The 138,747-nt window shown below is 62.1% G+C and overlaps 1 protein-coding gene across 1 annotated transcript; it reads left to right on the top strand.

Annotated features, from left to right (window-relative positions):
- Window positions 1-75,742: 75,742 nt before the first annotated feature.
- Window positions 75,743-138,131, top strand: SLC6A6 (solute carrier family 6 member 6). The gene is made up of 15 exons (XM_056129584.1): window positions 75,743-75,802; window positions 88,611-88,648; window positions 111,422-111,664; window positions 112,534-112,668; window positions 113,231-113,453; window positions 119,627-119,759; window positions 124,012-124,146; window positions 125,069-125,172; window positions 125,296-125,420; window positions 127,771-127,883; window positions 130,726-130,863; window positions 132,791-132,893; window positions 133,226-133,326; window positions 135,103-135,273; window positions 137,022-138,131. Exons 3-15 carry the CDS (start codon window positions 111,436-111,438, stop codon window positions 137,169-137,171), a joined length of 1,860 nt encoding a protein of 619 aa, XP_055985559.1. The 5' UTR covers window positions 75,743-75,802; window positions 88,611-88,648; window positions 111,422-111,435; the 3' UTR covers window positions 137,172-138,131.
- Window positions 138,132-138,747: the final 616 nt, after the last annotated feature.

Genomic DNA, 138,747 nt, shown 5'->3' with positions numbered 1-138,747 from the left:
TTAAGTCGGGGGGGGGGGGGTGTGTCCTGGAACATTCAGAACCGTGACGGACGGACTTGGCATCCTAAATGCAGCAGGTGCTGGCGTGCGTTGGTAGGAGACAGTTCTGAATACAGGATGCCACTGAGATCTCTGAAGTACTGATCCTAGTACCTCATACTAGTACCAAGTACTCACACCTTCTCACACTAACCCGTCTCATACTGTGCTGGTATCTGATACTCATAACTACTCACAATGGAGACTAGTACTAGGGACTAGAACCGTACTAGCGTATAATGCTTTTGCCTACTCACAGTAGTATCTAGCTCAGTACTAGTATTGGACACTTATGGCTACTCACACTGTTATCAAGTATTGGAGTAGTACCAGTACCAGCTACGTTGGAGAAAAGACCGAATCACGTTTCAGCTCCATAGAACCAACAGGGTAGAACTGTGCTGTGATGGAAGGGTCTTGGAAGAGACGGCAAGGGCGGGGCAACCCACTGTCAATGAACCCGTTCAGCCTCTCCTCACCACCCCCCACAACCCCCCAGGACCATGTGACGTTCGGGGCGTTTGTTAGCTTTCCAGAACATCAAATGTTGGACGATTCCTTTTCCCATTTTCTCCTTGTAGAATCACTCCCTGTACCTAATATTTCCTTCTGTCTTCTGAGGGGGTCCCAAACGCCACAATCTTTGGGTGCCACTTCAAAACCACGTGTCAAGAACTACAGGGACAGGTGGCGCCTTACATAAATCCGGATGGGGGCCCCTTCCAGCAGTGCTCAGGGGTCACTCCTAGCAGGCTCAGGGAACCGTATGGGGTGCCGATTATGGAACCCTGCTTGGCACAGCAAGTGCCCTACCCCTGTATGATCTCTCCAGGCCCCGGATTTATCTTTTTAACCCCTTTTATACAAAATGCATCTGCATTGGTGCCGGGTTGCAACAGGGTGGCGGGGTCGGAGTGGGGTGGGGTGGGGGATAGCGCTGTGCTGGAGACAAAAGCGGGGGGAAGGCAAGGGCAAAGGGGGGCTGCACCCCGGGGTGGTGGTGCGGCCGCGGACTGAGGGGAGGGGGCGCTGCGGCCGCGGGGTGAGGATGGATGGGGCGCCGGGAGGGGACGAGGCTTCTGCCAGGCCGCGCCTAAAACGCGCCTCCAGGTCTGGGGCCCCGCGCCAGCCGCCCGCGCTTGGACACGTGCGCGCCTCCTGCGCGCCCCACGTGCGGCTCCGCGTGCGGGCCCCTTCGGCCGCACCCCCTCCCTCCAGGCCCTGCAAACCCCACCCCGGAGCGCCCCAGGGCTCCCCGGAACTTCCCGCCCCGGGTTTCAGCGCGCACGCCTGTGCCAGACTGTTGGCGCCGAACGCAGGTGTCCGCCCCTCTCTGCCGCTGACCACCCTAAGCTGGGGTCCGTCCCCAGGGCTGCGCCTCCAGCCCCTCCTCCCCTCCCCCCAATGCCTGCAAGCCCCTAAGGACTCTTCCTTTGTGGCTTTTCAGCGCTCAGCATCACAGGGAAGGTGAAAGGCAGGGAGCCCGCAGTAGGGCCCCGAGGGTGACCTGGGGGTGCCCCCACCCGCAGGGTCCACCGCTCCTAGGGTGACCTGGGTGCCTCCACCCGCAGGGTCCGGGTCCTGGTGATAAGAGCGTCCACTCTGTGTTGTCAGGACAACAGCCAGTGGGATCCACCTATGTTCCCATTGAAACAAACGCCTTGGTGGGGGGTGGCTGGTGCCCATCCCTCCTGTGCTGTGCCCGGCGCCCCCCATGCCCAAAACAAGGCTGCTGGGCGAGTTTCCCTCCACGTGTGAGTCTGACAGGCCTGGCCCCAGGGTCCAGCTTCTGCCCCTCGGGACACAGGGGCCGGAAGCCCACCTCATGTTCACAGGTGCAGGCAGGAGGACGGTGTGTTCCTCAGCAGTGCCAAGGCATGGGACTGCCTGATCATCTGGGTGTGTGTGTGTGTGGGGGGGGGGTGATTCCTCTTTGAATGCACACCCTGGGCATGTGCTCTCTGAGCAAACTGCGGGGGAGGGGGGGTGGCTCCCTGGCTGGACTGTCAGCAGCTCTGGGGGTGATCCCAGAGGAAGCGGCAACCTGTGAGTGGGAGGGAAGGGAAGGAACCCCCCACCCCATGTCTCCATGAGACAGAATTGGAAAAAAAAACACATAAACGGGGCTAGGGAGCTCTCCAGGGGTCATGGCAAAGAGGCCAACCGCAGGGGCTGGAGAGATAGCACAGTGGGCAGGGCATTTGCCTTGCACGTGGCCGACCCGAGTTCAATTCCCAGCATCCCATATGGTCCCCTGAGCACCGCCAGGACTAACTCCTGAGTGTAGAGCCAGGAGTAAGCCCTGAGCATAGTCGGGTGTGACCCAAAAAGCAAAAAAAAAAAAAAAAAAAAGCCAGCCGTAGTCCAAATCCTGGCACTGTACAGGGTCCAGAGCCAGGAGGAAGGCCCGAGCACCCCCCAAAAGTACTCTGAGAAAGGCACTGTCTTCCCCCCATCTTCTCACATGCACCTCGATCACTTCTCCTCTCCTTCAGGACTCACGTCCACCCAGCCCAGCTCGGGTGCCCTGCCAGACTGACCCGGCCAGTTGCCCCCTACTGTGCACTGCACCATGCCAGGGTCAGCGGTCACATGAACTGGTGCACACTGCACCTTGGCCTCCTGTGACATGGTGCTGGGGAGACAGCCAGGGGCTGAGGTCCACATTCCAGAGGCACAGCGGGGGCGCTCGAGTGGGGAGGGGGGGCGAGTCCGCTTCTCCTTGACTTGCCTTAGAGACACCTCGTCTTCAGAGAAAGCGTTCAATGACTCCTCGGGCATAAACAAGTCATTTTCTGGCGGGAAGGGCGATTGCCTGGCACACAGCCCACCCCGGTCTGATCCCTAGCACCCTGTTTCCCCAAGCACCACCAGGAATGATTCCTGAGCACAGAGCCAGGAGTAACCCCTGAGCATTGCCGGGTGTGAACCCCCCCCCAAAAAATAAAGTGATTTTCCAAGACTTATCTTGATCATTTATCTTTTGAATTTTTGGTTTGCACCCAGTGGTGCTCAGGGACCACTCTGGCCGGGGCTCAGGGAGCCACATGGGATGCCAACGAGTGGGCCTCCCCTCCTTGCGCTGTCTCTCCAGTCCCCCCGTTTTAATGTAGTTTTTTTTCTTTTGGGGTCACACCCAGTGATGCTCAGGGGTTATTCCTGGCTCTGCACTCAGGAATGACTCCTGGCGGTATTCAGGGGACCATATGGGATGCTGGGAATCGAACCTGGGTCGGCCGCGTGCAAGACAAATTCCCTACCCGCTGTTCTCTGGCTCTGGCCCCAAAATTATCCTTTTGAAATGATACCAAAGCCACAGGTCAGAGAGAGAGAGAGAGAGAGAGAGAGAGAGAGAGAGAGAGAGAGAGAGAGAGGACAAGGGAGGGAGGGAGGGAGGGAGGGAGGGAGAGAGTGGGGAGGGTGTTTGTCTTGCACGCGTCTGTGTCCACCCCGGGTTGCTTCTCCCGCCCCCCTCCCCATCTGGTCCCCCCAAGCACAGCCAGGAGTAAGTTCTGCTAGGTGTGCTCCAAGAACCAAAAAATGACATGTAATGAAGTACAGGAGGAGGCCAGCTACCCTCCACTCCCAGAACGGCTCCTGGAATGTTCCAGAAGATTTCCTGGCCGGCTTCATCGGGTGCAGGCGCGGCCTTGGTCCTTCATACCTCACTGTCTCTGTGTTGCTCTCGTGTGACCTGGCAGCTCCCCCTGACCCAGCCCGAGGCCACTGCTGGGAATCTGGGTGTGGTCGCAGGCCTTGTTTTGCAGGTAGAATGTGCCAGAGGGGACATGTGCCCATGCCAAGCCTGGCATGCCCCTGCGAACTCTCGTCGCCCTGTGTGAATAGGTCTGGACTCGCCTGGCAGGAGGAGTGACACGGGAACGGGGAAGTCCATGTCCCCCGCCCCTCCCCGGTGGCCCATCAGCCAGCCAGGACAGCAGGGCGGGCCCCAGAGCGGCCCCTGTGTCCGGGGAACCTCTCGGACTCCCGCGATGAATGGGCCGTTATTTGAAGCTCGGAATTCCGGAGCTCCGTTTTGCCGCTATGTGGTGGTCGCTGGAACAACTCCAGCTCTTTCTCGAAAGCTGAGCTGGCTGCAAAGTCCTGCCGACAGCTACAGAGCGTCTCTCCCCTGTGTGGAGAGAGAGGCGCCGGTTCCAGTTTCTTCCTGCTTTCCCTGCCTCCGCCCCTTCAAACGGGACAGCCAGCCCTGCTGTGCGATTTCCCACCGTCATTGTGGATAGTTGAAAAGTGCCTAGAAAGGGGGCTGGAGCGGTAGTACAACGGTCAGTGTGCTTGCCTTGCACACAGCCGACCGGGGTTCGAGCCCCGTCTTCACCATCTGTCACCTGTTTCCTTCCTGTGACCCCCTATCCTACTGATTGGGCTCCTAGTCTCTTGCTCTGGACCCCCTGGGACCCCCCCAAGTTGGACAACGCTGCCTCATAGAACCCACCTTCTCCCTGCCAGCCCGGGTCTGCGGACCAGGCCCTGGGACCTTCCACTCGACACTCAGAGAGAACTGCACATTTCTTGGGGTCCAAGCAGTGAGGGCGGGTTCCAGCTTGGGGCAAGGGCTGGGATTACAAAGGACAGGCATTGGGCCGAGCAATAGGACAGCGGGAAGGCTGTTTGCCTGCACATGGCCGACTTGGGTTCAGTCCCGGGCACCAAGTGTGATCCCCCTGAGCCTGCAGGAGTGAGCCCTGAGCGCGGAGGCGGGAGCAAGCCCTGAGCACTGCTAGGAGTGGCCCCAAATGAAGAGCAAACAAAGAGAGGATATTTAACTGTGGCACAAAAGTGCTCCTCTCCTCTGCCCGTTTCTCACAGACACCCCCTTTGCCACATAAACGTTCTTTTCTCCATCTTTCTAGAAGCTTCCTCCTGTCCTTGGGAGCTGAGCTGGAAGTGTGCTTGGCAGTTGACAGGCTCTGCGCTGGTCTCTAGTTGCCCATGAAAAACCGGAAGGATGCCGCCCCCCCAATCTCACCATATGGGCTTAAAGGAGCCCTTGAATAACGCCCACCCCAGCCTCTCTGCCCTGTCTGATGGAGGAGGCAGTGGAGCATGTGGAGAGAGCCTGGCACTGGGACACGTGATCAGCCCCCCACCTCATCCACCCTGACACCCGAGTGTCAGCACCCTGGGGAAAGGGGTCCCATGACCTTGGAGGGAAGGGGCTCCGAGGGACCACCCCTCCACTCAGGCCAGCATCCCCACCATTTCTCAGCCCTCATACGGGCAGCAGGGTGGGGGTTCTGGACCAATGGGACATCAGGGGTCGAGGGAACCTTTCCAGGCGGGTCTTTGGTCCCTTCCTTCCACTGCTGCGTCTGGTCACTCATTCACAGGGCACCATGAGCACCCGCTGTGTGCCCAGCGCTCTTCTAGGCCCTAGGGGTAGCACCAGGGGCAGAGCTGATCCCTTGACTCTGAGGGCCAGGGGAGTGAGTGGGGAGGGATATCCGTCTGTCAGGAAGAGATGTGTGTCCAGACCAGAGTCCAAGCAGCGTTAAGAGATGAGGGCCAGCGGGCTGGAGCGACAGCACAGCAGGGAGGGCGTTTGCCTTGCATGCAGCTGACCCAGGTTCGATTCCCAGCATCCCATATGGTCCCCTGAGCACCGCCAGGGGTAATTCCTGAGTGCAGAGCCAGGAGTAACCCCTGAGCATCGCTGGGTGTGACCCAAAAGAAAAAAAAAGAGATGAGGGTGCCAGAGAGAGAACAGTTGCTAAACCAACCCCAGTTCCATCCCTGGCACCACACAGGATTCCCCAACCCCGCCAGGAGTAACCCCTGAGCACAAAGCCAGGAGTCAGCCCTGCACAGTGCGAGGTGTGGGAGAGAGCCGAGGATGTAGGGTGAGGCAGGTTGGCTCAGTGGGCCTGGGTGGGACGTCCCAGCAGACCCCAGGACCAGGGCGCAGCCAGCACAGCTGGGGGGAGACAGGTCGGGGGCAGAGGGTCCAGCCCTGACGGAGCCCAGGAGCAGAGGAGAGGATGCAGAAAGGTTTGGGGGCCACAGCCAAGAGCAGCCAGTGATGGGCGTCTCAGGAGACAGAACAGAGGGATCCTCGGTTACTCCACACCCCGCTCCTCCGCCTGTACCCCGACCTCTCCGCTCCCCTGCCCACCACCATTGTTGGGTTCCAGCCCCCTTCCTCGACTCGAGAACCCACTCTCTCCTTCGGGCCGCGCCCCATCCCCTGGAACCTTGCCTCCAGCCTCCCCACAGCTGCGCAGAGCCAGGCAAGCTCCTTCCGCCGGTGACTCCAGCTGGTACCCAGGCTAGGTCGCAGGCTCCTTGGTACAGGGAGTGGATGCAGGGTGGAGGGCACTTTCCTGCTGCTTCGGCCCTTTTCTGAGAAGGTTGACGCAGCTCTGGGTAGAGCAGCTGGGCCGGGAAGAACAGAACGTGCCGTGCCCCGCAGGAAGTGCCAGGCCAGGCCTCCTGCCGGGCAGACCCTGGGCCGCCTGGGGGCCCCTGTGTGGTGGGGTTGCTTGGAGACAGGGCCGGGCCGCTGGGCTCTGTGGCCGTGGCCTGTTTACTGCGGGGTTGGGGTGTAAATCTAGCCACTGTGTACAGATGGAAAGTGGCCGGAGTCCCGGAAGGGAAAATAACTGCCCGCTGGTGCCTGGTCATCATCTCTGCCGTTTCCTGGCTGGGGACCTGCTCGGGCTGAGCGAGAGGCTGCGGCTTCAGGTCGGGTTTGTTCTAGGCGCTGCGAGCTGGGCTCGGGGCTCCCGCAGACTCAGCCCGTCTCAGCCCTGACGCTGAAATCATTGACTCATGCTGGAGTTGCCACACCCACACCCAGTTATACTCCCACCACCAAGCAGGGGGATGGGGGGTCTGCAGCCCCAAGGCCTACCCCGGCACCTCCTCCTTCCCGACATGCCCTGGTCCTTCCGGGGACTCGGGGGGACATGCCTTGGCCACAGCTGGAAGATGGGGATGGGGAGATTCCTGGTCCCGCAAGCGGGTGGGGACCGGGGTGCCGGTGACAGCTTGCTGGGGTCTTGCCTGCCACCCGGGCCCAGACCAGAGACAGGGAGGTTCACACGGAGCAAACCACGGACATCTGAGGAGCACTGGGCAGTCCTGGTTCCCTGCCAGTCACTTCTAAGGCTCTCCTGGCTCCCTGCAGGAAAGAGCAGGAAGGAGACTCACTCCGGAGCCGGGGACCACCGGTACACGACAAGGCAGTCAGGGCTGCAACCAGCGTGTTACGCCATGAAGCCCAGGGGTCTCTGCGTCTCTGCGGGGGACTCTGATGGGGAGACTTCACTTTCCGCCGTAACGGTGGCGGCCAGCAGAGGCCTTGCCCAGGACCGTGGGGACGGGGTTACCCCAGTGGGGAAGAGGCTTACGCTCATGATTTTTCTGCAAGTGACCCAGACAAGGGCTTGGACTGAGTAGAGATCTGGGTTGGCAGGGGGCGTCTTTGGGGGTCACACGGATGACAGGAGGGTTCCCCTAGGGAGCAGGCAGCAGAGAGCGGTGGCCGGTCTCATGGCTGCAGAAGGGAGGAGATGGGACCCTCTTAGAATTCCTGACTCCCTGCGTCTCCTGCATGTCACCTAATGGGTATCGCTAAAGCACCTGCCAGTTGGCTTTCCCTGAAAGTTTGCAGGGGAAACCCCCATTAGAGCTGAGGAGGAGTCTCCCGTGCCCGAGGGAGGAGAGTGGGAGCAAAGGCGTGAGAGAGCGAGTGGGGCCCGGTGCTCCCTGAGGGCCCTGGTGCTCCCCAAGGCTGGAGCTGCTTCGTTCTGGCCCCATCGGGAAGAAGAAGGGACCGAGCGCAGTGTGGCACAGCCTGGCGCAAATTGGCCTCTTGGTGCTTCACCGGGTAGGGGACACTGAAGTCAACCCGAATGGACCAGAATGGGGGTGCGCGGCCTGGGCCTGGGAAGTCCCCATTGCTGGCAGGATTTGACACAGAAGGGGAGTAAGGGGCCAAAGGAAACACCCGACTCCCACCCACACAAGCAAGGAAGAGCAGGTGTTGGGGGCATCCCGGGGCAGGCAGGCTCTGTGCTGGGCCTGGGCAGGAAACACCCCTGGGCGACCCGGCACGTAGACTGGGGCGCAAGTCGAGGAGGAGAAAGGGCCAAGAACCGAGCCCCGGGGCAGGGTGGGGAGTGGGTGGGGTGTTTACCTGCACATGGCCAACCTGAGCTCCGTCCCTGGCATCCCATGTGGTTCCCACGGGGAGGGATCCCTGAGCACAGAGCCAGGAGTAAGCCCCGAGCACTTCCAGGTGTGGCCCAAAACCCAATTTATTATTTTGTTTAAAAAGAGCCTCAGGGGAACCCCCAACAAGTTGAGGGGCAGAGAAGGAACCTGAGTGGAGGGGCGCCAACTCTTAGCTCAGCAGACAGCCTGGAAGGGCTGCGGGCTGCCAAAGACAAGAGCCAAGGGGGTGGGACGAGGCGAGTGCCCCTCTCGAGGTCCCCCAAACCCTGTGATCGCCAGGCTCAGAGCACACAGCCCCTCGCCCGGTACCCAGCTTCAGCCTCCACCAGCAAATTCACCTCCGCGTACAGACGTCAACTTCCCTTCCCATATTTTCTTTCTTTTTTTTCAATGAGGAAAACAAGCAATGATTGATAACTATCCAAGGGATTAAGTAACTGAAAACCATCACTGATCTGATTCAGAGGTGATCACTTCAACGCATCCCTTTCCAAGAATAACAACAATCACCAAACCAAACAAAAATGCCAAAGCAGGGTCTGTTCGACACCGAGGCGGGGGAGGTTCCAGAAGAATTAAAAAATATTTGTGCAAGGTGTTAACAAGCGAGTCCGCCCGCCCTGGCACTCCTTGGCCTCCGACTGCAGCCTTCCTTCCCCTGTGCTGCGGAGGCCCCGGCCCATAGGGCAGCCTCCCCGTGGGGTGCCTGGTCCTGTCCAGGCCACGACTCCTGGGCTTCCTGCCCCCCACGGCGCGGCCCCTCCAATCCCAGACCCGCGTTTGGATTAGTCTTAGCAAGTCTTAGTGAGGTCGGGTCTTTCCCAGCGCCCCCCACGCCCTTGCTTCCCACTCAGCCCTTCCTGTCTGATGGAGACCCCCGCCTCCTCCCCCCACCCCGACCTGGGCAGTTGCTGTTTCCTCCTGCTGGTCTTCTGGTGTGACCTGGGGGGTCCTCACTCCTGAGCCTCGTCTTCCACAGACCCCTGCCCACCTGCCCGTTCTCCACCGATGTTCCAGTTCTCACCATCTCTTGACCAAGAGGAGCATGGGCCCTGCCTGCCGGGCCCTCGCCTGGTTAACAGCTGTGGCTCTCTGGTCCCCTGATTAGACAGAGATGCCCGCCTCCGGTGCCTCCTCCAGGAAGCCAGCCCTGATCTCCAGAGAAAAGGTCTCCTTTATCCTGAACTCACACGGCCAGGGTCCTGCAGTGGCCTCTCGCCTCTGCCGAGCAGATACATCTCTCTGCTAAGAGCATTTTCAAACACAGAGTTATGGGTCATACGAGGTCCCCCCCCCCAAGAGACCCTCCCTCACACTCACCTGGACCTTGAGTGGAACCTACACCCTTTGACATTTATTTCGGCGTCCCCTTCCCTTCCGTGGGGGTCCCCATGACAGGGGCTCCGCGCACACCGGGCTGTGGCACCCACACACTCAGTCACGACGCCTGCAGGAGTCAGACACCTGGTGGGCACATCCAGCAGCATTTTCTCTCTCTTTGTCCAGTGCTCGCCAGACGTTGAGGACTACTAGGAGCAATCCCCAAGCACAGAGCTCTGGCCCCTCCCCCAAAGACATGGTTGCCCTCGCTGGCCGTGGCGCTCACACACCTTCTTCGGGGCGGCCTTGGAGCTTACACCCCTCTTTTCTTAATTTTGCTGGCACTCCCCCGGCAGCCAGAACCCGCCGGGGTCACACAGCAGAGATTCGTGCTCACTGGGGATTTGAACTCGCATGGCCCCGCATTATTCCTCCTAAGTGACTCTTGCTAATGGAAGAACGCCCGCACCCCCGCAAGCGGAAGTGGCCGCCGCTAAAGCCAGGTGCTGCTTCTTCTGCAGAGACACCCCCACCCTTCCACTCGAGTTGCTCAGGGAGCATCTTCTCTACATCCAGATCAGGCCAATAAATAAGGCGTTTTCCTAGCCAGCATGCCCGCTCCGAGGCCAGAGCCACGGGACGCCGTGCACTCACCAACTCGGATTCCATCCCTGGCATCCCATAGGGTCCCCCAAACCCCGCCAGGAGTGATCCCCGAGTGCAGAGCCAGGAGTCAGCCCTGCTGAGTATGGCTCAAAAACAAACCAATAGGGGCTGAAGCAATAGCACAGCGGGTAGGGCGTTTGCCTTGCACGCAGCCGACCTAGGTTCCATTCCCAGCATCCCGTATGGTCCCCCAAGCACCACCAGGAGTAATTCTGAGTGCATGAACCAGGTGTAACTCCTGTGCATCGCCGGGTGTGACCCAAAAAGAAAAAAAAAAAACACAATGTCAGCTCAGGGGTCAGAGCTGCAGCTCCGAGGGTGGAACACATGCCTCGCTCACATGAGGACCCGGGCGAGACCCCTGTGCCACACACATGCCTGCGACGTCCTCCCCGTCCACTCCTCCCACTGGAGCTCCCAGAGGATGTCAGAGTCTCTCCCTCACAGCATCGCGGCTCCTGGGAATGTGTCCGTATTTCTTGAATCACTCAGAGGACTCCAGGTGACTCGGCATCCCGTGTGTCACTGTACCTGCGGCCCTGGGAACATACGGGTTAGGTGCAAAGATTGCTCAGGGCTGGTGGGGTGGACCCAAAGGTCCCCAGGGGAGCTTCTGGATTTGGATCAGGGAATGTCCCTGGGGGGCTTTGATCCTAGACGGATGTGCGCGTGCAAGAAGAAGAGGTGGGAGCTGGCCCTGCAGAGCCACCTGCCCCAGGCCCCACGCTCACCTCCCGCTGGTGGCCTGTGGCCCGTCGCCTGACGGGGAGAAAAACTAGATCCTCTGACAACTGGTGTCCTCCCATGCTGAGCACCCAGCTCAATTCTCCCCCAGAGGGTAGAGCAACGTTCAGGACGCTGGAAGCTTGCAAGCTGATTGACGTCATCTTTCTGACATAGGAACTATGCTTCATGGCATAGGAAGTTGTCTTTTCTGGGCTAGAATGACAGTTCTGGCTGGAGCTATAGCACAGCGGTAGGGCATTTGCCTTGTGCGCAGCCAGCCCGGCTGAGCCGGGTTCGATTCCTCCGCCCCTCATGGAGAGCCCGGCAAGCTACCGAGAGTATCTCGCCTGCATGGCAAAGCCTGGCAAGCTACCCGTGGTGTATTTGGTATGCCAAACACAGTAACAATAAGTCTCAAAATGGAGACGTTACTAGGCCCGCTCCAGCAAATCGATGAACAATGAAGGACAGTGACAGTGACAGTGACAGAATGACAGTCCAGCAGCAGGGCGCTTGCCTCACATGCAGCCGACCCGGGTTTGATCCCCGCCATCCCTTAGGTTCGAGCTGGCTAGGAGTGATTCCTGGGTGCAGAGCCGGGAATAAGCCCTGAGCATCGCCCAGTCTAGCCCCAAGACAAAAACAACAACAACAAAAGAAAGTTGTGTTTGTATTTATTTTTTTAACCTTGTTTACTCAAAGGCAGCCTTTAAAAACAAACAAACCAGGGGCTGGATCGTTAGTACAGCGGGTAGGGCGTTTGCCTTGCACGCGGCCAACCCGGGTTCAATTCCCAGCATCCCATAGGGTCCCCTGAGCACCGCCAGGGGTAACTCCTGAGTGCAGAACCAGGAGTAACCCCTGTGCATTGCCGGGTGTGACCCAAAAAGCAAAAAATAAATAAATAAATAAATAAATCAAAACCTCACAGACTTTGTACATGGTCTGTTCAGCCCAGGGAATGTTTTGCTTTGTTCTGTTTTGTTCGGGGGGGGGGGCATACCCAAAGGTACTTCAAAGGCTGCTCCCAGCTCTGTTGCTTGGGCATTGCTCCTAGCAGTGCTCAGGGAATGCACGAGGTCCTGGGGCTGGAACTCGGGTCTCCCACATCCAAAGCAAACAGTCAGCCCACGGAACATCGCTCTGGTCCCTCGGGAAAGCTCATTTTTAAAGTTTCTTTGGTTTGGGGGGGCCCAAAGCGATAGTACGATGGGTAAGGCACTCGCCTTAGATGCACAGCCAATCCAGGTTCAATCCCTGGCACCCCAGATAGTCGCCTGAGCCCCCCTCAGGAGTGATCCCTGAGCACAGAGCCAAGAGTAACCCCGGAGCATCACCAAATGTGACCCCTCCCCCAAAGAAAAGTTGGGGGGTTTTCCTGGGCCACACACAGCAGTGCTCAGAGATCGCTCTTTTTTAAAAAAATTATTTATTGAATCACTGTGAGAATAGTCACAAAGCCTTTCAGTTAAAGTCTCAGTCAGTGGTTCAGCCCTTCTGGAAAACAGTATGGACGATTCTCAAAAAACTAGAAATTGAGCTCCCATTTGACCCAGCAATACCACTCCTGGGAATATATCCCAGAGAGGCAAAGATGGATGGTTGAAGTGACATCTGCACTTGTTTGTTCATTGCAGCACTGTTTACAATAGCCAGAATCTGGAAAAAACCTGAGTGCCCGAGAACAGATGACTGGTTAAAGAAACTTTGGTACATCTACACAATGGAGTACTATGTAGCTGTCAGGAAGAATGAAGTCATGAAATTTACATACAAGTGGTACTACATGGAAAGTATCATGCTAAGTGAAATGAGTCAGAAAGAGAGGGACAGACATAGAAAGATTGCATTCATCTGGGGAGCATGAAATAACAAAATAGGAGACTAACACCCAAGAATAGCTGATATCAGTGCCAGGAGGATTACTCCATGACTTTGAGGACAGCCACACACGCTAGGAGAAAAGGCATCTCAGATAGAGAAGGGAGCACCAAATAAAGGGTGTTGGAAGGTTCCTCTCAGGATGGCAAATGTGTGATGAGAGTAGACTATAGTCCGAACAAGATTGCCACTCAATGTCTCTTTTGCAAACCACGACACCCAAAAGGAGAGAGAGAACATAAGGGAATGCCCTGCCACAGAGGCAGGGTGGGATGGGGGGATGGGGGGTGGGAGGGATACTGGGATCCGTGGTGGTGGAGAATGGGCACTGGTGGAGGGATGGGTACTTGATCATTGTATAACTGAAACCCTAGCACAAAATTTGTAAGTCTACAACTGTACCTCATGATGTTTCACTAGTAAAAATTTAAGGGAAAAAAAGTCTCAGTCAGTAATACAATGATCAAACACCCGTGCACCAGTGTACATTTTCTATCACCTGTGTGGTAGATTTTCACTTCACTCTCTCTCTATGTTGATCACATTCAATATTACAACAAAAGACAGGGATCACTCTTGAAGGGGTGATGTGCCGGGGATCGAACCCGGGTCTGTTGGGTGCAAGACAAACGCCCTCCCTGCTCGTCCCCTCCCTCCCCTCTCCCGGCTGGAAGCTTTTGACTAATCTGTTTATCATTGTGGCGCATTGAGAGACCACTGAGGTCAGGCTTTCCTGGCCCTCACCCTGAAGTAGCCGGTGACCTTGAGAACTTTCCTTATCGTCACCTGCTGCCTCTGGCCCACAGCTAGGGGAGGGGCTGGCAGCCTTAAGTCGGGATCAAGCTGATCGCCCGCCCCACGCTGGCTCCGAGCTGCCCACTGGTACACTGGGGTCCTCTTTCCCCTTCAAAACGCCTCCCCCCAACCCCCCCCCCCCCCGCCAGAAGGGCAGAGGCGGTTCTGCGGGGGCCAAACCTGGCCGGCCCTCCCGGTGCCGCCACGCCCTGTCGAGGCCTCCGAAGGGCCCCTGGGGACCGTGTTTGCCCAGACAAACCCGAAGCCCATTGTACGTGCGCAGGTTCCTTTGATCGGGACGTTGGGGCGGAGACGGGGCTTGGCGTGGCCCCGAGATTACAGGAGAAGGAGCTTTTCTTCCCCTGGCCGGGCACCAGGGGATCAAGGTTCCTCCCGCGGCGGGCAGGGGGGCAGGAAGTGGGGTGGTTGAGGCCTGCGGGCCCGCCGGGCTCGAGGCCATTGTTACGGGGGTTAATGGGCCCTTCCCTGGCAGCTCCCTCCCGCGGGTCTCCCTGCAGCCAAGGTCTCACCCAGACGCTGATAAACAACTCAGTGGTGCCAGCATGGCTCTAGGACACGCCCCTGCCAGCCCGGAGTCTGCCCGCACCAGAACCTTCCAGAACCTTCTGTGTCTCCCCAGCCCCATTGGGTGCTGCCCGATGCCTACAGTTCAATCCAGACCCACCAAGTCCTTAGCGTGACCTTGATCTATCGGGGTCCGCTGGCACATGGGTGCAGCCCGTGTGCCCCCCTGGCCCGGACCCTGTCTTCCTTACAAGCCCCAGCTTGTCCGATGCAGAAAGCAACGCTCAAGGACCCGCCTTATTCTCATGTGCAGATGAGGAAACTGAGGCCCGGGCCAGGCAGCCCTCAGCCTGAGCTCCCTCCCTAGCAGGCCTGGCCAAGACCCGGGACCCAGTGCCCAGGTGGGCTGTGAACCCCCCACCCGGGTGGGTGGCGGTGCTGGGGAGGGAGGGAGGCACCAAGAAGGAAAGAAGGTTTCAGACAGAGGGGCCAGTGGAGTCAAGGACCCCGTGGGCCTCGGTTTCCTCATCGGCCACACATGTGTGGCTTTGGGTACAGGGGAGATCTGTCACCTTCCTGTTCTCAGCCGCGGCTGATAATGCCCTGCATGACAGAGGGTCCTCGTCACATGCGGCAAGAGGGATGCTGGTGGTCTCGACCTGGGTGGGCCCTGCAGAGGGCAGGACAGTGGCCCCTTCGCTCCACATTCCATGCTCCAGAGCACTGTAGCGCTCACTGTGAGGGTGCAGGTCTTGCATGTGTAAGGCGCCAGGGCCCATCCCCGACCCTGTCCACAAAAACAACCACCAGCCACCAGGCTCCTCTCCTCCCTGCGTCCTGGGCAGCCCCTAGACACCCATGTCTGCTCCTCTGGCTCCCGTGAGAACTTGCCCGTCCGGCCACCAGGCCAGAGCTCATTTGTGAGCTGCTTCTCCTTTTGCTCCTGCCCCCTCTCTTCCTTCCACCAAAGACACCTAACGCCTCTCTCTCAGCTCCCACCAACCTCTCGCTCACTCCACTTCCATCTCTAGCACATGCTTCTTAAGTAGACTTTGGGGCAAGGGGCCTTGGGACGGGGGGTGGGTTTCCTAGAGGAGGTGACACAGGCAAGGCTTTGAGGAGTGAGCCGGAGTTTCTCCTCTTGAGAAGGAGGAGGGACTGGAGCAATAGCACAGCGGGGAGGGCGTTTGCCTTGCACGCAGCCGACCTGGGTTCGATTCCCAGCATCCCATATGGTCCCCTGAGCACCGCCAGGAGGGATTCCTGAGTGCATGAACCAGGAGTAACTCCTGAGCATCGCTGGGTGTGACCCAAACAGAAAAAAAAGAGAGAGAGAGAGAAGGAGGAAAGAGCCTGGGGAGCGAGGTCTAGGGTCACACCATGTTTGGATCGGGGGGAAGCCGTGGATGGCTTTTATTCTATCCTAAGCCATTAATGTTCGGAGTCTGGTGCCAACACAATGGTTTACAAATGGGAAGGGCACTCGCCTCGCACAAGGCTGACCTGGGTTCCACCCTCAGCACGCCCTGTAGTCCCGCCACCAGAAGTGACCCCCCGAGCACAGAGCCAGGAGTAACCCCCGAGCACCACTGGGTGTGACCCCGAAACACAAAGAAAAGGAAGCGTTGAGGATCCAAGGAGGCCGACTTCACCCCAATCGACTCAGTACCCACAGTTCCAGTCCCAGCTGCTCCACTCACTGGCTCCGTGACCCAAGGCAGAATCCCACCGTCTTACGGAGTCTCAGTTTCCCCCAGCAATCCCAGGAGGATTTCTCCCAGGCCTTCCCTCCGCCTGCAGTTGAGAATGTCTCCAGGCCCGGGGGTGAGACGCGGATCAGGACCTGGATGGTCCTGCCAGCAGAGGAGAAGGCCTGACCTTGTGGACGGGAGACACGCGTCAGGCTCCGCCCTTCCCGCTTCGTTCTGATGGCACCTGGTGGCTTGGAATCCACACCGGGACGTCTTTGCACCATGGAAATTGGCAGATGCAATAGGTCAGCGGTCTCTCCCCTCGGAGCGCCGAGCCGAGCCGGCTTCCCACACACTCACCGCAGCCGGGAAGAAGGGTTAGATTTCAGGCGGCCTCGGACACAGAGTTCTGGGGAGATTCTGCTCATTCTTTTTGCCTGGAGGGCTCAGGGAGACTCTTTGACCCTGCTTGACCTGAGAAAGTTGTTTTTCTAAAAAAAAAAAAATCTAAACACAGGGCTGGAGAGAGATTGTACAGTGGGTAGGGCATTTGCCTTGCGCACAGCCGACCCGGATACAATCCCCAGCACCCTATATTGTCCCCTTGAGCACTGTGAATGTGGCCCAACAGAACACCACCAACAACAACAAAAACCCTATCCATATCACTGCAGTGTGTTCCTGAAACCTTTAAAATTATCCTCAGGGCGTTTGCCTTGCACGCGGCCAGCCCGGTTCGATTCCCAGCATCCCATATGGTCCCCTGAGCACTGCCAGGAGTAACTCCTGAGTGCAGAGCCAGGAGGAACCCCTGTGCATCGCCGGGTGTGACCCAAGAAAGCAAAAAAATAAAAAAATAAAAAATAAATAAATAAATAAAATTATCCTCAGGCCGGTACAGTGGGGAGGGTGTTTGCCTTGCATGTAGCCAACCAGGGTTCAATCTCCAGCATCCCATATGGTCCCCCCGTGCACCGCCAAGAGTAATTCCTGAGTGCAGAGCCAGGAGTAACCCCTGAGCATCACCACGTGTGACCCCAAGATTAAAAAAATGGTCCTCAGCTTCATTTTTTTTAAGGACCTTTTACTTCCTTTGAATTGGCGAGACTTGATTTAGAAATAATCACTTAATTTCTCAAGCAGAAAGGCCAGGCGAGTTTTTCTTTTTTAACTGTAATGAGCAGGGTGGGGGAGGTTGGCAGAGGCTGGGCCAAACATACTTGAGCGGGGAAATTTGCTGGTCGTTATCCGGGAGAGCAGCGAGAAATGTTTGAAGCAGATCAAATGAGCAGACTTTCGTGGCGGTAAAGATTTCTTCTGCTGGAGCTGGAGTGATAGCACAGCAGGTAGGGCGTTTGCCTTGCATGCGGCCGGCCCGGGTTCGATTCCCAGCATCCCATATGGTCCCCTGAGCACTGCCAGGAGTGATTCCTGAGTACAAAGCCAGGAGAGTAACCCCTGAGCATCTCCAGGTGTGACCCAAAAAGCAAAAAAAAAAAATTCTTCTGCTGCCCTGTGAAGAGCCTGGAGAGGACTGAAGTGGACCCCCCACCAGGCAGGAGACCATGGAGGGGGACAGCGCATTTCCGGAGCGAGGGGATGCTGTGCAGTGCACGTGCCTTCCCAGCTGGGTGCTCCGCTGGACCACATTTCCCAGGTGCCCCTACGGTCAGGACAGACCATGTGACTTTGTCCTACCAAAGGGCTCTAGGAGGAAGTGACAAAGCCGCCTTCCAGCCCCCCACGCAGTGTCCTCTCCTGCCCACACCAGTGATCAGTTCAGGTGCCAAGTGGAACTGATCCCAGCGTTGCCCCGAGGAATACTGTGGGGTGCCAGAGACCTACTGGGTTACTGCAGCCACCCGAGCCTGGGAGGGAGGACGTGGGTGTGCTGGGCTCAGGGGTCAGTTTGGTCAGTTGGTTGGTTTAGGGCTGTGCTCAGGGATGACTCCTGGCTCTGTGCTCAGGGATGACTCCTGGCTCTGTGCTCAGGGCTCACTCCTGGCTGTGCTAGGGATGACTGCTAGCTCTGTGTTCAGGGCTCACTCCTGGCTCTGTGCTCAGGGATGACTCCTGGCTCTGTGCTCAGAAATCACTCCTGGCTGTGCTCAGGGATGACTCCTGGCTCTGTGCTCAGGGATGACTTCTGGTTCTGTACTCAGAAATCACTCCTGGCTGTGCTCAGGGATGACTCCTGGCTCTGTGCTCAGGACTCACTCCTGGCTCTGTGCTCAGGGCTCACTCCTGGCTGTGCTCAGGGATGACTCCTAGCTCTGTGTTCAGGGCTCACTTCTGGTTCTGTGCTCAGGGATGACTCCTGGCTCTGTGCTGAGGGATGACTCCTGGCTGTGCTCAGGGATGACTCCTAGCTCTGTGTTCAGGGCTCACTCCTGACTCTGTGCTCAGGAATGACTCCTGGTCTGTGCTCAGGGCTCACTTCTGGCTCTGTGCTCAGGGATTGCCCCTGTCTCTATGCACAGGGATGACTCCTGACTCTGTGCTCAGAGACAACTCCTGGCAGTGCTCAGGGGACCATCTGCGAGGCCCGGGAACAAACCAGGGTCCGCTGTATGCCAGACCAGAGCCCCAGCCATGATGTCATCGCTCCACCCGACCTGGGCACATAGTGGCTAAATCACAGGGCTTGGGGTCAAGTGTATGAGAGGGCCAAGGGGTCACAGACCAGAGAAAGTCCCCAAGGACCCAGATGATGCTGTAGGCCGGCTATGGGGACTAGCAGAGATGGCAGAGACCACAGGGGGTCTGGGCAAGCGCAGGACGGTCCACAGAGGAGCTCAGTCAGGATGGCGTCGTCGGGCCCTGGGCGGGAGAGGCTCCGGGCAGGTCTGCAGTAGTGGCCACGCAGCCCACGTCGGGGCAGGAGAGACACTCCGGCTTCCTCCACAGGCGGCACCAGACGAACCGTGGCCAGTTTCCAGCAGGTGTGGCCCAGCGGGTGTGGGACGTGGTTCATTCCTTCCCCTTCACATGCCTCCGAGTAACTAGTCAAGGATCAAGTTGAAACGACGCTTTATGGAGCCTCCCGTGTTCTCTCAGCCAGGACACGACAGGAGGGTTTTATGGTCTCATGGGACAGACAGGGGAACTGAGGCTTGGAGCGGCCACTCGGCCAGACTTTGTCATTGAACCCTTGAGTCAGCATCCCAGGAGCGCCCCCCCCCATCCTGCCGTGGACTTGGAGCAGGACTCTGGGCCCCACAGCTGGCATGGGGGCCAGCCACTGGGTCTGGGTGCAGAGGTCACTTCTGCTCCCCCTCCCCCGCTTGGGGAGGACCTGCTTCCTGCCGCCCCCTCACGGACACCCCCATCCTGACCGCCCCTCCCTGTGTCACCAGGAACCTGGGAGGCAGGACACCATGGTCCATCTCCTGGCCCCCACAGGACGGGCACTGTGCCAGGTGCTGGGGGCTGACCCTTATTGGCGTGATCCCAAAGTCATGTGACCCCAATCATGGGTTCTTGGGTCGTTGGGTCCAAGAACCGCTGTCCTGGGCAAGGAGCTGTCGGCCAGGTCCTGGCTGGTGTGGAGACCCATTTGGATCCAATTAGCCTCAAAACCGGACTCCAGACCCCACAGCCTCCGAGAGAGGGGGTCGGGCCAGACCTCGAACTGGACACCTGGAGGGGCTCTATTCCCGCCGAGCGCTCTCCGCTCTGCTTGTTGAAGACGAGAGGTGGGCGCCACCCATCTGGCACCCGTGTGCTCGCCTAGCGGGGTCCTGGGTCTGCTCAGCGCTGACTCAGCCAGTGATTTTTTTTTTCCCCAGCTTCCGTCCGTGCTGCACACAGCCAGGAGACACGGTTTGGAGCAGTGACAAGATGGATACTTGCCATAGGTTCTGGAAAAGTTGTTTTCTTCAGAAAAGAAACCAACCAACCCAAGCCCCCACCACCCTCCATAGCTGGTGCCCTTCTGCTTTTCCTCTTCATCCTTCTTTGGATGTGAGTGTGATGGCTGGAGTAAGGCAGCCTTCTTCGAGCCAAGAGGACAAGGGCGGAGGGGGGAATTCACAAAATTCCAACTCTGACCTCCCTGACTTGGCGGACCCGAAAGCCTGTGGTTAGCTGCCTCTTGCTCTCGTATCATCCCAGAAAAACAGAACTCTTCATTAAGCCCCCGACGGCCAGGGCTCCCTCGCCTGTGGACGCTCTCCTGTGGTCATCACCGTTGCCTTGATGAAGAAGAAGCAGGAGCCGGCTTGGCGCTGGCCCTGCGGTTTCACATTTTACAGCAATGGAACTCAGCCCCGTGAGTCCCAAGTTCAAAAAACATTCCTGGGCTGGGACTCATGGGCCCCGTTTAGATCGCGCTGTCGGGGTCAGCCATCAGTGGCTGGGGAGGGGCAGGCTGGCCGGGGTCCAGCGGGTGCCAACCCCCAGCTGTTCAGCCCGGGGCCAGCGGGGTGGGGGGGGGGGTGGGGGGTGGGGACAGGAGCCGGAGTCGGAGCATGGCAGTGAGAGGCCGGGCAGGGTGACCTTCTGTGTCCACGCCCCCCTCCATCCCCTGCTCCCTGAGTATCCATCACGCTTTTCCGACACATCAGAGCTGGGGCGGGGGGCTCCGGGGGGCTCCAGAGCTTCCTCCTGGTAGTCAACTGGCCGATTTTTCTAGACCCTAAGGACTCTCACCCCCCTACCGCGGGGACCCACTTTACAACTTGGCTTCACCCCCAAGGTGCTGCCCCTACTGGACAGTGGCTGTTTTCCTCAGTTTCCTCATCTGTGGTTCCAAGGGTCCGAGACGTCTCCCGGCTGGCCGGAAGTCCAGGGGGCTCTGGAGTCAGTGGGGCGGGTCCTGCTCCCCGACCTTCTGCTCCCCAGACTGTGTGACCCACCTCAGGGCCTGTAATCCGAGGGGATCATCCCCAGTGGCCTCCTCGGCCCGAGGCGATGGGTAAGAAGATTCGGGAGACAGCTCAGGGTCACACAGGAGGTGCCCAGTGAGTCCTAAAAATAAAAAGGCCGCAGCCCGAGGGAATGCTGGCCGAGGCGCAGAAGTTTCCCGGACCTGTAGCTCTGGGGAGGTGGGTGCTTGGGGTGCAGCCCACCCAGCCCAGCCCCCGCCTGGAGCCGCAGGGGCTGGGGACGCAGAGGGTCCCCTGGGCCCCGTGGGGCCTGTGTGACGTGTCACCTGGGGGTGCAGATGTGGGTCAGTGTTGCCCGCCAGGTCGGGGGAGGGCAGGGAAGGCTGACCGCGTCCATCTGAGGGCCCTGTGCACGTCAGAGAGTGACCTGGGACTGCGTGGACAGCTGCTGGCCCCAGAAGGGAAGCTGACCTTCTCTTTGTTCCCAAGGCGGGGAGCGGGGAGGGGCAGCGCCCAGGCCGGGCAGCGCCCAGGCTGGCAACCTGAGCTGCACGCGGGCACACTCCTCCCGCAGAGAGCAAAGCTCTCGGAACCTCACAGCCGGGCCAGGCCAGGCCGGGCAGGGGCTGGGGCTGGGGTGCTGCGGGACCCACCTGGTGGGCTAGGGACTCAGGCCCAGTCAGCAGTAATGGGACTTTTCGCGGGTCCCCGTGTCATGACACACACATGTCCACACCGTTGGCCGTTCCCCTGGGCGCGCAGAGCCGGGATCTGTTGTAGTGCTCAGAAAAGGAAACTGAGGCCCTGCAGGCAAACGGGCTTGCCTGGGGTCGCAGGAAGGGGGCGCAGCAGTTCCACACCAAAGCGTGTGCTGTGTGGCACACGGCCCTCCCAGGAAGGAGCGGGCTTCCTCCTGCTGCTGCGTGGAAAACGCCCCCCAGACCTGATGTCCCCATGGCCTGACTCTCTCCCTACCAGCATCTCCTCTCCTCCCTCTCCCCAGCCCAACTCTTCTCCCGTTATCTTTGCATTTTCCTTTAAATGCTCCTTCTTCCAGGAAGTCCCCGTGATTTCCCCAGGTTGGAGTTCTTTCCTCTCAGTTCCCCACAGCTCCCACCTTTGTCAGCGAGAACTTAACTCTGAGGACCAGCCTGGTTCTACCAAGCCCCCGGCCCTACCTGCAGGGCTGGCTGGGTGCCCTGCTCAGGTCCGTCGGACTCGGTGTAGAATAAAGAGCTCTAACCCAGACCCCCTCCCCCATCACAGCCCCCTTTGAAGGCAGGGCCCACTCCTCCGGGTGCTGGGGTGTGGGGCGGGGCGTGTGGGGTGCAGAGGTCCGGGGGTGCCCCCCTGAGTCGCGTCCCCAGGCCTGGCCTGTGGCATTTTTTCCTGCCGACTCACCCTGTGATTCAGTCTCAGCCCCTGGGCTCGGCGCTAAGTTTAGTGACTGCAGACCGTCCCCGTGAAATTCCAGGCCGCGCCGGGCTGGCGGCACGTTCCTGGGGCCGCCTGCTCGGCCCCGCTGCGGGCACACAGGAGCCCTGGTCCTCGGAGCCCGGCTGGCAGGACTGGGTCCCCAGGGAAAGGCGAAGCCACCAACCCCAGGAGCCATAGGACAAAGGTGCCCTTGGGTGGGGGAGCCGCGGGGGAAGATCTGGGCACACCCCACGGGCCTGCTGCACGCCACACCCCGCGCGGGGGACCAGAGGTGGCAGTGCCTTCCCGGACCCTGGTGCAGACACCCCTCGCTACCCTGCAGCCTGAGCCAAGCACTCCCAAACAGCAGAGGGGCTGTGCGCTACCTGGAGACCCTTCCTTGCTCTGATCATGAATGAGGCAGTTTCCAGGGTCCCTTTTAGATGCCCCTTCTTCCGGGAAGCCCCTCATGATTTTCCCAGGTTGGGGTCCTTCCTCTCGGTCCCCCCAGCTCCCACCTTTGTCAGAGAGAACTAAGCTCCAGGGACCAGCCTGGTTTTACTAAGTCCTCCGCCCTACCTGCAGGGCTGGCTGACGCAGACTCACCTCTGGGGCTTTTCTGGTCACTCTCAGCAAAACGTGATTTGAACACGGGTTGGCGGGATGGCACAAGGGGTCAGGCGCTTGCCCGGCATTGGCCGACCCCGGTGAAATGTCCAGCACCGCCAGAAGTTGTTTCTGAGCATGGAACCAGGAGTCAGCCCCCACGCGCCAATGGGTGTGGTCCAGACCCAACCCCCTCGGCCCCCAAAGTGATTCAAACACATCACAGTCCATTAGGGCCGTGGACAAAGGGCCCATTCACAGGACGTCCACTGCCCCAGGCAGTGTTATAAGGGCTCAGTACCGGTTGCTGTTGGAATCTCTTCCCGATCCTAGTTTGGACGTTAAGCCTGATCTCAGGCAGGCGTGGGAAGTCGAGGAAGCATGGCCCACTGGGGAGCGAGCACATCTCCCATGCCGGGGGCCCAGGTCAGACACTCTGCCCCAGAGGCGCTGGGCACTGGGGGCAAACGCTGACTTGAGTTGGGCTGAAGTTGTGGCTCGTTAAGGCATTCAGTGCAGAAGTCATGAAATTTACATTCAAGTGGTACTACATGGAAAGTATCATGCTAAGTGAAATGAGTCAGAAAGAGAGGGACAGACATAGAAAGATTGTGTTCATCTGGGGAACATAAAGAAACAAAGTCGGAGACTGACACCCAAGAATAGCCGAGATAAGTACCAGAAGGTTCACTCCATGGCTTGGAGGCCAGCCGCACATGCTAGGGGAAAAGGCAGCTCAGACAGAGAAGGGAGCACCAAGTAAAGGGTGTTGGGAGGATCCTCCCAGGATAGGAGAAGCATGCTGAAAGTAGACTATAGACCGAACATGATTGCCACTCAATGCCTCTCTTGCAAACCACAGAACCCAAAAGGAGAGAGAGAGAACAAAAGGGAATGCCCTGCCACAGAGGCAGGGGTGGATGGGGAGGATGGGGGTTGGGAGGGATGCTGGGACTCGTGGTGGTGGAGGATGGGCGCTGGTGGAGGGATGGGTACTTGATCATTGTATAACTGAAACCCAAGCACAAAAATTTATAAGTCTACAACTGTACCTCATGGTGTTTCACTAATAAAAATTCAAAAACAAAAGAAAAAAAAGATATTCAGCGCAGGGGCTGGAGCCATAGGACGGGGGAGGCTCTTTCCTTGCAGGCAGCCCACCTACATACGATCCCCAACGTCCCACAGGATTCCCCTGAGCACCACCAGGTGTGGCCCCAAAACAAAAAGGACATTCAGCGCTTGTGCTCTCTCTCTCTCTCTCTCTCTCTCTCTCTCTCTCTCTCTCTTTCTCTCTCTCTCTCTCTCTCTCTCGTGACTTTATCGATGAAAAATGACACATCAAATAAAACCTGTTCACTTTTTGTTGTGTTTGAAGGAAACGTTTGGAGATGCACTCAGAGTCTCGTGGCTCTCCCAGGGGCCGGCCGCTGGATCATGCTATGCCCAGAGTGGAGAGCAGGTACGGCTGGATCCGGGAACTGGGTGCTGTGGTGGTTTCGGAGTTCCCCGAGCTCAGAGCAATTTGTGGTCAAATTACATTTTCCTTATTGGCTCACCCCGTTGAGTCGGGGGTTTCTCTCCCAGTGACCGGAGATGCCTGAGGCCCAGGACTTCATGTTGGCATTACGTGTGGGTGTTGGTGTCCTGCTTGGTGGCAGGCCTAGTCGTCATTAGGGTTTCGGAGCAGAGACAGGTGACTTCTATGGTCTGCCGACAGATCTGTGCTAAATTGTGGCTCGGTTCTAACTCTGTAGCTCTGTAGAGCAACAACTGTCCTCCGGTTGTTCATTGATTTGTTTGAGTGGGCCCAGTAACGTCTCCAACGTGAGACTTCTTGTTACTGTGTTTGGTATATTGAATACGTCACAGGTAGCTTGCCAGGCTCTGCCGTGTGGGCGAGATACTCTCGGTAGCTTGCCAGGCTCTCCAAGAGGGGAGGAAGAATCGAACCTGGGTCAGCCGGGTCAGCTGTGTGCAAGGCAAACGCCCTACCCTCTAGCATGTTTTTTTTTTCCCAACCTGGAAGTCAGAATCTCTTTAAAACACAAATGTGCTTTTCTTTTCATATTAATAATCAAAATCCCTGTTACTCGTGTTTGTCTTCTTCAAAGACCTTCAGTGTTCACTGTACAAACTGACTCCCAGGAAGGCATCAGAGCGTCCAGTTTTGTTTTTCATTTTTGGACTCACACCCGGCAGTGCTCAGGACTGACTCCTGGCTCTGTGCTCAGGGATCACTCCTGGCAGAGCTCAGGGGACCATAAAGGGTGGCAGGGATGGAGCCCAGGTCGACTATGTGCAAAGCGAGTGCCCTCCCCACTGTGCTCTGGCCCCGCCCCCTGGGGCTTCAGTTAGAATCTACTAGTCCTTGAGAAAGACCCTCGTGGGCGTCCAGTCAGGAGGAGGCCTGGGACAAGAAGCACCTTCCCTGGTTGGGGGCAATAGGAAGTTCCATCTCACGGTTGGGGGCAGCACACCCCCAGTCCCTCGAGGCACACAGAAAGATGAGAAGAGCCCACCCACGCCTGAGAAGTGTGGGTTCACAGGTGTGTTGATAATAAAGTCAGAGGACCCGAGTGATAATACAGCAGGGAGGGTGCTTGCCTTGCACGTGGCCAACTCGGGTTTGAGCCCTGATATCCCATATGATTCCCCGAGCACCGCCAGGAGTGATTCCTGAGTGCAGAGCCAGGAGGAACCCCTGAGCATCACCAGGTGTGACACGAAAAGACAAAAAAAAAAGCCTTAGAGGAAGGAGGTGAGACGTTAAGTCAAATCCGCAGGCAAAGAGAGCACTTGAAAGAGAGTGCAGAGTAGGTTACTGTCGCCAGGCCACCCCAGGGGGGAAAGGGTGTTGTCCCTCCACCTTCTCCCCCTAGGCGGCTCAGTGGCTGCCATCCTCCAGAGGCCATTGGGCAGTCAGGTTTGGGCCCTCAGTGACGAGACATGCGGGGCCTCACAGGATGGGGGTGGGGCCACCCTTTCCTCCCTGTCCCAACAAGACCCCGAGTCGCTGCCCACAAACAGCCTCTCTGGATCCCAATCAAGCTGCTTGACGGCCATGATCCCAGAGACTCAGAAACAAATCTTGGAACCCAGCAGGCTTTGGCAGAAATCCCTCCAGATTTAAGTGTTAAAATTTTGGAATTTCAAAATCGCGCAGCCACTGCTGCAGCCATGCGACATCATATGTTATTCATAACCAGCAATAGAACACAAATTGTCTACTGTTGCCTTTTCAGCAGATCTGAGTGTTGGGGTAAAATCTCAAATAATAATGGTGAGTCTGGTGTCGAAATATTGAATGTGATCAAAGTAGAGAGAGAGTAATGCGGAAATCATCTGTCCCACAGGTAGGGGGAGGGTGTGGGATGGGGGTGTACTGGGGTTTTTGGTGGTGGAGAATGGGCACTGGTGAAGGTACGGGTGTTTCATTGTATGACCGAGACTTAAACCCGAAAGCTTTGTAACTGCTCTCACGGTGATTCAATGAATAAAATTATAAAGAAATAAAAAAAAAAAAGAAAGTGGGTGCTGGGAAAGTGGAAGGTAGGGACGGGGGATTCTGAGTGCCCCTCTGTGAGGAGGCAGAGGCTGATTTGAAATTAGCAATACTGAAGAGGGGGCGTCTGGGGGGCGTCTCCAGGGTTTCCTGAAGGACGCGGCGTCCCACCCTCAGTGGGCTGAAGCCAGCAGCCCGGGGCAGCCTTCCTCGTGGAAAACTCCCATGTGAAACGGGTCGGGGCCCCAATTTTGAAAGGCCAGGCAGTGACACCGACTGATTTCTCTGCAACAGCAGGAGGCAAAAGTCTTGTCCAGGGCACAGAGGGCAGTGACCTAAACGGCCCCAAAATGGAAGAGCTGGACTTCGTCCACGCACAGATTGTCAGCTCATTAAAAGACATCATTAGCGAAACTCACAAGCAAGGCAAAGACTGGGGGTGGTTGATGGGCTTGTGTGTGTGTGTGTGTTTACACACAGGGTGTTTGACAAAGTGCTTATTCCCAGAACTTATAAATAATTACAAAGTAGCTGCATCAGGGCGAGTGGTCAGAGGATGGCTGAGACGGTGCCCTAGAGCCTGTGAGTACAGAAGCGGTGCTCAGAGAAGCAGTGCTCGGGACCAGGAGAAACATAACCAGATCCCATGTGTGCCACACCAGGACAGCTAAGGGTGTTACGCACCGCCCTGTGCTATGAATGCATGCATGCGTGCGTGCACTGTGTGTGTGCATACTTGTGTGTGCATGTGTGTGCATGTGCGTGTGTGTGTGTGTGTGTGTGTGTGTATGTGTCCGCCTCTGGGGGGGATATGGAAAGTATGTGGGAAGTTTCCGAGGCAACGAACTGCAGAGCTGAGGTGCTGAGGGACAGCCCGCTGAGGGGACCCAGACTCCCCCCTCGGGAACCAGAGAACCCGCAGGAGGGTCTCCGGGCCCACTCTGCAGGGGCTCAGACTGGGCACACCAGGGGGGTGGGTACACTGGGCAAGGTCTGGATTGGGGAATACGTGGGGGTCTGTGGGGTTAGTGCCCTGTGCCTGCATCTTCATGCCAGCCGGGGTGCGCGAGCCGACACACACTCTAAGGAACAGCACCCAGTGACTGCGGAAGGAAGCCCGGGTAACTGCCTGGCATCGAGGGCCTTGCCTGGTGCCAGACACCGTCTGTGCGTGCCCATCTGCTAGCAGGGCATGGTGCATGAGCACATGGGCACAGATGCCTCCAGTGCCACCCGGCCACTCCTCACACCACACCAGACCCGATCTCCAAGACAAGCCCCTTCATAAGGAAAGCTTCCTGTGGGGCTGGAGCGATAGCACAGTGGGTAGGGCATTTGCCTTGCATGCGGCCGACCTGGGTTCGATTCTCAGCATCCCAGGAGCACCGCCAGGAGTAACTCCTGAGTGCAGAGCCAGGAGTAACCCCTGTGCATTGCCGGGTGTGACCCAAAAAGCAAAAGCAAAAAAAAAAAAGGCTTCCTGCCCACGCCCAGCTGTGCCAGGGGGGATCACTCCAGTGGGTTCTCCAACCCTGCTGGGGCTTGAACCTGGGTCGGCTGAGTGCCAGGCAAGCGCCCTCCTTGCTGTATTACACTCCAGCCCCAGAGACGCGCACTCCTGACTCGGTCACAGAGCCGATGTTGTCAGGTCGGATTCCCGATGGCCAGTTTCCCGTGGAGCCGACGCTGGCCTCCCCGGTGGCCTGTTCTCCCCCCCCCTTGCCGGCTGGGGTCTTACTCATTCTTCCTCCACTTTTCCTCCTCCTGCCCCCACAGCAGCTTCCTTGAGCTCTTGACGGTCGGGGGTCTCTGGGTGTCCCTGCACTCATTCCTGTCAAGGCTCCTCCCTGTGGTCACAGTTGGGGTTCCAAGGAGGTGTCGGTTGCCATGTGTCACCTTACTGATGAGGCTGGGCCGTTTCCAGGCTGGGACCAGCTGTCCTTGTGCACGTCCTTGGCGCAATCCCGGGCAGCTGTTGGTGGGTAGATGCATGTTTTCAACTCGCCAAAGCATTTTTCTAGAACTTCCAAAACAATCCTGGACACAGTAACCTTTTTTTTTTTTGCATTTTATATATATATTATATATTTAATAATATATAATGTAGCACTCTAGCACTGTCCTCCCGTTGCTCATCTATTTGCTCGAGGGGCACCAGTAACGCCTCCAAAAAAATTGTGAGACTTGTTGTTACTGTGTTTGGCATATCGAATACGCCACAGGTAGCTTGCCAGGCTCTGCCTGGCTCTTCGAGAGGGGCAGAGGAATCGAACCCGGGGCATCCACATGCAAGGCAGACGCCCTACCAGCTGTGCTATTGATCCAGTCCAATATATAATATCTATTTAATAATATATATATATATATATAGTTTTAATTCCGTCCCCCTTTCTCTCCTTCTGTGGCCATGTAGGTTTCTGTGCCGACTCGCAGTCACACTGGTTCCAGCACTGCTGCTGGGGGTCACACTCAGGCATGCGCAGACACACCCACCTGGGGGGCGGGACAGGCAGTTTCGGGCCTGCAAGGAGCACTGACTGCCGAGTCCTCCCAGGCCTCCCCTTTCCCTTGAACTGTCAGAGCAGCAGAGGGACGGCCCTGGCATCTGGGCTCCCTGGTGCTTTTTCAACCTCAGAATTGTTTCAGACCAAGACAAGGGGAGCAGAAGGAGGGTCTGGCGCCATCCCACCCCGCAGGAGCAAGGCTCAGCGTTCACTCCCCAGGTCCGCTCACACCTGCTGTTGGGATCCCCGGCGTGGCACACTACTTCCGGCCACGTCACTGCAAGGAGAGAGGTGTGCCAGCACCACGGCGCGTCGGAGGCCAGCACATGAAGGAGCACCACATGTTGGCAAGGATGAGACACAAAGTGTGCGGAGCCCCCGCCAACTGCCACCGCCCATCACCAGGGGACAGGGAAGGGCCTTGGAGGTCAGGTGTCCTGGGGCCTGGTGAGTCCGTGGTCACGGCCTGGGGGTGCAGTGAGGAGACGTGGGGATTCGGTCCCGGGACCCCTCAGCCCCTCCCCATTCACACACAGTGACTTGGCCCAGCTCCCCAGCGGGGCTCAGGAATACAGGAATACCAGTTTCCAAAGATGCCAGACACTTAGAATTTCGCATTTTGAAATCTGATTTCTTTTTTTTTTTTCGGCTTTTTTGGGTCATGCCTGGTATTGCACAGGGGTTACTCCTGGCTCTGTACTCAGGAATTACCCCTGGCGGTGCTCAGGGGACCATATGGGATGCTGGGAATCGAACCCGGGTTGGCCACATACAAGGCAAACGCCCTCCCCGCTGTGTTATTGCTCCAGCCCCTGAAATCTGATTTTTAAGCCTTTTGCCAACTCTTTCCAGTTTGCTTAGAACACCAGGTTGGGCCAAATACACCGGTGAGCTGAGCCCAAGCCATCCTGGTCGATTCATTTCACTGGAGCTCAATCCAGCTGCAGGTCCAGGCACCTCACTGGGCCTTCGGCACGTGGCCTCCTGCATCCTGCCCCCATACACGGTGAACCCCAGGCTGCCCTGAAGAGCGGTGGCCTTTCGTCTGTGGGGCAGGGGCTGCAGCTCTCCCTGTGCTTGAGACGCGTCATCCATGTGCCCACCTGGCAGCCTCGTGTCCCCGTGGGCAGGAGGGCGGCAGCAGGGCACGGCAGGGGGTACTCACCCCTTCAGGGGGGCTGCTCCCCGCCGAGACCCTGAATTCTGGAAGCTCCACGGGGCCCATTCCTGCCCTGCCCTTGCCTGAGAAGGTACTGACCTTTGCTGACCGGGCCTGGGCTGACCGAGGGGCCGCCTGGAAGCCAACAAGGCGTGAAACATCGCTCTGATTAGCCCCGGGGCTGTCCCACAGCCGGATGCCCCGAGGGCAGGAGCCGGCCCTCCCTCAGGGCCTGAGACTTTTCTCGGCTCCTTCTGTTGCCCCATGTCCCACTGCCAGGGGAGCTGGGGGGTCGCCTATCTTTGCTCTGTCTCACAAAGCTGCAGGCTGGGGACCCCTCCTCTCCTTTAAGCCTTGGGGCGCGGATGCCCTGCGTTTCTTGTCTCGAGGTCACCCCAGGCAAGTCACTTGCAGGCCCGCAAATGGGCTGACAACCGAGTCTGGGCAGAACATATGATAACTGTAGCACTCTAGCACTGTTCATTGATTTGCTCCAGCGGGTACCAGTCCCTTGTGAGACTTGTTACTGTTTCTATTTTGGGTTATTTTTTCTTTTTGGATGCACAGGGGTTACTCCTGGCTCTGTGCTCAGGAATCACCCCTGGCGGTGCTCAGGGGACCATACGGAATGCTGGGAATCGAACCCGGGTCGGCCACGTGCAAGGCAAACGCCCTACCCGCTGTGCTATCGCTCCAGCCCCCATATGACAACAGTAGTTGGAAATGATCACACTGGACAAGAACTGAGTGTTAAAAGTAGGTAAAGAGATGGACACAGTAACCTTTCAGTATCTGTTTTGCAAACCACAATGTCCAAAGGGGGTGGGGATGGGGGGAGGGAGAGGAAAAGGAAGAAAAGTGTCTTCCATAGAGGCAGGATGGGGGTGGGGGAGGGGTGGGGGAGGGAACCTAGGGACACTGGTTCTGGGTAATGGGCACTGGTGGAGCGATGGGTGTTGGAACACTGTAACTGAAAACTAATCATGAACAGCTTTGTAAAGGTCAAAGTTAAATCATATTTATTTATTTATTTATTTATTTATTTGCTATTTGGGTCACACCCAGTGATGCACAGGGTTACTCCTGGCTCATGCACTCAGGAATCACTCCTGGCAGTGCTCAGGGGACCATATGGGATGCTGGGAATCGAACCTGGGTCAGCTGCATGCAAGGCAAACACCCCACCTGTGCTATTGCTCCAGCCCCCTAAATTTAAATTTTTCAAAGAAGAGACTTGCCTCCTCCAGGAAGGTTTCCAGGACCTCCAGACCCCCAGTTCCAAATAGCTTCCTGAGACCCTGGCAGGACACACCCACCCCATGCCCTGGACAACATCAGAGCTAAAAGGCGAGTGGTTTCCTTTGGGCTCATCTCCCCAGCACACTCTCTCTGTTACCCCAGGGGAATGGAGACCCCCTTCCCAAGGGGGGCCTGGCCGAGCTATCATAGGGAGTGGACAACAGAGTCCACGCTAGCACCCAGACTGCAGGATTCCTCAGCCAGTGCTCGCCCCAACAAAGGGCTCTCTTCCAGGAACTCAGCAGATGGTGCCCAGTAGGCCCAGAAGTGGCACGGCCAGAGGGGGTGCCCCAGGGCCCTGGCCAGCTGGGGGACGGCTCATTTCCTGTCTCCTGGCCACAGGACTCTCCTTGGGTCAGCGAGAAGAGGGGCCCTGCTGGGTTAGGACAGTTCGGGCGTCCCCTGCTGGGCCCTCGGGGAGTGCTGGGGAGACACCCCCTCTTGGGAGCTCCGAGATCAGGGCCGTGGGTGCAGAGCCCAAATGGACCCTCACCCACTCTGGACCCTGGGCAGCTCTGGACCCCGGGGGCCTTTCTCGGCCGCAGGAGCAGGCTAATGGGGGTGCGAGTTCCTGAGCACCCTGGGGGTACAGGAAGCCTGGGCTGGCCAGGGGTGTCCTGAGCACCGTCCAGGAGAGTGGACCATGGCCGAGGCCAGCAGCAGAGGCCCTAGGGTGGGGTTCGGCTGTGGGGTTCAGCTGAGGCTCTGGGCGCAGCCTGGCTCGGCCTTCACTGGGCCCTGGGCAGGTGAGCGTCCCTCCAGGAGCCCGTTTCTCTGTCGGTCTCTGGAGAACGGGAACAAACAGTGCCCCGGCGTCCTGCCCCCCACCCCCTCCATGAGCACTCGGGGCTGTCGCTGGCCCCGTTTACTGATGACAGAACGGGGGCAGCTGCCTGGCCGCGGCCAGCCCCCTGCAGCTGGGGTGCAGCTCACCACCGCCCAGCCGCGTCTCTCGGATGCCACACGCATGGCCCACAGTGGCAGTCGCGGCACAAAGTCCTGAGGAAGGGACACGCGGGTGGGCAAGGCCCAGCGGCCTGAGCATCTTTGTGGCAGGATCCGTCCCCACTAGCAAAGGCAGAGCCGGGTTGGGGGGGGCGGTAGGAAGATCGCCCTCCCGCCCGCCCTGCTCCGTCTCCTCTCTCTCCCTCCCTCCTCCCTCCCCATCCCTCCTTCCTTTCTTTCTCTCCACCCTCATTCCTTCTCTCCTTCCCTCTTCTTTCCCTCATTTCCCTTTCTCTCTAGCTAACCTTATTCCTCCTCTCTTTCTTCTCGTCCCTTCTCTCCTACCTGCCTCCCTTCCTCTCCCCTCCTTCCCTCCTTCCTTTGCTCTGCGGTACCCCAGGACTCCCTCAGAGCGGGGGTGAAGACAGAATCTGCCCACTAGGACGCGAGAGAAAACCCAGGAGAGGCTGCAGTGGTCAAGTGAAGCTGACCACGGTCTGACTGAGAGGGGGGTGCGAGCAGCGAGCCCTGAGGGGGGAGGGGAGGGTGGCGGCGGGGGGGGGAGGGGTGGTGGAGGTGAGGGTGGAAGTGAGGGTGGGGTTGAGGGTGGAGGTGAGGGTGGAGGCAAGGTTGGAGGTGAGGATGGAGGTGAGAAAGGAGGGGAGGGTGGAGGCGAGGTTGGAGGCGAGGTTGGAAGTGAGGATGGAGGTGAGGAAAGAAGGGAGGGTGGAGGTGAGGAAGGAGGGGAGGGCGGAGGTGAGGGTGGGGGTGAGGGTGGAGGCCAGGAAGGAGGGGAGGGTGGGGGTGAGGGTGGGGGTGAGGTTGGAGGTGAGGGTGGAGGTAAGGATGGAGGTGAGGAAGGAGGTGAGGGAGGAGGGGAGGAAGGAGGGGAGGGTGGCGGCGGGGGTGGAGATGAGGGTGGGGGTGAGGGTAGAGGTGAGGGTGGGTTGAGGGTGGAGGTGAGGTTAGAGGTGAGGATGGAGGTGAGGAAAGAAGGGAGGGTGGAGGTGAGGATGGAGGTGAGGAAGGAGGCGAGGAGGGAGGGGAGGGTGGAGGCTGCCCCTGGCCCGGCTGTGTTCCTCGGCTCAGGCTGCTCTCCCAGGAAACCTCAGGCGAAGCCCCTTCCCCTGTGAGCCACAGGAGCAGGGCTGGTGGCGCTGGAAGCCGGCTGGGGGACACACGCCACACGTCCCTGAACAGGCGGAGGGAGAAGCCCTGGCACAGGGCTGGAATCAGTGGAGGGGCCACGGGAGGGCAGTGCGGGTCGACAGCAAGGACTTCAGCCCGCACACTCAGCACGAGCACTGTGGGCTGAGCAGTCTGGACAAGGCGGTGCCATCTACAGCCACCCTGGCTCCAAACTCATCACTTCCGGTGAGAGACCAGTAACTTCAGTTCCGGCCAGGGCCCAGCATACATGTGTGGGACTCAGAGCCCCCCACCTGCTGGAAACGGGGTGTCTGGCATCCACAGCCCCCAGACAGGGGCCTCTGGAACGACCCCCTGGGAAAGGATGTGGCCGGCCGGACAAGTCAGCTTCCGAGGAGCCCTTCCTGCCCTCAGTCCCCTTCTCTGCAACAGGAAGTGGCAGCACTGACCTCTCCTCGCTGGGGTCCCAGGAGCACTTGGGGATGCCCTGCAGGGTGGACCCCCTCTGCCAAAGGGACCCCGAGTCCTGGGTAACCAGGCCAGGCCATGTGGGTTGGTATTTTTGTTTGTTTGTTCGTTTGGGGGCCACGCCCGGGGGTGCTCAGAGGACCATGCGGAATGTCAGGGATGGACTGGGGCTGGGTGTGCGCCAGGCTGACACCCTCCCGGCTGCATTCCAGGCTCCGAGGGCGTGCGGTTTCTTTCAGTTGGGGCTGTGGGAGCGTTCACAGGGCTTTGGGGGGCTGCAGGCTGAGGGCGGGTGGTCGCCGGCTTTGGCTGTGAAGAGGCTTTGCTTGTATTTTCAGTTAGATGGCGAGTCCTCCGGGCAGTGCTGGGGACGTCCTCATACGAGCCTCCCCTGCTGATCTGGACTCCTGGGGTCTGATGGGGCAGCCCAGGGGGTATGGGGCGACCCCCCGCAGGTGCTGGCTTGGGTCTCTCATGCCAGGGGGGTGGCCGGCAGAGGCTCTGGGGGCAGGCGGGGCTGGGCAGGGGGCGGCGGCGCCTGCCAGCACGACCTGCTTCTGCGCTTGTTGTTTTGAATCCCGGGGCCGGGTGGGAGCTGATGTAAGCCTTTATCTGATGGGCAGACTCCAGAGACTGTTTGGGTGTTTGGGATCAGGGTGCCGGTGGGTGCGGCAGGCGAGCGGAAATGGGGGGGTCAGGACCCGGCCCCAGGTCATGTGTGGCCCCCAGCGCCGTGTGCTGACTCTGCAGTGTGCCCTGATTGGGGACCCCTGTCCCGTGGCGGGCTGCCAGCCTTCAGAGGACGAACCTGCTTCCCTCTTTTGGATGTAGGCTGGCCCCTCTAAAGCAGAATTCCTCCCACCACGCCCTGCTGGGGAAGACTCAGGTCCCGTCCACTCTCTGCTGGCCAGCACACAGCTGCCCCATCCAGGGTTCGAAACCCAAAGCACTTGGCCTGGAGGGGAAACACGGGCCCCTCTGAAAGGCAGGATGGGACTAAGACCTGAGCTTTACTGGTCTTTGTGTGTGTGTAGGGGGGTCTGCCTGTCTCCCTGTCTCTCTGTCTCTCTGTCTCTGTCTCTCTCTCTCTCCCTCTGTCTCTCTGTCTCTTTCTTTCTCTCTCTCCCTCTCTCTCTCTCTGTGTCTGATGTGATGAGGTTTTGCTGCATTCTTTGGGGTCCAAGGCCTCGCCCACGCAAGACAAATGAGCCGCTTCTCGGGCTCGAGGTTTGCCCTTGGTCCGTGTTAGGTGACCTTGGTCCACAGCACGCGTGTTGAGTGGCACCCCACTGCCCGTGTGCGTTAGCGTGCCACACCCACCATGGAGCACCGGCACCCTCCTCCCTCTCACCCCTTCCCTCCCCAACCTCAGCCCCGTGGGGTTCAGGGGTCAATTTGGGTTTGGCTTTGACGGAGACTTTGTTTCTTTTTTGTTTGTGTTTGATTTTTTGTTTTGTTTTATTTTGGGGTCACACCCGGCAATGCACAGGGGTTACTCCTGGCTTTTGCACTCAGGAATTACCCCTGGTGGTGCTCAGGGGACCATATGGGATGCTGGGAATCGAACCCGGGTCGGCCGCGTGCAAGGCAAACGCCCTCCCCACTGTGCTATCGCTCCAGCCCCTGTTTGTTTGTGTTTGGGGGTAGACCAGGAACAATCCGAGCAGTGCTGACTCCTGGCTCCGTGCTCAGGGACCACTCCCAGGGGGGCCCAGGGCACCCTATGGGGCGCCGGGGATCTAACTCTGGTCAACCATGTGCCAGGCCAGTGCCCTCCCTGCCTGCATTTCCGCTCCATCCCGGCATGTCCTTCCCCTGCGCTGGTTTCACCCCTTCAGTTCTCCACATTGTATGGTGGGCGGCAGGGCTCTCCCCTCCCAGATGAGCTTCTTGTCATCGCCATGCCTTTTCCTCTGGGCCCTGGACACGTGTCCACACAGTGGCCATCGAGGGGCGCTACAGCAGACGTGGGCACAGTGTGGCTCTTGGTCTCTTGGCTTCAGACCCAGAGCGGGGACCGGCCGCTGAACGTGGGGGCGTCTGCAGGGAACAGCCTGGAAATGGCCCGCTGAAGTGTGCCTGTTCCTCACCAGCACTGAGACAGGCCCCTCCCGGCCCCAGGCCCTGCCCACTTGTCCTGTAGGCTCCAACCCTTCTCCCCTTCTTCCAGCAGGCCCCCACGAGGGTCTTGCCCGCATCCTGCAGGACCTTGTCCCCCCATCACCATAACCACGTCCCTCTCCCCGGTGGCCCTCCACGTGCTTCCCGTGCTGTCAGCCTGCCCGCCCACGTGGCATCGACCTTCCTTCCTCTGAGCAGGGACCCCGGGGTGGGTGCTGAGAGGGGCCCTGACATCCGGGGGGTGGCAGGAGGGCCCAGGCCAGTCTCCAAGCCCCCCGTGACTCAACACACACGCAGAACAAGGCAGTAGGGTGTCCAGAGGGCAGCGGGGGATCCCCGAGCAGTGGCCCCTGTTGCACCCCTGAAATCAATCTCATGCTAGCCCTGTGTCCAGGCCACCCCTCTGCAGTGTGCCCCTTGCTCCAGGGCACTCCCAGATGACCCCCACTTGAGGCACTGCATCCCCCAGGAAGTCTGGGCCAGCCTGTCCCCCAGCCTGGAGGGCAGTGAGCCCCCTAGATTCTGCTCCCCCGCATCGACCTCTCCAGCCTGGCTCAGTGTGGGCGGGTTGTTCGCTCGAGGGGGGCTGGGCGGGAGGGGGAGAAAACGCTGCCACAACAGGCCACAAGAGGACCTGGCTCAGCTCTCTCTCACAGTGCTCTGGGTCTACAGCAGGCCATGGGGAAGACAGGGGGTGGGCTGGCACGAGTCCCCAAGCTGAGGCAGGGAGGGGTAGTCCGCACTGGGCTCTGGAGGCCTGACCCCTTCCTTGGGAACCCTGAGAGCTTCGCTGCCTTGCTGGCCCTTGCTGAAGGGAGCCGGGGTTGGGGGGTCACTGCAAAGGGTGGGGGCCGTGCAGAGTTGCCCAGAGGAGGGGACAGTGGAGAGGGCAGGGTGGGGCAGGAGCAGGTCAGCGTGACTGCACAGAGGTGTCCCCGGGGTCATCCTCTCTATCCTGGGTTGAGATGAGCCCCTGAGCCCCCTTGAGACCACAGGGGGACCCCAGGGAGCACAGTGACCCCCCCTGCCATCCTTGCTGCGGAGTCAGCATCCCAGGGTACCAGGGCAGGGGGTGCCCGCCCCATACTGTGGAGCAGGGCGGCCACTGGGGGGAAACTCACTCAGTGAGGGGCGCGGGCAGTGGCCAGCGGGCTCCCCAGACACCAGCAGTCCCTCCTGCCATCCCCGGCTTCTGGTCCCCCAGGGGCAAAGTGCACCCGTGATTCAGCATCTTTCTTTGGGGGAACCCACCCCCATAGGTACCCAGAGGCTGCCCCCAGTTTGATGCTCAAGGCTGTGTGAAGGACCAAACCCAGGGATGCTGGAGGACTAAGCCCAGGGCTGCAGAAGGACCAAACCCAGGGGTGCTGGAGGACCAAGCCCATGGCCGCTGCACTCCCAGCCAGGGTTCGGGTGGCCGCCCTGCCCTGGAGCAAGTCACCCTCTTACCCGGAAGGAAGAGTAGGTGGCTGGGGTCCGGGGCCGGCCAGGGGTCACCCCAGAGGCTCGGCTCTGTTCGGCCTGTGACCTCAGCCATCTGGAGCTGGGGGTGGGGTCGACGCCCCCTGCTGGGCGCCCAGCCCCGCCGGGTCCCCTGGGCCCGCCTGCTCCGGGCGGGCGTCTGGGCAGCCCTGCGTTGGCTCGTGGGGCTGCGTGCCAAGAATCCAGCTGGATCCGGCCCCCGACGCCCCAAACCACAGGCATGTGCCACCCCCTCCGGGAGCAGCAAACAACGGCCAGTTCCAGGCCCCAAGCCCCTGCCCCCCTCCCACCCCGCCCACCTCCTCCTGGCCTCTCCCGTAGCCTGTTTCGGGGTCTGCTGTGCCCACCCACCTTGGCCCGGCCCCTCGGCTGGGGGCTGCCCGGCCCGAGGCGGGTGTTCTGTTACTGAATTCTTCCCGGAGAAAGAGCCCTCTGTGTCCCGCAGAGACTGGCCGGAGCGAGGGGCAGCCCATGACCCCCGTGCCGGGGAGGTGGCCACGGGAAGCGGGAATCCCTGAGCTCAGCGACTGCCCAGACTCGGGGCCGGGCGCCCCCTGGCCCCCTTTTCCTCTCCCCTCCCTGCTCCCCAAGCCCACCTGGGCTTCCCCACGACAGAGGGTCACACCCTGCTCACCACCCCTCCGCCCTCCCTTCGAGGGAGAGTGGCCACAGGCCCCCTTGGGCCCGGACAAAGGAGCAGGCGCGAGGCTACAGACCCCAGGCTGCGTGTCCTGAGCACTGCCCGACCTCGCGACTAGCGTGGACACGGCAGCATGCAGCTACAAGCTCCTGGCCTCGGTCCCCACCCAGGCCCCCTCTGCCCCGGCTTCCTGGCGGATGGGCCAGCTTTAGGGTGAAGGGGGTGGCTCTCAGAGCCACTTCCCTGTCCTGCCCTCCCCTGTCCCCAGCCTGGGCCTCCCGGGGAGGCTGGTCAGGAGAGGCCCCTCTGAGGAGGTGACCTCAGGAGTCAGACTGCGGGGGCCCCCCGATGCCAGACGAGCATCCAGAAAAGGGCCGAGGCTGGGGCCAAGGGGTAGCAGTGAGGTCGGGGAGCCCTGTAGGGGTCACGCCCCCGCCCCGGGGTCATGCACCAGTGTGGCCATGCAGCTGCAGGGTCCTGTGGCAACGTCCACCACCCACCCACCCCTGCCCTGTGGCCCTGCCCCCTGGCCCAGGCAAGCTCCAGAGGGCCACAGGGCCACGTGGGCGGCAGGTCCAGAGCCCCAGGCCTGGCGGGACACGAGTCAGCTGCACATCTGGCCCTGGGGCCCTGCGTTCCAGGTGTTTCTGAGAAAGGCCTGATGGGTCAGCAAGGTATGGGGGCAAAGGCCACCGCCCCCGCCCCTCAAGAAAGCAGGTGACCCCCACGTGTGCCCGCCCACCTGCGCCTTCCCAGAATGCTCCTGCCAAGGCCCCCCTGCAGGGCCCCGGGCCTCAGTGCCCAGCAAGACCCTTGCCCGGAACAAAATGAAACAGAACAGAAAATCCCAAGGAATGTGGTCACGGGGAAAGGCCCAGGGGTCAGGAGGAGGGAGCAAAGTCGAAAAGGCCCAGGAGGAAAGGCAGTGTGTGTGTGTGTGTGTGTGTGTGTGTGTGTGTGTGTGTGTGTGTTCGTGTAGGCCTGTGGCCGGCTCTGCAGGGGTCTGCGCCATACCACCTCCTCCCCTGGATGGGGAACACAGTCCAGGGCCATGGTGGAGGGAGGGACACGGCCTCGGCCACCGTCCCCACGCTCCCTGCACTTCCGAGGAGGCGGGAGACATAAGGGCTTCCTCCCGAGCCCCTAGCTGCTCCCCGAAACCATTCGGCTCCCTCCTTGGGCCAAATGTGAGGAGATGGGAGTCTTGGATTCTGGGGCGAGCTGCGGCTTTAGGAGGGGCAGGTGCTGGAGGCTTGGGGAGAAGGGTCCCGATGAGCTGAGCCTCTGAGCTGGCCCCTCAGAAAGGTCGCGGGTCCATGCATGGCACCCCGATGCTTTGCAACCTCTCTCGAGACACTGCAGTTTACAGTAAATATTAATAACGCACACATCATTCCAGCAGTGGCCGGCGCGCCCCCTTCCTCATCGGGGGCCCAAGCCCCCCAGCCCAGCCCACCTCTGAATGAACCAACTCGGGGCTGAAGCTGAGCTCCCTGGTCCAACGGCTGTGGGTCTGTCATTGCCCGCTTGGGGTCTATCTTTATCCCTGCACAGCGGGGGCCAGGGCAATAGGGCAGCGGGGAGGGCATTTGCCTTGCACGCAGCTGAGCCGGATTCGATCCCGAGCACCCCCCAACAGTAATTCCTGAGAGCAGAGCCCGGAGCATCGCCGGGTGTGACCCAAGAAGACAAAAAAAAATGTAAATTAAATAAAAAACCTAAAGCAACTAAACCCTGCCCAGGAGCGGTCACTCAGCATCCAGCCCCCTCCTGACTCACTGCTCTCCTGTCACTTTCAGGGAGCGGGCTGTGATTTTGCCCTTCCCTCGGCTCTGCACACTCCCCGGCTTCTCAACCTACCCATCTGCACTTACTCTTCTGGGTTGTTCCTGCATCTTGGTTACCGTCTTGAGCCTGCGTGGAGACGACGCTGTGGCCAGCCAACACCCACCCGGGTGTGTCCCCTTTGTGCCCAGAGCCAGCTGACGGGTGTCCTCAGGATGCCCCCTGCCTCCCCAGGGTCCCCTCCACACCAGGGTTGGCCCTCCCCTCTTCCCTCCCCACCTGGGCCAAAGACCATAGCATGTATCTTTTCTTTCTTTTTTTTTTTAATGAATCATTTGAATCATCATGAGATACAGTTACAAAGCGCTCATGTTTGAGCTTGGCCCTACAGTGATGGAACACCCATCCCTCCACCAGTGCTCACTTTCTACCACCAATGTCCCCAGTATCCCCCGCCCTATCCCAGTCCTCCCCCTGACTCTATGGCAGACACAGTGCTGGGGGCCACACGTGACCTGGGGCCGGGTCCTGACCCCCACATTCTCTGCTTTGGGGCGTTATAGTTCATAGCGTGTTTCTTTCAGCAGTGAAATACCACAGTACATCGGCCAAACAACTGCCAAGCACCCCCCCCAGTTTCCCCAGGACAGCTCCTCCGAGGGTCTCGGGGGGTGTCGAGGTATCACCCATCACCCTGGGTTCCACCTTGCTGCCAGTGTGGACCTTGAGGAAGGCCCAGCACTCCCAGTTCCTTGGTTTCCCCATGTGTGGAAGGAAGAGGAGGCAGGGGAGATTGTGCAGAGGCCACCCTGGAGCTGGCCCTGCCCCTGGGGAAGCACAGGGCCACAGACCCCAATCTGCACCCTCACGCCCCACAGTCAAAGCCCTGGGGAGCCCCATCAGACACCCCCAGACACTCCCGGCACCTGCTCGCGGTGAGCGCTTTGGTCACCTGGTCCGTCTTCCACTCTGAGCTCTTGAACTTTTCTCCTGAGAGTGAATTTTCAGGGAGATAAGACCCTTTGATCAATGACGGAGGAGCTAATTGTATGGGGAGTGTGGGACTCTCAGGGCTATGGGGTGGGGGGGGAGAGGGAGAGAGAGGGAGGAAGAGAGAGGGAGGGAGGGAGGGAAGGGAGACAGACAGACAGGAACTGAGAGAGAAGAGAGAAGGCATCTGTCTGTGCCCAAGGCAGGCACGGGCACTGAGGACCGTCCCCTCCCCCTTCCCCACCACATGCTCCCAGCACCCTCAGCTTCCAGGGACGGGGACAGCACCCAGTGAGCAGTGCTGCAAGCTGGCATCGCCTCCTCCCTGCACCTCAGCCCTCCTGTGCAAGGGGAAACTGAGGCTCCAGAGGCAGTAAGGCCACTGCCCTGCTGCCTGCCTCTCTCCGGTCAACCAGGGCCCAAGGGCAGGTCAGGGCTGGTCTCCCACCCAGGTGCCCTCCTCGCTCGGGCGGCCGAGTGCTAGAAGCGGGGGACCTGGGGGACACAGAGCGAGTGAGGGTGCCCAGGGGTGAGTGGAGAGGCTTAGTGGGGGTCCTGGCCATATTCCCCCCACACTGCCGGGCACCCCCTGCCCTGCTCAGGTTCTGGGGTGAAGCCGCCGCTGCCCGTGCCTCGGCTTCTGAGTGAGTCCGTGACTCCCTGGCCCCCCCGTCCTGTTGAAGGTCAGTCGGGCCCGCCTGGAAGGGACTTTCCCTCCGCAGTGGGGCGGGGGGGGGGAGGGGGAGGACTCAGGCTCCATCTTTGAGCAGACCCTGGGCCAAGTGAAGAGCTGGGGTCAGAGGGCATCCGCGACCAGCATGAGGCAGAAGCCTCAGTTTGTAGCTGGGGTGAGGGGTCCACTGGGGCGGTTCAGGCTAAGACAAGGACCCCTTCCCCAGACTGCCCCCCCCCCCCCCCCGCAGACCGGGTTAGGAAGAGGTTGCAGTTAGCTCCATGGTCCAAGCCCATGGGGTTGTCTGTGGCCGAGGTCACCCTCTCTTAGCCCAGGGCCTGGCCACCCTGAAACCCAGTCTCTTTTCGGGGGGGTGTCACACCCGGTGATGCTCAGAGGTTCCTCCTGGCTCTGCATTCAGGAATTGCTCCTGGCAGTGCTCGGGGGACCATACAAGATGCTGGGCATCGAACCCGGGTCGGCCGCGTGCGATACAAATGCCCTCCCAGCTGTCCTATGGCTCCTGTCCCTGAAGCCCAGTCTTGTCTGGGCCGGAGTCAAGGTCTAGACCAGGAGCAGGACCGAGACTGGAACAAGCTGGACCTGAATGGGGGCTGGAGGGAGGAGGAGGGGGAGTGGAAGGGGGAGGAGGGGGAGGAGGGGGAGGAAGACACCGTGGGGGCTCGTCATCTCCCCAGACTGGCTTCCCCTGGAGCTGGTGACTGACGGGCCCTGAGACGCCTTTCGAGGCTCAGCCCACACGGGCGCTGGCGCCTCGAGACCCACAGAGCCCCCCGAGCCCCCCGCCGGGCCGCCAGGTCCTGCCAAACCCGCCTCCCGTGGGCAGGCGCTGCCCGGGCCCTGCCCACGCCTCCCCCGCAGACCCCCGCCCGCGCGCCCGCTGCTGCCAGCCGCGTCCTGGCTCGGGGCTGCTCCGGGCGGGCCCGCGCGAGGAAAGGGGTAAACAGCCTCCGTGACGCGGGGCGCTGACAGGAGGCTTCGTGAGACCCGCAGGGAGGCGCCCTGGCAGGGCCCACCTGGACGGAGGCCCGCGCTGGTAATTGCATTAATGCTGGTCCGTGTCCCGACAAGCGCAGGAGCAGGCGCTGGGGCCAAGCCCCGCTCAACCGGGCTCCAGATCCTGTTTACCGGGGAAGGAAGTTTCGGGGCTTATGTAACACGCCCGGCCCGGGTCTGCCTCCTCCTGGGGGGTGGGGGGCTTCGCTCTCTTCCAGGAAGGGCCCAGCAAGTGGCCTGGGGTCAGCGCCTCCGGGCAGAGCACTGGACCGTGCCTCCACTTCCCCACGAGGCCGAACAGGGTCTGCGGCCTCTCCAAGTCCCGCGAGCTGCCCGTGGCCTCACCTGCTGCCCGGGGCCCCTCATCCCATCTCACGGCCGCTCCCCTGCAATGTGGGGGGCTGGGAGGGAGCACAGAGGGAAGAGCACCAGAAGGGCAAGGGACACGGGTACAGATGCCCCCCCCCCCCCCCCGGCAGGAGCCCACGCTGAGCTGAGGCCTGGTGGGAGGCACAGAGCTGGGGGAGGCCAAGCCCAGGGGCGCTTCAGAAAGACCCCCCAACTGACTGACTGAATTCTCCCAGTGTGCCCCAGAGCCGGCTGCATTCCTGGTTCCCATCTGACAGATGGGTAAACTGAGGTAGGGGGACTGCCGCCAGACCCCACCCACCCACCCATCCAAAGAAACGCAGCTAGAGGAAGTGGCATCACTGGGATCAGAACCCGCATCTGTAGGGCTCCAGACAGCGGCCTTAAACCCTTCCTTTCTGGGGCTGGAGCGAGAGCACAGTGGGTAGGGCGTTTGTCTTGCACACGGCCGACCCGGGTTCGATTCCCAGCATCCCATAGGGTCCCCCGAGCACCGCCAGGAGTAACCCCTGGGCATCACGGGGTCTGACCCAAAAAGCTCTCCCCCCAAAAAGGCTGCCCCCCTCCCAGCACAAGACAGCTGAGGAGCCTGGAGACCCGATCCCCGGGAGACAGGGGTGGGGGGTCCCAGGGTGGCCGTCCCAGCAGAACCATGAGCTTCGTCCCAGGGGTCAGCCGGAAGTGACCTGCCCCTCCTTGGGGTCAGGAGGCCCCTGCCGGCCCCCTCCGGAGCGAGAGTGTTTGTCTGCAACGGAGCTGTTCCCAGCCGCAGGCGAGACGGGGTGGGATGCACATTCCAGACTCCTGGCTGCAGCCGAGACGCGCGGACGGGCTGGGGAAGCTGCCCGGCCACTCGCCGCCTCCCGGTGGCCGCGTGCCCGCCCCCAAGGCCTGGGGGTCTGGCTGCCTGCTTCTGGCCGAAGGGATTGGCGGCATCCGCCTGCCTCTCCCGGCCCTGCTTCCGGACGCCCCCTCGGTCTCCCTCACATCTCGGCTCCGTGCCTGCATACCTTGTGGGTTTCACCAGACACTGCAAGGACAAGCATGCTGGGCAGGGAACAGCACACACGGCAGCCCAGAGGGACAGCCATGGCCGTCCAGGAGTACCTGGGTGCTCTGCGGCAAAAGTGCAGGTGGGAGCCCCCTGAAACTCCGGGCACCTGAGGTCTAGCCGTGGGGTGCCATGGACGCTGAGCGGGGAACACCGACCTCAGCAGTGTGTCCCAAAAGTTACCTAGGGTGGGTGGCGGGGGACAGTAAGAACATGCGACCAGGAGGTCAGAGAGCCAGTGGGAGCGAAGCCCCCACTGGGGGTGGTGAGGAGGGACCCAGAGGCGAGGGCGGCAGGACCAAGGAGGGGACCGACACTCTCGGAGAGGGCTTGAGGCGTGGCAGGATGGGCGGGCTGGCACGCGTTGGCACCTCCCTCATTGCGGCCACCGAAGGCCTCGCCATCTGCTCTGGTGGGACCCCAAGGTGCCGCCTGCCCCTACTGGGGCGTCTCCACACCCCGTCCCCGCCGTTATCCACACACGCACATGCACACATGCGCACAAACACACACAAACACACACATATCACACAACAACCCTATCCCCACATCCACACACACCAAACACACACCCCAAACACACACACCACACACCACACACACATCCACACACCACACACATCCCATACACATCCCATACACACACACCACACACACCCCATATACACACCACCCGCATACCTCAGACACACACCACACACATACACACACACCACACATCCCCCATACACACACCCCAAACACACACACCACACACACATCCCATACATACACTATACACACATTCACCACACACACCCCATACACACACCACACCATACATGCACCACACACTTGCAAACATCCACACATACACACATCACACACCGCACTCATACACACACCCCGTACACACACCATATATGTACACTCACCACACACACCCCATGCACACACCCCACATGTACACACACCACAGACACACACCGCACGTGCTTACACACACACACCATACACACCACACACACACCACACACAATTACACACATACCCCATGCGCATGCACGCACACGCAGTCCGTGTTTCCCATGTGAGGGTCAGAGGCGACCTTCTCTTTGGGCGTTTGTCTGGCCTAGACCCCGTCCTGCTTTGCACCTGCCCGGCCTCACGCAGGGTCCGGTGAACACTGAGCCGCCTTCCACCCCCGGCCTCTGACTGCCTTCCTGACCCCACATGGCTTAATGTCCAGAGTTTAATGTCCACCTTCACAAGGCTGTGACTTCATGCTTGCTCTGCTTCCCCAAAGCCACTTCCTCAGGGATGCCCTCCCAGACTGCAGCAGGCAGAATCAGTGTCCCTCTTCCCCGAAACCTGCCCGGCCTTGCCGGCAGAGAGCCTGTCTCATTTCTCCCTGCCGCAGCCAGAACGGCGCGGTACGCTGCGGTACTTGGGTCGGTTTTGATCGGAGAGACAAATGGACGAACAAGAGTGAAAGACGGGATAACTCCAGGCCCAGCCCCTGGAAGCAAGGCCGCCAAAGGCGGGCGCTGGAGCCAGCCGGGTGAGGACCAGGCCCGGGTGCTGCTGTTCCGGGCTGGGTGGCCACAGGGCCCACGGGGTCCTTCTCCAAGGATCAGGCCTTAACAGGGACGTGCAGCCTGTGGGTAAGGACAGCCTTGCCTCACACATACACACATGTGCGTACACACACACACACACACACACACACACACACAGGAAGTATGCAGCCTGTGGGTGAGCACAGCCCCGTCTCACACACACACACACACACACACACACACACACACACACACACACACACACACCCCGCAGTGCCAGCTGGCCTGGGTTCCAGTCCCAGGAACGGCAGGAAGTGTTTCCCACTGCCCCCGTGGGACTGGAGGGCTGCCCCAGCCAGGACACTGAGTCTAGAGGGGGCCTGCTGCCTCCCCACCCCCATCTGGGCCACACAAAAGCCTCAGGGTGTCCCTAAGCCTGTGAGCAGGGTGGGCGGGGGATGGGTGCTGCCAGGGTTGTCCGTGGTGCTGGACTCTGGGGACAGGGCAGATCCGGCCTCTGCAGACACCGCGGCTGGGGGGGGGGGGGGGGGGCACTCGGCTTGGGGACATCAGCCTGCAGGCTCGGCTCCAGAGGGGCCTTGGGGCCACGCTTCCTCTCACTCCTGAGCCAGACTGTCCCCACCCGCTGGGCCAGGGCGTTCCTGCCACAGGGGGGCCTTCCGGGGGTCTGGTTTCTTGTGCTGAGCTCTCAGCACTGGGCTGTTTGCCCCACAGGAGCACCGTGACGTGAATCTCTGTGGAAGGAGGCGGCGGTGCGGCTCAGAGAGGTCTCCCGCCCAGCCCGAGGCGCCCAGCATGGACCCTCCCGGAGCTCTGGCCAGCCTGCAGTACTGGCTGTAGCGCACTGGCCCCGAGCAGGCGGGCGGGCAGAGGGACTGGGAGAGGCTGGTCCTGGGAGCCCGCGGTCAGCTCTGAAGGCCCCTGAGGTCCACCAGGCACCCAGGCCGGCAGCATAGGCCTAGGGGAAACGGCTGCCGGGCGTGAACACAGCCCTGGTGCCCCCTAGGGTCCCCAGAGCCCACCAGGTGGGACCCCTGAATGCAGAGCCGGGGTAAGCCCTGAGCACAGCCAGGTGTGGCCCCAGAACAACAACAGCAACAAATTAAAAATAAAACGGGGCTGGAGCGAGAGCACAGCGGGTAGGGCGTTTGCCTTGCACGTGGCGTACCCGGGTTCGATTCCCAGCATCCCATAATCGTCCCCTGGGGCACCGCCAGGAGTAATTCCTGAGCGCAGGGCCTGTGCATCGCTGGGTGTGACCCAAGAAGCAAAAAATTTAAAAAAAAATAAATAAAAGCTTCCCTGAGTGTTTCTTGAGCACCTGCCAGTGCAAGGGCCCCGGGCATCATGGCAGCACCAGGGGTCGGCACGAAGGATGATGCCCTCAGGGGCTCACCATCTGGAGTGTTCTAGAAAGGGCGGGGAGATGGAGAGAGCACTGAAAGGGGCACTGGGCAGGAAACATCATCCCGCCCCCTGGCAGGAGGGCTGGGCTGAGCTGGCGGGCCGGGGGTCGGGGGATGCCTGTGGCCTTGTGGCAGGTGGCCCTGCAGAGAAGAGAGGGAGTCGCGCCCATGAGACGGGGAATCCAGGCCAAGGGCCACGGCAGGGGCATCACCCCCCAGAGGACAGCGGGAGGCGGGCGTGGGTGGCAGTGCTGGTGGGGAGGGGGACGGTGTCTCTTACCCCCAATAGGGGGGGAGCTGGGAGGGCTGGGGAGCCTGCGGGTCCCCCTAGGCCCAGAGTGAAGGGGTCGAAGGGCAGGGGGCAGCAGGCCGGGCATTTGGGACAGGCGGGCACAGAGGGAACAGGGGGGTGGCAGGTGGGGGCAGGGGTGAGGCTGGCGGGGCAGGGGGACTGCAGGGGCTGGCAGGTAGGGGCAGGGTGGGCTTTGGGGGACAGGGGGCAGGGGCAGCAGGTGGGGGCGGGGTCTGGGCAGAATCAAGCAGCCTTGAAAACATCAGCTGCGCCCCCCGGAACGTGCGGCCGGGCCCAGGCAGTGTGGACGCGGCTCCCCGTGGGCACCGCTGGCCGCTTTTCTGTTCCTGAAGAGCCTTGAAAGGTCAGGGCTGGGCCCCGGGTAGAGCTCCTGCTTGCATGGGCCCAGCCCTGGGTTCCAGCCCTGGAACCACAACCAGAATATTCATTGAAAGTGTATTTCGGGGCGGGAGGCAGTACAGGGGTCCAGGTGCCTGCTGGACAGCCCCTCCAGAGCCACACCTGGTCCCCGAGCACCGTGCATGCAGGTCACTCCTGACCAGAGTCGAGGATAGCCCCTGGGCACTGCCGGGTGTGTCTCCAAGTCAACGCCACAGAAAAAGCGTCAGTGCGAGAGTGCGGGGCTGGGGCGCGCGGGAGCTCTCTACCTTCCTAGGGCTGATCCTGGGTGCCCCCGTGCCCCGAGTTCAACTCCTGGTTCAGGAAGCTCCCTCCGCCACTCTCCTTCAGCCTGGGGCGGGGGGAGGAGGGCGCGGGCGAGACGTCCCATGCCAAGAAGCAAATAGTGACAAAGCTCGAATCAGCCGGGCCTCCAGCCGGTGCCCAGCCCGTCTCCTGCCGCCCTTCCGAGGAGCAGAGGGGCGTCGGGAAGGGGACGGAGCAAGTGCATCAAGAGCTCCCCTGTGGCTGCAGGCCCTGCCGGCAGGTCTCGGGGAGCAGGCCCCCGTGGGGCCTGGAGGTGTTTGAATAACGCCCCGTTTCCAGCCGTCACGGCTGCTGCACCTGGCGTGTGGGCTCCCCATCTCACCGACAGGGAAACCGAGGTTCACGAGTCCCTGCCCGCACCCCAGCTAGGAAGGTCCCAGCCAGGACGCCAAGAGGGCCTCGGGGACCCTCCTCCCGCCCTGCCAGACCTCAGCCGCGCCACACCTGGCCGGGCGGCCCTGCCAGGCCCTGCATTCCAACAGGCCGGGAGAGGCAGGTGTGGGCAGAGCACCCTGCCTGCCCACCCCCAGGCCCGCGGGAGGGGTGCCTGCGCCCATGTGGGGCTGGCCAGCCCGGCCCGGCCCAGCCCAGGTGGGCACGCTCTCTCTGACGCACTCACAGCTCAGGGCCAGGGGTTATTAGGGCCGGGTGCCATGGAGGCCACGGCATGGGGGACGCTGGGGAGGGCCCTGGGCCAGAAGTGGGGCTGCCACCACCCACTGCACCACCCTGCCTGCATGGACCCGGCCTGGCCGTCTGAGCCGCCGGAAGTGAGCGCAGAGAGAGGAATTCCCGGGAAGTGGCTGTAGGGGGCCCGCTCAGTTCCCCCTTCATCTCTTGTGTAGGGGGCCCTTTTCTTCACCTCTTGGACCCCCTGCCCAGCAGGAAGGGAACCGGCTGCCTCTGGCGGACCCGGGGGTCAGGGGACAGTTTGCTCGACGGTGACATCACCAGCACACATCCGGGGGTCAGCCGCACTCCTGGAGGGCTGGGAACCCCCCCCCCCCCATGGCCAGCACCTCGTCGTGGGAACTTGGGCGAGTCCCACGTCCCCAGGGTCCTTCCAAGTCCTCCCCCACTCACCTGTGGGCGAGCTCAAGCCTCCCGACTCTTCGTCTCCGTTGCTGGACTCCCGGGGGACCTGCCCAGCCTCTATCAAGAGGCCAGAACCGGGGAGGGGATCAGGGCCCCCACATCTGTAGAGGGGGTGGGACTGGGGCTTGCTGGTTCCTCAGTTTCCTCCTCGACACATCCCTCTTGCACCCCCACCCCAGTAGGCTGGAGGGCTGCACTCTGGCTTTGGGACAGGTAGGTTGCCACTTCCTCCAAGCAGTCTTCCTTGCACTTCAGCTGAGCTCACTCTCTCCCTGGGCCTCCTCAGGGTTGGCTGCCCTCTTGCTAAGATGGTTGAGTCTGGGGGTCCATCTCCCTCAGGGAGGGTGAGGCCAAGTGTGGGCTGCTGCAGGGGTGTCCGGGAGAGCGGGGTGTGTGTGTGTGCGTGTGTGTGTGTAGGAAGGATTCTGCACCCCAAAGGTTCTGGAACGGGGGGACCGCCCACCCACCCTGCCTGGTAGGAGGGATGAGGAAGGTCTGGCCTCCCACTCGCTCTCGCACCCTCATTCCCTCGACCCCCAAACGCGGCTGCTCCGTGCTCAGAGGGTTGGAGCTGTTCTCAGCATGCGGGAGCCGGGGCCCATCCCACACTGCAGGGTCCAAGCACAGGACAGGCCTGCCCGGCACACCAGGACAGCCCTGCCCACCCCTATCAGGACAGCCCCGCCCAGCACCACCAGGATGGCCCTACCTGGTACCACCAGGACAGCCCACCCTGCACGGTCTCATCGGGCCAGCCCCACCTGGCCCCAGCCGGACAGCCCACCCAGCCCCAGCAGGACAGTTCTGCGTCCCCAGAATGCCTCCTGCCCCCCTTCCCCCGCTGCTCGAAGGGCAGGGGCTTGGCTGTGCTGAGCACGGGGTGGCCTCACGCAGGGCCCTGCTGGCAGAAGCCCCCTTCGGGAGCCTGAGCAGGAATCAGTGCAGCCCCCGTTTTCTCTCGTCTCCGGGGTCTCGTTCTGTCTGAGCCCAAGGGCTGCAGGCACAGAACTGCCAGGACCCTCGAGAAAACAGACTTGGGACCGGAGCAACAGTGCAGCCGGGAAGGCGCCTGCCTTGCACACGTGGCCGACCTGGGTTCGATCCCCGGCATTCCATCAGGTCCCCTGAGTCCCGCCAGGAGTGATCCTGAGCTCAGCGCCAGGAGGACGCCCTGAGCACCACCAGGCGTGGTCCCCAAAAATACAAAAACAAGAGCCAGACTCAGCTGGGAGGTCCTTGTCTCGGCCAGTGCCAGGGTCCTGCTGGCAGCCCCACCACCCAGCAGAAAGCAGGGCTCAGGTCCGCACTGACCCCAGTGAGTCCAGCGGGCGTCACAGAACCATGTTCTGGAACCTTCTGTCTAGAGCCACCATTGCTCCGCGGCCCTGGCTTTGCAGATGGGCTGCGGTGAGCGACCGCATGAGGGAGCAGAGGGCTCAGGAGGTCCCGTCCGATCCCTGACGCCACTTCCTCCTGGCTACCTGCCTTCGGACAGGGCTCATGCCTCAGTCTCCCCGCACAGCTGGGGAGCCCTGGCTCTGCCAGACCGGAGGCTCTCCAAGGATTGTCCCTTGGAGTGTCCTTGGGGCAGGGCGGGCGCTCGTCAAGGTGACCCAAGGTGACCTGCTGGAAGGTGCTTCCAGAGTGACTTGTCAACCCCGGATGTGGGGGCCAGACGTGCCTGGGGGACGCCGGCCGCTCGCCCCACCCCCACCCCAGGCCTGCTGCTCCCTGCCTGCCGCATCTGAGCCACCAGCACGGCGCTGATCTCCAGACTGGCACACAGGCTGGCAGTGACCACCCTCCCCTAGCCCCGAGCCCCAGGCCTCGGGTCCGGGCCCAGCTCTCTCCCAGACTGTCCCCCAGCCGTGGGGAGCCCTTGACCATACCCCAGGAGTCCTGGGGAGAAACGGACTCTCTAGCACGCATCCATCTCTGTGCTGGGCTGGCTCAGACGACAGGCCCCGGAGACCCCAGCATGCCCGGCACCCCCATCCGGGCCTTTCCTCAGCCCCGTCCCCTCCCTGAATGTCCTCATTTCCGCTGCCGCCTCCTGGCAGGGCTGCTGTGGGCCAGAGGGAAGCGGCGGCCGGTGGCACCTGAGGGGCCCAGGGTGTGGCCTTTGGGAGTCTCGTGGCCACTGCCTGAGGCTGCCACGTGACACCATTTGCCACATGCCCCACGCAGGGGCTGCCCTGGGGCTCTGTCCACTGGCTCATCTGCAGGGATGCCCCACCGTGGGGCTGGCTCTCAGCATGTGTGCAGAAGCCCCCTCCTCCCGGAACCCCCACCATGCCAAGCCTCCCTGCCCACCCCCTCTGCCCAGCTGCTGCCCTGACGTGGGGCCCCCAGATTAGCTCTGTGCTCCCCGGGGCAGCCCTCCTGTGCCAACTCTATCCCGTCACCCTCTTCCTGGACAGATATGCTCCCGCGTGCCGGTGTCCAGCTGAGCCCAGCGCCTCAGTTTCCCTATTTGGAAAGCGGGGTCAGCCTGGGGATGAAGGACAGCGGGCTGTGTCCAGCAGTCCCAGCGATCTGGGCATCCGGCCAGGCATGTTCCCGGCGTGACTTCATCCTCACTTCCCAGCTGCGCGGGGACATGGCAGACGCCTGGCGTTTCTGAGGGTGGCTGGGGGCCAGGCCCTCCACCCGGACCCACCCTGCCCCCCACCCCAAAACCAGGCCCGCGCAGAGACACGTGCAGGACCCCTGGGTTACATGGGGCCAGAACAAAGCACAGGAGGGTGGAGTGACCAGCCAGGGCCACACCTACATGGGACAGTGCTGGGTAGCTGGATGCCAGAGCACGTCCCCGCGATGCCTGGTGGCCTACGTGCACTCCGGAATGTGTCCTGCAGGCGACAGACACGGCCTGGGAGGAAGGAACAGCCCGCATGGCTGAGAGATGACAGTCACACACTCCCTGGCATCTGGCCTGGCCTTCTTGAGAAGGGCCTGGAGGGGCGTCTTCGGTCAAGGGAGAGACCCAGGTCCCTGGAGCCTGCAGGCTGCAGGGGGTGGGGTGTGGAGCGCTTCTCTTTAGGGAAGGAGTGACCTCTGCACAAGGGCAGGAAGTGACCTCTGCACACGGGCAGCAACTGACCTCTGCATGTGGGTAGCCCTGGCCCACACGCAGCGCCTTGAAGACAGGGATGCGTGTGCTTCATTCCAATGCCGGCTCTCACCCGTCTCTCCCTCCCTCCCTCCCTCCCTCCTCCCATTCCCTCCCGCTGTCCACCCATTCATCCATTTCTCCGCCCAGCTAACTGCCCATCCACCCATTCACCCAAATGTCCGCCCATCTGCCATCCGTCTATCTGTTCATCTGCCCGCCTCCCTTCTCTCCCTGCGTCCATCCATTCCCTATTATGTCTGTCCGTCTGCTCTCCATCGTCTGTTCACCTGCCCACCTTCCCTTCTCTCCCTCCCTCGTTCCCTCCCTCCCTCCTTCCCCACTGGCACTGGACCCAGGATGAGACCAGGCCAGAGTCTTAGGTGAGAAGGAAGAGCCAAGGTCGGGCAGCCTAGAGGGAGGAAGGACCCTCGCGGGGCTGGAGTTCGCCTGACGCCAAGGCTGGAGGATGAGGACGGGCGGCGTGGGGAGGTAGCACACACACGGCCGGGGCTGAGCTGGGCCTGAGCGTCAGCTGGGGGGCAGTGGCCGAGTCAGGCACTGGCCGAGTCCCTCCCCTGCCCTCCCCTGCCCCCCGCCCCCCCGCATCCCTGCAGGGCTGACACTGGCTGTGGAGGGCAGACGGGGCTGCCTCAGCTGCTGCCTCCAGCTGCTGGGGGGCCCCTGTGCCTGCTGTCGGGGGCACGGCCTGGCCGGGCAGCCGCCATCCCGCCCCATGTTCCGCCCGACTCTGCCTGTGACCGTCACACGGCCAGATCAAGCATCCCAGACAGACGGCGTCCGTCAGGAAGCACCGGACAGCCCAGCCTCCGGTCACCACAGCCCGAAGCCTGTCTCTCTCTCTCTCTCTCTCTCTCTCTCTCTCTCTCTCTCTCTCTCTCTCTCTCTCTCTCTTTCTCTCTCTCTTTCTCTCTCTCTGCACCCCTGGCAGTTGGGGTCTCATTTGGGGGTTCTCAGAGATGCAGCCCCCCACCCCCGGCCCCAGGCCTCATGCTCCGAGGCTCCAGATTTCCTGCCCTGCAGCTTTCTCCCCAAGTGTGCGGCTGTAAGCCCCTCCCCGCCTCCCTCTGCCCAGGGACCCACGGCCTCAGGAGCTCATCACCCTCCTGGGCTGGTGTGAAATGCAGCTACACAGACCCCCCTGCCTCAGTCTTCCCATCTGCACAGTGGGAATGACAGAGGTTGCTCTGGGCCCCGATGGCATGTGAGGTCAGTCGGGTCTGGAAGCTCCTAGAAGAGTGGCTGCTTCTCCCTCCCCCCCCCCCTCCTCCTCCTCCTCCTCCTCCTCCTCCTCCTCCTCCTCTTCCTCACCCCAGCCCCTGTCCCCACTGACAGCAGAGCCAGAGAAGACAGACACGCTTCCTGGACAGGCCAGTGAACTTTGAGCCCAGAACCCCTGGGACGGGGCACCTGCTGGGCAGCCCCAACTGGTGTGACTCATTGTCCCCCAACCTTGGTGGGTCCTGCGCCCACCCCGACCCCCCAGCCCAGCCCCTAGTTTCAGCACAGGGAGGGTCCTGGGTTCCTCCCTGCCCCTGCACCCCTTCCTGCCCGGCCTCTGCGTCTGCTGGCCTCTCCTCCCGGCCTCCTCCTCGGGTCTCTCCTGCCTCCGCCTCCCCCGGCCCTACCCCCGCCCCGGGACCTGTCATGCGCCCAGAGCCCACAGTGAAGAGCCTGGAGCCGGCCCGGCTGCGGCTGCCAAGTGCGTCTCTGCTCGGCCGTGCCCGTGTGGCCCTTTGGCAAAGCTCTTTCCCAAACCGGCAGGGGCTGCGGGGAGGAGGGAACAGCGACAGCCATGGGTGGTGGGGGGTGGGAAGGACCCCGGGCCCGCGGCCTCCCGAGCCCCAGCATGACCCGAGCGGCTCCTCCTGGGTGACGACGTGAGGGTGGGCAGCTGCCCTGGCAGTGGCCACCACCCTGGCAGGATGGGCAGGGCCAGTGCCAGGTGGGGGGAGGGCCGGGAGTCTGTGGAAACTCTGAGGCACGGCGAGGGTGGAGACGGGGGAGGGGCTTTCCGGGGCCCCCACCCGTCCTTGGGGGGCCGCGCCCCCGTGTCCGGGGCAGGAGCTGACTGCCCGATTGTCCTCCGCGCATCCCGGCCCGCCCAGAGCTGACGGCGCCAGCAGCTGCGGCCGCTGACTCGACCCGGCATGTCCCGTCCCGGGTACCTCAGGCCGGGCCGGCCCAGGGCAGAGAGGAAGCGCAGCTGCGGCCCGGCGGGAGGGGTACACAAAGCCCACCCCTCAGGCACAGAGGGACCCCAGCCCTGTCTGTGTGTGTGTGGGGGGGGCTGCTGCACTGCCCACGGGCCCCTTCCTCACGCCTGTCACCATCTCACCCGCTGCGCGTCCCCGGGTTTCAGTGACAAATGCCAGGTGACAGAGAGAAGGAAGGAAAGAGGTGAGGGGAGGGGAGGGGAGGGGAGGGGAGGGGAGGGGAGGGAGGGGAGGGATCGGACAAACCGAGACTAGGAGCTCTTGGGGCTCCTTCTCCGCAGCCCTGAGCACTGCTTTGCTCTTTGGGCCATTACAGTGACCTGCTCCAAAGGACACGTGAGGAGCTGAGGTCTCGGACCTGGGGTTTCGTCTGGGTAAGGGCAGGAATGGCCAATTGTGGCTCAGTGACACAGGCATCCCCAGGCTGCCCCCCTGTAGCGGAGAGCGGTGCCTGGTGGCTGGGGCAGGGATGGGCTCTCCTCCCTTGGTCACTTCCTGTCGACGCCAGGGAGCCCCAAGAGCAGAGCCTGCCCGCTCCATCTCCCCTTCATCTTGCTTATAAGCTGCAACAGTCAGGGGCGCAGTAGAGGTTTCCTGCCATAGAGCTGCTGGAACACCCCAAAGAGCTTCTCAACCTCCCCAAGCCCATTTCCCCAGATGCAATGTGGCACCAAAATCACAGCCCCCCTATCTGTGAGCAAAATAGAACCAATAGATTGCGTTAAAGGCTGCCTGTGGAATACTATACAGCCATGAAACAGAATGGCCCGGTGTTTGAAGTTCCAGATCAGTCATACTCAGGAGCACCTTGGAGTAAGCGGCGGGCCTGGTGTGGAGGGAGGCACTTGGCGAGCTTCTCTGTCTGCAGACTGACGACAGGCGTTGGTGCGGCCCACAGGGCTACCCGTGAGAAACAGTGATAAGAATCAAAAGAGAGAAGAATTCTATTTCACAAAGAATGCCCCAATGCACCTTGAACAAGAAACACCAGGTCCAAGGCCAGGCCACCTTTGCGAAGGGGGCAGGGTGTCTGTTCACGGATCATCTCCCCTGCTCAGAGCCGCCCTCAGCCGGCCTCTGTCGCCCTGAACTCCCGCAGACTGGTGAGAGGGTCAGGGCGCAGGGGGCTGAGAGAGGGAGTCACCTTCGACCCACGCTGCCTCCGAGTCCTCACCTGTGAACTGGGGAGTCCCTGTACGGGGTGTGGTGAGATTCGGAGCACAGTGCTCGGGAAGGGCTCAGCACCACGCCCGGACCCCTGCGGTCTCCGCTGGCCTTTTCGCGAGGGCCCCATGAAACTCCGGGCCTGCGCCTGGACGGTGCCCAGTGAACCGTGAGACGTTCGGCTGATGGAGTCAGGCCAGACTGGATCCTGCACACCCCCCACCCTCCAGTGTCCCCACTGAGGCCGGAACCCTGGGCTTCCAGCTCGTCCTCCCGCGTCCTGCGGCTCTAGGGACGGCCTGGGCTAGTGCTGGAGAGGCCCAGACAGGACGCAGCCCAGCTCAGAGACCCCTGAGACCCAGGCTTGGGTCTCTGCAGCCCGGCCTGCCTGCTGGGCCCCGGGTCCCACTTACCGGGCGTGGCTCTGGGCCTTCAGTCAGCGCCAGCAGCTCTGAGTCTCCGCTCACCTGTCGGACAGGGACACGTGGTGCGTCCAGATGGGGGCCTCGCGCTGCTGGTTCCATGACTGTCACGCTCAAGGTCATCTCCAGGCCCTGCCCCCGACCCACGACCAGGCTTGGCCACCGCCTGAGGAGGCCCATGTGATCTGTCGCTTTGTATGGGGTCGGGTGTCTGGGCTCTTCGAGGGCCCGGACTCAGGCGGGAGCCTCATCCCTGTTCCCTGAGACTTTAGGGATGAGAAAAATGTCCCAGACAGAGGCCTGAGCAATAGGCCCGTGGGGAGGGCGCCTGCCTTGCGCGTGGCTGACCTGAGGAGGGATTCCGAAGGCAGAGCCAGGAGTCGGCCCTGAGCATCGCCAGGTGTGTCCTAAACAAACAGAATGTCGGGGGCTGGAGCAATAGCACAGCAGGTAGAGCATTTGCCTTGCAAGCGGTTGCATGTGGCCGACCCGGGTTTGATTCCCAGCAACCCATATGGTCCTCCAAGTACCGCCAGGAGTGATTCCTGAGTGCAGAGCCAGGAGTAACCCCTGAGCATCGGCTGGGTGTGACCCAAAAAGAAAAAAAAAATAATAATGTCCTACAGAAAGTACTTTTGTTTTGTTTTGTTTTGTTTTGTTTTGTTTTGTTTGGGGGCCACACCTGGCTCAGGGAACCACGTGAGGATCAAACCCGGGTCGGCCGCATGCAAGGCAAGGGCCCTCCCCACTGTGTTCTTTCTCTAACCCCAATACAAAGTGGTTTGTCCTCAGCTAGAGGTGCTGTCTCAAAACACAGTTCACCGGAAAGCCTTTCAAGGAAGTGAGAACCTAGAGGAAAACAGTCAATTAATCTAATCTCCAAATTAAGGACATCTGAGGTGCTCTGTTAGCTGTCTCACAGATGATCAATTTTGATATTCAACTCTCCACTTGGCATTCTCAGTTTTTGGAAAGAGCAGTGTTCTGCAAGGAATTTTCAGTTACACCACAAGGTTTTCTTCAGAAAAAGATCATTGTTGCTTTTGGTTTGGGGGGGCACACCTGGCAATTCTCAGGGGTGACTCTTAGCTCTGCGCTCGAAAATGACTTCTGGAGGTGCTCGGGGGACCCCATGGGATGCCGGGGATTGAACCCGGGTCGGCCGCGTGCAAGACAAGTGCCCTACTGGCTATCCTATCACACTGGGCCCCCAAAACTATCATTTTAATAATCTCTGACTATTAATCAAAACCAGCCCAAACATCTGCTCGACAGTGTCCATCTCTGCCCAGTGCTCTGGGCCCCAGGACATGCAGGGGTGCGCTTGAGGCTCTGGGGGTGAGGCTCTCCCCAAGACTCCATCAGACCTCGGGGTCTTCCCCTTCCTGTGGGGCCCCATGGGCACTGCTCACTCGGGACCACTCCCGGCGAGAGCCCTCTGCCCCCGCGCTGAGCCGCTCCTCGTCTGCACGCTCCCGGCCTGGCACCGCGCCTGGCACACAGAATGACAGGGCGTGGGCGAGGGGACCAGCAGCTTGGCAGGGCTCTCCGCTGTTCACGGCCATCTGATTGCCCACGTGGGTCCCCGATTGTCCCCGAGAGCCGCTCTCTGGCGCCACCCCTCCCACACCCGGCGGTAACAATGGGTGACTCCTTCCTCCGCTCCACACCTCTTCCTCTGGGGGACCCAGGCATTGTGGGGCAGCGTCTGCGCAGGGAAACAGAGGCCTCCGGCCGGCTGCGCCCGGGTGTCCCCAAGGCACTGCCTTCCACCCTGTCCACCTGACACGTGACAGCGACCTCTGAGGTCACCCCTCACCCAGAAGTGCCCCCCCAAACTCCTGGCCGTCCCAAACCACAAGCTCTTGATCTTGTTTGCGGGGGACAGATGCCCCCCACCATCCCGGCCAGGCAGGATTCTGGGCTGACCATGCACCCAGGAGGCTTGGGGACAGCTGGTGCAGGGACCCCGAGCCTCAGCCCCAGGGTCAAGATAGAGAGGACAAAGCTGAGCTCGGAGGAAGGAGAAAAGAAACCGCTGGTCACGCTCTGTCCCCCGGAGATACGCTGCTGGTCCTCCCGTCCATTCTCACTTGGCGGCAGGTGGACGCTTCTCCCCCCGGGCAGCAGGGCCTCTGGGGCGACTCGGCCATCAGGGTCTGAGACCCATCGGGAATGGCAGCAAAGCCTGCTGGGTAATCGGGCTGGATTCTTGCTCTGTGATTGGTTTCTTTTTATTATTATTATTATTATTATTATTATTGCACCAATCCAGAACCGTTTCCCCCAGTTCAGGCACACCCAGGTAGGACGGGGGCAATGTGCCAGGCCCAGAGAACCACCCCGGGGCTCTGCCCCGACCACAGAGGGGCCCTGCCAGGGGGAGTCTGGGTCAGCCGCACCCAGTCGGCACCCGGCCACGCCCCCAGCCTCTCCCGGGCCGCTGTCCCCACGCGCCTGCACAGCTGTCCTCAGCCCCCTCCACTCTGTTCTCTGCAGGGCACCCACAGTCTGGTTCTAACCGGTCGCTCAATCCCGAGCCCTGCTCGAAACCCACCCCTCACCCTGACCTCAAAACAAAACTTTAGGGCCGGAGCAATAGGACAGTGGGAAGGGCACTTGCCTGGCGCGCTGCTGACCCGGGATCGATCCCCGGCACCCCGTAAGGTCTCTGGAGCACGGGCAGGAGTTATCCCTGAGCACAGAGCCAGGACAAAGCCCTGAGCACAGCTGGGTGTGGTCCCCCCCTCCAGAAATCATAAAAAATGAAGGAAAACTTGGCTTCACCATGGAGAGGCCAGGGGCTGAGGATGAATGAGGGTCCACTTTGCAAGGGAGAGTCAAGAATTCCATCCAGCACTGCAGGGTCCCCAGAGAACTGCTGGGGTGATCCCTTCCCCATCCCCCCAATACACAGAGCCCAGCAACTGCATCGACTGACGAACCCACTAAGAATAAGGCCCCGTGGCCTGGAGCCCTCTGTGGCATGTCACGCCACATTTAACGTCTCTCGCCAGCATCCACGTCCATCCCTGTCTCTCTGCTACCGTCCTGGGGCACGCGGTCCACGTGACCCTCCCCGGGGCCGGGCGTGCCGTGCGGTTCCCGCTGAGCTGATAGGAGCAGGCACACAGCAAACCGCAGGCGTCACGCTGAGCACAAGACGCCTTCCCCATCAGAACATGCTGTTTGCTGTTTGGTTCCATCTGAGCGCAGTTCCCGGACAGACAGCCCGAACCAATCTGCGGTGGGCAGGAACAAGAACTCGGCTCGCCTGGGGCAGGGGCAGGGAGGGCTGGCAGGGAGCTTTCTGGGAGCACGGCCATGCGCGGGATCTGATCTGCAGAGGGGCTGGGGTGGGGTAGGGGAGAGCGCGTGTGGAGACACCCACTCTGCCCCTCTGTGATGCGCGCCAGACCGCAGGGGTAGCAGGAAATGAAGACACACACGCCCCCTTCCACCCCTCGGCCCTGACCCAGGTCGAGGGAGATAGGTGGGAGAATGTTGGATTCGGAGGCAACACAGTTCACTGCCGAGTCTCAGCTGTCTGCAGAGCCTGCTTCCAGGAAAGAGAAGGAAGCAAAGGAGGGCGGGAGGGAGGGCAGGAGGGAGCCATGGAAAACATTTGGGGAGAATTTGAATATGAATTGAGGATCGGGAATGATTTCCATTGCTCTGGCCCTGTGCCTGTGAGGGGGAACATCCCGGATCTGGGGGGGGGGGGGACGCAGAATCACGTGTTTCAGAGCTCAGGCCCTGAGCACCTTCCCCTGGTGGGGAGGAGGGCTTGGGGGAGGGGTGGGTGTGGAGATTCGGCCAGTATGCGGCAGGCAGAGCAGCAGCTGAGCCTCAGGGCTATGTCGCGGGTGGTTTCTTCACGGTCCTTTTTGTGTTTCTATATGTCAGAGCAGGTTTTTTTTTTAATTGTTTGCGTTTTTGGTCGCAGGAATCATTCCTGGCAGTGCTCGGTGGACCACATGGGATGCTGGGAATCGAACCCCGGTTGGCTGCGTGCAAGGCAAACGCCCTCCCGGCTGTACTATCGCTCCAGTCCCGTCAGGGCAGTTTTAGAGTGGAAAAATCAGCGGGGGCTGCAATGAATAAAATCCAGGCTTCAGCCCGTCTCTCCCCGTACCGCCTTCCCTCCCCGGCATCATGCTCACAGAGGTGTGTACACACGTGCACACGCTCCCTCAAATACACATAGTCACAGACACGGGCGTGGGCAAGCCTACGTGGATGGCCGTGTGTGCACACACGCGTGGGCACTGTGTGGGCGCCCTGCTGGGCACATGCGCACACTCGCCGGCTTCCTTGGGCTCAGGCCCCACCACGCCCCTTGGTGTCTGGGACCTTTCCCCGGGCCGTCAGCTCTGCCTGGAGCGCCCAGGCCTCAGCTGCTGCCACATGGCTGGTCCTCTTGTCATTCAGGCCTCGGCTCTGGTTCCGGGGGTTGCTGTGGCTCAGTGCCTTTGTGTCTGCCCACCATTCGTGGCAGGATGGGGGGATTGCTGGGGCACAGCTGCTGAGGCTCCCTGCCTTCTCTCCAGGAGGAAGACCCTCCCCAGGCCCCCAGCTGACCCTCCCCTGCACAGTGCCCACCCCGAAGTGTGGCTTGGAGGGTGCCGTTGGGAGGCACCCGGCCCCTCGTGCTCCCTGGGGAGACCAGGCCTGGGGAGGCCCCTCTGTGTGGCTGGAACTAGAGGCTCATGCCCATCTGGGCCTATTTCACGCTCCTGGCAGGCCTGGGAGCCACTGATCTCAAGACCCACTTCCCAGATGGACAAACAGAGGCTCCCGGAGGCAGAATGGCCTTCTCTGCTCTGGTAGCTCCCCCCACGTTTGCAGAGAGGAGAGGCCACGGGCAGGAGGGAGAAAGGCCAGTGGGTGAGCAGAGGGGGTTTCTGCAGCCCCATGGCTAGGGAGGCAGGGGACGGGCGGGAGAGGGACGAGAGGACAGGCTGGCTCCCCGGGAGGGGGCTGAGCTGGGCCCCAAGGAGAGGCGCTGACACGCATGGGCAGCCCCAGGAGGGGGGGATTTCTGGGGAAGAAAGTCCTCACGACCCCTGCTAGAGGACCCCGGGATGTGGTGGCAGCCCCTGACAGCTCCTGTGAGTTCTTTTTTTTTTTTTTTTTTTTTTTGCTTTTTGGGTCACACCCGGCGATGCTCAGGGGGTTACTCCTGGCTCTGCATTCGGAAATTACTCCTGGCGGTGCTCGGGGCACCCTATGGGATGCTAGAGATGGAGCCCGGGTCTCCCGCGTGCAAGGCGCACGCCCTCCTCACTGTGCCATCACTCCAGCCCTCCGTGAGTTCTTAGCTCTTCGACCCCTCCCACAGGCCTGACCACATGGCCAGCACTGCCCACCCGACGGCGCTGACTTCCCTGCCCCGAGCTGCTTCCCAGGCCTACAGATGGCCCTGGCCGGGGCACAGGGGAATGTGTGTGTGTGTGTGTGGGGGGGGGGGGGGCGAGCCCCTACTGTAAATAAGGCGTCAGTGCTAGTGCCTAGGTGGCCTCTGACCCCCTGCCCCCAGTCAGCCCCGCCCAGCTCTGGGCTTCCTGCCTGACCTCAGGGGACCTCGCCTGCTCAGCCCATTCCCCCGGCCATCCTCACCCCATCCTGCATGGCCCAGCCCCCTGCCTGGTCCAGACCCGGCCACAGCCTCCCCTGCCCCCAGGCCTCTTGGAAACAGGCCCGATGCCGAGCACAGGGCACGGCCAGGTGGGGGACACTCTGGGTCTGAAGGAGCGTCCCACTCGGAAGACGCACTGAGATGCCCCCACGAGGGGACGCGCGCAGGGGGCTCAGATGCTGGGAAGGGAGGAGGGCCAGGAGTCATCACGGGGGCGGGGGGAGGGATGGGGGACAGTTTTACAGCCCGAGGGGCAGTTGGCAGTGACCTCTGGCCGGGATGCCGGCTGACAGCTGCCTGGGAACGAGGCCCAGAGACCCTCAGCCCGGTGAGACGGGTCGGGGTGGGGGTGGCGGGGTGGAGGTGGCCCTGGGGATGGAGGACTGGGGAAGGGTCCCCTCACATGTGGGCAGTCGAGATGGGACCTGAGCTCCGGACAGACACTCAGAGTCACGCCATTAGGTGAGAGTGTTTCCAGGGGCCCAGCGGGCTGACCACGGTGGACAGCAAGCCCCTGGGGGCAGGACTTGACCCTTCATGTCCAGATGGGTCAGCCTGGCCCCTCCTGGGACACCCACCCCCAGCCGTGAATCCCCATGCAGCCTCTGCCCCCAGAAATGCGTGTTTCCCTCTGAAAAAAGCGGGCATCGGAGCAGTGCGGGCCTTCCTGGGCTCCTGGGTGGGCACGGGGATCACCTCCCACCCCAGCCCAGCATGATTCTGGTCCCGCCCCTTTCTCTTTTCCTTATTTAAAAGAAAAAAAAAACCAGGCAGCCAGCTGGTCAGGTGTGTTTTATGAAAACAAACAGACCCAAACACGTGACTCGGCCCCCAGGAGGATTCAGCCCCGCTGGCCACCCCCACCCTGGGCTCTCCACCCCCCTGCAGCTCTGCCCAGGAGCAGGACTAGGGGTGTTCAGCACTGCCCCCACCCGGGAAGGGCCACAGCCCAGAGCAGCGGGGGAGGGCGGCCCTCAGGGACAGCCCACAGCAGCGGAGTTGTCTTTCGTCCACCCTGTGTCCTCTGCTTCCCCCACTGAGGATTTTGTCGCCAAATGTGGAAACATGTTTCGGTCTACACCCCCATGCCCGGCCCAGTGTGCCCCCTCACAGAGGAGGAGACGCATGTGGAGGATTCACACACACACCCCGGCCCTGCCTCCTGCCCGAGCTGTTGTGCTTGGATTGTCCAGCCTTGGGCCTCGCAGACTTCACCTTTCCGGGCCCCTGGCCAGACCGGCCGTCCCAGGTGGGCATGTCCAGTCGCCACGCGTCAAACCTGTCCGGAGCTTCCCTTGGGCCCCACTAAGCCTTTCCTCAGGGCCCCGGGTGGTTCTCTTGACTCCCACCTGGGTCTCCCTCCTCTCCCCACCCTTCCTCTCCAGGGGGTCTTAAGGGCTCCTCTTCAAAGGCCCATTCTTTCACTCTACACATGTGTGCTGTGCACACGCACATACACACTTGCACCCACCCACACACATACATTTGCATGCATGTGCACACGCACCTGCATAGAGGCACACACGTATGCACGTACATACACACACACATGCAGATACCCAGTTGTGCACACATGCATACACACTCTTGTGTGAGCACACACGCACACACACGCACACAGGCATGCATACACGTGTGCATGCACACACACGCACACGCATATGCACACAGTGCATATACACAGTTGTGCACACATGCATATGCACACTTGTGTGAGCACACACACGCACACACACATGCACACACACGCACACACACGCACAAACACACATGCACACACAAGCGCACGCATAGACATGGCGTGCACATATGCACACACACGCACATGTACACACGGTGTTCCCATGGGTTCCCTGAGATCCAGAGCACTGGACAGGGAAGACTCTCCAGCAGGAAGCCTAACGGCCACCCCTGACCCCTGTAAGATGTGGGGACGGGCACAATCTCTGGAGAAATGAAAGCAGTGGCGAAGATCACGGAAGCAAAAGGCTCCTTCTCCTTCTTCTTCTCCTCCTCTGCTCCCGCCCTCCTTTCTTTCTTTTCTCCTTCAGGCTTCAGTGTCTGGGTGCCCTGGGCAGTGCTCGCTCGGGGGCTGCTCCCAGCACAGTGCTCAGAGGACCCTCCTGGCCCTGCTCAGGGGACAGCGTGGTGCTGGGAAGGACCTCGGGGCTCCTGTGGGCCGAGCCTGTGCTGCAGCCCCTGGGGTCTCTCCGCCCCCACTCCCCTTCCTTCTGCCTTTGATCAAAGCCTCTGGGGCAGGAACAGGGGGACCCCGGCATGTAGGGGCCCTCGATGTGGGGCAGCTTCCAACGTGGGGCCGTGTTCACACCTCCCCAGAGAGACCGAGGGGTGGTGGGGGGGGTTAATGCAATGGCACGAGGAACTCCCAGAAACTCCACAGCCTGAGACAGTCACAGGGCACCACAGCCCGGTCACCCGGGCTCAGTGTTCCATCTGCTGCTGCCCTGCTTCGACCCCTCCAGCATCTGGGCCGGGTCCAGGGAGACAGTCCCGGGCTCAGGGGACGTGCCTGCAGGATCCTGGCTGGCCGTGACCCCCAACACCAAAGGATCCCTGGGCATTGCGGGGCCTGGACAGGGACGTGTTGGGGACCAGACATTCTCACAAACTCACGCAGAAGCAAGACAAATGGATGCATTTGCTTTGCAAGCCCGGCCTCAGGGCCTAGCTCTGAGTCACCGCGTGTCACAGGGGTGGCCCTGAGCCCATGAGCACAGCTTGGGAGCCCCCCCCCCCACCAGAAGAGTTGCTGGTCAGCCGGTGGGCTGCCTCCCTGTGGCTCTTAACCCCTCATTGCCCAGTGCACGTCCGTGCAGATGGCCGGGGGCAGGTTCCAGGGGGTCGTCCTGCCATCCAGACGTGGACCCTCAGCGAGATCACACCACATGCCGCAGACCCGTTCACAGAGCTGCAATGCACCCACATCTGCACGGCGAGGACCACCAAGTGTCACTGACCCTGTCAAAGCGGGGCTGGCGGGCTGAGGTCGCTGGCCCGGCTCTGCACCCAGTGCTCCCGCCATACACGCTCCTGGCCAGAGCTCCGAGAGGCCGGCGGCCCCTTGGCTGCTCCCAGGGGTCCGGAGCAGGCGGGTGACAAGCAGGGGCTTGACTGAAGAGGAGGATTAAAGACACTAAATCCCTCCGTCGGGCTTGAAAGATGGCCAACATGACCGGGCTCCAAGCCAGCCCGGGGGGAGGGAGGGGCCACTGGCAGGGCTCCTGGGGCGCCCACCTGTGCCCTGGGGTGCAGCCCCCCACCCGCCCCCCGCGGGATCATCTGCTCCCAGGCATAAGAGGTGGACAGTGGGGGTCTAAGCCCACAGTCCTTTCCCGGTGGGGGTCCTAGGAGGACACCCGGGGTTTCCAGGGTGGCTTGGGGACGGCTCTGCCCTTCCTGCCTCCTTGGCCGAGTTCCTGCTCTCTCGGGCCTCAGTTTCCTTCCGTGTGAAAGGGGATCAGCATAGAGGCTTTCCTCACCGCAGGCAGCGCGGATCTGGGAAAGCAACATTTCAGGATTTCTCGCTGGAGGGGCGGGTGGGTACTGCATGGCCCAGGGAGGGGGTCTGGGGAGTCTAGTGTCCGTGAGCGAGGGGCAGGGGGTCACACCACTGTGTGGCATGCAGGATGTTCGCGGCAGGGTGGAGCCCATGTCCAGTCACTCATCAGCCCTTTCACTTTCTCAGAAATGTGTTGACAGAGCTGGAGAGACGGTGCGGCGGGGAGGGCGCTTCCCACCCCATGGGATCCCCGAGCGAGTGACCAGGAGTCACCCCTGAGCATTGCTGATGTGTCCCCCCACCACAAAAAAAAATTTGTTGATGAGAGGAATGACAGGTTGAAGGTTTGTTTGGGCCGTTGTGATTCTGCGTTGGCGAGTGGGTTCGAGTGCAGGTTGAAAGGCGACTTCGCTTGTCTTCACACAGGTACTGACCACGGCCATGTGGTTCATGGCAAAGCTCTTGAGCAATCAAAGATTGAGCAAGAAATGACAAAAGGGGGGTGGGGCTGGAGTGATAGAACAGTGGGGAGGGTGTTTGCTTTGCAATCGGCCGACCCGGGTTCGATTCCCAGCATCCCATATGGTCCCCCGAGCACCGCCAGGAGTAATTCCTGAGTGCAGAGCCAGGAGTAACCCCTGAGCATCGCCAGGTGTGACCCCCAAAAAGCAAAACAAAACAAAACAAAAAAGAAACGACAAAGGGGCCGGAGCGATAGCACAGTGGGTAGGGCATTTGCCTGGCACATAGTCAGCCTGGGTTCGATTCCCAGCATCCCATATGGTCCCCCAAGACCTGCCAGGAGAGGTCCCTGAACACAGAGCCAGGAGTAAGCCCTGAGCACTGCCGAAGGAGTCCCCCACCCACCCCCAGATTTACAAGATTGACACACCAAAAGGGAGCAAAGGAAAAGCTCGAAGATCCCCAGAGAGGCTGAGCCTGCTGCCAATGGGGCAGTGGACATCTCCTGGGCAGAGACCAGGGACAGCAGAGTGTCCTCGCTGGAAGCAGGGGCCGGGATTCAGATCAGGGGCTGGGTCCGGAGAGGGGTGCAGGCCCAGGGGCTCCATGGGTTCAAAGCATCCTCAGAAATGGTGGGAGGGGGCCGGAGTGACAGTACATTGGGTAGAGCAATTGCACGCAGCGGACCCGGGGTCGATCCCCGGCATCCCATAATAGTGCCCTGAGCACCACCAGGAGTGATTCCTGAGCACAGAGCCAGGAGCAAACCCTGGGCACCACCAGGGGTGGCCCCAAGCAAAAAAACAAAAATGAACAAAAGATGCTTTGTGGCACCTTCGGGTTAAACAAAATATTTCCCCACTGTCTGCGTAATGGAGCAACACTGAGTGATGGCGGGGTCTGGATCCCTCCCCCCAGGCCTCCCTGAGCTCTTCCGGGGACTCTGGGAAACCCAGTTTGAAACCTGCAGGGACCCGGGGGAAGATGGGCCGTGGGGTGGGGGCTGCAGCAGCCCCCTTCCGGGGCCACTTTGCTGCATCTTTCTCTCTCTGTGAAAGTTTCTTGTGGGGCTCTGGGGTGAAGGATGCCCCCCAGACAGGGCAGCACTGAGGCCCCTGGTCCCCATGGGTATGCCGGGTTTGGAAACAGGCCCACGGCTGTGGCCATCCGGTTCCCAGGTGACACCTCATGCGGCCCCGCAGCCTCAGGACTGGGTCCTTCTAAGAAAGGAAAATTGAGTATCGGGGAGGGTGGTCAGAGACGCCAGGGAGGGACCCAGGGGTGCAAGGCAGAGGCAAACATGTACCACCGGGCGGGGAGGGCGCCCAGGGCCTGCAGAGCCGGGAGCACTGTGCCCAGAGGCTCCTAGGCAGAGCCCTGTTTGCAGCGTCCCTTGCGAGGTTTGCAGACGCCCGCGTGTGGCACGGCCCTCCGCAACTCCAGGAAGCGAAGCCCCCTTAAATCATCGCTCATTTCATCTCCCCTTCCAAGGGGCCCCTTTCTAAACAACTTGCACGCGTCTCGCTGGAACATAAATCTCTCGTCTCTGCTATAAATGGAAGGCCGTGATCCTTCCCATAAATAGAAGGCACCTTAGGAACGCAGACAACGGGAGCTCGCCACCCGCCGGGCGCTGCTGTCTCCACTCAGCTCTGGGGGCGCCCTGCCGGAAAGCCCTCGCTGAGACCTCTTCACGTTGCAGAAGGAGGTTAGGAGCCAGGAAAGGGAGCGTCTCATCCGGAGAGAACATCTTTCTGGCTCAGAAGGCTTCTGGGCCGCCTTCCTCACACCTGGCTTTCCCTTTCTGGGAGAACTTTGAGGCCCAGAGAGGTTCAGCAATTTGCTCAAGGTCACACAGTACAGTGGCGGATCCTCTATGCTTTCCAGGAAATCAGACCTGGGAGACTCCTCAGATTCGTCCCGAGCCCTGGGTTGGGCGCGGGTGGCCGTAGACTGAGCATGAGGGACACAGAGCAGGGGCAGAAAACTGCACAGAGCCTACAGCGGCTCTCTATCCACCGAGGGCCGTGCAGAATCAGACGAAGCTCATGCCCAGGCTTCTGGCCCACGAGCCGGTCGCCAGTCAGGCCTGGGCCCACCCATACGACAAGCGGGACCCTCACAGCAGCTGCCCAGCAACTGGGCTCAGTGGGCAAGTCAAACAGCATCTCTTGGGACAGAGCGATAATAGGACAGCGACAGGACAGGGCTGACCCTGCACACAGCCAGCCCAGTCCCCCAAGCCTGCCAGGAGTGATCCCTGAGCACAGAGCCTGGAGTAACCCCCGAGCATCACTGGGTGTGGCCAAAAACCTAAAGAAAAAAAATCCAGCATCTCTCTGCAGGCACCGTTGGGTCCTTCGGAGCACCCCGACCAGCCCGGTAACCCTGCAGAGGGCTGAGGGCTCATTTCACAGATGGACCAGAAGAGGCTCAGACTGGGTGTGGGACCTGGGGGCTTGGGTCCAGTTAGAAGCAGAGTCTGGTAAGAAAAGCAGCGGCGAGGGCCTTGCACGCAGCTGACCCGGATTCGATCCCGGCATCCCATACGGTCCCCCAAGCATCACCGGATGTGACCCCACCCCCAGATAAAAGAATGAAAAGCAGTTCCTAGAACTGAAGCCCCCCTCTCTGCCAACTTCCCCAACTCCCCCCCCATCCCCACCCCCAGGGCTGACTCCAGTCAAGAGGCCTGGAGCCAGGGCTCCATGTCCCAGGACAAGTCACCTGCCCTCTCTGAGCCGTTTCCCTGGGGAGGTGACCTCAGAGGGCACGGGGTGGGGGTGGGGGGGTCGCGGGCTGGCCTTGCATGGGGCCGTAAGTGGGAACCGAGCTGTGGCAGAGCCCGCCTCCCCGGCTTTGTTTATTGTCTGGGAGCTGGGAATATTTTGAATTGTTGTGTTTGGGGAGGGAGGGGAAATAACCAAATATAAGAAGGCAGCCCGCGAGCCGCTCGGGCAGGAATGCAGAGGAATGAGGCCCGCCTGGGTACGCCTGGGGGGCAGGGGTGCTGGGGGGACCCCAAGCCCGCTGGGCCCCAAGAGCCAGGCTCTGTTCTCCAGCGCCTCCTGTCCACTTGCCGGGGGGTCTCTGCGAGGGAGGACCCTTGGGGGTGCGGAGGGAGCTTCCAGGGCACTGGGGGTTGCCCCCCGGTGGTAACACACAGCAGGCCCCCCAGGGCTTGGGAACGGGATCTGGGGCCTGGCCCAGCCTCTCACCCTGGGGTCGCAGGGTCGAGGACGATGACTGGGCATCCTCACCAGCAACCTGCTGTCGGCCGGGGCGGGGCGGGGGGACACTCCCACGAGGGCTCTGAAGCCCCCAGTGTGGCCCGTGGGTCAGGGGCATCTCCTGCCCAGAGCACGTGAGAACCCGAGAGTCCGGGGCCCACGCCAGCCTACGGAGCTGTATTTGCAGGTGAAGTACCCGCTCGGGGGTCCCCCAGAGTCTGCTGTTGCTGGAGACCACCTTAGCTGACCTTCCTGCAGTAGGTGGGGAAACTGAGGCACACAGCTGTGACCCCGCTGGGGTTCCAGGGCCCAATAGGGACCCCTCAGGCCCTGGAGCTGGGCTGCTCCAGGGAAGGCACCCCCCACGAGGAGGGTGGGTAGTACTGAACCACTCCGGTGTTTCATGGATTTGCTCAAGCGGGCACCAGTAACGTCTCCATTGTGAGACTTGTTACTGTGTTTGGCATATCGAATATGCCATGGGGAGCTTGCCAGGCTCTGCTGTGCAGGCGAGATACTCTCAGTAGCTTGCTGGGCCCTCCGAGAGGGGCGGAGGAATCGAACCCAGGTCGGCTGAGTCGGCTGTATGCAAGACAAACACCCTAGCCGCTGTGCTATCGCTCCAGACCGAGGAGGGTGGGTACACCCCTTTTTTGGGGGGGAGGCGGGGTTCCGGCCACGCCCAGCGGTGCTCAGGCTGCTCCTGCTTCCTCCCAGTGGGGCTCGAGGGACCCTGAGGGGGCCGCACACAAGGTCAGCAGCCCCCCTACCCCTACTATGTGATTGCCTTGGCCTTTGAGCACTCTCTTTAGAGTCCACTGTTCTCACGCTTGCATGCGGGAGGGACCATGACAAGGGCGGCGCTGACAGGGCCCTTCACTCACCGGCATGGGGGGGCACCTTGCGTGGACTCAGCCCCCGGGCTCAGCACAGACCCAGTGGTCACCCCACCGCAGTGGCCCTGGCAGCTGGCTGAGCTAGGGAAGGGAAGGGACAAGCCAGCGCCGGGCCCAGCCAGCCCTGCTGGCTGCGGGAGGGGCAGGGGCTGGGCTGGGACCCGAGGCCGGGGAGGTCTGTGGGTGGGGGGAGGCGCAGAGCTGAGGCCCCCACGTGAGGCCAGCCCTGGCCGGCTGAGCCTTGGCCTGTCACAGAGGAGCCTGGACTTCCGGGAGGCCTGGGTATGAGGCTGGAGGCGCAGAGGTGAGGGTTGGCGACAGGCGGGAAGGAGTTGGGGGGGCCACTCAGGGTGGTCCAAAGTAACAAGCTCTGGGACTAGAGCGAAAGCACAGTGGGTAGGGCGTTTGCCTTGCATGCGGCCGACCCGGGTTCAAATCCCAGCATCCCATGTGGTCCCCTGAGCACTGCCAGGAGTAACTGCTGAGTGCAGAGCCAGGAGTAACCCCTGAGCATCCCCAGGTGTGACCCCAAAAAGCAAAACAAACAAACAAACAAAGTAACAAGCTCTTGCCAGAGAGACAGCACAGCAGGGAGGGTGCCGGCCTTGCACACGGCCGACCCGGGTCCGATCCTTGGCACCCCCTAGGTTCCCCGAGCACCGCCAGGAGTAATTCCTGAGTGCAGAGCCAGAAGGAACCCCTGAGCACCACTGGCTGTGACCCCAAAACAAAAACAAGAATAAATGAATAAATAAAACAGGAAGTTCATCCTTTGAGGGGGGTTGGGGGGGTCGGGTGCCCCCGCAGTGAGCGTGGACTATTCCTGGCTCTGCTCAGGAGTGACCCCTGGCGGTGCTTGAGGGGCCATACACACTGCCGGGGAGTGAACTGGGCAGGCAAGTGGCCTCGGCCCTGGACCCTCTCTCCACCCCTGTCCTGTGGATTTTTGCCGAGGAGTATCCAGATTGGGGCTGGGGGCAGCTCAGTGGGTGTTTGCACACAGGAGCCTCTGTGTGGCCTCCCTGGCAGGGGCAGGGAGCACCGTGCCAAAGCGTGGAAGGTTCCAGCAGCCAAGATGGCCCCCGGGGCAACCCGGGCTTCCATCCCCAACACCCCAGCCAGGGTCTCCCGGGCCAAGGCAAACACTGCGTGTGGTCCGTGTACCCCTCAGCCACTGCCCTCTGGTGCTCCTGCTTTCTGTCTGGGGGCTGGAAAAGAGGCTCGTCCATCTGTCTGTCTGTCCAAGTCTTCATTCTTCCTCCAGCGAAGCCAGGCTGGAGGCGATGCTGGACCTTAAAGAGCCAGATTATTTCTTGCAGCCACAGAGCAGGAAAGCAAGGTGGGGGGGCGGGCAGAGGTGGGGGGGCTTCATGGCTGGCGGTGAGCACAGGGTCCGAGGAGCCCTCGTGCCCGGCCCTGAAGCTGGGCCTTGTGCACCTCTCGGGGCAGGGCTGCAGGTGCAATGCCCCACCGGAGACCCACCTTGGACAGAGGTCCGGGAGGAGGCCCAGCCCAAGGCCTCACTCACATGCAGTGGCCACTGTTTCAGGGAGCAGCCCAGGAGCCCGGGCACCCCCAGCTCAGCGCCTCACGCAAGTCATTTCCACTCGGCCCACAAATGTCTCGATGTAGTGATGGACCCAGGTGTAATGACAGACAGGGAAACTGCAGCCGAGAGCATGTGCGCCATTCACCCCAGGGCACGCAGCCCCTGGCAGAGGGCACTGGGCCTGGCAGGCTGGCACCAGGGAGGGGAGGGGAGAGGAGGAGGCAGGCAACAGGGCCCTGAAGGAGGGCAGGAGCTCTGCCCGATGCCTGCCATGGCCGCGGGGCCGTGGAGGGGGGCAGGGGATGGTGCCAGGCTGGTGCCCACCCACAGCTCTGTCCTCTCTCCAGGAAGTGACTATTGAGGCTTCCAGAGAGCCGGCCGGGCACTCTGAGCAGGGCTGGCCCACCTGGGCTCCTCTGCGGGCGGGAGGGCCCCACGCGTTTGGCCCTGTCCGCTGGCATCCGAACGGCCCCTGCTGTTGTCTAATCGATGAGCTCAACAGCTTCCCTGGCAAGAGCCGAGGGCTCTGCTTGGCAGACCTGGACGGGCTTTATTCCGTTTTTGCCAGCTGCTGGAAAAGGCACCCTTGAGCCGTCCCTGCGAGATCTCACTCCCGGGGCCAGCTCGCTGCTCCGACCAGAGCCCGCCCCCGCCCTTGCCCTGGCCCGCATGGGCCCCCCCTCCTCCCAGCCATCGATTTTCATTCTCAAAGCGGGAAAAGGCGCGTCCCAAGGGACCCCGCAACTCGGATGTGGCTTCGGGGAGCCTCTGCCCTCTGCCTGGCTTTCCTTGAAGTTCCCTTTCTGGGCCAGCGCTCCGTTCCTGGGTGGCCACTCGCCGGGCGCTGCCAGCACCCCAGCTGGCTCGGGCGGGGACTTCGCCCAAGCTCCCCTCAAACTCAGGCCCTGGCAACAGGCCGGGCAGCGGCCTCTATGAGCCCACTGAGGACCCCGCAGCGTCCAGGCCGTGGTAGGTGCTGGCTGCAACCCTCAGCTCCAGGCGGCGCAGACTGGCAGATGGGGGCAGGCGGGGTCTCCGGTCACCCCGAAACACCAGACCCCCAGATCCCTAAGGTGGAAGACAAGTAGTCTACAAGGTTCCTAGCCTCGGGGGCCGAGCGAGCATGTGTGTGTGTGTGTGTGTGTGTGTGTGTGTGTGTGTGTGTGTGTGTGTCTGGGTATACCCCCAGGAGTCAGACTTGCTCTCCGTCTGTGGGAGGAGGTGGCTTGGAAGCCCCAGAGCAGTGTCCAGGCCGCAGCTGAGAAGGAAGGCGGAGTGGGGGGCTCTCCTGGCCTCCACCTGGCTCTGGGCTGACCCTCATACCCCAAATCCCAGCTCTCCACCTCCAGGCTGCTCTCTTTGGAGTTGGAGTTGGCATCATGGTGGGCATCTCCCTCCCTCCATCCCTCCCTCTCTTCCCGTATCTCCCTCCCCCCCTTCTCACTCTCTGTTTTGGGGGCCACACCCAGCAGTGCTCAGGCTTACTCCTGGCTCTGAGCTCAGGGATCATTCACTCCTGGTGAGCTCAGAGGGACCGTATGGGGTGCCAGGCATTGAACCCCGATCAGCCACGGGCAAGGCCAGGGCCCTACCCACTGTGCTACCACGATGGCCCTCTCTGGAACACACACACACTCTCTCTCTCTCTCTCTGTCTTCCCCCTCATTCCTCTGGGCTTGGTCTTGTCTGGCAACCATACAAAGCCCCCAGAACACCCCCATTTAAAAGTGTGGGCTCTGGGGGCCAGAGGGATACTATGGCTGGCCAGGCACTTGCCGGGCACATGACCCTGGTTGGAGCCCAGGGATCAAGAGTCAAGGTTCAAGGAGTCATCCTCGAGCACAGAGCCAAGAATAAGCCCCGAGTCCCCCCACCCCCCAGGGAGAGCCCCCAAAAACCAAAAAGAAAGAAAACAAAAAGATCCCGAGGCCTGGGCTGGGATTTCCATCCACCTAGCACGGCCCAGGGGCTGGAGACCCGGCTGATTCATTTCTTGTGACTCAATGTTCTTTTCCGCAAAATGGGAGCCCTCATCAGTCCTGCTGAAAAGGGGCAGTGGCCCCAAATGGAGTCACTCCTGCCAATGCCTCCTCTGCCACCCAGCCTTGAAAAATCACCCGACCCTCGGCCGGTCCCCTCCCAGGAATGGAGCCGGTCCCGCCCCCCACGCCCTCTCGGGCCGACAATGGCAGGTAATCTGCATGATAAGACCCCCACCCCCGCTCCCGGGCGAGCCAGCACACCAGCAACAACCTTTTCTTTTGCTAATCACCTCGGCCCACTCTCCGAGGGCAGAAACTTCACTTTCTGTGCACCTCTGCCAGCACCTTCCCCGCTGCTCGCGAGCTGGTTCTCCCCCGCGCCCCCACGAGCCCCTCCGTGAAGCCTGGCGCCCTCGGTTCACTTGGATGCGTTTTGCTTTCGAACGGGAGCAGCTGGGAACGACTTCTCAGGGCGCTGGCAGACTGAGAACGCCTCGAACCAGGGGGGTGTCGCTAAGTGCTGTATGGAAGAAGGGTTTGCCCCGCAAACCAACGGTCAGCATGGATGGGACCACCGGGCGGTGTGCCAGCCTCCAGGAGGGGACTTGGGGGGGACAAGCCTGATCACCATGGACAACGTTTGAGCCCTCCCGGGGCTGTAGGGTCTCGAAGAGGACAAGGGTCCGTCGAGATGCCCAGAGGAAGCCTATGTGTCCAGTTCAGATGACCGGATGGAGCCCCCGCCCCCACCCCAAACCCCTCCATTAACTAGCAGCGCCCGCCCAGCTTGCGGGACATAAGTGCAATGCAGCCCTCTCCCCTCCCTGACCCTCCTCTCCCCTACTGGAAGCCCCCCCAGGCTGGTCTCTGCAGTCCTGGGTGCCCGTCTTGAGTATCATGGGCTTCGAGAGTTGGTACCCACACAGCAGAAGGGAGGAGAGGCGGACTCAGCCTCTTCCACATCCACCCACCCACCCACTCACCCCCGGCCTCAGTTTCCTCACCCATGACAGCGCCCCTGTTCTCAGGGGAGAGTGGAGAAGGTGCTACCAGGGCAGCAGGGGCGCCAAGGGCGAGTGGGCACTGCCGGTGCCTGGGTGCCGCCTGGAGGGAATCAGGGGAGGCCCAGGTGGAGGGAGGACGGTCAGCAGCAGCATCTGGTTACCGTTGTTTCGGTGCCATCACTTACGGTGCTACGGGCTGACTGCGCCCAGGGATCACCCTGGGCAGGCTCGGGGCCCCTATGGGCGCTGGGATATGGAGCCCAGGAAGGCACTAGCCACTCACAGGCTGTACTATGGCTCTGGCCCACCATGGACAGTGGCGGAGCACTGTCCAGGGAGCACGGGGCAGGGATGATGACTGGTGACTGCTGAGACCCTGGTCCTCAGCTGCACAGAGCACCCCTCGTGGGTTGCAGAGAAAAATGCTTTCAGGAGCTCCCCCGGGTCCTGGACTCCAGCTTTTGGGGAGGGCTCTCTGGCAGTGGGACTAGATCCCGTTCTTCACGTGGACGGACCCTCATGTCCCGGGCACGGCACCGGGGGCCGGGTGCAAGGAGGAGGCCGGCGGGGCCGGGCTGGAGCCCCCACCCTCAGCCCCGGCGTGCACGCGAGTGGAAACCGGCCTCCCAGGACCCGCGCATGCAAATAAGGACAAGAAGAATGGCACATTCTCCATTTTCATTTAAAAATAGTCGCAGGAGCTAACACTCGCCTGCCACTCCCCGGAGTGCAAGGAAGGGCGCGCGTGGAGCTCGAGCTCGCCCGCGGGGCACCTTGGCGCCTCTCGCAGCCCGAGGGGCAAGTGCGCCTCTCGTGATTGTCACCTTACAGACGAGGAAACCGAGGCACGGAGAGCCAAGGTCGCGCGGCGGGCCCAAATCAAGGCTCCTGGTGGCCGTTGGTCCGCCCCTTATCAGCATCTCGCTCGGGTCACCCTCGGGAGAGGCGGGGAGAGGGCGGACCGAGGCCCGGGGAGCCGGGCGGCCGCCGGACGGACGCGCCTCGGCGGGCGGGCAGGGCCCAGGTGCAGGGGCGCGGGGGGCGGCGGCGGGCGGGGAGGGGGCTTCCGCCGGCTCCGAGGCCCGGGGCACGTCTGGGCACGGCGCGCCGAGGAGGCCACGGGCTCGCCCGAGCCGCGCGCCCCGGACGGGGAAGCCGCGCGCCCGGCGCCCGGCGAGGCAGGAGGGCGCGTGTGCGCGCGCCCGGCGCGCCCCGGTCCTTTGTGTGTCCGAGCCCGTGCGCGCGTGCGTGCGCGCGTGTGTGCGCGTGTGTGCGCGCGTGTGTGTGCGTGTGTGTCTGTGCGCGCGCGTGTGTCCGCATGCGGGGCGGGGCTGCGCGCCCCGGCCCCGCCCCGGCCCCGCCCCCGGCCCGGCCAAGCTGGTATTTTTCCACCCAGCAGGATGGGTGATGCTGAGCGCTCCCTGCTCAGACAACAGACACGCGAGGTCAGGAAGAAGCCGCTTATAAATTACCGCTTCCTCCGCGCCGCCGCCAGCGCCGAGCCCCGCGCCCCGGCCGCCGCCGCGCCGTCCCGCCCGCGCCCGGCCCCGACGGCCGCCCGCCCCGCGCCCCGCCGCGCCGGCCCCGCGGGCCCGCGACCCCGCCGGCGCGCCGCCCCCGGCCCCAGGACCCCGGCGCCGCCGCGCGCCCCGCGCGCAGCCCAGGTACCGAGGGCCGGCCCGGCCCCGCGCCCCGCGCCCCGCGCCCCCGCCGCCCCGCGCGCCCCCCGCGCCCCCCGCGCCGCCGGGCGCCCCCGTTGCGCCGCCCGGAGGGTCGCGGGGTCGCCCGCTCGGTCCCCGGCCGGGCGGTTATTGTTTCCCGGGCGCAGGGGCTCGGGCGTCTCGTGCAGGCGGCAGGTGTGTGTGTGTGTGTGTGTGTGTGCGCGCGCGTTTGTGTGTGTGTGCCCGCGTGTGTGTGTGTATGTGCCCGCGTGTGTGCACGCGTGTGTCTGTCTGTGTGTGTGTGTGTGTGTGTGTGTGTGTCTTTGCGCGCGCCTGGCCGCCGCTCAGCCTCCCTGTGTCTGCATGCGTCGGGGTGGCTGGAGGGGGTCTGCACTGCGCGCCCCTCCCCAAGCCGCCAGCCTTTCTCTGTTCCAGGGGTTGATGCCTGAGCGTGGCTGGTGTGTGTGTCTGTGTGTCTGTGCGTCTGTGTGTCTGCGCGCGCGCCTGGGCATGACACGGGGTGTCTCCCGGTACCTGGCCGTGCACGTGTGCGCCCCCCCCACCCCCGCGTGTGGCTGTGTCCCTGGCCGGGGAACTTGAGTGTCCTCGGCTGGGCCCAAGGGAGTGTCCCTGGTGCCCCGGGGACAGGAGGGCCGGACTGGGGAGTGGGGAAGAGGTACTTGGGTCACCTGCGATCCTGGGGGACCCCCAGTGCGGTGGGCAGGTGGCCATGCCGAGGCTCAGTCATTCCGAGACGCAGTCCCCCTGCGGGGGCAGTGGGCAGGGGGAGCAGGCCCTGGCCCCTCTAGACTTTTCCTCTTCCTTCTGGGGGTTCCTCTTTCAGGCAGCGGGTGCTCTGCCGGCCCCATGGGGGAAAGCCGACACCAGGGTCCCCTCCAGATGCCCCCCTGCAGCGGAGAGGGCCAGGGTGGGGGGGGCTCCCTGCCGTCCGGAGAGCCCGAGGGGGTGTGTGCTGGGCAGGGCCACCCGACTGGCTATTTTGGTCCCGCCTGGCCTCTGCCAGACCTTGGCCTCCCCCAGGACCACGCCAAAGGCCTGGGACGGAGCCCGGGCCCCCATTTCCTGCCCGGGGAAATAAATCAGCCCGAAACCACCCAGATGCCAGAGCGGGGGTCTCGGAGCTGAGGTTTTGCCGCGGCGCGTGGCACCATTTGGACTCCGGTAAATTGGCCCACGCCTTGGCACCGCTGACGTTCAAATAAATGTCATGGAGATCTTTTTAAAATTTCTTTAAAAAATTTTTTTTTTCTTGGCTGGAAGGGAGGGATCTCATCCAGAGCCTCCCAGCCAGAAGGAGTTTATTTTTATGAGAGAGACGGGGTGAGCGCTTAGCAACCGGCTGCCTCCCTCTCCCGAGTGTGGGGTGGTGTGTGGAGGTGTGGGGGTGGAGGGGGGCCGTGCGGGAGGGAGGGGGGTTCGGGGCGCCCTGGCCGGGGACCCGCTGTGGGCTGACCCCGGAGGAATGGCTGAAGGTCTGGTCCACGCCCTCGGTTGACCTTTGACCACCCGGCGGGGGCCTCAGTTTCCCCCTCTGTGAAATGGGCGGGGCTGCCGAGTTCTGGGCCGAGCAGGAACCGGAGAGGGACTTTGTCCCTGGGGAACTGAGTTCGAGCACTGGGCCTCTGTCTTCGGCGTAGGTGACCTTGGCCTTTCCCCGCGGCCTCTTTGAACTTCTGCCTGGCAGTCTGGGCGGCAAGGGTGCCAGCACCGGCCGCCCCGCGCCCTTGAGGGGATTGTGGGGAGATGAGCCGCAAAGGCCGGCTCAGCCCGAGAGCTGCCCGGGGGGACGGGGTGTGTGGCGCCCCGGCAGACTCCCGCCTTCTCGTCCCGTGGGGGTTCCCTTGTGCCGGTCCGGGCCCCCTTCTCCCTGCCTCGGTTTGCCGCCTCACCCCTCCTCCTGCAGTGAGTGATGAGGTCTCAGCTGTGCTGCTCAGGAAACCCTGTGGGGTGGTACCCATCTCACAGATGAGCAAACCGAGACTCTCGCAGAGGAAACTGCCCATTCAGGACAGGAGCCGATGGGGCTGCCGGAGCCTGTCTGCCCGCGGAGCCCGCTGGGCGTCTTGGGACCACAGAGCTCTGGGCTCTGATCTCCCTGGGCAGGGGGTGGGGGTTGGCCTGAGGCCTGGTCCCGGGCAAGCTCCAATGCGAGGCTTGAGAGAGGGGCCCGTGTCCGGACTCGGAGGCGCTGCCTGAGGTGCCGTGTGGCTCAGCGGGACTCCCCAGCGATTGTGGAATGCTCGGACACTTGTGAGTCATTGAGCGCATTCCTCTACGCAGAGCAGAGCCCGGAGAGAAACCACCGACGGTCCAGGGTGATGCCGGGGTGCCACGCAGGGTGGGCTGGGGCCAGGAGTTAGGACTGGGCGAGACCCCGACCTCCTGGGACGTCCTCAGCAAGCACCGTGTGCGTTTGGGGGCTGCAGTGCCCCCCCTGAACCTCCCCCCCGCCCCGTTGTCTCGCCCGTCTTGGCCTGATGTGGCTTTGAACTCAGGGGATCCGGGAGGCGTGTGTGGCCGGTCCCGGAGTTTGGGTCCAGCATCGGATTGCGTGAGTCCGTGGCATAGAGGGACAGGGAAATGGAGTGGGTGGCGTCAGCTGCAGCCGCGGGGGCTTTGGGGTGGGGGTGCTCGGGGGTGAAGCCCGACGGGCAGGGGGCACAGCCACCCGAGATGCCGAGTGTGTGTGTGTGTGTGTGTGTGGACTGTGCGCCTCTCAGCCTCTCTGCTGGTGCATCATCCCAGGGGCCACGGACAGGAGGGGAGGCCAGTGGCCAGGGGCTCCCCACGGAGACCAGTGGGCTCAAGAGAACATTCCATCGGGCTGGGGAAGAGGTGATGCCCCGGGGTCCCCTGGTGGTGAGTGAGCGGCTGGGCCGGGCGCCAGGACCCCGGAGGGTGCCGAACCCCTGCTGTCGAGGGCCAGAGCGTTTTCCAAGCCACTGCCCCGGCCTCTGGCTCTGCACACATGGCTGAAGGCCTGAACACAGTTTAACAGGTACACAGGCCATTAACCTCCTGGCCTCCTCCCCCTCGGCCTCCCCACCCTGGCGTCTTTAGAGCGAGCTTTTTGCTTTTGACTTCTCTCATGGGACTTGGAGGAAGGGGGAGCCGGGGGGGGGGGCTGGTGCAGGTGGAAACCAAAACATTATTTTGAAATTCAGGTGTGATTTACATGTAGCAGAATGCAAAGATTTCGTTAGGGTTTGGTGAGTTTTGGTGAATCTCTACACCTGTGCAAACACCACTTGGGTCCAGAAAGAGAATATTTCCGAGCCCTTCCCCCCCACCCCGCCCTCCCCCCCTGGTCCCCCGCAAGTGGCCATTCATCACCCTGAAGCTACCTCTTCTGGTTTCCGTCACCCCGAATCTCTGTTGTGACGCCTAGAACTCAGTACGGACGGACCGGGTACAGAAACGGTTGTTTGTCTCCTGACCTTCTTTCTTGATGTTGTTCGGGGGGGTGGGGGGCTCCCGGGGGTGGCACCCCAGCCCACACGGGCACTCCCCCACCAAGCTCCACCCCCCGCCCCTCCGCCCGCCTTCTCTGAGATGCTCCAGTGCTATGGAATGTCCCAGGAGCTCGTTCCACTCACTGCCCAGTAGCTGGCCATTACACAGATGGACTCACGCTGTCCTCTAGTCGATGGACATTTGGGCGCGTTCCAGCTTAGGGCTGTTGCAAGGGAAGCTTCTCAGAACACTTGGACCGGGCCCTATATTTTCATTTCTCTAGCAAGATCAGTGCTGGCCCACAGCCCGTTCACTTGATTAGAAACGGCTAAAGAGTTAGCCCGCAAAGCTCTGTAAGTGTGTGTGTGTGTGTGTGTGTGTGTGTGTGTGTGTGTGTAAAACAAGTGCAGGGGCCTGAGATCATTCCATGAGCCTAGGCTTTGCCTGCAGGGCCCTAGGTTTGATCCCCTGCACTTCAAAACACAGAGCCAGGAAACCAAAGCAAACCTTTAAAAAATATCCAAAACCCAGGCCGGGGAGATAATACAAGGTTAAGGCACTTTCCTTGCTCTGGGCCTCCCCTGGTTCAGTCCCTGGCACCTCATATGGTCCTCTGAGCACTGAGCCAGGAGTGATCTGCGAGCATTGAGCCAGAAGTAAATCCTGAGCACTACTAGGTTTGGGCTCAAATTTTTTTTCTTTTTTTTTCTCATTTTTTTTTTGGAGGGGGGCACACCTGGCAGTGCTCAGGGCTGACTCCTGGCCCTGCACTCAGGGATCACTCCTGGTGGGCTCAGACCCAGGTTGGCCGCACACAAGGCAAGTGCCCTGCATGCTGTACAATTATTGCTCTGCACCCCCCAAGCCCCAAATAAAATACCTCTTAAGTGCCCCCTAATCTTGTGCTCATCCAGCAGTGTCATCTCTTAATAGGAAGAGAGAGGCCTCCGAAGTCTGCAGCTGTGACTGTGCCCCTCAGACGTTCACAGGGACAGGCCGTCACCCACCTCTCCTTTTTTTTTTGCTTTTTGGGTCACACCCGGCCATGCACAGGGGTTCCTCCTGGCTCTGCACTCAGGAATTACTCCTGGCGGTGCTCTGGGGACACTGTGGGATGCTGGGAATCGAATCCGTGTCGGCCGCCTGCAAGGCAAACCCACTATGCCATCACTCCAGCCCCCACCTCCGCTGCCCCCATCACCCCCTTTTGTTCTTCTTCCTCGCCCATTACTCTTTTTGCCTCTGAGCATGGTGACGTTTCTAGGTTCTGCCACTTGCTCTAGCCAAACTACAAAGCCTGACGGAGGCTGGCCTCGCCTGCGGGTGGGTGGACCAGCAGCCCTGCCGGCTTTCACTGAGGACACCCCCTGCCTTAGCTCCATATCACCTCTGGCTTGGGGGTGCTTTCGCCACCTCCCGGGGTTCCTTCCTTCCCAGAGAAGGGGCTTGTTCCCCACTGCCCGCCTGGGGGCACGGGAAAGAGAGACTGGGACCCCGCCCCCACCTAACCCCCCAGCCTGCCTGTAGGTCGGGCTTGAGCCAAGGCCCAGGGGGGACCTGACAGGTACTGAGAAGGCCACGGGGCTCAGGCATCTCAGGGAGGGAGAAGATGTGTATCAGGAAGAGGTTAATGAACAATCCCGGCCTCCCGGTGCCAAGGGCTGGGCATGTGGTTCCCCGTGCCAGCTCTCCGGGAGACACCCCTTGGCTGGCCGTCCTGCCCCCCCACCCGATCCCCCACACCCATCTAACAGATGAGAAGACTGAGGTGAGGGTGCGCCCAGGGCTGCTATTTTCCTCTCCTCTCCCTCCACTTGCCTCTGGGGAATTATGTAAAAACGATGCATCGTTTGCATCTCTGTTGTTTGTCTGTGTTTGGGGGGCCACACCCTGCAGTGCTCAGTGATCGGAGCCTCCTGGCTTTGGACTCAGGGATTACTCCCCACGACGACGGGGCCTGGGGGACCCTCTGGGGTGCTAGGGATGGAACCCGCATCATCTGTGTGCCAGGCAAATGCCCTCCCCGCTGCCCTCCCACCCCAGTCCCGAAAGGGCTCAAACTCCTGGCGGTGACCCAGTGCTCTCGCAACCCCCTTCAGCCCCGCCGGAAGATTCCCTGGGGCTTTGGCCGCTGGGAGCCCTCGGCATGGGGGTTCTTGAATCTGGAATGGGGGTTCTTGAAGCCAACACACTCGGGGGACGGGGAGCAGTCCTGGGGAGCAGACAGGCAGACCCGAGACCTGCGGGGGGGTGTCCGGGCTGGGAGCCTGATCCTTTGGGTCCTGCCCACCTCCTGTGCTGCCTCCACCCCGCCTCTCCGGAAGCTTGTCTCCCCGGCAACCAGAAGCCTGGACCCTGGCTCCCTCCGAAGCCCCCGTTTCGAGCATGGACACGGGCCCGCCCTCTCCACTCCCTTCGTTGCTCACAGTCCAAGTGCCAAGTGACTCACGTCCTGCGGAGCAGAACGTCCCTGAGCCCGGCCTCCCCGTGCTGGGTGGGGGTGCAGCTGCCCACAGCGTTCAGCGGAGTCATGCCCTGGGGGTGCAGGGCGCCGGAAGGGGGCGGGCCTGAGGCTTGTGGCCTCTTACCCCATCGCCCGTGGGCAGCTGGGCAGGATGGCACGCAGGGCCCGGGATTCCGAGGATGCTCGGGCCAGCCGCGGCTTCTCCTCCCGGGTCTTTGCAGTCCTGATGGTCGTAGTTTCACCAGCCTCTGTGTCCCGTCCCCCTTCCCCTGGCCAGCTCTCAGGGTGTCACTGTCCTGCGTGAAGCCTTCCCCGGCTCCCCAGTGTCCCCTCCTGCTTTGCCAACCTGCACATAGGCACTTAGCACACAGAATGACCAGTGCACAGTAGGTGCTCAGTCCAGAGTAGCTGGCGCACAGTAGGTGCTCAGCACAGGGTATGTGGGCGCACAGTAGGTGCTCAGCCCAGAGTAGCCAGCGCACAGTAGGTGCTCAGATCAGAGTGGCTGGCGCACAGTTGGTGCTCAGCCCAGAGTAGATGGTACATAGTAGGTGCTCAGCCCAGAGTGGCTGGCGCACAGTTGGTGCTCAGCCCACAGTAGATGGTACATAGTAGGTGCTCAGCCCAGAGTGGCTGGCGCACAGTTGGTGCTCAGCCCAGAGTAGATGGTACATAGTAGGTGCTCAGCCCAGAGTAGCCGGCGCACAGTAGGTGCTCAGCACAGAGTAACCTGCACACTGTAGGTACTCGGCACACAGAGGTCACGGTCAAGCTTTTCTTTTGCCCCGTCCCATTGTTTCGGGGCCCGAGTCCCCACAGTGCTGACCCTTGAGGTCCGGCTGCTTTCGGCCCTCGGAAATCCCCAACCCCCCCGTCACTGCCCCTCTACATGCTTCACAAAACTCTTCTTTTGGGGGACGCGGGGCCATGCTGGGTGACGCTGAGGGCTTTCTTCTGACTGCACTCAGGGATCACTCTGGGTGACCTATGGGGGAACCATCCAGGGGGACCTATGGGTGCCGGGAATTGAACCCAGGCCAGCCATGTGTGAGACAGACGCTCTGCGTGTGGTCCTATCGCTCTGGCACATGGTGGTCACGCAGAGAAGGTGACCCGAGTCCCAGAGAACTCCAGCTCGCCCCAGAGCCCTTCGTCTTCCTTTGTTTCTGGTTTCTTTCCGCTTTATTTCACTCACAGGTTTGTTCTTACCTGGGTACCGCGTGGGAGTGAATCAGTGTTGGTTTTCGTTGACGTTTTGTTCTCTGGGGGACGTCCGTGCTGGTGCCCCGGGGCTACTCCTGGCTTAGTGCTCAGGGGTCACAGCGGGTGGTGCATGTGAGGGTGAGGGGTCGTTCAGTGCTAGGGTTCAAACTGCGAGTAAAGCACGTACCTCCCCAGTCCCCTGGCTGGAGCTCAGGTCTGTGTCGTCTCCTGTGTTGCTGCCTGGTGCAAGTCACGTTGGGGGGAGGGGCGGGCACTTAGCATCCAGCGTCAGTGTGCACACAGTAGGTGCTCAGCATATACAGAAGCCTGCACACGGTAACCAGCACCCAGTAGGTGGTCAGCACAGGGTAACTGGCACCCAGTAGGTGCTCAGCACAGAGTAACCTGTACCCTGTAGGTTCTCGGCACACAGAGAAACCTGAGCACAAGCCTGCACACAGTAGGTACTCGGCACACACAGAAACCTGCACACAGTAGGTACTCAGAGGAGCGTTTTCGTTGCCTTCCCCTTGAAGTGAGGACACTGTGCTGACTTGTGATCAGGACCGCATCAATGCACCAATACTGACTTGGATGGGGCAGCAGCCCCACAGGCCACATGTCGCCGCACCGACTCCCCTCCCCCGTGGGTTGGCTGCTCCCGGCCACTGGCTCGCTGTGTGAGCGTGGCGAGTCTTTGACCCTCTCTGGTCCCTCGTCCTCCCTCCTTCTGGAGCGGGACAGAGCACAGCAGGGCTGCTTCCACAGGCCCCCTTCAAGCATGTGGCGTCATCCTGCTGGTTTTCGAGATGTCTTGGTCCTTGATCGGGAGGAGGTGTCCTGATTGCGGGCGTGGAGTTCCGGGGGTGATTCAGGCAGGACGCTGGTCGCGGGCTGTTGCTAACACATGTTCTTGCAACAGCACACCAGGGTCTCCTCTCTGCCGCCCCCCCCCCCACCAGCAGACACGTGTCGGTGGGGTAGCTGGCCAGGGAGACCCCTCAGGGCTTGAGGTGTACACAGGCCAGCCTGGTTCTTCAGTCTCCATCCTTACTGCCCTGAGCACAGCCCCAAACCAAAAGGAAGTCAGTGTGGCCGGGTTTGGGGGCGGGTAGTGTAGAAAAAAGGCAGTAGTGGCCCCAGAATATGTTTCCACGTTTCCCCTGGCCGTGGGCATGCGGCTGCCGGAAACGTGTGGGCCGGTCCATGGCAGTCTTAGGGTCACTGCTGACCCATCTCCAGACTGCCTGCCTGCAGAGGAGCTGGGGGTCCGGAGTCGTCAGCGGTCACTCGGGCCCTTTGCAGCCTGGGGTTTCTTGGGCAGGGGTGTGGTGGGCTGGCTCGGGGTCACTCGTGATGATGTTGGGGGCGCCGTTGGGGTGCTGGGCTTGAGCTGCCTCTCAGGCTTGCAGGGTTGCAGGATGAGGCATTGTCGTCGGTTCTCTTTGGCTCCTGCCTTGGGGTGTCTGGTCGCTCAGGAAGCAGAGGGCAGGCGCCTCTCCTGGCCGCTGTCCGAGATCAACCCCCACCCCCCACTCCCGGTCCCCATTCTCTGGGTGTCCCCCCTCGCCCCCGACCTCAGCGAGATCCTGTGGTGCCTGGCGCCTTTGCCGGGGCTCCCACGGGCTGGCTCCAGGTTGGAGCGTGGGCAGCAGAGGGCATTGGTGGGGGGCCATCGTGCCCCCCACTCCAGGCCTGAGGCTTACCTATCTGCCAGGCCGCGGGTTGCGTTCTAGATGCTGCAGGATGGGAAGAGAGGACGCTTGCCTTCATGGACATCGGGGGGCAGCCTCCAGTGAGGGGGTGGGTGGGGGGCTCTGGAAGCCCCAGGAGGCCTCGGGGGCTCCCTGGTTCTACCCTGACTCGAGGCCAGCCCAGACCCCGCTGGACTGAGTCACTGGGGCTCTTGACTGGGGGATCAGAGTTAACAGCGACCTTTCCTTCCTCTATCCAGCCCGCCCCTAGCACCCCCAGAACTGGGGTTATTTCTCACCCCTGTGCTGGGCCCTGGTCTCGGTGGGCAGCACCCCCAAGCCTGGGGTCTGGTTAGAGCACCCCTTTCCTGCAGCAGTGGTAGGAGCCCCAAGATTCTGCGCCCCCTGTTCAAGCTCCCAGTGCCCCCCCCCCCCCCCCCCCCGCCTCAGTTCCCCACCCCTGACTGCCGCTAGTTTGGGGCTGGCACCGAGTGGCCTGGCCCGGGTCACGGCGGCGTCCACTCCCTTGGCCGTCGGGGTCAGGCCCCTGCCCTCCTTGCATGCCTGCCCGCCCGAGGTCACGCAGCTGGGAGTCCGCCGGGCCTGGCCTCTGGGCCGCCGCCACCTTGGACAGGATGCGGGTGGGGAAACCCTTTTCTACGGAACAGCCCGAGCTCCAAAAGCCACAGGAGGCTGCCGAGGCAGCCAAGTGGGATGTAAATCAGGGAGAACCCAGGGCCAGCTCGGGCCAGGCTGGCCACGGCGTGGCCTGCCAGCTAGCTCCGGGTTACGGGCCTTGGTGCCGGTCAGCGGGCAGGGGAGCCTGGGGCATGGGGCTCGCCCCAACGAAGCGCCGAAGCCTCCGTCACCTCCTTCTGAGTTAGGGGAGCCCTGGGGGAGCACCCCGGGCCCGAGGGGTCAGGCTCAGCGCCTCCCTGCCATGCAGGTGTCTTTCTCCCCCGAAGGTCCGCCTTGAGGCCATCCCCTCCCTGGTTGGGGCCAGCTGTGACCTGACACCTGTCCTCCCGGAGGGGCTGTGTAGGGCAGGTGGCTGTGGCCCCTGAGCGGGCTTTGGGGGCCCCGGGAGCTCGCTAGAGCACAGGCAGAGGAGGCCCCATCAGTTCCGGTGCGGAACGCTGAGCAGGCCTGATTTCACTGTCAGCAGCCGGATGTCCAGGAATAGGGGGACAGCCAACCCTAATTTTGGTGACAGACACTGTTTTGCAGTAGAGGCCATGCAGTCCAGGACCTCAGACCATTAGGTGGTTGGTGACCCCCACTTTTTTTTTTGAAGTTTTGGGTCACACCCGACCAATGCTCAGGGGTTGCTCCTGGTTCTGCACTCAGCAATTACAGGGGCTGGAGGACCCTGTGGGATGCCGGGGATGGAATCCGGGTTGGCCACGTGCGAAGGCCCTTTCCACTTTGCTGTCGCTCTGACCCCGTCCCTCCTCCCCCCTTTTTTGAAGGCTGAGTGTAGAAAGAGCAAAAACTTACACAGCAAAGCCCAGCCAACATCTAGGTCTGTGCCTTTCGGGTGCGAGCAGAAAAATTCGTTTAAACTAACATTTAAGTCAAAAACTTTCCTGGGGACCCAGAATGGCTTCCTGGCTCAGTGCTCGCTCGCCAAGTGGGGGACTGTGAGTTCCAAGTCCCCGGCGGCCTGCAGGTGCTGCGTTGACCCCTGACCCTCTGTTAGGTCTTTCGGGAGGCCTGGGAGGTGGCGCTCAGGTTTGGGAAATGCTTGGGGCAGGCGTGAGGCCCAGAGTGTGATTCCTGGGAGTGATTCCGAGTGTCCGCACTCAGGACGCTCTGGGGGTCCCCAGCAAGGGGAGAGAAGAACAGGGAAAAGGACGGTGACTGAAACCTTTAACCGAAAACCCGGGTCCCTCTGCTTCAGGCATAGGGAACACCCTCATGGTCCCATGACCCCTGCTCCTACCTACTGCTTGGTCAGATGCTTGCCCCTGAGCCAGCTTGGGACTTCTGATTGGCCAGGCCTGGTCACATGCCCCATTCTTTTTTTTTTTTTTTTTTTTTGCTTTTCGGGTCACACCTGACGATGCATAGGGGTTACTCCTGGCTTTGCACTCAGGAATTACTCCTGGCCTTGCTCGGGACCATATGGGATGCTGGGAATTGAACCCGGATCTGCCGTGTGCAAGGCAAACGCCCTACCCGCTGTGCTATCACTCCAGCCCTCCCCCCTGTTTTTTTTTGCATTTTTGGGTCACACCCAGCGATGCACAGGGGTTACTCCTGGCTCTGCACTCGGGAATTACTTCTGGCAGTGCTCAGGGGACCCTATGGGGTGCTGGGAATCGAACCTGGGTCGGCCACGTGCAAGGCCCTACCCGCTGTGCTATCGCTCTAGCCCATAGGCTCCATTCTTATGATCTGGAAATGGATTCTCAAAATAGGAAGTGGGCTCAGCCGGCCCAGGATATGCAGGCAGTCCCCCACAGACGGACCCCTCCTCCACCTTCCGGTGGCCGGCTCACCCCGGAGTCGCCTGCTCCCAGCTCCCTTGACTCGGTGCCTTAGACATGGACCTTTCGAGACCAGGGTTGGGTTCGATCCCCAGTACCACCAACCAAATACATATACATATAAATAAGCCCTCTCCCCTGTCCTGGACAGCACGGCCCATGCTGCCACTGCCCACAGCTGTCCCCAACATCGTCGGTCCTCCCCAGCCTCCATGGAGCTGCATGTCACCCATATGGCTCCCTGGGCACTGCGGGGGGGGGGGGTCCCTGAGCTCAGAGCCTGGAGTCAGCCCTGAGCACTGCCGGGAGGAGTCCCTGAGCACAGAGCCTGGAGTCAGCCCTGAGCACTGCCAGGTGTGGCCCCAAAATCCAAAAAAGCTTTTTTTCAAGAGGAGGAAGGAATCGAGGTTGGCTCACGGGGGGGCTTTTTTTCTCTCTGCCCTTCTTTCTGGGCAAGTCTGCGTTTGCCGCCAGAGAGCCTGTTGGCATGAACCCATTTCCTGGATTTCCATGTTTTTATGATCTGGAAGTGAATTGGAGAACAGGGAGGGCTGTCCAGCATGGCCTGGGCTTGTGGCCAGGGGGCATGGTCTGCACTTGAGTTAATCTCTTCCCAGCTGACTTCCGAAGAATAAGAGGTGTTTGGGTTTTTGTGGTGATGGTTGTGTTTTAAACAAGCTCATCTAAGGGCCGAGTGTGGTGGTTTGCGTGCAGGAGACCCGGGCTCCATCCCCGGTACCCCCCGGTGACCCAGGCACCAGGCTAGGAGCACTCCAAGCACAGCACCAAGAGCAGCCCCACGAACTCTGCTGGTGTTAAAAAAAAAAAAGACTGACAAAGCTTCCTGGGCTCCACGTCGCTCGGGGGCCGCTCTGCTTGGCCGCGTTTGGCAGATTTCCCGGCGTGATGAGGACTGGGCCATCTCAGCGACTCTGAGGCCCATCAGGAACCCCGAAGCCGTCCCTAGACCCTCTCCGGAGGTCGGACTTATCCCCAGCTCACTGGAACAGCCAGTCCCCGCCGAGGAGTGCGGGCTGGGGTGTGTGTGTGTGTGTGTGTGTGTGTGTGTGTGTGTGTGTGTGTGTGTGACAGTGTCAAGAGTGGGGATGGGTATGCTCGAGCCTGTGTGTGTGTCTGTAAGTGCATGAGCGTATGTGTTTGTATGTGTATGAGTGTGTGTGTGTATAAGTGTGTGTGTGTATAAGTGTGTGTGTGTGTGTGAGTATTGTGTCAATAAGTATTGTGTGTGTTTGTACGTGTGATCCCTGATTGTGACCCCTGATTGGGAATGCTGTGCAGGTGTGTGTGTGTGAGAGAGAGAGAGACTCTGCCCCGGCCTGGGTGTCCCGGGCCCTGCTGTGTATCGGGGTGACATGGGTGAAGACCCCCGTGTGTTCACAGAACCCCCAGCGTGACCATCTCTCTCTCTCTCTCTCTCTCTCTCTCTCTCTCTCTCTCTCTCTCTCTCTCTCTCTCTCACTGCACAGGTCCAGAGCAGACACCTTCTCTGAAGAGCCTCCAAAACGTAAGTGACCTTGACCTTCCCCTCCCGTGCCCGTGGAGGTGTGGAGTGACCCCACGCCGGGTCCAGGAGCTCAGCCTCCTCTGGGCTTGAGGAAAAGGAGGCGGCAGAACCTTCGAGCCCTGAGCTGGGTCCCGTCCTCAGCCCTCCTGGCCCTGCACTGAGCAGAGGGGCCAGTTCTGATGCGGGAGCCCAACCCTGTGCAAAGAGAGCTGGGCTCCCCTGTCTTGTGTGTGTGCGTGTGTGCTTGTGTGTGTGCTTGTGTGTGTATGGTGTCGGGGTTACTCTTGGCTTGATGCTTGGGGGTCACCCCAGGGGTTGCTGGGGGCACCCCACAGTGTTGGGAATAGAATCCCGGCCCCGGTGTGCTGAGTCTGCACGTCTCATTATTAGATGTTCAGAAAAGTTGCAAGAGTGAGCTTGGGGCTGGAGCGATAGTCCAGCGGGGAGGGCGTTTGCCTTGCACGCGGCCAACCCGGGTTCAATCCTCGGCATCCCATAGGGTCCCCCGAGCACTGCCAGGAGTGATTCCTGAGTGCAGAGCCAGGAGTAACCCCTGAGCATCGCCAGGTGTGACCCAAAAAGAAAAAAAAAAAAGAAAAAAGTGAGCTGGGACGTCCCCAGCACCTCCAAGTCCTCACTGGGAACAGTTGACACATGCTTTGTTTTTCTCTGCGGCCCAAGAAGTTTCCTTTCTCTCTTCCTCCCTCCCTTCCTCCCTCCCTCCCTCCCTCCTCCTCCTCCCTTCATTCCCTTCTTCCCTCATCCCTCCTTTTCTCCCTCCTTCTCTCCCTCCCTCCATCCCTCCTTCCTCTCTCTCTCTTTCCCTCCCTCCTTGCACCCCCCCTTTCTCTCTCTTTCCTTCCTTCTCTCTTTTTTTTTGCTGAATCATCGGGGAGTGAGTTGCAGGCCCGATGCCCCTTCACCCCTAATCCTTCAGCGAGATTGTGTTTCGCAAGAGTGCGGCCATTCCTGTCTTATATAAACGTAGTTACCAACCAGGACGTTTCACATTGACACCGCGCCCTTATCTAATCTGTGGGCCGCAATGACATCTCGTGAATTGTTCGTGTGTTTACAGGAGGCTGGGCTCCCGGCTCTCTAGGCTGCAGGCCCGCTGTGGCATTTTCAAAGGGTTTTCGGTGGGGCGGGGGGGGGGGGGGGGCAGGAATGTGACTCGGCCACTTGACGGAGTGCACACGTTGTCCGCACCTTGGTTTTATTTATTTATTTTTCCTGCACCTTGACTTAAAAAAACAAACAATAACCAAAACAAACTTTCCTTGGGGGCCTCTCAAGAGCCATAGATGGCAACATCTACTTTGCAGTGCCCATGTGAGCCGGAGGGCCAGCACCAGGGCCTGGCCGCACGCTTTGGTTCTGTCCCCCAGCACCCCGTGAACAGTGCTGGGAGAAACCCCTGAGCACTGAGCCAGGAGGAGCTCCAGAGCACCGCCAGGTGTGGCCTCAAAACCAAAAGGAAAAGAAAAGAGAGAAAAAGGCGAGCAGACCACACAGGAGAAACCGAAACCAAAGTTTCACTGAAGCCGGTGGCCACGTTGGGGAGGCCTGGATCTTGTCCTGCTCCTGAGACGCTGATGTCAGAGGCTGTTAATGAAAAAAAAAAAAAAAAAACAAAAACAAAAAACAAACGCCTGGTTTTAAAAAAGGAGCACTTACGAGGCCCGGGCAATAGGACAGCAGCGAGGGCCTTTGCCTCGCCTTCGTGTGGCTGGCCCAGGGTTCCATCCCCCGGCCCCCCCGAGCAAGGCCAGGCGAGGTCCCTGAGTCCCTGAGTGAGTCAGCCCTGACCACCACTGGGGTGGCCCCTCTCCCCCCCATTTAAAAATAAATAGAGGGGCCGGAGCGATAGCACAGCGGGGAGGGCATTTTCCTTGCACGCGGCCGACCCGGGTTCAATTCCCAGCATCCCATATGGTCCCCGAGCACCACCAGGAGTGATTCCTGAATGCAAAGCCAGGAGTAACCCCTGAGCATCGCTGGGTGTGATCCAAAAAGCACAAAATAAATAAAAATAAATAGAAAGCACTGTCAGGCCTGGGTTTTGCGGGTGAGCCCCTCTGGACTGTGGAATCCGTGGCCTCCTGGACTCACACTGGCTGAGGGGGGGCATAATACCCCACTCCAGCTCCCTCTGCCCTAGGGTTGAGATCGGTTTGATCGGGGGTGGTCACCTCAGGAGCCAGGACTGCGAGGGAAGCCCCCAAAGCCTCCAGTGCTGTCTCAGGCCTGCCTGTGTCCCCCACTCCCTGCCCGCGGCCCTCCCTGGACGCCTTTCTTCATGGGGTGGCGTTCGATCTGCAGAGTCCATCCCCGGGGGCTCAGCTGTGGGTGCGCCCTGACCAGCCTTGGGGCTGTCCCCGTTATTGGCATGTCCGCAGGAACCCTCCGAGGCTTTTTTTTTTTTTTTGTCGCTTTGGGGCCACAGCGGGCATGGCTCAGGGCTCACTCCTGGCTCGGCACTCAGGGAGCACTGTATGGGGTGCTGAGGATGGAGCCCAGTGTGGCTGCGCGCAGGGCAATTGCTGTACCCGGCATCCTGTCGCTCCAGCCCTGGCCGTGTATCTACTGGCTGCTGCCCTGTGGCCCCGCGAGGCTGCAGTGAGCGCTGCTTCTCTTCTCTTTGGGGCAGATATTTGAGGGGCGGGGTTCCTGGCCTTTGGAAGACCCCAACATCCAGGCGTGGCACCCGGGCACTGCCAGGGGTGGCTCTGGTGGCTGCCTGCGGCCAGACCCAGCCAGGTGTGAGTTCTGTAGTCAGTGGCAGTCGTGTACTGCGAGCCACAGAGCCGGTGCAGTAGGGGAAACTGAGGCTCGGAGCGGTAGGTGAACAGCCCTGGCCGACCTGAGTGCTGCCTGCCCCACCGAGCACTGCCACGCTGCCCTCCCCGGGGCATTCTCCCGGGCCCTGACCCAGAGGGCTGGTTAATGAGTAGCCCAGGGGCAGCTGGGAAACCAGTGCCCACGGAATGTGGGTTGTGCATCCAGATAAGAGTCCAGTGAAGAGCCCCCACCCGGCACTGATGGCTTTATAGGGCAATTCAGAGGCGTCCACTGTTTCCCTCTTCACAGCCTGCCCGTCTGTTCACACTGGGCCGGGTGCCCGTGTTACGGCAGAGGGAGCCGACGCCGAAGGCTCCCGGGCCTGGCGGATGCCTCCTCCACGCAGCCTTCCCAGCCTTGGACTCTTTCGGTGGGGATGGGCTCCCTTATCCTCAGGCGTGGCCGTGGGTGTGGAGGGAGCTTCTTTAGAAACTTGGCAGAGGACCATCCAGGGAGAGGAAGGCCCCGGAGCCGGAAAATGAATCCTGGATTCCCTGCACTTCCCTGAGCCTCAGTTTCCCCATCTGAACAATGGAACGTCTTGGGGGGGGGCTGTGGGTAGGAAGACCGTGAGTGTGGGCTTGTGCACCCACCCCTCGGCCACTGTTGCAGGTCCAGAGCGCTTCAACAGATGCAATCAGGACAGTATCAAGCCCCCCCTGACTGCCTCAGGCCACCCTCCTGCCGGGGGTCTCCCAAGCCCTCACCCTCACAGCTGAAAATCAGCCCCAGTTTCCTGGGTGTGCAGCTTCATTTAGGAGGAGGGGAACTGAGGTCTGGGCTGAGCCCGCAGATCCCCAGGGGCCTCCCCTCCCTCCCCCTCCCACTGTAAATTTTGGGTGTGTGTATGGGGGGGGGAGCAGAGAAGGGGTGTCCAGCAGGACGGGCCCCACTGCTGTTGAGACCAGGACGCACCCCTGGTCAGCAGAGTGTGTGTGTCCCTTGTTACAAAGGAGAACTGGAGGGGGCTGGAGCGATAGCACAGCAGGTAGGGCATTTGCCTTGCAAGCGGTTGCGTGTGGCCGACCCGGGTTCGATTCCCAGCATCCCATGTGGTCCTCCGAGCTCTGCCAGGAGTAATTCCTGAGTGCAGAGCTAGGAGTAACCCCAGAGCATTGCCGGGTGTGACCCCCCCCACCCAAAAAAAGAAAAAGGAGAACTGGAAAGCGGGTCTTGGCACCCACAGCTTTGCCTGCATTGAAGGACGACCCGGCTATTGCTTTGACACATTTAGTGCAATCCCTGGCAGCACCCGGCAGCCATCGTTATAATTTCCTCTCTAGTGTGAGTTATTTTGTGTTTGTTTATTTTGGTTTTTTTTGGAACCACACCTGGTTGTACTCAGGGCTCACTTTTTTTTTTTTGTATGACAAAATTTGGACAGCACAGAGCAGGCAAAAGAAAAAAATGAGGGGGTGGAGCGATAGTACAGCAGGGAGAGCATTTGCCTTGTACGCGGCCAGCCCAGGTTCGATCCCTGGCACCCCATAGGGTCCCCCAGCCCCAACCCCATCAGGAGTGACTTCTGAGTGCTCAACCCCTGAACACAGTTTTTAGGGGGTGGCCTAAAAACTAAAAACATTTTAAAATAAATTTTTTTAAAAAGGGAAGAAAATGAAATTCGTCACTGGCCCCACTTAGCCAGAGATAAGACATCGAGCCATCGTAAACGGTGGGTATTTCATGATGCAATGACTTGCATCATGAAAATGTGTTCTTTTGAAATGGAACCTGAGTGGGGCTGTCTGGGAACCAGCTTCCCTCCTGACACATTTCTGAGCACTTTGGCTGAGCTCTGCCCAGGTCGGTATGCAAATGAGCGGGCGTGGCCTGTGCCCGTGAATATTTTGGGGGAAATCTGTTGTAGGATTTGGGGGTGGGGTGGGGGCACCATCTGGTTGCTCTTTCCCCCTTGTTGTTCAAATCCATTTTGACTGCTGTGGGCCAACCCTCCCTTATTTAATTAACTTCCTGCTTGGTGGGAGATTGGTTCTTCGCGGCTTCTCCTATAAATCCTTATGCTGTGAACGAACCTTTATTTATTTATCTATTTTGCTTTTTGGGTCACACCCGGCAACGCACAGGGGTTACTTCTGGCTCTGCACTCGGGAGTTAATCCTGGCGGTGCTCAGGGGACCATCTGGGATGCTGGGAATCGAACCCGTGTTGGCCACGTGAAAGGCAAACGCCCTACCTGCCGTGCTATCTCTCCAGCCCCCGAACGAACTTTTTTTGTTTTTTGTTTTTTGTCTTTTTTTTCTTTTCAGTGTTTTGGTTTGGTTTGGTTTTGGGGTCACACCTGCTGGTGTTCAGGGCTCACTCCTGACTCTGCACTCAGGGCTAACTCCTGGTGGTGCTCGGGGGACCCTGTGGGATGCTGGGGGCTAGCTGCATACTGGGCAAGTGTCCTATTTATTATACTGGCTCCTTTTCTTTCTATTTTAAATAAAAGTCAAGTCACTTAACATAAAATTTGTCAGTTTGCTGAGCACAAAAGTCGCCATTTCTGAATCTGCAATCTGAGGGCAAGTCTGTCCCCAGGCTCCCCTTTCGTGTCTTTGAGGGGCTCCGTTCGGTGGAGGCTGGGCTGGCCAGACAGGAAGGGGGTGTATGTCTTTAAGACGTGGGCACCTGTTGCAAATTCATCGGTCCTCCAGAGATTACCCAGATTGCCCAGATTGGATCTTCTGCTTGTCATCTGCTACTGATTAGCATCTGGAGTGTTGGCACCCCCCCCTCCCTATCTCCCGGCCCCTCCGGGGATTTGAGGAGCAGAGAATTTCAAAAGCTTCTTCCAGGGAAGCAACTCCCAGTTGGCCACTTCCCTCCCGTGGTGACCAAAATAAAACCCATAAACAAGAAATGACTGGAGAGGAAGACTCGGAGGGTAACAGGGCCCCATCAGATGACTGCAACGTGGAGACACACACACACACACACACACACACACACACACACACGATGAATGGTCCCCAAGGGCTCCCTCTAAACATTCAGACCCAGGCTGCCCACAGGCACCTCTTCATCCACTGGCCTCCCCACTGACCTCCAGACTGGCCTTTGTCCCCCAGAACCCAAGCCTGGACCCCAACACAAACCTCAGTGCTGTGCTTCTCAGCTGGCCGCCCTAGGCTGCACCCCACCCTCCTGCTCCGCCCCCATCAACCAGGAAGGGTCCATGCCTCGGGGTCCAGTCTGGCCATTCCAAGGATCACTGCCCTTGGGGTTCTATTAATGGGCTCCTGGACTTTGCAGAATTGCCGGCCCCCACGATCCCTCTTTCCAGCCTGCCTCGGTCCCAGACCACCCCACCGCACACAGGCCTCTCTCTGACCGCCACACCCGACTCTTGCTCTGGGGGTCCCAGCAAGCAGGGAGCAGGGCCTCTCCCCTGGACATGTCTCCGCAGTGTGGCTGCAGGTTCTTGTGGGTGTTCTCGGGGCCCGGGGTGCTAAGTCCCGGGTGTCCACCCCCGCCATCTCTCCTGGGCACCTCAGTGGTCTCCCCTTCCTCGGGTAATCTTGTCCAGGCAGCTTCCAGGGCCCCGAGACCAGGTTCTGATGGGTCTGGGCTGGGCTGCCCAGGGATGACCTAGTGCTGTCTGTCAGGGGCAGGCTCCGAGAAGGGGCGCACGCGGGCATCTGCGGGCACAGGCCCAGGTCTGCAGTCGCTGGGCAGCGCCTGCCAGGGCGGTGAGGAAGGCCAGACACAGCTCGTCCCTTTGGTCCCCGTGGGCTGAATTCCTGGGGCTGGGGCCACCCGGCGATTGGCTCCTTCTCACTTCCTGGGCTTTATGTGTGAGGGGTGAGGGTGAGGGCTGGTGACCCCGGCCTGGGAGAGGCTGACCAGAGAGGATGCAGGGGGCGCCGTGTGGCAAGTGTTTGAGGCCCTGCAGAGCCGCCAACACTCTGAGCGCGTCCCCCGACGTGGACGGTGATGCACCCTGTAGGTCGGGTCGTGGTGGACATCTGTGCCAAGGTGGGTCTCTCCGAACCCCAGTTCGGTCTGTGGGCCGGGGGAGGGGTGGACACGTAAGCGCCGGGGTGCCCCCCCCCCCCCGCCCTTCCTCATGGATCGAGTCATCAGTTTATTTATTCTCTTGGTTGTGGTTGCTGAGCGGCCACCGTGGACCAGGTCCGGAGCAGGGGGTGGGCCGCGGGGGGTGGGGGCACCAGAAGTGACCCCACAAGGCAGGTTTGCCTGCCGCGTGGCACCGGCTTCCCTCTGTCCCCCAGTTGGTGTGTGTTGGCTGGGAGCTGGGCCTGCCACCAGAGCCGGTGGGAAGCAGGAAGCCCCCGGGGCTCAGAGAGGGTCAGTGAGTGACCTGCTGTAACGCAGGAGAAAGCAGCTGGGCTTCTTAGAAAGCCTGGTGCCCCTCTGTCTAGCGGGGCCGAATCAATCGGGCTCATCATGGAGTGCTCCTGGAGACGGTCACCACCCTCGGATGTCCAGGGATGTCCCCAGCTGAGAAGAGACCAAACCAGAACAGTCACGCCTTGGGCAGTTCCCGGCCCCAGAGCCCTGGAGCCCAGGACCTTCCGGGGCCGGCTGAGCCCCAGAGCAGCCCAGGCCGGGGCCCAAGGGCCACACCCCCAGCCCTGTCCTTGTTCTCTTTATTTGAGAAAGTCACAGGTTTTCTGGTCCCTGCCAGCCCCGCGGGAAAGGCCCCAGCCAGAGCGAGGGAGGCATGGCCGGGGAAGTCGGGGGAAAACCTCCGAGCCTCTGAAAGCCGGTGCTCATCCCGTCCTCCAAGACTTCTGGACTTTTCCAGAAGGGGACCCAGTGGGGAGAGGCCCTGGCCAGCAGGGACAGCACCTAGGGGTGCTTCCGGCACATGGTGCTTGTCAAAGCCCCCTACCCAGACACAGGAGGATCAAATCAAGCCAGCGGCGGGGGTGAGGGGTGGGGTGGTGGTGGCCCAGAAGAATCGGGACAGAGAGAGAGAGGCCGGGTGCCAGGAGGGCAGCTTGCCCGGGGTGTCCTGTCCTGAGAGGACACAGGAGCTGGACGGGTGGTCCAGCCTGGTCACCCCACTTGCCCTACTCAGTGCCCGCTTGGTCTTGATTCCTGGGGGCGGGCAGCAGCCCGGACCCTCACCCCCACCCCCCTCCCCCCGCCCCAGTCTCTGCCTGGTTTCAGGCGACCCTTGGCCATCTCAACTCGGGCATTGCCCCCTGCTTGGGACCCCTGGCGTGTGCCCAGCAGGAAGGACTCGCCCCGCCCTGCCCAGCGCCTTGTGAGGCTCTGGAGGCCCAGGAAAGGCGTCCTCTGAGGGCTAGCCTAGTTCTGCTGCCTCGCGTGGGCTGGGTGCCAACCGGGGCTGCTTGGGTTGGGGGTGGGGGCTGTTTGTTTGGGTCCCCCCCCCCACCAACGCTGACCTGGAGCCAGCCGGGGAGGCTGGTTTCGGCTCCTCTTGCCCTTGTGGGGTGCTGGGGGGGGAGGGGAGCAGTGCTGAGAAGGGGCGGGACTGGCTCATTGAGCAGCGCCGGAAGTCAAAGGTGCCGGGAACTTGGGGCTGCTGTGGTTTCCCGGGCAGTCCCAGATGTGGACGGGGTTGGGGTTGGTGGGCCGCCCGGTCCCCTGCATGTGTCACCCACGACAGCCCATTTCACAGAGGTGGCCCCGAGGCCTCGGGGTGCGTGATGTCCTAGGGGTGCCCGCCGAGAGAAAACCCACATCTTTCCTGCCAAGAGTGGCCTCGGGGAGAAGGAAGTGGAGGATTTGGGGAACCGAGTCGCGGGGGGAGGGGGAGCCGGGCCACCGGCCTGTCCCCAGCGGCCTTGTTGGGGAGGGGAGTTATGTAGGACGCGGGGGGTCGGCAGTCGCGGAATGACCAGAGAACTAAACGGGCCAGTTTCAAAGGACAGATTTCTCGGCTATTTATAGTGGTGGCCCCAATCTCGGGCGTCCTGGCCCCCGAGGAGCCGGGAGAGGCCCCAGACTGTTGGGGCCTGCCGTCTGCCTCGATGACGCAGACAGCAAGCCGCGGGAGTGGCGTGGGCGGAAGTGAACTTGGCCCCGGACTAGTGTGGGAGGGGAGCGCGCCCCTGTTCCCGCGGCCCACCGAGGCCAGAGCCACTGGTAGCTCTGAGCTGGCTGGATCTAAGTGCTCGGAATTAAGTGCTCTTCCTGGTCACAGGGGTGGGGGTGGCCTGGGGGCTGCGTGTCTGGTCTGAGTAGCTGGGAAACTTATTAAATGATTGAGCTCAAAAGCCTCAGCCTGTGTGGGGTCGGGGCAGGGGTGGGGAAGGTGGAGAAGTTCGCCCTGGCCTTGGGGTCTCCTCCTTGCTGGTTAATTTGCAAAATGACACCACTACTTCCTGCCAGCCTCAGTTTCCGCCTGTGTTTGGGGAAGAGGAGAACTTCCTGGTGTCAAAGGTCATGGCCCAAGCAAGCCCGGTGATCTTTTCCAAGCTGTGCAACCGTGGACGAGTGACTCCACCTCTCTGAGCCCTAGGTCGACCGTCCCCTCCAAGAGTGGTCGGTAGGGAAGGACCAGGGGAAACGCTGCCCCTGAAGATGCCCAGCGCCGCGCTGGACACACACAGGGGGCTGGGCACTCACTGGCCTCTGGGTTACTGTGTGGGCGGAGGATTCTCTTTCCTGTAAGGCAGTTTGTGCTACCCAGGGCTGGGAAGTCTCTAGGCCCCCGTTTTACCGAAGGGCTGATGTTGGGGGGAGACGTGGGTCAGGGGAGAAGTGGGTCGCGTGTGTCCTCTCGGGGCAGGGGCGGCTCTTGGGTGTGCTCGCGAGAACCCCACCGACTGCCCCGAGGCGCTCCATTGCCGGGTTCCCACAGGTGAGGACAGTTGGAATCAGAACAAAGGGTTGCTAGGACACAGGTGGGCTGAGCGGCCCTCATTCGCTGCTTGGCTGGAGGGGCCCTCCCCACTCCAGGGCACCCTGCCACCCGTCTGTGACCCTGGGGGGGAAGACCTGAGGATTGCCACTGAGCACTGAGCAAATCTTCCTGCTGGGAGCCTGCCAAGGATGGTCAGGGAAGGCTTCCTGGAGGAGGAGGTGGCATCTGAGAATGGCGCAGTGCCGGCCAGGGCTGGGCTGGCCTGGAAGCAGCCGCAGGGGTGAGTGCCCAGAGCCGCTGAGCCACAGTGGGTGGGGGCCCTCTCCCCGGCTTAACTCCTGTCCGGGGTCGTGCCGAGTCGTGCTGGATGAGCACCACTGTCTTTCTGGAGCCGGAAGGGGCATTGTGACCTCACGGGCAGGTATTCTGAACCCCTAGGCCGAGGCGCAGCACCTGGGCCTTGTCTGGGACCTCGGATGGACCCCGTTTCCCTGTGTCTAGGGTAAGTCGGGGTACTGCATCCACCCGCGACCCTGCACCGGAGCGGCCGACCCCCCCCCTCCCCAGGAGCGCGCAGGGCTGCCCTCTGTGAGTCAGGCCCACGGCATTCTCAACAGGGGCCGTTGCCTGGACGACGACGGTGCTCAGGGGGTCTGCCGACGAGCGCAGCGCAGGGCCCCCCGTGGGGCAGCCCTTGTGGATTCTGGCCTGAGTGGGCCCCCCGCCCCGGGCCCTGCTGGGCTCAGGGTCTTCCCCCGGGGCACTGGCCATGGGTCCCCTAGTCGGGAGCCGCTCGCTAGGTCGCCCACCCCGTGGTCACTCGCCCGTGGGCCCCTGTGGGTCCCTACGGCCTCGGTCTGAATCCTTACTGGATGGAGCCCTGACCTGTCCACAGGTGGGTTGAGGGGGAGCGGCCAGGCCTTCCTGTACAGGGTGGGCGCGCCCGGGATCCTGAACCTCAGAACGGGGGTGGGTCCGGGTGTCCAAAGAGAGGGGCACGCGGGACAGGGGGCCACTGTGCGTTCAGACCCTCTTGGCGTCGCTTATAGACAGGCCGCCCCCAGGAGGCGCTGCAGGACCCAGGGTCCTGCGGCTGCCACGTCAGAAGGGAGCGGTGACGGGGTGGACACCGGGATTACCGGCCTCCCCGGCCCCCTGTGCCCACAGCTTTCTCCCAGCACTGCTGTCCGGTGAAGGCTGCGCCCGGCCTGGCAGGATCTGGGCCTCCCGAGGGCCTTCATGAGTCAAAGGCCTCTGCAAGGCTCTGGGTACCGCCGCCATGGGCGCCCACTGGGACCCAGCCGGCACCCACCAACGTCTGGGATCTGGCCTCTGCTCCCGCCCCCAACTTCTCTGCCTCTGTTGCCTCCCGAGTTCTGCGTCCCTCTTAACCACGTCCTACCTGGGAGGTCTCGATGCTGCCCAGGGTCACAGAGAAGCAGATTTGAGGGGGAGCCTTGAGCAGCCCCCGTAGTGCCGGGCCCTAGGCCCCGTCAGCTCCCGCGCTTGTCCCCCCCGCCCCCCCCAGCCCCTCGGTGTCCCCTCCCGATCTCGTGTTCAGCCAGGCTCAGGACCTTTGGTGGTTCCCAGCTGTAGGAGGAGTCACAGGGTCCCTGAACAGCCGCCATCCCGAGGACACCAGCAGGGCCACCCTCTGTTTCCCAGGGGTCCCCTCACAGCTCACACTCCACAACTGGGGGGGCAGCCCCCTGCAGGTTGTGGGGTACCCCCTACCCAGTGGCCCAGCAGGACAGGTGGCAAAACTCGGTTCTGCTAGATCCTGCTAGGTCCCACTGGGTCCCTGCTGCCCTGGTGAGCAGACACTCGGTGGGACCCCTACCCCCCACCCCTGCGGGGACAGGAGGCTCTGGGCCAGGGTAGGGACCAGGGGAAGGAGGGAGAGGAGGCTGAGGGCTCCCCAAACCTTAGAGCTGGGGACCCAAGTCTGGTCCCTGGGGGTTCAGTACCCAGGAGACGGCCAGCAGGACCCGGGCCTCTGGCCAGTGTCTAGCTCCCTCCCCAAGTGGACCCATGAACTCCTGTCATCTGGGAACAGCCTGGGGGTACAGCGGTCACCCCCATTTCTATGCCAGGAGATCGAGGCTCAGAGAGGGACAGTCCCGAAGAGTTGAGGAGTGAGGGGCTCTGGGCGCTGGTTGTGGGAGACAGGCCGACGGTGAGGAGCACCCCAGGCTCCCGGTGCTCTGCCAGACCCTTGTCCCCATCCTGGGAGACTGTGACAGGCCTGCTGCCTACCTCCCTGCTCTGCTCCTATAGTGGGCGCTCATCAGCTGTTCATGGCCTGGGTTCGGGGCTCGTGGGGCACCCCGGCGCCTCCTCTCTGAGCCTCTGCTCCCTAAACTAAAATGGGGGGGGAACGACTGTCCCCAGAGCGAGAGAATCTGTGTCGGATTCTCAAGTCCTGCAGATGCCTGTTGGGGTGTCCTGGGATGGGGAGGGTGAGCTCTGTGGGGGGGGGGGTGCACAGGACACCCCACTGCCCCGTGCACTTTAACAGCCTGGAAGGGTCACCTGTAGGTCTGGGGGTAGGAGGGAGGTGCGGGTGCCCAGAGCCAGAGCTGGGGGCACGATCCTGATGATCAGGTACCGGGAGGGTCTTTCCTAAGAAGCCCGGCAGCGTCAGGAAGGGGGCTACTTCTACAGATCAGGGGGCCTGCTTCGCCGAGCAGGAAGACGTGGCCCAGAACCGCCTGGTTCTGAGCAAGGGTCCAGTGCCTGGTGATGGCCGGGAGATCCGGGCCGGGTGAGGTGGCAGAAAGGAGTGGGGCAGGCAGAGAGGGCATCCCGCGGGAGGTGACCCTCTGGGGAGCAACCGCCAAACCAAACGCATGGGTTGGAGGTGGTGTGCCACACGGGGGGGCTCAGGGAGGGTTCGAGGGGCAGAAAGGTGGAATGCGCCTGGGATGGGGGTGGCGGGGGGGTGGAGAGATGCTTCTCCAGGCGGCTTGTGCGGAGGACCCCAGGGCAGGCCTTGGGTCTGCCAGGAGGGGTCGGGCTGAACTGCTCGGGTCCAAGTTCAGCTCCGACTGGGGAGTCCAGTGGTTGGGTGGCCTAGCCCTGGCCGGGCCAGCGGTGCTCTGGGGCCCCCCGGGCTGGGCCGGGCCTGTGCTCTGGGCAGCCAGCAGTCCTGAGATGCTGAGGTTGAGGGAGACCCGGGGGCTGGCAGAGTCGCCCCGGGAGATGGCCCGTGCGCGCCGGAAGGATGCAGCGGAGAGCTCAGGCCTGCCGGGAGCCCCGCGCCCAGCCCTGGCGTGGATTTTAACGCTGAGTTTTTCTTCTAGCCGAGCAGTAGCTGCTGTTAGGCACCATCTTGTAGCCCTGGAAGCCGCCGCCGCCGCCGCGCCAGCCTCCGCCGAGCTGACGGAATTAGCTATGAATCCGGTCCACCCAGGTTTGGAATAAGAGCTTTCCTTTCAGCCTCTGGCGCCCACTCTGTTTCACTGGGGTGGGGAGTCGGGTGCGTCCCCACCTCCACCACGTTCCTCTGCGCGGGGGGGCTCCCCCCAGCTGGCCAGCTTGTATCTCTGGTCACTACCCCGCTGCGGGCGCGGGGCCCCGGGTCCGGTGTCAGAAGTGGGGTCGCTCTGCATGCTTGCGCCAAGGCCATGATCCCCCCTTCCGCCCCCTGCATCGACCCTCCGATACTTGTTCCGAGTCTGGGGGGGCTTCCCCCAGCACCCAGGAGAGAATTCTCTCCCGAGTGATTCCGGGGGGGAGGGGTGCTCGCTCAGCGAATGACCGTTGGGTTGAGTTGCTGATCGTCTGAGACCCCTGGGTCTCGAGAAAGGGGAGAGGGCTGTGGTTTGGACCCGGGGGTCGGGGTCTGTGCTGACAGCTCAGGACTGCAGTCCCCTGTCCCCCCCACACACACCCAATCTTCTGTCCACAGCCTGGCCTGTGTCCTAAATGTCAGCCACCGCTCTTTGTCACCTTAATTCAAGGGAGAAAATAATCACTCCTGCTGTGTGTCTGCAGAATCCCGATCCCCTAGGTGTTTCAGCACAGCAAATATTTATTGTGCCAGTCAGTGAGCCCAGGGCCACGGGAGGGGAGTGGGGGCGGGCAGCGGTCAGTGGTCAGTCCACACGGCCGGTGAGTTGGGGACAGAGGTGTCGAGTCCTGGGGACTGTTTCTGGGCCTGGTTCGTGTGTGACTCGGGAACCGTGTGCCAGGCAGAGGGAGCTGCCGGGGTCATGAGAGGGGGAGAGAGTGGGGCCAGGGCTGGGGGCCCCCTGACCCTTGCAGAGAATGGAGAGGACACAGGACCCATGCCGCAGGGCCCCAAAGGGTCCACTCAGACCTCACGCGTCGACCCCCCCACGCCCCCGCCCCTCTCCGTCTCTCTGAATCCTGGACTGTCACACCCAAGCAAGGTGTCTTAGGCCCGACTTCTGAGTGGAAGATGATGTGGTTGGCCGCTTCCTCTTTGAGGAGAAAAGCTCTGAACAGAGGAACAAGAAGAGGGAGCACAGCAGGAGACGGTTACTCGAGTTCCTGGGCATGAGGGGGCGATCCCCGGAAGGGCCCCAGGGTGCCAGGGGGCCTTTGTCCCTCAACCTGGAGCTTTTTCGTGTGTTTCTCACCTCCTGGGGTGGATACTGGCGGTGGTGAGGACCCAGATGGTGAGGACCCAGGGCGGAGAGAGTGATGATGTCGGTTAGCTGTGACTTCCGGGTGCTGGTGACAGGCAGGGGGGTGGGGGTGGCCGGCCCTGAGTGCCCACTGCCCTTCTCTGACCTCGCCCTTGGCCCGGCTGCCCCTCCAGTGTCTGTGGTGCAAGGACGGGGCGCCTGTCTGCTTTCTCGGCCCTCCACGGGAGGCTGGCCTTGGCTTCTGTGCTCTGAAAGGGGAAGTGGGGGTGATAGAAACGGCCCTTTCTTTTTTCGTTGGTTGTTTTTTTTTTTTCCCTCCCCTCCCCGCGCTCTCTTGCTTCTGTGGCCTCCAGAAATAATCCTGGGCTCTGTGCAGCAGCCTGCCTCGGGGGATCACGTCGCCCCACCCCACCCCGCATCCGGCTGTACCCATCCAGGGGGCTGGGGCCATGGGGACGCGGGGGGCCGGCTGTGATGGGAGAGTGACAGGCTTGTGCCGGGTGAGTCAGTGCCAGGAGGCCGTTGCCCGCTGAGTCATCTCCCTGCGCTTGGAAAAACGGGCCCGCAGCTGTGGTCGCCCCCCACTGCCTCTAGCCGCCAGGCTGTGCCCGGCCTGGGCTGGGCATCGACGCAGCAGGCAGCCACCAGGCGGGACAGAGCTCTGCCTGCGCCCACCTTCCAGGAGTCTGGGTCCAGGTGGCCATGAAGTCCCACCTGGGGGAGGGGTCACAGGGCCTGTCCCCAGGGAATGCTGGGGCACCCAGGAACTCCTGCCCTCTCCTCCACTCGTCCTCCTAAACTACTGAGCAAATTTCTAGCCACGCCCACGATCTCTGGTCCCGCCCACGGTCGGATACTCTCGGTAGCCTGCCGGGTTCTCCAAGAGTCACTGTCACTGTCACTGTCACTCCCGTTGTTCATCGCTTTTCATTTTCTCAGGCGGGCCCAATAACATCGTGAGACTTGTTGTTACTGTGTTTGGCATATCGAATACAGCATGGGGAGCTTGCCAGGCTTTGCCATGCGGGCGAGATACTCTCCGTAGCTTGCCGGGCTCTCCGAGAGGGGTGGAGGAATCGAACCCGGGTCGGCCGGGCTGGCCTACCGCTGTGCTCTCCTCCAGCCCACTATGCCCCTGTATTTCTGGCCACGCTCATTGCGTCTGGCCACGCCCACAGCATGCGACCACGCCCGATGGTCCCTGTAGGCCACGCCCACTGTCTAGCCACGCCCACCGCCTCTGACCACGCCCCCATCTCTGGCTATGCCCCTCTGCTTCTGGCCACGCTTATTGGGTCTCGCCACACCCACTGCCCCCAGCCCTCAAAGGCAGAAAGCGGCTCCTGTAGTGCCACCCATGGGAGCAGCTCGATCCCAGCGTGCTTGGCTCCAGGCGAAGCGACTTGCTCAAGATCCCACAAACGCGTGGGCTGAGCCTCTACCCTGCAGCCCAGGGCTCCCGCCAACGGGAGTCAGGGACTGGGATGGCCCGTGCGCCCACACGTTTGCCCTCGTGTCCCAGGGGGAGGGACCCTTTCAGCCACCCGCCTGGCACCAACGGGCCCAGGCACAGATAGGAAGGACGGGGGTCCGGAGGCAGGGGCCAGACTTGGTTTTTCCAGCCTGCGGGAGCTGGGCCGGCAGCCCGGGGTCCCCTACTTGGAGCGGGCGGTCAGCCAAGGACTGGCAGGGGCTTTAGCTGCGGGACTGAGGCTGAGTCCCCTCTGCAGTGCCTCCTGCTCCACCCCCCCCTCACCAGCACCCGGAAGTCACAGCTAACCAACATCATCACTCTCTCCGCCCTGGGTCTGGGGGACTCTGAGCTGTGGGATGCCCTGTGCCCATCCTTCTGGGTCCCGGCCACACTGCCCTCCCTGTCTCCCTGCCCATATCCATAGAGGCACTCTGGCCACACTGTCCTCCAGGACGTGGGCCTTGGGGGCCTTAGCACCCGTGCAGATCAAAGCAGGGACCCCAGAGTCTGCATTCGAGGCCGCTCTGTGCCTCTGGGCGAGTGGCCTGTCCACTACCACCCAACACCGCCTCGTACCCGCTGCTCATAGGAGCAAATGAGTGGATGCCTGCCCAGCGTCAGTCCTGCCCACAGGGGTCTGGCTGGCCCCTGCTGCCTGCCTCTTCTGCACCATGGGCTCTGTTTATCAGCCTGTTTATGGCCCTTCTGTGTTCAGCTTCTTTCTCCCCTTCCGGAATGTCCACTCCTCGGGACTCATCTGCCGCGCCCCCTCCGAGCCTGGCACCTCACCCTGTAGGGTATGTTCTCAAGTAAATATTTGCTCAGCGACTGCCCAAAGCTACCTTCGCTCTGTCCTCGCCTGGCATCGCCCTCCGTGCATCGGTGTGGTGTGGCCTGCGTGACCCCCTGGGGCTGGAACCTGACTGGTGCTTGGCCTGCCCACTGCCTTCTCCCCCGGTTCCCCTGCGTTGGGCCCCCGCAGGTGACCTCGCCTCGCCCCGAGGGAGCTGCCCCTTCCTTCCCTCCACTGGTTCCTTTTGGCTCTCTGGGGTCTCGGGGCTGGGCGGGGTGAAGTGCCTGCCACCCCCAGCTTGCTAGGACAAATGTTTGTCCCCAGTCCCTGGCTTTTGTCTCTTGACCTGCACCCGACTCTGAGGGGAGACCGGACTTGTAACTGCATCCGCCCTCTCCTGGCATTGTCACAGCAGTCGAACCTTTGCAAAACTCCGTCCACCTTCTCCCACTTTTCCTCTGCAAACTGCCAGATCCGGAAAGTCCCACCCGCACTGGCAGGGCTCGGGCAGAGGTCACCTTGTGCTGTGTCATTGGCGCCTCTGGCTGTGGGGTTAGGGCCTGGGTGCTGGTCGTGTGATCTGAGCCGGTTCCCCTCACTTTCTCCGAGGGGCACCTTCCTGCTGGGCGTTGGGGGAGAAGGCGATCGGGGCTGGGCGCGCAGCCAGGCAGGGGTGGGAGAGGGCCTCGTCGAGGACAGATCCAGCTTCCGGTGAGATCATTGCCAGAGGCTTGTCTGTAGACACCAACCCCCAAGTTAATAACAAGTCCTGTCCCCCGAGACCGAGACTTCGTGCTGCAAACAATTCCCCAAACGGAATTCACTTTCACTGGGACCCAAATATTCTTGCTCATTGTTTGGGCTTTGTTCCGGGCAGAACAATACGGGCTTCCTGAATGACCTCACGGGGCGAGCCCCGCCCCCCCTTAGAGGGCCCCTGGGTCGGCACCTCCAGCCCGCCTGCCCACTCTGCCCTTCGCAGGCTGACCTGGGATAATGGTGTCTTCAGAATCTGTTTGCATCTGGCCCACACAGCGTTTTCAGACGTTGGAAAATGTGTTCGCACCATCTCCAATTTCCAGGACCCTGAGAAACTGGCGGATCCGGCCCGGGTGGGGGAGGGGGTTGGGGGTGGGGTGGGGTGGCCGTAGCTGAGGACCACCACCCTGGGCCTGGCCCCTGCCCCTCCCTGGCCTCTCCACCACCCGAGCCCGCCCTCTGCCCTCCAGACCCCTGGAGCTTGTCACGCACTAGTTAGCATGAATTCGCCGCCTTCCCTCGGAAGTAGATAAGACGGGAGGGACGCGGTCACGTGACCCCATCAGACACTCGCCCCTTTTCAAGGAGCTATCTGGGATAAAAGGAAACCCCTTTGGTAAAAATCGCCTTTATTTACAAAACCAGTTGCCCCAGGTGAAGGGTGAAGCAGTCGCCCCACCTTCCAGGGACTTCCTAGGGCCAGGACGGGAGTTTTCCCCACGGCCCCCAGAACCACTGTCATCAGCTGTCATGCTCAGAGTCTGTCCCTTGCCTGCACGCTGGAGGCTGGGCCCCGGGGGGTCCCTTCGGACCTCCTCTTTGTAAGAGCAGCTGGTCCGCAACAACATCTGGCCGCCGGCCCTCTGGGAGCCCTTCTCCTTCCCGCATGCACCCCGCTTTTCCCGTCCACCCTCCCCTGGTTCCCTTGTCTGTCAGCCCAGCCCAGGGGCGTGGACACCTCCCCTTGTCACTCTGGTTCTGTGTCCCTGGAGCAGATGGTGGGGTTCAGAGGCTCGGGAGTCTCCACTTGGGGGGAGTGTCACTGGCCTTGGGGGGCGCCTGGCTCATCAGAAAGGTGGCTGGTGACCGACAGTAAAGTTCCAGAGCCGGCTCCTGAAGTCCAGTTGTGTCCATGCTCACGCCGTCACCCTGTCACATCCTCCTGAGGGCACTTGTCTTTTCACGCATTTCTCGAACCCCCAGGAAGCGGAAGCAGGGCAGGGTTGGATTTGCCAGTCAGAACCTTGGCTGTGGAGGGACAGGAAGGATGAGCAGGGGCGGCCATGCTCCCGACTCCACACCCAGCAGAGCCTCAGGCTTCCCTACCTGTGAAATGGGTCTGTTGTCCAGCGCTTGTGCTGCCAGCCCGCATTTTGGGTGTTGCTTGTCGAGGATTTGCCGGGATATGCTCAGATCGGGTCTTGTGTCCTAGACCCTTTTGGGACAGCGAGGATTCCAAAGAGGAAGATGAAAAAGTACCAGCCCCGTATTTGAGAAATGGCTCCCGGGTGGTGAAATGGTGCCAGAGCCTTGTCCTGGCCCAGGGTGCCAAGGGGCTGTTTACTTCCACCCTTGAGGTTCTGGGATGAGGGGTGGGGGGCAGTGAGACCCTCAGCTTCTGGGCGACTCGACTTGGGAAAGGGGCAGGGTTTCCCCCAGAGCGCCCGCCACTGTACCCGGGCACCTGGGCACTTGCCTCTGCCAGCCCAGGGCCCCCGTCTCTAAGCCTGGCTGCAGGCCTTGGGCACTCAGCAAGTCAGGGGGGCCCTCCTGGCACCCCCTGTGTGTGGGCGTGTGCGAGTGTGCATGTGTGCGTGCCTGTGCGTGTGTGCTCACGTGTGCCTGCTCAGGTGTGTGTGTGTGTGTGTTCTCGTGCACGTGTGCGTTCTTGTGCGTGTGTGCATGTGTGCATGATCATGTGTGTGCGTGCTCGTGTGTGTACGTGTGTGTGTGCCCCCCACGTGTACGCATACCCGCCCCTCCCTAAGCAAACCTGCTTTCCTGCACCGCCAACCCCGGGGCGAGGGCGTGGGGGGCCACCGGGAAGGTTTCTGAGCAGCCGGCCCCGAGCATGCGAGGTGGCGGGAAAAGAAACGCGCGTCCAGCTGTCCGCGAGTGCTGCTCGCGGGTGGCCGGGATCACCGAGGAGGAAGCCCTGAGCACGGGGACTCGCGTCTCGCGGCCGCTGCAGGATGGGCCCGGGCCGGCTGCCAAGGGAAACAGCGCGGGCCGGCCGGCCAGCACCAGCGCCTCTGCAGAAGCCCGTCCCGGCGCTCACCGCGGGCCAGGGCCCGCTGCGGGTGGCGGGCGACGGGGAGCGGGCCTGCTGACCACGGGAGCGGTCACTTCCAGCTGCGCGGCCTCAAGGCCTCCTGCATGCAGACCCCAGGGTCAGGGTGGGCCTGGTGACTCGGTTAAGGGCAACTGCCGTGTAACTCGGCACTGAGCACGTTCCTGCCACCCCCACCTCGTTCTTGCCACCCCCGACCGGGGGGCAAGAGCACCTCGACTTTGCAGATGGGGGCACTGAGCGTCAGAGGTGGAGTGACCACCTGAGGTCACCCAGCTAGGGGCAGCTCTCTCTTTTAGGGCAGGCCTCCTTCTGCAGGGGGGAGGCTGCCCCACGGGAGGGGGAGGGTCCAGGCCTGCGTGTGTGTGTGTGTGTGTGTGTGTGTGTGTGTCTGTCTGTCCCAAGGACCTGGTGCTCTCCTCGCAGGCCTCCCGGGCTGGGCCGGGGCTCTCCAGCGATCCTGCCATGTCATTTGACTTCCGCTGCGGTGTTGAGCAGAGATCGGAGGGGAGGGGCGACCGAGGAGCAGCAGGGGCCTGCGAGGCGGCTGCAGAGATGCCCATGCGGGCACGGAGCTCTGCGGTTGCCGTGGCGACGGCGCGATGTGGGCGGGTGCCAGGAATGTACAGTAGCAGAACCCGGGTTGGGGGGGGGTTGGTGCTGCTGTTGCGGGAATACAGACACTGGGGTCGGTCGGGGTGGGCGTGGAGGCGGGAGGGAGCCCCTGGGAGGGAGGCGGGGAGTTGCCGACCTTCAGGTCTGACCTTCGGCAAGTCTCTGCTGGGCAGGGGGTGCAGAGAGACCCCCCAACGATGGTGGGAGTGGGCAGTGGAGGCGTATGCTGGGGAGGGCGTGCAGAACCCCCCCCGAGAGACTGGGATCAGGCAGGTGGCGCAGTGCATCCCCCCAATACCGGGGGGAGTGGGAGTGAAGAGACCCCCATCGTGCAGCCTTGAGTGGCGCCACTGCCATGAGGTCACCCCAGCCCAGTGCTGCAGACTTGCTAGCGCAGCGGCAGGTGGGTCAGGGGGTTCAGAGAGCAGTGTAGGGGCTCCTCAGGGCATCCCCCAAGAAGAGAGCTCACCGGGAAGTTTCTCTGCCCCCTCCCAGCCCGGCTGACCCGTGAGGCCTCCCAGGGCGGGCCCAGCCCTGCTGGCCAGGGGCGCAGGGGTCACTCCTGCAGAGCCGCGCGAGGAGGGACCGAGTCCCACATCCTCCCATTATGCTCCGTGCCGAGGGCCCACAATGGGCCCGATAACCATCGGGGGCTGCAGGAGCCCCGAGGACAATGCTGGCCGCGTGGGCTATTTTTACAGTAGCCATACGCCCGGCCGGACCCCTGCGAGGCCCCGGGGGAGCCGGGGAAAGAAAGGCCTGGGAGGGGGGCCGCCGGCCTGCCCTCCGGGAAGACAGAGGGAGGCTCCCCCCCGCCGCTGCAGCTCAGGAAGCCCCTGGTGGTCTGCGCCCTGGCAGATAGCAAAACAATCGGGCCCCCCGCCTGGCCAGCGGGAGGAAGGAGGGGAGGGCAGGGAGGGGCGCGGGGGCGCTTTGGTGCCTCTGCTCCTCCGCGCGGCTCCCGTGGGTCCTTTCTCTGTGCCCCAGTTCCCCCCCGACCACCCCCGCTCAGCCCAGCTGAGTGCTGAGGGCACCCTGGAGGAGGAGGCAGAGCCAGGCATGCCTGCCCTTAGCACAAGCTGCTCGCAGAGCCCTGGGGACTCTTTCCTGGTGCTCTCTTGTGTGCTAGGCTGGGAAAGAGGGTGGGGGGTGGCAGGTGGCTGAGCCGCCGGCCGGGAAGCAGGAGTGGCTGTTTGGGGGGCCAGTTTCAGGGGTGTTGGCCCCTTGGCGGGTACTGAGGTGCTCCAGGGCTCCCCAGCGTTGTGACCTTTGGCCTCCGAGGTGTAAGAGCCCCGGAGGGGGGGTCCCGGCCCCCATTTTCCCAAGGAAACTTTGACATCTCAACTTGTCTCTGAAAGTGGGCTCCTTGGATGGCCGCCAACTGTGACCACTGTCAGTAACCCTAGCCCCTTTGCGTTCTGCACGGGGGGAAACTGAGGCTCGGCAGGTGGGGAGGGCAGCTAGCCGCTGGTCCCTCTCCACTCGGCTGTCTCCCCCTGCCATAGGGATGGTAGGAAATGCTCAGAGGCGCCCCCCTCTGTGAAGGCTTAGGGATCCCCCAGAAGGAAGCGTCTTGCTGGAGGCCGGCTAACTCCAGGTGGTGTGCAAAGGGGGGGGCGGACTGAGAGCGTGACCTGCTTGGGCCTCCTGGCGCCGAACCCAGAGGATCTGAGAGGTGATGGGGGGTGCGTGAGAGGTCCCCGAGCCCTCGTGGGTGCAGCCCCACCCCTTTCTGGGCCTCGGCCTAGTCGATGGCGGGCCTGTTTCCTCAGTGCTGTGGAGACAGGTGGTGCTTCTGTTCATCCCTGCTCACGTGGAAACTTCCTTCCGGTCTTGTTTCTCTTCTGGGCGCATTGGTTTACCCTTGAAGATCCGTTTTGCAAGCAGCCCTCTCGTGGGCCGCCAGGCTTGTACCTTCGACGTGCCTTCACAGCGAGGGGGAAGGTGGTTGGGGGTCTTAATGACACGTGTCGAAATCTGGAAATAAGATCATTGGTGTTTAGTGCACACCCTGCAGTGCTCAGGGCTTAGCTCCTAGCCCAGCACTCAGGAATCGCGCCTGGCTCTGTGCTCAGGGAACACTCCTGGTGTGCTCGGGAGACCCTATGGGATGCCGGGGATCGAACCACCGTCAGCCGCGTGCAAGGCCAACGCCCTCCCCGCTGTCCTGCCTATTGCTCTGGTCCCTGCGCATCCCAAATTGGAAATGAGCTCTCTCCTTTCCGAGAACATGCCAGCTGGCTCTTGCAAAATGTCTCAGAATTGCCAGGGAGGGGGCGCCGCACGGTGTGGGAGGGGGTGAGGCCTGAGGTGGCGGCTTCGTGTGTGTGTGTGTGTGTGTGTGTGTGTGTGTGTGTGTGTGTGTGTGTGTATCTGCCCACGGGTACATTCTGGAAGACCCAGCTGGGGCACCCGGTGCTTCTGGGATTCCCAGGTGCCCCGTGGGGTGTGGTCACTGCCAGGGGGCAGGCGCGGGATCCCAGAGCCGGCCGCCAGCCTCAGCTCAGACCAGGAGAGGTGGCGTGGGGGCCACCGCCTGTCCCCCCACCCCCCGCGCACACACCGGCTCTGCTCTGGCCCCTGCAGATAGCGACGAGGACATGGCCACCAAGGAGAAGCTGCAATGTCTCAAGGACTTCCACAAGGACATCCTGAAACCGTCCCCGGGAAAGAGCCCCGGGACGCGGCCCGAGGACGAGGCGGAGGGGAAGCCCCCGCAGCGCGAGAAGTGGTCCAGCAAGATCGACTTTGTACTGTCTGTGGCCGGTGGCTTCGTGGGTTTGGGCAACGTTTGGCGTTTTCCGTACCTCTGCTACAAAAATGGTGGAGGTGAGCCTAGACACGCCTCCCCCCGCCCTGGGGTCAGAGAGGCAGGGTTGGCTAGCGCCAGGTGACCACTCTGTCCCCTGCCAACTCAACTCAGGCCCCGCCTGGGGTCCCCCTGGGCTTAGCCTGTTGGACCCGTGCCCTGTCCCAGCCCACCTCAGAGACAGACTGCAGGGAACTGGAAGTTGTTCAGCACCCCCCCGCCCCCCTGGGACTGCACTCAGACTCACTCGCCATGTGCTCAAGCATTTGTGAAGCCCATAGTGGACACCAGGCAGCCGCCATCACCCAGTTGCCTCCCACTACCCCCAGCTAGAGGGGTCCATCTCTGGCTTCTCAGCCCTGCGCCCGGCCTAGCCAGGTCCTTTCAGCTTCCTGGCCTGGGTGGGCTGGAGAAAGGCAGGTGGAGAAGGATTCCGGGAGGAGGCCTTTGAGGTGGACACGAGGCCGCGTAGTCTTGAGTCCCAGGAATGGGGGTGCAGGAAGTCAGGGCAGCTGAGCAAAGGCTCCAAGGCCTGGTGGACGTGGAGACGGTGGGAAGCTGCTCGGTCAAGATGTGTCCTCCGGGGGCTGGAGTGATAGCACAGCAGGGAGGGCGTTTGCCTTGCACGCGGCCGACCTGGGTTCAATTCCCAGCATCCCATAGGGTCCCGCTGAGCACCGCCAGGGGCAATTCCTGAGCGCAGAGCCAGGAGTAACCCCTGTGCATGGCCAGGTGTGACCCAAAAAGCAAAAAAAAAAAAAAAAGATGTGCCCTTCGGCCCAGTGGGCAGGACCCGGAGAATCTCCCTGGGTTCCGTGTCGGTCTCCTGCAGGTCCCCTGGGCCCGCCCGGCCACCGCCTGACCCTCCTCTGTTCCGCTTTCTTTGCAGGCGCCTTTCTCATACCGTATTTCATTTTCCTGTTTGGGGGCGGCCTGCCCGTGTTCTTCCTGGAGGTGGTCATCGGCCAGTACACCTCCGAAGGGGGCATCACCTGCTGGGAGAAGATCTGTCCCCTGTTCGCTGGTAAGTCCGGGCGTGGACAGGGCCCCCATGGAAACGGAAATGGAAGTTCACACACACACACACACACACACACACACGGACACTTGGCGCTGGGGCCCTCGCAGGCTGCCCCTGAGTGGGCAGCGCCGTTACTTTGACGGGCCGTCCTTGGCGGGGCTGGGAGGAGTCACTCTGGCACTGTCGGGCTGGGGGTGGGTGGACTGTCCACTCTGGCACCCACCTGAACCTGTCCCCCTGCCTGTCTAGCACCCAGCCACGCGTTCCTCCATCCTTTGGTGTAAGGACCCTCCCGTGTACCCGTCTACAGCCCAACCCTCGGCCCTGCGGCCGATTCTGCCCGTGTCCCCCCGGCCCATGATCTGTGTCCCCCTGCCCACTCACCGTCCACTCGTCCGTCTCTCCCTCCCGCACTCGCTCCCCCTCCACGCGCTGACCCAGCCGTCCACTCACCCCCCCCCCACTGGTCGGCCACGCCTGGAGGGGCCTCGCCCGCCTTCCGGCCATGCCCCCGGCCCCTCTCCCTCCTGAGACCCCCCTCTCCCCCCACTTTCCGCCCTCCCAGGCATCGGCTACGCGTCCATCGTGATCGTGTCCCTCCTGAACATCTACTACATCGTCATCCTGGCCTGGGCCACCTACTACCTGTTCCAGTCCTTCCAGTCTGAGCTGCCCTGGGCGCAGTGCAACCACAGCTGGAACACGCCGCACTGCCTGGAGGACACACTCCGCAGGAACAAGAGCTTATGGAGCAACAACTACACCTCGCCCGTCAGCGAGTTCTGGGAGTAAGTCAGGCCCGCCTGGCGCTGGACCCCGGGAGGCGGAGGGAGGGTGTTGGGGGCGGGGAAGTCTCCGCTGTGCCTCGGATGCGCGGACCCTGGTTCTGTGGCCCTTGGATGAGCTTGGCGTCGCTGTCCTTCCTGAGCCTCAGTTTCTCTAACTGCCGGGAGGGTGGTGGATGGTTCTCCTGCCCGTGGGTTTGGCGGGGAGCGTGGCCCCGAGCCGGGCCCCGGTGCTGGGTCGCCCGAGCAGGGTTGTGTGTGGGACAGGGAGCGCTCTGTGGGTTGACGGGCGTCTGGGAAGCAGGGATCAGTCAGTGCCAGGGGCCACTGGCCGAGGCCGTCTCTGCACCCGCTCGTCTGGGGCTTCAGCGTTCCACAAACAAAACCTGGGGAAACCCGCCGGCAGATGCGTCCCTCAGGGCCCCACTTGCCTTGGGTCGGTTCCGGGCGAATGCAGCTGTGAGCACGGGAGATGGGCCTTGGGGTGGACAGCCCTGGATGTGTCCCTGTGGACGGTCACAGAGAAAGATGGAGTGATGACTGCGAGGCAGCTGGCGTGCAGGAAACCTTCCTAGTCCTGCGCTTGGGTGGTCGTAGGGCCCCCCTTTCTCCACAGGCTTAGCGTGTGGGACACAGCCGGGAGGGCTGGGACTGGGGTGCTGTTAAGGACGGGTACCCCCAGCCCCCAGACCATCACAGTAGGACTCTCCTTTCCCTTTGAGTGGGGGCTCTGCTCCAGTCCTGGCTCAGGAGAGGCCTCCCTGGCGGTCCCCCCCACCCCAGACTTGGGGGCCACCAGGCCAGCCTAGGGGGACCTGTCCCTGGTGGCCTGCGGGCCCCAGGCCAGCTCGCTGCCCCTGGCACTGTGTGTGGACACGCTCTCTGCTTGCTGGTTGAGAGGCGCTGACTCAGACCTTTGTCCCCTGGCAGCTGAGTGTGACGGCCTCATGGGCCGCCCATTCCTCTCCCTGGCATGGGATGCAGCCACGGCCGACATCCTGCAGGACACAGTGCTCAGAGCCCAGGTCCCAAACCTCGCTGACTGCCACCCTGGCATGCCGGCCACCTCGCTCTTGACCTCCCCGAGCACCCCAGGAGCCGGGGCAGGGATGGGGGCAGGGTCACAGCAAGGTCACCCACCACCAGCTCCATCCGGTGATGCTGCCCAGGGTACAGTGTCAGGCAGGAACCTGGGGGACTCAAATGACCCCCTTTGGCAGCCCTGATGTCCTGCTGTTACAAAGGACGGTCCTCTCTGTGCCTCTGTTACCCTCCCTGTCGCCTTAGGCCTGGGGGGTCAGAGGTGACAGGCCTCCCGTTCCCTCCCCTCCTCACCAGCCTGGGTCCTGGCCTGGACCCTCCTGGTGGATGCTTCCGTTAGCTGGGCCCCCGCTCGCTCCCTCTCCTGGCTCTGCTGTCTCAAGGACAAGGTTTGCCTTTGGAGATGATGAACTTGGTTCTCCCTGCACCTTTGCCAGCGAGAAAGACCCTCTTTCTCTGACCTCATCCCCCTACCTGCAGGTGGAGAAGGGGCCCTGGAGCTGGGCTTTGCGGGATGCGTAGGAGCTCTCGGGGTCGAGCAGGAGAGGAAAAGACAATGTGGACAGAAGGGTGGGGTGTGCGGAGGGGTGGCTTTCGGGGAGGGTGTGGGGGAGTCGCCAATGAGGGGGTGCAGGGGGGAAGGCCCTCGAGGCCCATGTCGGGATTTCATTCTCCAGGGACGGGGACCATGAAGGGTTGCGGAGACTGAGTTGATGAATGTGGAGGGAGCGTCCTGCGGGGAGAGGCCCAGAGATGGATGGGTACGAGCACCTGCTGTATGCGGGTACTGCATGCCTGCTGTATGCTGGTACTGAGCGCCTACTGTATGCGGGTACTGAGTGCCTGCTGTATGCAGAGGCTCAGCACAGCCATCAGTCGGCCTGGATCCTTAGCAGTGACCTGCCCTGTGATGCTGGAGGCAGGTTTCTTGGCACGTGATTGAGGGGTGGCCCCTGGTCCCCGTGGTTCCTGTGGGCTGCGGGCAAGTGAGGACTCTCACAGGCCAGACCCGCGTCCCCGGGACAGAGCCCAGCCCTGCCCATTGTTGGCGTGCCCTTGTCCCGCCTGCAGCTGACCTGCGGTCCTGCTGGCCCCGCCCTGTCGCTGCCCGTCCCTGTCTCCACCCGGTGTCCTCACCGTCCCCGCCCTGTGCCTGCTCTGTCGGCTCACGGTCCCTTTCCTGTCCCTGCCCCCTCCCTGTCGCTGCCCCGTTCCCACGCTGTCCCTGTCTGCCCCGTCCTGTCCCCTTGCTGTCCCTGACCCCTCACTGCCCCTGCCCCCCTCCGCTATCCCTGGGCTGTTCCAGGCTTCCCTACAGCCCAGCTCCCACCCCGTGGGCCGAGGAGGCAGGAGAGTGCAGTGGGCAGCGCTCTTGCTTCTGGCTCCTTCTCGCCCAGCTGCATGGCCTGGGTCCCTCCTCTCCCCCTCAGACCTCAGGGACCACCTGGATGTCCCCTCACGGCCCCCTATGGGCCCGGGGGAAGACTGGGACGTGTTGAGGGCAAAGCCCCTTCCCGGGGTGGCCCCTGAGGACCAGAGAGACCCAGTGACATGCCTGAGGCGGCGGAGCACCTCCGAGTCGCCACACTGCCCAGTCCTAACGCCTTGCCTGTGTGCCCCCGGCTACCCCCCCTCCCACCCACTCCTTGTCTGTCCCCACCAGCCACTGCCGCCCCCACTCTCAGGTCACGCCTGGGGGCTTCCGGGGGCCCCATCTGCAGCCCCAGAGCCCCCTTCCTAGCGGGCCCCACCGAGACGTCTCGTGGGTCCTGGAAGGGCCCGCGGGCGCAAAGCCACCTCCCAAGCTGGCTCCCTCCTGAGCCCGCAGACGTTCTAGGAAAAAGGACTCGAGGCCTCAGCCCCCACCCACACCCGGCCCCCGGCCCCCCAGTTCCTGCTCTGGGGTCACCTCTGGCCCGCCGCGGGCCCCACTTCCCCCGGCCCTGGAGGACGGGCGGGGCGGGCTGAGGCTGGAGCCAGGCCTTCCTCGGGAGCCCCCTGGGAGCCCGGCACGTATCATTAGACTTTATTAGAATCAAAGAAGTGAGTCATATTTGCAAACAAGCCCGGCTGCCAATCTCCCCCTGCAGCTGTCGGAAGGGGGAGGTGCGGCCGAGGGCTGTGCGGGCCCCAGGCGCGGGGCGGACGCGCTTTTATAATTGTTGCTCGGTCGCTCTCCAGGGAAGCGCCGAGGCCAATAAATGGCTGGCCGGCGGTCAAAAGGAAACGATTCGGCCCACTCGAGGACGTATTTACATCGCTGAGTGCCGGCCGGACAGACGGCAGCGGGGCGGCCGGCTCCAGACAGGGCCCCGCGATCCTTTTTCGGATCCCACCCTGGAATGAATCATGACTATTCTTGGACAAGAATGCCGCTCACCTCTGGGCCTCCGTGCGACGCCGGGCAGCCTGGGAGGGAGGCGGGCGCCCTCAGGAAGGGCCGTGCCACTGCAGCTCTCGGGGCTCCGGTCCCCCGAGGCGGCACTGGGCAGGAGCAGCCAGGCCCGGCGTGGCTTTATTTATCGATTCCTTTTTTTAATTCGTATTTAAAAATAAAAATCTGAGTGGTTTCAGAGGAATCCCTGCACCTCCCTGAGCCTCAGTTTACCCATCTGTCAGGTGGGGCTGATTATAGCGTCTGATCCATCCGCAGCTGCCAAGTCCCCCTGTGCTCCCGGCAGGGTTCTGGGTCGGGTAGTGGCTTCTAGAGGGACTGTCCCTGCACTTGTCCAGTCCAGGCGTAGGTAGGTCAAACTGACCGTGAACGCCACGGGAACCGGGAAGCAAGAAAAACGGATGAAAAATAAGCCGTGGACAGGGAGGGTTGGGGAAGTTTCCCACGGGGGGGGGGGGGCGGGGGCAGGAAGTGCAGCCTGACAAAGTAGCCCTTAAACAGACCATGGGGGGGGTCGGGGGTAGGCACTCGGGTCCTGGGGGCCTCGGGGAAAGGCAGACCCCAGGTTCCAAGGCCGTGGGGGAGAGATCGGCCGGCAGAGCCCAGGAGAGGGGCCGTGTGCTCTGTCGTCCTCCGCTCTGCCTCTGGGCCCCGCTGTGTCAGGAGTCGCCACCCCACTTCCTTACAGGCTGGGTCGTTGCTAGGGCAGGTCAGGGGTCGTGGCTGGTAGGTGGGAGGGGCACGAGGCCATCTGGGCGGGGGTGGGTGGGCTGGGGGGCTCAGCTGGTTCCTGGTATAAGAGTGAGGCAGGAACCGGCCTTGGTGGTGGCGGTACAGGAGGGCGTGCAGATTGGGGGTCGCATGGGGGTCTCCAGGGGCTGGTCGGAGGCCCAGAGGCCTTCCTGGGGGGCACCACGCCCCACACTGGGAGCCAGCACTGGCCCTGCGGCAGGAAGAGCCGTGCAGATCCCAGGCGGGGGTGCCACCCGTCTCTCCAGGCTGTGGTCATGCCGCCGACTTGGGGATGCAGTGTCCGTGTGTGCAAGGCCCGTCACAGACCTTCCCAGAGCTGGGGCTGAGCCACATCCTGCTGGGAGATGCGCTTCAGAGACAAGAGGGAAGGAGGGGTGGGGGCCCGCCCGCCGTTCCCCTCCAGAAGGCCCTTCCCCAGAGCGCCAGGGCACCAGCGTCCTCTGCATCCTACCCAGAATAGGCCTGCGTGTCTTTGGCCCACAGGCCCCTCCCTGGCACCCAGCAGGTGTCCTTCACATGCCCAGGGCAACTCCCGGGCTGGGTGCACCACCGCCCCCACGACAGCTGCCTCGCTGGCTCCTGGGACAGCATCCCAAGGGGGCATCGGTGTGAGAGGACCAGCAGGGCTCACGGCTGGTCTCAAGGAAAGGACCTGGGGCAGCAGGGCTTGGGATCGGCTGGCATGGGGGCTCCGTACCCTCCTCCCTGGAGTGAAGGCTCTGCCGCCCGGTGGTCCCTGGCCACTCTTGTAGGGGGCTTGGGAACCACACACTGACCTCGGTGCAGACAAATCCACGGCTGTGAGCAGCGGCGGGGCGGAGGACAGCTGTTGTCACTGCCCAGCAGAAGCTCCTGAGGTACACATGGGGCTGGTCTGCAGCCCCTGGGGCGAGGCAGCTGAGCTCTCCTGGCAGGTGCTAACTGTGCCCCTACTGTGTGTGGGCGGGCATTGCGCCCTACTGTGTGTGGGTGCTCACTGCGCCCTAATGTGTGAGGGTGCTCACTGCTCCCCTACTGTGTGTGGGCGGGTTTTGCACCTACTGTGTGTGGGGGCACATATTGCACCCTACTATGTGGTTCTGGTACCCCTGCTGTGTGGGGGTGCTCTCTGCACCCCTACTGTGTGTGGTTTGGTTCTTGGGCCAGGCGTGGCGGCAGTGAGCAGCTCACCGGCCCTCTGGCGAGCCTGCTGGTAACAGAATCGGGTTTGATCCAGGGGACGTTTCTCTGGGATCATAAATGGGATGAAACTGGCCCAGCCCATGGGTGTCCCCGGTACCCAACCACAGCTCATCACGTGTTCGCTGGGAGCTGGGGGATGGGCCGGGGGGGGGCGCTTGCAGATGAGGTAACGAGGAATAGTGTAATCATCGGCTCTCTCTCCCAAGAGGGAAGTTGGATTCTCCCAGGGGAGCACCAGTACTGTCCCTCAGCGGTCCCTGGGCAGTCCCTGTGCTGTGTAGGGTCCACAGTGGGGGGCATTCCTGACAAATGGGGACCCTGCCTGGGTATCGAGTCTCGCTGCCTCCCACCTGTGGTGGGGCCTTGTCCCCCAGTGTTCAAAAGAGCCTGTCCAGTCACAGATTCTGGCCCAAGAGCCCACGTCCACCTGATGAGGTTGTCAGGGTCCAGCCGGGCTGCACTCAGCCCTTGGCGTCTCACACTGTCCCTGTGACCTGCAGGGCTGTTGGGTGTACAGTGGACACGGGTGAGGGTTTTCTGAGAGCCAGTCTCGGGGGGACTCAGAACCCCGTGGACAGATGAGGCGTCACAGGCTCGGTCCAGGGCCAGGCTGGGTTGTGCCCCAGTCTCCCGGTCAGTCCCCACGGCTCTGGAGGGGGTTAGCCTGAGGCCGGTGGGGCTCCCACGGGGTATAGGCAGTGCCGGAATCTGCCTCGGAGCCCAGCCTGGTGTCAGGCCCGGCGGCCTGACCGTGTCCCCTGTGCCAGGCCCCGGCTCACTCCCGTGTTCGCCGGCTTGCTTGCAGACGCAACGTGCTCAGCCTGTCGTCCGGCATCGATGAAGTGGGCTCCCTGAAGTGGGACCTGGCACTCTGCCTGCTCTTCGTGTGGCTTATCTGTTTCTTCTGCATCTGGAAAGGCGTCAAATCCACGGGCAAGGTGAGTCAGTGCCTTCCCCGGCCTCCAGGGGGCGCCCCCCACCCCGGCTTCAGGTTCCCCTGGGGCAGCGATGGGCTGCCGGGTTCAGGGACGGGTTCCTATGTCAGGGACACCAGTGGCATGACTCGGAGTGGCCGGTCCCTGGCAGGGGTCACTGACTCTTCGCCCACAGCGTGGAGTCTGGCTTTGCCCTGAGCTGCCTTGTGGCAACGTCCGTCCCCAGAGGAGGCTGGACCCACAGACCTGGAGTTAGGGAGTCAGGGAGGGCCCCTGCCTGGGTCTCGCTGCGCAGGTCACCCAGCAGTTCTGTGAGTGTCCGGAGGCGCGACCTGGGGGCTGCTGGCTCGGAGTGCTGCCTGAGCCGTCGTCCCCGAGTCGCCACTCAGCTGGCCAGGGTGCTGTGGGTTCTTAGGGCACTGCTGAGCCCGGGCAGTCGCTGGCCCGTCACCAGGAGAGGTGTGCGTGTGCGCTGCCGTGGAGGGCGTGCCACGTGACCAGCGGGTTAGCCGTGAGCGGAGGCTGGACTGATGCTGAAGTCGTTGGAGTTCAGTGAAGGCTGTAGCTTAACCGGGCGCTGCTATGGGTGCCCATCGCTGGTGCCGAACTGGTCTGTGGCCTGCCAAGGGGACAGCACTCAGGCATGGCAAGGCGTTAGGCCATGGCCGTGGCCGTTCCGTGCCCATCTGTGGTTCCCCCTACCCTCACTGATGGGGGGGTTGAAGCTTTAGGACAGGAAAACCTAGCAGGTGAGGTGGTCAGGAAGACCCTCTCTGCTCCCCCAGCTGCCCACGTCACTGCGTGTGCTTGCTGGGATCCCTGGGGCGCAGGGGATTCTGGGGTGAGCACCAGAACCCCCAGCCCGCAATTCTGAAAACTTAGCGCGGCAAAGAAGCAGGCCATGCCCGCACACCCGGGCTGAGGACAGGAGGCCACACCCAAGAAGGGGACCGGGCTATTCCGAGGCGCCCTGGGGCCACCGTGGCCCCTCCAGGTCACAGGCAGTGGGCCCTGGCCTCAGTTTCCTCGTTTAACAAGTTGTGTCTTGGCGGTGGCTGCAGTAACCGCGCTTGCCACCCGCCCCCATGAGCGGCAATGGCAGGAAGTCTGTAGTGTGGAAGATGCTTAACCTGTCCCCCAGGTCCTGGGCTCCTGCTGCCTGGCTGGCCTGGGGTAGGAACAGCCGGCCTGGTCAGCAAAACCAGCCTGGATCCCCTCAGACCCCTAAGCCCCCCGTTATTGGAGTAAACTGTGTGTGAGGCAAGGGGGCAGGCTGAAGGGGCCCTGGCAGGGGGCAGCTCGGGCCAGGGTATGGCCTTGCGGGGGCGCAGGGTAAAGCCAGGGATTCAGGGCTAAAACAGTCCAGCCGGGAGGGCACTGGCCTTGCCCGCGGCTAACCCAGGTTCGTCTCCAGCACCTCATGTGGCTCTCTGAGCCCCGCCAGGAGTCAGCCTGAGCACAGAGCCAGGAGGGAGCCCTGAGCACCACCTGGAGTGGCCCCAAGTCCGAAATAAATGAAAATAGAATGGGGGCCAGGTCAGACTCACCCAGAAGGGAATCTTGGGGCGACGTTCTGGGGATGTGAGTGGTTGAGGAACTGCCAGACCCAATTTCTGAGGCCCTCCCAGTCTGATGGCGGAGGCAGAGCCCTGACTCTGGGAGCAGGGGGCTCCTTTGGCAGGGAAGGTCCCCTTCCACCCCACCCGCCTCCTTGGGCTACTCCCACCCAGCCCCTAGGGGTAGGTGGGGTCCCCCAGACAAAGGCCAGCCCGGGCAGCCCCCACAAGCCACGACGCAGCTCTGTGGGCTTTTTTTTCACTGCCCACCGGCGCTGCCCGCCCCCCCCCCCCCCCACCTGCTGTGCCTCCCAGCCTGGCCAGAGAGCAGCTTGGGCCTGCTGCAGCGGGGAATGCCACCCTGCGTGGGGTGCAGGCAGGGGACCCATCCGGTCACTGTCTGAGTGTCACCTCGCTCCTCCGCTCCTCTTGGTCTGGGCTCCCGCCGATGGAAACAGAGAGGTTAACTGACCTGTCCGAGGACACACAGCCTGTGTTGGAAGCCATGCACCCCAGACCCTCTCCTGGCTGCCCTGCCCCCCGGTCCCTTCTCTTCCTGCACTCCCAGCCTCTCAGAGCACCTAGGGGTGTCGAGCCTGACCTCCACTTGGGAGGGACGAGTCCCCGGAGGCTGCCCCTGGGTAGCGGGGGTGGGGGCTGTCAGCTCGGCCTGGCTGAGGCTGACCCCAGGAGCTGCCCTGGCCCCCTCAAGCCTCAGTTTCCCCTGGTGTTGCATGAGTGAGCCGTGGCCCTCCATCCCCTGCTTCTGGGACGAGTGACCGTGCTGGCCAGGCCCGCACCCCCACAGAAGGCTCCGGGGCCCGGGCCCCATCCCTGGGGCAGCGCGCAGCTGTCCGCCTGCGTTTCCAGAGCAATGGGGCCATGCGGCTTCTGGGTCGAGGGCTCAGAGGAGCCACGGAGACTCGCCAGCAGGAGTGGAAAAATACCGCGGCCGTGGCGGGGCCTGCCGAGCCGCTGCCCGGGGCCACTGGCGCGCCTGGCACCAGCCGCTCCCCCGAGGCTCCCGGGGGAGTCACGGAAAAGTTGAGAGCCACGTTCTCAGGGGCTCGTCCACAGACCGAGGAACCTGCAAAACAAGGGGGGGGGGTTTCCAGCGAGGCCGGGGGCGGGGCATGCTCTGAGAGGGGTGCTGGCTGCGGGTAGGGGGGCGACCACCACGCCTACACACGCACACACATACGCGCACACACATGCACACACACCTACACACGCACACACACCATGCACACACACACACACAAACACACAACACACTCACACACACGCACATATACACACACACAGTGAAACTCTCTGTGGCCAAAGGCGCTGGACCAAGCTCTGGGCAGGGGACAGCTCCCTCCTGGGCCTCAGTTTCCCCCTCTGGGAGTGTAGGTGGTGGGCCCCACCTCTTCAGTGGCTGGAGGGGCACCAAGGTCCTGCCCCGGGTGTCCCCATGGGAGACTTCAGGGGGAGTCCAGCGTGTGGAGACCTGGAGGGTTGTCCCCCCATGCCCTGTGTCCCAGATGAAGTCTTGGACCCGGCCAGTGTTGGGGGCTTTGAAGTGGCCGCTCCGGGGGGCACCTGCTGCCAGCGCCCATTGTTTGAGTCCAGGCATGGCCGTGGTCCCGGTGGAGAGGCCACTCGCGGACACTTTGCCCTCAGGAAAGGAGGAGCCGCGGTTAGGCCTGTCCTGCTCCCTGGCTGCTTCCTGAGCTGCCCCATCCTGGCAAACAGGGAGGGTGGCGGGGGAAACTGAGGCCCAGGAGCACGGCTGTGGGGTGAGCAGGAGAGTGCTGCCGAGACCTGCCCAGGGTCCAGTGTGGGAGCGCACGGACAGATGGACGGGCACAGGCACAGACAGACACAAAGACCTGGGCATCTGGACAGCGACAGATGGATAGACCACAGACAGACACACAGACAGGCAGGCAAGGGAACCGAGGCAGCATGGGGCGTCCCAGCCCTCCCTTCACGCTGCCCGGCCCAGCCCCTCCATGCAGGGCCACCGGGAGCCGCTCCGGGCACGCAGTAAGTGCTTCATCCACAGGGGCTGGGCTGGTGGGCTGTGGGGCCAGGCCACCCTTCAGGGACCCCCAGTCCGGCCGTTCCTGTTCAGAGGGCTGGTGACCGCCCAGGATCCAGCCCCGTGGGGTCCCCGCAGAGCAGACGAGGTGCGGTACCCACCCTGGCATGGTGCCACCGGCCCTTCCGCCAGGCCCCTTATACTCCCTCCCCGACTCTGGGCACAGAGACCCTTTCTGGAAACTTCCTGCCCAGAAGGGAAGATGGAAAAATCCGCAGGAGAGGCTGGGCCCCAGCAGGCTCTGTGGAGATGCGCCCTGGGGATGGAGGGGAGGGGCAGGTGCCTCCTGGGTCCCCAGCACACACATGCCACGCGGCCCGGCCCCGTCTGGGACGCCCGTGGCCCAAGGAAGGACAGGTGCTGCCTGTCTCCTGTCCTTCCAGAAGCTTCCATGTGCTCCCAGCAAAGCCTGTGCCTGTGTCCACACAAGACCCCAAGCTGGCCCCAGGTGGTCTTGTGACTGGGGCCCAGAGAGGGTCAGCGCCTGTGTCAAGCTCACACAGCCAGAGTGACCCCCACCTGCCTCCCGTGCTGGGGCCAAGTCTGTGAGCACTGCGGGCCGAGTGGCCTCGCCACGCGCCTTCTGTCCTCTGACACACTCTCTCCCGCCCAGGTTGTCTACTTCACGGCCACCTTCCCGTTCGCCATGCTCCTGGTGCTGCTGGTCCGGGGCCTGACGCTGCCCGGCGCGGGCGCCGGCATCAAATTCTATCTCTACCCCGACATCACCCGCCTGAAGGACCCACAGGTACGGCGGGGCCGGGAGGGGTGGGGGAGCCCCGTGGGGGCTTCCTGGGTGCACGGCGCCAGCCGGGCCGTGGGTGCTGGTACTTTTCCACCGGGTGCCGCGCCGGGCTCGGGGCCTTCCCGGCTGGCTGTGTATCTTTGCTCGAGGAGGACCCCTGAGGCCACCAATTAGGGCGCCTCGTGCGGGCGCCCTGCCAGGTAAAGGGAGCAGAAACGGGCCTGCGGCCACCCGCCTCCCCGGGCTGGCTCTGCCCGGCACAGGGGGTGTCGCTGGGCTGGGCCTGCGGGTGGGATTCAGAGCCCGACCTGGGAATGCGACGGGCCAGTGAGTGTCTCCTTGGGGGCCGGGATAGGGGGGTTCTGGGTCGCTTGGTACAGACCCCCCCCGGGACTTGCCTCCTCCCGCTGTACTCCCTGGGCTTGGCCAGCAGTCCTGGACAGCTGGAGAGCAGCTTCCTGGGGAAGGTTCTGGAGAGTCGCTTTGTCTGCATAATCCACCAGGAATGCCCACCCCCCACCCCTTCCCAGGAGCTGCAGCGGCCCTGAGCCACCCGTGTCTGCCCGGGGCTGAAATCTGACCCATCAGCCCACAAAAGAGCTGTGTGGGGCTGGGCACTGGGGCCAGCTCGAGGTGGGAAACAGGAGCCCGGGGCATCCTGACTGGCCCCCCCTGCTGTGAGCCAGGGGCCAGCCGCACAATCCCAGCACTTTCGCCCCAACACCTCACACCTGGGGTCCTCTTCCCTCCCCTCCTGGGTTTCCTTGCAGCCCAGGATCCATCCCTGGCAGTGCCCTTGGAGGCCAGGGCAGGCTGGCCACCTGTGAGCACAGAGGCCAGAGTCCTTGCTGCCGCCTCCAGGAAGCCCGCCCTCATGGCCCCTTCTTTTCTCTCTCTCGCCTCTCCCGCCCCTGCCCCCCCCCAGGTCTGGATCGATGCTGGGACCCAAATCTTCTTCTCCTACGCCATCTGTCTGGGGGCCATGACCTCGCTGGGGAGCTACAACAAATACAAGTACAACTCGTACAGGCAAGTGTCGCGCCAGGGGGCCTGGTGCAGCTTAGAAATGATGATTAAAGAAAGAAAAAGAGTAGGGAGCCTGGCTTCCTTGTGTTGTGAATTAACTTGCTCCCTGACATATGTGTAACTTAGGGACTGTATGCTGCTGGGATGCCTGAACAGTGGTACCAGTTTTGTGTCTGGCTTCGCAATTTTTTCCATCCTGGGCTTCATGGCACAAGAGCAAGGGGTGGACATTGCTGATGTGGCTGAGTCAGGTACGGTGGTCTTGTGGCAGTGGTGGTGGGCACTGCCACCTAGTGTGTAAGCCGAGTACTGCAGGCATGAAGCCAGACCCCCCAGGGGGCTGGGGGGGGGACGAGCTTGGTTTCCGAAATGGACCCCCCCCCAACAAGATGTGCCCCCGAGTCTCAAAAGCGACATTTTAAAGACTTTTGTTCCAGTTTGGCCCAAGGGGCGGCAGAAACCACGGGGTTTGGGGGCTCTCGAGCGACTTTTGTGTGGTCTTCCCCCACCCCACCCTCCCCTTCCTTTCCCCGGGGAACTGCTGGTTTCAGCGACAGAAACCGCTTGCCATCTCGGGCCGGGGTCAGCACCCGCGGGCCACCTCGTCGCTGTCTCAGCTCTGGTTTCTGTGTGTCGCACTTGGCTCCCGATGCTCGCTCCAAGCGAATCGACCTCCTCCTCCTCCCCACCAATGGTTCGCTCGCTCACAGTGGGGCCAGGGAGAAGCACAGGGACCCCCGCGCCCCTCGGGGAGGGTCACCTGCCAACAGCGGAGGGGCCTTAAAGTGACAGGACCTGCTCCCAGGTTGCAGTGCTGGAGCACCAGCAGGAAGGTTCTGGAATCTGACACGGGAGGCCTTTCACCTCGAGGGCCTGAGGGCCTCGGAACAGCAGTGTCGTAGGAGCCACTGTTCTAGCATTTTCCACGGATGCTCTCAGCAGCTGCTTTGACGGCCCCCCTTACCCCCCCGCGTCTCCCCACCCTTCAGGGGGGCACCAGGGGGCTTGGAAGGCGTCCTTAGCGCACCCGATCCTCCCCCACGCCTCCCACCCAGTGGGGGGTCCTGGGACGGAGGACCGGGGCGGGGAGCACCCCTACAGGGTCGGGAGTCCCTGGAACTTCACCCCATAGAACCCCAGCTCTGGGGGTCTGGGGGACCGTGGCTGACAGATGGGGAGACCCGGGCTGGGCAGAGGCAGAGCTGGGGTCTTGGCAGGACCCCCATGACCTGCAGGACAGTGCCCCACTTCCCGCATGCCCAGTTAGAGCACGGGCCCCTGCCCTGGCTGTACAGCCGACCTTAGACACTGTCCCCGCCTTAGGGCGGGACAGTCGGGACCCAGGAGGTCTCTGGGAATAGCTGTGTCCTCCTGGGCATGGGCAGTGGGGATGGTGCAGAGGCTGGGATGCCCCTCGCCCCGCCTGTGCTGGCCGTCGGGGGCACCCGGGTACCGGGAACATTAGTGGCCGCATCCCCATTCCCGGTGACTTCCGTTCTCATCCTCCGCCTGTCCCCAAGGTTGTCGTTTACTCCAGGGTGGTCCTCCCTCTGACATGCGCACTTGGACCTCTTAACCCAGGACAGGGTCAGCGCGCCTGCTGGGGGCTGCGGGTATGGGGGCGTGTGGCCCTCTGCGGGGCCGGCCCTCGGTCACTGGGCACTTGGAAGGGAGTGAGGAAGGCCAGCCCAGGTGCAGGAATGAGCTTGGGGTCCCTGGTGGGCGGACGGGAGAGCGGAGAGTGGGCTGGGCCCCTTTTCCATCCATCTCACAGTTGACGGGATGCTGTTCCTCATGGGGTCAGGACCGAGAGGGGGAGACCCAATGTCCTGGGCCGCCTCGGGCCCTGCCCCCAGCTCTCTTGGGCTTCCCTGCCTGAGGTACAGAGGTTGGAGCTGGGGCCAGTGGTTCCCTCTGAACCAGAAGGGCTCCACCTGTTCCTGCTGTCATGCCAGAGACCCCGGGGTCTCGGGCTCTGGGCTCTGGGTTTGGTCTTGTCGTTGTTGGTTTTGTGCTTCTCACTTTGGTGGGGGGGAGGGGGGCTTTCGTGGCCTCTCGCCTCTCGGGCAGGAGAAGCCTCTGCCCCCAGCGCCCTCTGTAGGACCCGGCCACCCTCTGGCCTCCCAGGATGCCCCTTGGGAGTGACCGTGTCAGATAGGGAAACTGAGGCACAGGAAGGCCCATGGTGGGCTCAGTGGTCAGCGGCCAAGCTCTGGGCCCAGTGGGGCCTGTGGTCAGCCTTGGAGGTTGGGGCGGGGTCGTGTGCGTTGGTCTCCCTACTTCTCCCCGCTCACGAGGCCCTGGGCGGATGACCAGAACCTTCCCGCCTTGCTGGGGGTGCACTGGTGTGGGGTCCCGTCTCCCCGGGCCGGGGATCGAGGCCTGGCTCCGTTCCCAGCTGGGGTGCGTCTGATTCTGGGGTGTGGGGGGGCCGCTCTGCTGCCGCCCAGGAGACATGTGCTTAACCAGGGGGACCCCCCCCCCCTCCCGAGCCCCGGCGTGCAAGAGGCCTGGCCTCCCCCAGGGCAGAGCTCAGGCCCGTCTCCGCCCTGAGGCCCCTGTGTGACGGCCCCCCCTGCCCCCCGCTTCTCTTCCCTCTAGGTCCTGGCCTGGCCTTCATCGCCTACCCGAAAGCCGTGACCATGATGCCGCTGCCCACCTTCTGGTCCATCCTTTTTTTCATTATGCTTCTCTTGCTTGGACTGGATAGCCAGGTAGGCACGGGGCGGGCGTGGGGGGCTCTGCCCATGTGGGGGGACCCTGCCTACCACCTCCAGCCGCGGGACAGGGCGCCCCTTCCCCGAGGGCCAGCCTTGCCTCCCCTGGAGTCCCCGACGGGAATTAAGGGGACCAGAGCTGAGCCGGAGTGACAGCAGCCCAGAGCGACCCAGCAGCCCCAGAATTAATCCTGTGGGGCCACGACTCGGGGGCAGCTGTCCTGGGTGTGTAGTGTCTGCCAGAGGGAAGTGATCCCCCTAACTCGGTGCTTGGGGGCTGGGACCTTGCTCTGACCAGCCCTGAGCTCTGTGGGCCCCGATTTCCGGTCCCCACCCCAGTTCCTCTTCCCGGCATTTGCTGAGGGGCAGCGTGTGGCTTTGGGCTAACACGGCAGCCAGACTCACTCGCTCCCTCCTGAGCCTCAGTTTCCTCCTGGCCTCTCTGTAGTGCTGGGGGGCAAAGGGGAGACTCCTGGTTGGCCTCTCCAGACCGTGGTGTGGATGGACCCAGGCGGGGTGCAGGTGTCAACCCAGACACGGTGTGAGCTGGCCTGCTCACCCCCGGGGACCGTGGCCAAGTTCAGACTGAGGGTCGGGTGCTGGGGGTCTGGATTTTTGTTTGTCTGTTTTGGGGGGGTTCACACCCAGCAGTGCTCAGGGATGACGCCTGGCTCTGCTCCAGGGCTCGGGGACCACGTGCCGGGAAGTCCTCTGGGCTGTCGCTCTGGAACGAGCCTCTGCCCCTTCCTCGTGCTCGTCTGTTCAGCAGCAGGGGAGCCCCGTGATCTCCGCGTCCACCCCGGGGGCCTCACCTCCCGGCCAATGTCCAGGGTGCGGCCAGCTGGACCGGAACCGGGTGGACGGGTGGGAATGGCTCTCAGAAGGTCAGGCCGAGAGGAGCCAGCGGGGTCAAGAGCCGCAGAGGAGTTGGCAGGCGAGGGGCCCATTAGCCGGGAGGGGAATGAAAACATGTGGGAGGCCGAGAGCGGAGTCCCAGCGGCCGTCGGGGGCCCCCGAGCTCCTAAGGACTGGGTCGTGTCACTCTTCATTCCTCCTTAATGAGCCCGGCCTTCGGAGGCCCGAAGCAAACGGCCTTCTAACTCCTTCCAGAGAGCCAAGTGAAAGCAAAGAAACAAAAACAGAGAGTTAATAAATGATGAAGAATGACATCTCGGGCCCGGAATAGGCCTCTGGGGCTGTAGCACCGGCTTCGGGAGCTGGCCAGGGGGTTATTCATTAGGCTTCTGTCCGCAAGAGGCCAGGGGGAGGGGCCGTGGGGAGTGTCCCCTGAGCCGTGGGTTCCCACTCTGCCCGCAGCTCAGAGCAGTCGGTGGGGACCCTCGGGGACAGGGGAGGGTTTTGAGCTCGGAAGGGGAACGTCTGGGTCCTGCGGTCCTGGCCCAGCCTGCCCCCATCCTTGGCTTCTTTCCTGTGGGAGTGGGGTATACAGGGGACGGTCTGGGGGGGCTCCCTGGGGCCTGACTGCAGCCCGGCCTTCTGGGCTTGTGGGGTTGTCTGCAGGCCACTGACCATTTTACCTGACCATGTTACCTGGGGGAGCCGCACGGGCTGAGTCCCTGGGAGCCCCTTCCTGGTGGTGCTCGGGGAAGCAGGAGTCGAAGCCGGACGCTTTGGGGTGCCAGGAGCTTCTTCCCGTGCAGATGCAGACGCCCAGGTGCTTGTCTGGGGGCCCTCTCTGGGCTTTCGGGCCACTGTGCCCGTGTTTCGTGTGGGTGTCACCCACGTAGAAGCAGACATCTGCCCCCGAGTTGCCCACAGCTCACCCGTGCCAGCCCCCACGTACCCGACCCTGGTCCCTGTGACCGAAGGTTTGGGAACCTCCCGCAGGGCCCGCTCACGGCAGAGGCAGGCTTGCTCCGTATTGCAGGGGTGGAGCTGAGGTTCGGAGAAGCCCCTCACGGTCGCCTGGGCTGGGCCATGGCTCTCGGTGACCCCAGGCCTTAGCTCGGCTCCATTGTGGGGGCTACTTAGGTTCCTGACCCAGGGTCAGATGGTCACCCCCTTTTGTGGACCCCCCTTACTCCAGTCTGGATCGCCTCTCATTTCTGCCCACCAGGCCACGTTTCTCGCACTCCTACGGCTCACTCGGGGCAGCTCCGACCCCCCCACCCCCGCCCCCAGACAGCAGGGCGGCTTGCAGTTCCCCTGCCAGGGCTGCATGGCCGTGGCCGTTCACAAACCTCTCGGCCCCAGTTTCACTTCCAGAATGTGCAGTAGACATGTGCCACATTTGGGCCCCTTGGTCAGCGCTGGTTCCGTTGGTGACGGCTGTGACCACACGGAGCCTGGGCCACCCTTAAGGAAGTGGTGACCTCTATGCCACTGTGGCCCCGTGTCCAGGGTGGTTGGTGGGGTGGCAAGATTGGGGGGGGTCACCCGGAGCCTCAGTAGGAAGACAGGCCCTTCCCAGGAGGCCTTGGGAGCCGAGGAAGGGGCACTGGGACCACGGGCAGCAGCACACACGACCCCCCTGGCCCCCTGTGCCGAGAGCCTGGCGTGCAGGTGACAGCCAGGCGAGACCCCGAGGTGAAGGGGCTCAGAGGGACGGACAGACAGACATATCTTACATGTTGTGGGTATCATGGTTCGATCCCCAGTGCTACAAGAAAGGTCTCCTGGGCTCCTGAATCAGTGGGGAAACTGAGGCCCAGATGCGTGAAGACCGACGATGGCTCCAGCCAGGGTGCAGGGAGGGACCCTGATGAGGGGCAGAGACGGGCTGTGCTGGGCACAGACCCCCACCCACCCCGGTGCGGGGCCGGGGAGGCGGGGGAGGGTCTCGCGCCCGCCACTCACGCCCCTCCCCTCTCTCCCGCAGTTTGTTGAAGTCGAAGGACAGATCACGTCCTTGGTTGACCTTTACCCGTCCTTCCTAAGGAAGGGTTACCGTCGGGAAATCTTTATCGCCCTCATCTGTAGCGTCAGCTACCTGCTGGGGCTGATGATGGTGACGGAGGTAGGTGGCTTCCACGTGGCTTCCGCCCCAGCTCTGCTTCCTTGGAGGGTCCCCAGCTCCCAAGTCCTTCCCACTCAGGTGTGTCCAGCTCCCCATGGGCACCCAGCGGTGGCACCTGCTCCCCTCGGCCCCCTCCCCTGCACAGGTTGGCCTGGCAGGGGGGCTCGACTGAGCCCCTTGAACAAGCTGCTTGGCCCATGTATGCTCCTGACGTGGAGGGGACCTGACGTCCCGATAGCTTGGCCGCCCGTGTCTGTGGCAGGCCGTGAGGAGCACCTCCCAACCCACACTTTGATTTTTGTTTTGTTTTTCCTTTTTGGGTCACATCCGGCCATGCTCAGGGGTCTCTCCTGGCTCTGCACTCAGGAGTTACTCCTGGCGGTGCTCAGGGGGCCCTAGGGGATGCTGGGAACCGAACCTGGTCGGCGGCATGCAAGGCAAACGCCCTCCCCGCTGTGCTATCGCTCCAGCCCCATTAGTTTTAGCTATATTGGGGCTGGGGGCTTCCACAGAGTGCTCAGGGGCTCGGGGTCACTCCTGGTGACATTTCACCAACCAAGCCAACAGCTCCGTGCATGGGCTCCGCCCTGTTCGAGGGGGGGGGTTGAAGGGAGTGCAGTGAGGAGGGGCCGGGGGGTGAGCACTGTGTGGCCACAGGCCAAGGAGCCAACAGGGAGCCGGTGAGAGGAGCGGGTGGCGCCCCGCCCCCCAGGACCCGACTCTGGCCTCTCCCCAGAGTCCTCAGCAAAGGGTCACACTGGCGACCCGCTTCCGCCCTGCAGCCCACTGGTCTGACAGAAAACAAGCACTTTGAGGTGGGAGCAATAGCACAGCAGGGAGGGCGTTTGCCTTGCACGCAGTCGACCTGGGTTCGATTCCCAGCATCCCATATGCTCCCCCAAGCACTGCCAGGAGTAACGCCTGAACTCAGAGCCAGGAGTAACCCCTGAGTATCGCCAGGTGTGACCCAAGAAGAAGAAAAACTAAACAAGCGCTTTGCTGGAGGTGTCTGTCAGGACTACCCTCCCCCAGGTCCTCCCGTGAGCTGTGCCGCCTCTGCTGCCCTTGGGGCACGTGGCAGGGACCACGGGGCTCCTGTGAAGAGCTTCTCGGCCATTTTTCTTTCTGTGCTATGGCAGGTCACATTTTGCTGTTGTTTTTCTTGTTTGCTTGTATATATATTTTGGGGAGTGGGAAGGGGGCCCACAGGTAGTGATGCTCAGAGATTGCTCCTGCCTCTGCACTCAGGAGTCACTCCTGGCAGTGCTCAGGGATCCATGCGGGATGCCGGGGATTGAACCCAGGTCGGCTGTGTGCATAACAAGCGCCCTAACCACTGAACTATCTCTCTGGTCCTCTTGTCTATGTGTTTTGTTTTGTTTTGTTTGTTTTTTGGGTCACACCCGGCGACTCACAGGGGTTCCTCCTGGCTCTGCACTCAGGAATCACTCCTGGCGGTGCTCAGGGGACCATATGGGATGCTGGGAATTGAACCCAGGTCAGCCGCGTGCAAGGCAAACACCCTACCTGCTGTGCTATCGCTCCAGTCCCTTGTCTGTGTGTTTTAAACCTTGTTAGATATGGCATTGGGGCAGGCGGGGTTGGGGTGCTTGGAGGTCACACACACTAGTGCTCAGGGCTTATTCCTGACTCTGCTCAGAGATCACTCCCGGCAGGGTTTGGGGGACCATATGGGATGCCAGGGATCAAACTCAGGCTGGCCTTATACCAGGCAAGTGCACTACCCACTATACTATCACTCCAGACCCCCAAATTGGAATGTTGACCTACATCTGGTTTTCTGCCCATCTTCCTCTTGGGGGGGGGGGTGTCTGTTTCTTATTGACTGGCCAGTGCTCTTTGTATTTGAAGGGGATGTACTATGACCTGACTTATCACCGTCTCTCTCTTTCTCACTCCCCTACAGGGTGGCATGTATGTGTTTCAACTCTTTGACTACTATGCAGCTAGCGGTGTATGCCTTTTGTGGGTTGCATTCTTTGAATGTTTTGTTATTGCCTGGATCTATGGTAAGTGTCGGTCGCCTCCCATCCTCGCTCTGGGGTCTTTGTTTAGCTGCTTCAGGAAGTGAATCCCAGGGGGCCTTCCTCTGAGCCGAACACCAAGGCCTTCCCTCCCTGGACTCCTCCCCCCTGGATGCCCCTGTCCCCCACAAATGACCCCCATGCTGAGGCTGCGGGGCAGGAATTCCTTGTGTCCCTAGTTCCTGCTCGGGGGCCCAGGAAAGGCCCGTTTGTGGATTGGCCATGCCAGGGTCGGGGGTGTGGGTCTGAGAAGGGAGCGACACGGGCCTGGAGGAGGCCCCCGGGAGCCCGCCTCACCTCCGTTCCCGTTCCCGCAGGCACTGATAACTTCTATGACGGTATTGAAGACATGATCGGCTACCGGCCCGGGCCCTGGATGAAATACAGCTGGGCCGTGGTCACTCCGGTTCTCTGTGTTGTAAGTCCTCCTCTTCCTCTTCTCCGTGATTGCAGCTTGTCCCCTGTGACCCGTGCCTGCCACGCTGCCCACCCCGAGGTGCCTCTGTGGGAGGAGGAGTGAGAGCACGTTTGGGGAGGAGTGGGGAGCACATTATGGCAAGGTAGAGGAGCTGGCTGGGTCCATGCAGAGCTTTCAATGAGAAGAATGTGGGTCCGGCAGCGGCAAAGTTCAGGGGCGCCAGGCCAGAGCAGTGAACCATCCTCTAGGCCCCTCCAGAACTCTGGAGAACCTTCCGGATCTTTGATTAGGAAACCAGAGTCCTGGGCCTTGGGACGAGGTAGCTGATCTTGGGGGTGTTCAGCAGCTCCAGGGGCTGAAGCGATAGCACAGCAGAGAGGGCATTTGCCTTGCATGCCCGGGTTCGATCCCTAACATCCCATAGGGTCCCCTGAGCACCGCCAGGAGTAATTCCTGAGTGCAGAGCCAGGAGGAACCCCTGAGCATCGCCAGGTGTGGCCCAAAAAGGAAAAAGTTTCATGGCCCAGCACCTCCAGGCAGAGATACGCCCTGAAGCCCCCTTCCTCGCTGTCCATGTGCCCCTGTAGTCCCCCTATCAGTGTTGGCTCTCGAGGACACCCCCAGGGCCGGCTCCTGGTCGGCTGGAAGCAGGCCTGTGGGACATGCGGGTCCCCCGCCCTAAGGCCCCGGCCCTCCACGTAGGTCAGCACTGCCTTTTACTAACGCTTCACCTGGGCTCCATCCCCAGCATCCCCGCTGGTCCCCGGGCCCACAGGAGTCATGCCTGAGCACAGGGCCGAGAGTCAGCCTTGAGCACTGGCCCAAATCCCTGCAACAAAACCAAAAATTTTTCTAAAACCAGCGGGACTTTGTTGGGGGGGGAGGGGTGCCAACCTGGAGCGGGCAGAGCATTGTTGGGGGTCGCTGTGGTCACTTAGCAGGACTGTGAAGGGTGGAGGCCTCCCCACAGAGGCAGCCGCTGAGGTACAGGGCGAGGTTGCTACCCGGGATCCAGCCCTCACTGAGCCCCTGTCCCGCAGAGCCTGGGTTTCTTCCTCTCTCCGCTGAATTGCACAGGTCAGCAGTGAGCCGCTGTCCAGGCTGCAGTGAGGTGGCCCAGCCTCACCCACAGGGGCAGAAAAAGGGGTGTCGCTTGGCCTGGCTGACTCATGCCAGAGACCTAGTGCCTTCTCTGTGCCTTCTCTCCCCTCCCCTACTGTCCATTGGCTTTCCCTGACCGCCCCCCACTCCCTGCTCCAGAGCCTCCTGCCCCCCCCCCCAAGTTCTTTTCCCCTGGTGGATAACCCACACCTGGTCCGGGGATGCTGTTCCAGATGTTAAAGTTTGCCTAGAGGGACTGGAGTGATAGCACAGCAGGGAGGGCGTTTGCCTTGCACGCGGCTGACCCGGGTTCGATTCCCAGCGTCCCATATGGTCCTTGGAGCACCACCAGGAGTAACTCCTGAGTGCAGAGCCAGGAGTAACCCCTGAGCATCACCGGGGGTGGCCCAAAAAGGAAAAAATAAATAAAAGTTTGCCCAGAGGCCGAGCCCAGGCTGTCTGGCTGCCTCACATCTGGGACCCTTACACGGTCTTAGGGGTCCCCTCCCTGCCCGGGGCAGGAAAAGGAGTGACCAGCACATTCCCCACACCGGGTGGGGTAAGACGAGCACTGCAGCCCTCGCGGTCTCGGACCCTCTCGAACCCTCACCTCCCCCCTGCAGGGAGCACTTGGGCTGACCACCCCCTGACCACCCCCCCTCCTCCCCTCCACAGGGATGTTTCATCTTCTCTCTCGCCAAGTACGTGCCCCTGACCTACAACAAAGTGTACAAGTACCCGGACTGGGCCATCGGGCTGGGCTGGAGCCTGGCCCTGTCGTCCATGCTGTGTATCCCCCTGGTCATGGTCGTCCGCCTGCTGCAGACGGAGGGGCCGTTCCTCGTGGTGAGCGCGGGGGCCCCCGACAGTGCCCTCGGTGTGACTGGGGGTGATAGGAGTGCAGGGAGCGGAAGGGGACCCCCAGAAAGAGTGGGGAGCGGGAGGCACTTGGCTGGTCGAGAAGGACACGGGAGTGTCAAGGCCTTTGGCATCTGGGCCCAGCAGAGGGCCGGGGTGACGACGGGGTGTCTGGGGGCCCCCGGCTAGGGCTCTGCGCCCAGGGGGCCCACACACCTCGACTCTGCCCACAGTGGAGCTGGGGGGGCGTCCTGCCCTGGCAGCACCCCACAGCCCCCGAGGAACCCCCCAACAATGCTGGACATTCCAGGCCTGCCGGCGGCTGGGGCGCTTTCCAAGAAATCCTTTTCTTAGAATCTCCCTTAACCTTGGGGTTTGGGCCGGCTCCAGGACTCGGCTCAGGGCTTTGTTCTGGGCCGTTTTTATTGTTATTCTCTTAAAAATCTGGAGCCAGGATGTCCTGGGCCCGGCTTGCCCTGGGCTGGGCTGGGTGGGTTTCCGCAGTGGGGAAGGCCTGGAGGCGCTGGACGCAGCAGGAAGGAGGCCCGGGCCCGAGGGGCAGCTTGGAGCCTGGACGCCTGGGCGGCTCCTGCAGCGGGGGAGGCCCATTGTCTTCTCAGTGGACACCAGGGACCCGGCAGGAGTCAGCCCGACCCCTGCGCGGGCCTGGCCTTTGTTCAAATGCTGCCATTCTGGGCGCAGGCCTGCCCTCGCCCCTCCCTGGAACCTTCCAGAATGTCCCCGAGCCACCCAGAAGTGAAAAGATTTCCCGGAAACACAGCAGAGGGTCTGGGGGGGGGGGGGTGTCCCCTTTCCCAGCCCCCGTTCAGAGGTTTGGTCACAGCTTGGGGGAGGAAAGGATGGGAGGAGGGAGTCGCACCCCAACCTTTAGAACAGGCCAGATTGGACCTCGCAACTGCCCAGGGTCAGAACTGCTCGGTCCCTGCTGTGTGTCCCGGGAGCTGCCCACTGCCCTGGGCAGCAGGTGCCCAACCAGTGCCCCCCGCCCCCTGACCCACTGTACTGGCACTGTGGGCGCAGACGGGGCTCTGGCTATGGCTCAGTGGCCAGCAGTTTGCCAGGCACATGCCAGGCCCTGGGCTTGATGCTTGGTCACACAGAACAATCCAGACGGATTGAGCAAAGAGATGGAGCCTTCCGGGTGGCTTCCTGCCTGGCCCTTTAGGGCGATTTTTTCCAGGGAGGGAGGTTGGGAGGGGGGTCACGGTCACTGTTGCAGCCCCGAAGGGACTCTCCAAGCCAGTGGCCTCAAGGGGCTGTGTGGCCAGTGCCACCAAGGGGCTCAGGGAATGAAGCCCGCCGCTTCCCGGGGGCAACTCGGGAATGCGGGGTTGAAGCGAAGCCGTGTGGACCTGGGCGAACCCTCAGGGTCCTCCCGCTCACAGGGTTGTCCACTGGGTGGACAGAGCCCACCCAGGCAAGGCACAACTGTCCTACAGCCTTCGGACTCCTCGCTGGTCAGAAGGTTCAACCGAGACGCAAGGGATGGGAGGGAGATTGCACCCCTGGGGGCTCTGCCCGGGTGTCCCTGGGGCAGGGGGGACCTGTGAGAGTGGCAGGGGGAGGCCAGGGAGTGGTCAGCCCGGGGATGGCGCGGGCCACTGAAGGCCAGGACCCAGCTTTGGGGGATCACGGGGAGCCGGTCCAGGCCCTGACCAGGGAGGGTCCGAGAAGGCGGCGGACGCTCACGATGGCCCTGTCCCTTCCTCCCGCAGAGACTCAAGTACCTGCTGACCCCACGGGAGCCCAACCGCTGGGCAGTGGAGCAGGAGGGAGCCACGCCCTACGTGGGCTCCCACAAGACCCTGACCATGAACGGCACCCTCATGAAGCCCACCCACATCATCGTGGAGACCATGATGTGAACCCCCTCCCCCCCGCGCCCGGGGCTGCTTCCCCGCTGTTTACTAACATTAGATTCTCCTAGGACCAGGTTTACAGAGCTTTATATTTGCACTAGGATTTTTTTTTTTTAATTGTCACAGAAAATGTTACTGTGTGTATGTGTGTGGTATCGTGAGTATGTGTATTTTGTTTCCATTTGGGCAGGGGGAAATATTTTGTACAAAAACAAAATGAAACAAACAAACAAAAAGAAAAAAAAAAAACCACCTCCCACCCCACGGACCGGTGGTGTCCGACCCTGGGGGTGAGGCGGAGATTTGTACTGAATTAGATGTATTTTATGGGAACTCGGTCAAATTTTCTTTGTATTTTTTTTACCATAGGACTCTGTAGACACTTGGTTGTCATCACTTTGACCACTTGAATCAATCTCGCCAGCAATAGATCTCATTTTCAAAAGCAATTCTTCGGTGCTTGTATAGCTGGCAGAGGTCTGCCCCCCTAACCCCCGGCCCCCCACCAGCCCCCCGACAAAAAAAAATAGCACAGGGTAGAAATTTCCGGGGACAGCAGGGCCCGGCTGAAGGCGCGGCTCTTCCCAAACCCGGGGCGGGAGAAACTCGACCAGTGAAGAGGTCCCTGTCCGCCCCCGCAGGGCTGGAGATGGTCCTAGCCAAGGACATGCCAAAGTGGATAGGCGAACGCCGAGAAGCTGGCTTCGAAGTGTGTGCAGGAAACCCCCCACCCTTGGAGACGAGGGGCACTCGCGGGGGTGTCCAAGAGGGTGGGGGGTCATCCCACGACCCCCTTCCATCCCCCAGGGTGGCACAGGGTAATGAGCTTCTGGTCTTGTCCTGCCCAGGGTGCCCTCTGGGAGAACACCGGCCCCTCGGACCCTTTCCTCCTGGGCCATGCGTGGCACTCGGGGCCCTGCAGGCCGGTCCCCCCTCAGCGGCCTGGAGCATCTTCTTTAGAAGGTGCTCGAGGAGGGTGAGCAGTGGACCCCGGGGCTGGGGACCACCACAGGCTGCTCCTCTCCCCTCCCCTCTCCCTGACTCCCAGAGGCCAGGAAATTTCCGGCCAGCACTGGGTGAACACTTCCGCCCTCCCCCCCCCCACCCCCCCCCCACCCCCCCGTCCCCAGCCCAAGGTCGCCCAGTCTCCAAGCCAGTGAGCTCAGGAGCCTCCTTGGGGGCTGGTGGCATCTGCAATGTTGGGGGCAAGACCCCCTCCTGGGCTCCCCCAGCTCGGGTGCCGTGGCGGGTGCGGGATCGCCCTTTGTCTACCTGCGCTCTCACCTGTGTCAAACAAACAGCGCTGCAGCGGCAGGGGCAGGCCATCCAGAAAGGGTAGGATTGCTCGGGGGTGGGGGCTGGCACCCCAAAACCGGCTCGGCCGAGAGCCGTGGACAGAGCAGCCGCCCCCCCCGCGCCCAGCAGCCCAGCTCCGCGGATCCGGCCTCAGTTGCCAATCAACCAACCGTCCCTTCCAAGCTCAGAGGCGCCACGAAAACAAGACCCCGAAACCAGAAGGCGCTCAGGGCCCCTCGGGGGCTTGGAACGGGAAGTCCAGCCACGGGGCTCAGACCCGGGGCTC

Source organism: Sorex fumeus, unplaced genomic scaffold (genome assembly GCF_029834395.1).
Source record: "Sorex fumeus unplaced genomic scaffold, SorFum_2.1 ptg000072l, whole genome shotgun sequence".
NCBI lineage: Eukaryota > Metazoa > Chordata > Mammalia > Eulipotyphla > Soricidae > Sorex > Sorex fumeus.
Note: the sequence above shows the minus strand (reverse complement) of the source record. Positions and strands in the feature narration are given on the sequence as shown.

Excerpts from the sequence above, each read along its gene's own strand:
- SLC6A6 (XM_056129584.1), top strand. The coding sequence starts at position 111,436 with ATGGCCACCAAGGAGAAGCTGCAATGTCTCAAGGACTTCCACAAGGAC. Across the intron at positions 112,669-113,230 it reads GATCTGTCCCCTGTTCGCTG|GCATCGGCTACGCGTCCATC; the intron begins GTAAGTCCGGGC and ends CCGCCCTCCCAG. Across the intron at positions 125,173-125,295 it reads TACAAGTACAACTCGTACAG|GGACTGTATGCTGCTGGGAT; the intron begins GCAAGTGTCGCG and ends TGTGTAACTTAG.